This window comes from Fundulus heteroclitus, chromosome 6 (assembly GCF_011125445.2).
Source record: "Fundulus heteroclitus isolate FHET01 chromosome 6, MU-UCD_Fhet_4.1, whole genome shotgun sequence".
In the NCBI taxonomy this organism is placed as follows: domain Eukaryota; kingdom Metazoa; phylum Chordata; class Actinopteri; order Cyprinodontiformes; family Fundulidae; genus Fundulus; species Fundulus heteroclitus.
In genome coordinates, this window is record NC_046366.1 from 12,903,681 (window position 1) to 13,021,653 (window position 117,973).

Consider the following 117,973-nt stretch of genomic DNA (forward strand, 5'->3'; position numbering starts at 1 on the left):
AAAGGCTCTCCCTCTCTATTTTGAAGCTCATCTGAATAGGAGGGAACATGATAATGAGGAGAGCAAGATGAGTTAGAGACCGAGAGAGAGTCAGGAAGGAAGAGAAGGGGTAGCGTGGAGTGTGACGATAGGATGCCTGCTCATCTATTCATGAAGATAGAGGGTGCATTCCCCCCCCCCACTTTTTTTTCTTCCTCTTTTCTACAGACTAGAATTAAAGCAAAGGGCTCCTGGAGGCAGGGGGAACTGAATTAGTGTGACACCGCTCGGTGAATCTGTGATGCAGCGATGGAAGTGAGCTAGAAGGGAAGTGAACGCTGCACCATTTTGTTTGGTGTGCCATGCCTCATCTAGAGAAGGAGAGAAGGGAGGTACGGGGTGGGACCAAAGCAGAAAAAGAGAAATAGATCTCTCTTTTGTGCTTAAATGTGTGTCGACTCATATTACAGACATAAAAGCGGTTAAATCTGATAACGATACAATTGTGGGGCATTGTTTTTAACGAAAAACAAAGTCCCCCATCATTGAAATCCAGAAGTCTTTAGGTGTGCTCTAGATTTTAGAATTATGGTTTACATCTCCAGAAAACATAAATAGCTTAAGTGAATCTAATTTTTATTGAGGTCACGCAAATACGACTGTGAAATTGTATTCATGGTGACACCAGATTGATCACTAATGAAACACGAGGCATGGAGGCATCAAATCTTGCAGAAATAATGTAAATAATGCAAAACTTCATTATGTTCAAGAATGTATTTTAATGCTGCCTATTCTACTCGGTTCTGTTATTAATTTATGTGTCTTATTTTTAGGAGACAATTGTCAAAATTATTTAAAACTGGACAAAAGCAAAGCAGTACTTAAAAGACATCAGGTTCTATATACTGTCCTTACTCTTCATCTGAATTTTAAGTTCAAGTTGAAGTTATGACCTAGCTGTTGTCCCCTGAAGCCCACTGACCCCTGATTGGAGTGCGATGCGTTTTGGAGGGAACAGCATACACCCCCTCCCACCCCACCCCACCCCGTGTCACCTCCCAGACAGCTTGTTAATTTGCACAACTTTAATGCTGCATCGTCTCTGCTTTCTATGCGTGTGCATGTGCCTATGTATATGTGTGTATATATTAGCGACGGGACTTGACCCCAGCGAGCCGCGGCAGTGTTTCGCGTCTTGCTGGGCGTGGGAAAAAGACGAGACCCCTTTTCACAGCTGCCTGGCTGAGGCCTAGACTGCTTGGGGGCCCCCCGTGCCCCCCCCCCTCCCCTCCTCTGTCCATGCACCCCCTTTCTCTCTTGTCCAAAAAAACCCCCCCCTCACCTTCCTCCTCCTCTTTCTATTCCATTCAGACTCCAGCATGCTGTTTCAAAAGCAGGACCCCCTTCCCAGCCCTTCATAAATACATCTCATTATTCAAGCCCTGGTTTGCATAGCGATTCCAAAGAGATCTCCACTCGGCTCGTGAGGCCTGGAGCTCCCTCAGCCTTTTTGGACCGCACAAGTGTAAATTTCGATTTACTAATCTCCCCTGTGTTAATATTGGTTTTAAAAAGCCGAGTGGCCACTTTCTAAACTGTCTCACCAATGACGCAGCTGTACTTGAAATCTGCACCTAATTCGTGTTCTGGTTCCAACTCCAAATGTTTTTTTTTTTCTTCTTCAGAATTAGGCAGAAAATCTGCAAACCTTACTGTTGATGAAAGGATAGTTTAGCATGGCTGTTAGCAAGAGCTTTGTGAGTCTGTATTCCATCTGCCACATGCTTTTGTACAGTACCCCTCCTTTACACACACACACACACACACACACACTCCTCTCCCCCTACCCGCACGATTGCAACAAGCTGCATTGCATTAATGCAGAGATTTATCTCCTATCAGCCTGTATAATGCTGTGGTTATAATTTACATCCACTTTGGAAAACAGCAGGACAGGCTCCTCCTTGCATATGCTAATATAAAGCTTGGGAAAATCTCGGCGACTTAAAGAGCTCCACGGCAAATTTGAATAACTGGGTTTTTCTATTGACGCTCCAAGGTTGTGCAGCCATGAAGATGTGACCTTGGTGACAATACGTGGTTATCGTCTAACTCCTAATTGTCCGGCTAGTTATGGGAAAATTCTGACAGACCTGAGACATGTTGAGATATAGCAAAAAATAAATAAATAAATATGTTTTTATTTGTTCATGCACCGCTAAACCCCGAACAGCAAAGACGGTTAACATAATGTGTAATTTCAGATTCAAAATATTTTGCAGACGGTTCAAATTTGAATGCGCTTGTGCAAATTGTGCCCATGCTAATCACATGACTTTAGATAAGGGGAGGTGGCTTGTCAAGGCATTAGTCTAGAAAAGGACAGAGCCACCCAAACACTCTTTCCACATGAGCAGGTCCAAACCCTGGGCGAGCCTCTGCGCTCCTAACGGGATAAAGAACTGCAGCAAAGATTACACGGCCACCTCTCCTGCACCTACGGCACACTCTACCTGACAAATAGGATCACGGTGGTTAAAGGGATAAAACAGCTGAATGCAAGAGAAGGAAACAGAAAGCTGTGTGTGTGTGTCTGAGAGTGAAGGAGGTGAGGGGCGTGATGCATGAGGTGGAAAAAAAAATGCAAACGTTTCACAAGAAGAGAGCAACGATGGAATTCAACATGGAGGCTGCAGGATGTAGTCTGTTGCTTTCACACACTGTTTGCATTTTCTGGGGTGTTACCTGAAGGGTATCAATTTAACATTTATGACTTTTGCAAGAAATAGCACCAAATGTATTTCTAAATTTAATTGCCAATAACTTAAATTGCTCCTCTTTTGTGAGGGTTACGACAGCAGAAACGCACAGATCAAAAGTTTCTTGGCCAATACTGAGTCTAAATTGCTGATTTCAAAGGTTTTCTTAAAGGTTTATAAGATATAAAAGAGAAAATGTGTTACAGTTTAAAAATAAATAAACAGAGGTAATGGTTTTGAGTCTACCAGAATAACAAGATCATCCCCATTTGTGCATCAAATCATACATCACAAACATTTCTCTGGAAAAATAGTGGGGGTTTTGATGCGTGTAATGAATGGGAGAAATACTAATCTGATTTTTGTAGCATTTGAACCAATCACAGCAGATCAAGGAAAAATTGACCGACTCTGATCTCTGGCCAATTTATTGGTGCCTCTACAGCAGAAATGTTTCTTTTAGGTCATTCTGTTCCTCCTCCATGTTGCACCTTTACACAGGTTTGGTCAGTTTGTAATTGACTTTAAACAGAATTGATCCCTGCCAGGAAGATTTCTCATACCAGCTTGGACAACTTGTTATAGATCATGGTTAAATGGCACCCATGGCGAGAGTCACCCATGTTTTTTTTACGTTTTCATAAATGGAATAAATATTTCATTAATCCTCAAGTTTCTTAGTGTAGATATTTAGATATTGAACAGGCGATGGTCAAATGCATTCATGTTCCCTATGCAACACCCAAAAAGCACTTTAGCACCAGATTTGAAGCTGCAAATCAGATTCTAACTTTGGCATCATTTGCTACATACTGTGTTGGACCATTAAGGTTTTTTTTTTTGTTTTTGTTTTTTTTAACAGTGCTTACGTAATGCCCAGTACAGAGGGACACCCTACCATTTGACCGGACACATCATAATATGCATAGTAGAACCCAAAACATGTTCACAGATAGACCAAGCCATCCTGGGAAGTAAGCCATATTTTCTAGTTGACAACTAGCGATTAAAAGTACTTTTCTTTATATTTTACCCATTGTCAGCTCTTTGAAAAATCTTGTTCTGTCACTCCAATAAATAATAAGCAGTAGGAGGAGGTTGCTTCAATTTAATTTAGCTTGATCAGCAGTCACAATTTTTCATGTTTCATTGCTATCAACCGGTCCAAACAGCAATTAAAGCCAAAATAGATGGAAACAAGGTGCAATCTTTTTTTAAAGGATATAACATACAATTAATTCAATTGCCTGAGAAATGTGACTATTTAGCTGGATGCGTCATGAAAATACCTAACAACAAAGACAAATTAATGGCTATTGAAAAGTTTAAGTACATAGAAAATGGTTTGATTGTGAGCACAAAATGGGAAAAGGAAGTAAGAAAAAAAATAGGAATGGTCTAAATGAATATTTATAGTATGGATTTGCAAAAAGGCCAATTGACCTGGAGACTTTGGTTTACCTGATTCTTGCTCTGTTTATCTTTTTCATCCTCACCCAACTAAACCCCACACGGCTAACAATAAACCACCTGCAAAGCGCTGTAGCTAGCTAACAATGCCATAAACAAAATTATCTGCAAGCTTCCAACACTTGCTAGATGTGTCCTTTTGCAGCAAACTTACAAGCTCTCGCAAGTCTGCACTTCACATCATGAGTCTTGCCAGTTTGAATATTTACCTGCGGGCTGACAGTCGCTCCTCATCCTGTTTACTGGCAGTCTTTCTTCAACGCAGGCTAATGCAACGTTTTGGCCCAGCGCTGACAACATTTTCCTGCAAATGCAAAATGAAACAGGCATCGTTAAAGCGCTGTATTTAACGAGGAATATCAACTGGATCGTTTGCACAAAGGAATGAACAAATGTTGTGTTGACCTTGTCACAATGACAGTCTGTTGAGTGGGTTTTCTTTGTGTGCACTTCTCATCATTTTTACTAATTTTGTGAGCCTAAATAGGCAATGTACTATCACGTATAAAATAAATGTTGCTTGATGAATCTAAAAATGTAAGAAAAAAGAAAGTTATGATATCAGGAGAAGATGGTGGGATGAAGAATATTTTTATCCAGGCTGTTTGATAAAATGTGACAGTGTATGAATAAAAAGATTTGAAGAAAAAAAACCCCACCTCTTTGATCTTAAGTTTAATATAAAATAGAAGTTACATAATCTCAGAATAGCCTAACCTTTCACCGATGTATTTTTACTCTTTGCCTGACATCAAAACCATATATGCATACACAACAACAACCCCGATCTGAGCACGATTGTTCAACAGTGCACATCAAATATCGTCAGTCATGGTCTAAATGGAGCATGCTGGGACTTCAGGGGTATTCAGTTATGACTGAGGCTAGCCAATTCTGCCCTAAGAATAGATCAAACTCTGCAGCCAATGTCCTATTTAGCTGTTGTGGAGCAGGAGAATGCAAAAACTCATTCACTCATAGTGAAACAAATTTGAACATATCTACCGTGCGTAAGTCTGAGTGAAAGCTTGTTAAAAAACAGGTGAGCAAAGCCTTCATTTTCTTGCAGGGGCCGATGTATGCTGGGACAAACTGTAGCAAGGATATTATGGTTTAAGAGCTCCAAAATATGTATTTTAAATTTTTTTTTTGGAATAAATGGATGTTTGGTACACACATTTATGTCATTTCCGATCTTTTTAGATGCTTTAATTTATTGGTTTTTTTTAATGTTGGAAATCCAATTAAAAACTACATCACAATAATGATGCTGCAGCTCCACCTTTGACCTAATTCTCAACCCAAAGCATGTTGGATTTAACAAAAGAAAGATTTGAGCACAAGCTCCTGGACTTCTTGTTTGCATTTGGTGTGTTTCAGTACCTGAGACATATCGTCACATAGACCTGACATAGTTACTACAATATAAAGCATGTCTCTAGTTTTTTGTTGTTGCACAGATGAAGATATGTCTACATATAATATCACACCTACAAAAACACAAGGATTCTTTTAGAAAATGTATTTTTATGTGCACAAGGAAAAAATCTCCAGCAGTGGATCTTCATCTAACATTCATATTCATTTAAAACGGGATGCTTAAAAGAATTGATCAGGCACCAAAGCTCTCTCCGGTCCCGGGACCCTAATCTTCCTAAAGACAGCTCTGTTGCTCTTGATCTGGATTTATTTTTGGCAAAAAATAAAATAGAAACAATAACGGAAGTCCAGATCAACAGTAATGTTAGTTGAGCTCAATTCCCCCTATGTTCTGCTGAGCTTCATCCAGCATCTGCTGCATCATACCTTTAACTTTAAGTTAAAACCAGCCGCACCAGGTAAACCCATGCTTCTCAAACTGTGGTGCAATTACAGCTACTGGTGTTGGGGTTTCCTTTAGTGGCTAGTAAAAATAAATCATCTGTGATGTAGAGCTAATTGCCACCAAAAATCGAGATGATGACTTTTTCGACTATGTTGATTTTTGGGTCAGCAGAACCGTACCTCAAGAGAAGAGTAGCGAAGAACCTTTCAAGAACTTGCAGTGAGAACAACAATGGTTCTAGTTAAAGCTGAAGTTGGGACTTAACTGTGGGAATATTTGCTCACAAATGTGCTCAGATATGCTGCTATTAGCAATACAAACTCATACAATCGTCGTTTTTAAACACCGTGGCACCTGTCTGTAAAAGGAGGTTGCACAGTTCTATGTGTGGATGAAAGACTTTAGTGAGTGTTATTAGAAACGCAGATAAACAGCGTTTTACTAATTTTATATGTGAGGCAGCCATATTGGATTTTGGAAAGTATCTTGGCTGTACAAAAGCTATCAGTCTTGCGATTTGGACCTCTAGCCCCCTATTAGTTATGTTTTCCAACTTCATCCACATTACTCCAACGTAACCTTCATCCAATCATGCAGGGACAACGAATGCTGATCTTTTGTTGGTGTATTTAGTTTTTTAGGCCATAACACAGCAAACTGAAACATTCCAACATCCACTGTGTCATATTCTCAACATGTCTGTCAAGTACAGACGGTAGTTAGAAATCTGGTATTTGCTGAGGTAGTACCACCTAGCCAATGTGTCTGTAGGCCCCATGTTTGTTTTGCTCTGGCTGGGTGAGTACTCAGTGGGCTTGGATGCACAGAGATGAGTTCACTGAGCCCTAATTCATACCTGACAGTTCGCTCTACACGCCGCTCAATTGCAAAGTCTGAGTCATGTGAATTTTGTCAAATTTCCCTGCCCACTACAACCTTTTGTGGGGTTTCTGTGTACGTCTGCGTGCTGCCCAGATTTTTGTGACTGCGGTGAATTTGCATGCTGACGGCGACAGTGATGCGCCCATTCAAAGGGAGGCGCCATACACACAGTGTACACAGAAAAAAAGGGCAAGTCAAATCATGAGCAGCAGAAGAAAACTACCCCTGCTTGAGATACAGTTTCTAGATATTTACTATTTTTCCTGTTTGGACGATTTGGATTTCAGGAACAGCAAGGATACTAAAACTAAATGGAGAGAAATCCCTTTTTTTTTGTTTATTTATTTTCTTTTTCCTCTTCCGAGCAGCCAGTGTACAAACCTACTACTGTGAGGTTTTGGTGAAAATTATACATTTGCGAGTGCAAAACTGTGGTTTAACTGACCCAAAAATAGTAAAAATACAGGCACACAGTCCAAGTGGGGGACATATGCTAAGACTATAAATACAACTCATATCAGCAAAATAATAAGACAAGAGGTCTTAATGGATCAAGATATGTTGGCGTCACTTCCAAAAAGCCGAAAAATATTACTCTAAGGCGCAAATTCCTGGATGGGGTGCCATTGCAACTGTTTGTTAGACCTATAGGAGTCCCACATTTTACCCGGGGTTGTGTTGGGTCAATGCCTACTGTGGGCAATCCACATGCCGCAGACAGTCCAGTAAATGTTGGTGAATTGTTTGGGGACCACTGAGTGTTTCAAAGGATGAATACAGTGAAAGTGTTAGAGAGGTCTGTCGCTCCGCATGATGCATTCACGCTTGCTTCAATCAAATCTACACGCGCTCACAGAAACAACATGCAGCCACAATAACACACGTGACACGTCATAAAGAGCGCCTGTCATATTCTGCTGCTGCCAACACTGTCACGTGAGCCCCGGATGGACCAATCACATGGACCCAATAACTATTTCTGTCGCACCCTCAAGATATTACCGGTATAACACCCACATAGTTATGAGAACTAGACAAACAGCCCGCCCGGGTGGGTTTTAGGCTCGTTTCCAACATGCAGGTCCCCCGTTTGTCCTAAACTTGGACACGTTTGTTAAACATGAACAGGCCGAGGTATCAACGAGTCCAGTAGCCTCATTCACGCCCTCACATACGCACACGCACGCAAGCACGCACGCACGCAGGTGGCTCTCCTTTAAGCGCCTTCCGTAAAGAGGATGTACAGAATCATGGTGGTATATAGTTTCCCACCAGCTCCTTCCATCAGTCCTCCCTCCTGCTGCTCCTGCTCCTCCAGCGGCGGCGGCGCGCAGCATCCGTCCCTGCCGCTTCCTCCTCGCCGCTGCCCGCCCCGGCATCCTCCTCCTCCTCCTCCTCCTTCGTGCCGAGCCGAGATGGACCGTCAGCTCCGAAGTGCACGGCGTCAGTTAATACTTTCGGTTCTCTAGCTTTATGAAATTAAAACTCATACAGCTAGATAACCAAAGACACAACCTGACCCGCTGTCTCTTAAAGGGGCCGCCCCGCAGAGGGAATAGAGGCTATACAGAGCATGGATAGAGGGGGAGAGCCTTCCTGTGGTCCTTCTGCACCGAGAGCCCACTCTCTCTCTCTTTCGCTCTATCTCTCTCTCTCTCACACACACACATATTCTCTCACACGTATAGAAGGATAATCATAATCATGTATATTCACAGGCTACTGTTTTTGTGGAACAAAGTTACAGACGTCTAGGTTGAGATGAACACACGCACTTGCAGATCAACTCTGCAATCAAGAATATGCTTTAAAAGTCTTCTGACCACAAATCGGCTCCTCAGACCTGCAGGTCATGTTGCATCAAGAGGAGAAACCCTTCTAAGCATGGTGCAACTCATGTCAGCCCATTCAATGTTTTGCAGTCACAATCCCCCCCCCCCCCCCCCCTCACAACACCAAAAAAAAAAAAAAAAAAAAACAATCTTTACTGTTGTTTCAGGATCCAGTCTGACCTAAATTGTTAAATCATAAACGCCACAATCTTCCCATCTTCACAAGACACAGAAGCACAATCCATGCTCACACGCCGGTTACGCACGGCAGAAACACGAACCTACCCACCGCAAAGAAAAAAAAAGAAAGAAAAATCACCAGTTTCCACATCAGCTCCACTTGTCGGTATAAAGCTGCTACGTTACTCACTTGCTCATTCACAACTCCATTCAGTCATACCGCGGGATCCCATCTCGTCCTTTTCCAAATCTTATCTAAGTCACTTCTACGGCTGCGTGCGTAACATCCGACGAGCTCGCAGATCAATTATGCAACAAAAGTGTCCTCTACATATATCAGAGGGGACTTAGAAAGTAGCAGCGTCCTGCCCCTCTCACGCGCAGCCTGCTACTGACTGGGAGCGCACACGGTGAGCGGAGGGGACAAACTCCGCCTCGGATGGAGATGGAGATGGAGAGAGAGAGAGAGAGAGAGAGAGAGAGAGAGAGAGAGAGAGAGAGAGAGAGAGAGAGAGAGAGAGAGAGAGAGAGAGAGAGCGGGAAGGACAGATTATCAAAGCCAATTTGAAAATGAATGCAGGTGTCTGTCAATCAGGGAGCCGATTCTCCCAATTATCCTCATTATTGGGGCTCTAAACGCAGAGACGGCCGCGTGGATTATTACCAGCCGCAAATTAGCCCTGGTGCGGATGGAGATGAAGCAAATCTGACTCTGTAATTACATATCATGCCTTTTTGGAAAGTTGAATTATTAAATGAAGTTCAGAGAGAATACTGGGCCATAAACTTTACATCTGCATCAATACGGGCTAAACTGCAGCCGTTTTGAAATATAACAATGAACAGTGGTCTTTGGGATATTCTGAGTAAATTAGAACTGACAGGAAAAGCTTTCACAGTTGTCTGCATTAAACCATATATATATAAAAAAACCCAAAACATTATTGATAGTTAACAGAAGATAGAGAGGTAATGTATCATATGGTATTTTCCTCAGATAGGCTTAATATGTAATCACAGTCTAAACCTTTTAGAAATACCGGTGACATAAATTCAAATAGTTGGCCTAGTGTTGCCATTTGACCTGGTTTATGATGTTTGTTGTTACCTTGTTTTAATACCAGTTTATATGTAGGAAGCACATGCATTACCCAAAATGCAACGATCCTGTAACGCCAAACCGCGCGCACTTAATCTTAATCCATCATAATCTCACTGTTCCCTTTCTTGTCTGAGAAACAAAGGTTTTGTTACTATGTGAAATTATTTCTGCCCGAATTCTTGTAGCATTCAGTGCTTCGTGCAGCCTTCTCGTTTTATGATATATATAGGCTTTATGGAGTGACTACAGCATCTGAAGAGGAGAAGACGTCGAGCAACGATTGCAGTTATGGACTTTGAGTCTCTGCATAAAACGCTAAATAAAATGTGAGCATGTTCGAAGCACCAAAAGAGCAGGGATACATTTCGTGATATAGACGATATGTGTCTGATTACAGCTGCAATCCGGCTGTTATCCTGGAGGCTACAGCACATGTGCCAAACTTTACTGTACGCATGCAATCAGCTGTGGCATCTGCTGCTGTCACGCTGCAGACCATACCTGTACCACACATGCGCAGAACAGGTGGGAAAAAAAACCTAATCTTGCACTTATTTTTCTTGAAATAATTACATTTTTGTAACACGCACCATCACCATTGAACGTGCGCGGCCAAAGCGCGACATGCACTTGCATCATTGCAGGCATCTCCTTTAAAACTCCAGCATGGTGGGAAAAAAATCAGCTAATAAACCAATAGAAAAGACGATTTGTTTTCATCAAGCGCCAGTTTAAGCAATAGGCATTATTGCTGGACGTGCCGTCGTGCTGCAAAATTACGTATGTCTGTGAGTTAAAGTAACATAAGAAATATTTTTATGGGGGGAGTTATCAAGCAAGTCTCAGAAATTGTATCTTATTTTAGAATTACAGTAGGGCTTCATTTAATACAAAAATAAATGATGGAGTTCATAAAGTAACCTTAAAGTTTTAAAAAACATGTAACCCGCTTTAAAATATTTAAAAATAAGGTATGTAAGGGCAAGAGAAAGATAAAAGCAGAGAATGCGTGTGCGTGTGTGTGAGAGATGAATTTTCCCACAAATAGGTGACGGGGGGGCGGGGGGGGGGGGACCCCCCTCCTCCAACCCCCCTCCTTTAAGAAAGGGGAAAAAGAGCGAGAGAGAGAAAGAAAAGAAAGAAGTCAACATCAAGTTCAACAACGCACCGAGGAGAAATTAACATGACAATCCGGTCTGGGATCCTCCAGGTCCCCCCCTCATCTCCACTCTACAGAGTCTGGCGTCAGCCCCGCTACACTTTCCCAGGCTCACAACAATATCTCCCTGCTGAACTCTGCACTGCAGCGCTGCCTGGGGCCTCCTCACCCACCTCCTCCTCCTCCTCCTCCTCTTCCCTTGTCTAACACCACATCAGCACACGGTAGTGAAGGCCCCTTATTATACATTCCGGAGTGTGTTTAAAAGTAACTGGCAGGTGATAAGAAATAAAAATTACATGCACGGATCAAGGCACACTATAGCACATTTTGAAATATCCCCAACAACAATCTTAAAGTTCATTTGTGATTCTAAAAAAACAAAAAAAAAAAAAAACAAAAAAAAAAACTGCAAACACTTGAGAAGAAATGCCAAACTACCTCGGATTTTTTTCATTATTTCAAAATATGAAAGGCTGCTCATTAACTAAGACGTTTTTACTGTTTTCCCCTGAGTTCACGTCTCATTTCCCCTGTTAATTCATGTGACACAGATCTCTGTTCGTTTTAAAGAAGCAAAAGTGCAACTCAATTTCTCCTTATACCAATTTCTTTGACAGATATCTGACCACGAAAATTATTATTATCACAGAAAGGAGAATATAATATAATATATAATTTCTTACCGGATGGAGCGGGCCAGAGAGGAGCTGCGGCCGCAGACAGCAGAGAAACAGAGAGAGGAAGGGATGGGAAGGAGCCGGAGAGGGTGATGATGATGAAGATGATGATGAGTATGGGGGAAGGAGGAGGGAATACAGACGACTCATGGCCTATCAAATTTGAAATACAGGGCCTTGATTATTTTTAAGCACGCAAAGGGGTATCCAGAGCAGGCTAAAATACAGATTTTGTGGGTTCTATGTTGCAATAAAGCGATGGACGGAGGAGAATCTGAAATGATCAGGTGAACAAGGTGATATCAAACAAAGTCAGTCACCAAGGAAGCATGAAAAAAAAATAAAAATAAATAAACAATCTGCTTTATGAGTTGTTTAAAACACAGCTGCGTGTTACCAGAATTAATTTCTCACAATCCGTATTTATCTGGCAATTTAGCGACTCCAGCATTTCAAGCTTGCTCAGCTGAACGAGTTTACTTTTATTTAATGCGATGGAAAGAAAAAATGACACAATTAGCGTCAACACCGTCCAGCCTCTAATTTTGTATCATAGGCTTTATTCTCTGCTGCCAGCAATAAAATCAAAATGAACCAAAACGGTGAGTGGGAGGCTGCAAACTGCAAAAATGATGACCAAATTCACATTGTTAAGGGAAAGGGACGAAAATATCGTTTGATATAATACAGTTAAAAAAAAAGAAAGAATAAAGAAAGAAAAAGTACTGCATGATATTTTTGAAACAAGCCACGGAAAAGAAAAACGTGTAGGCTACAGAAAATAAGAACCCATTATTATCTGTTTTGGGCACTATAACAGAATGTGTCTGATACACCATCATGAGCAATTTCAGCCACTGAAGAGGTTTGTTCAAACAAGATTCAAATGAGAACTGCGAGTTTATTTCAAAAAGCGCGATGCCTTCACTAAAGAAGAGCGCCATACATTGGCTGAAGCGCCGCAAACTCCAGGAGGTGAAACAGCGCCACCCCTTGGTGGGGAGAAGGCTAGTTGGACGGAGATCTCTTGTCCAAAAGAGAAGAGTCCCCCAAAGACGAAAGCACCAAACTTCCCAGAGGCAGTCAGTAACCATGGCTGCGTCTGACAGATAATATATTTATGCACAAACTGTGTCCTCACTGGAATACAACATCTGAGTCTGGGAGAATGGGCTGAAAATAAATAAATAACAACTGCTGGGAAATAATGTCAGTCTACAAAGGCAGCGATTACTAATGGACAGCTTTATGGTTTTAATTCAATAAAAAAAGAATACTATATTTTAGCACCGTCTATTTTATTTAGCACCTGTTGAATCTAACATTAAATATAAAAATGACCGTAGTATTATCATCACCATAGTCATTATTAACATTAGCATTGTTTGTGCTGTTCTTGTATTTTTTTAAGTCTTTATTGCACCTACTGAAATTAATGTTTACACAATTTGTGTTATTCATAGTTTACTTGAATCTCTGTGTGGATGGCAGCTAATCACAGAGTCTGCGGTCTCCCCTGTTATTTTTAAATCATTCTGGCTTAAATGAAGTTTAGATTAATTCATTTCCATAATATTGGCCTGAAAGTCCAAATTCTTCTCTCTTTTCTAATATTCAACAACTTTTTAAATTATTTTATTTCACTTTATCTTCAGTTTCTCAGTTATCCTGCATGCCTTATTATATCCTTTCTTCATAAAACAACAATGCAAATTTGTTTTGAAAACTGAATTTTGAATACAATTAATTAATAAAGGTGTATTGGTGCCACGGTGCCTGCAAATAGTTTTTTGCTACTACTCATACTGCTAATATAATAATAACCCAGTGCAAACCAAGTGCAGAATTGCATCTTTATGGAATTGTAGACTTTTAGGCTGGACTGTGAGCAGTTATTTTACTTAACACTGCATTCAACAGATGTCTGAAAATAAAAGCTTAAAGTGCTCCTTTAAAGACTGAAAGAACACTTAAATACTTGATGTTTCTGATGACAGGTATTTGGCACTTTCAATGGTTGGTTTGCATGTTGAAATGTTTAAATTATGCACATATGACTGTGATTGGGAAACTACTTTTAAAGATGACTGCGATGTATTCTTTCATACAGAATAAAGCTGAGGACACACTTGTTTCATCTTGTGAGGTGTGGCTGCATAAATGAGCTTTAACATCAGGAAGCTTTAGTATCATCTAAAAATGCCTGCATGGTTATTTCCCACCTCACCACTGCTACAGAGACAATTTCCTTTCTAAGGCTGCCTCTCTGATGAACACGATGAACACCTTGCAGCCTGATTAGTCAGCCAGACTGCAGGGAAACAAAATAAGTATATTGCACTTTCACAACTCACCAACTCCCTTTTTCTTGTTTTTGTTTTACAAGAATATACTGTATATACCAATGTGGTGAGCACTGCTAATCAAAGTCAAATTCCTTGATTGTGCACAAAATCATGGCAAATAAAGATGATTCTGATTCTAAATGGGTTAGATTTTTGTTATTTGAACTGAATGCAGTAAAAATAAAAAATAAAAACTCTGAGAAAATGCAATAGTCTGTCACCTTTTTATGCTCTAATGTTCTACATCACATTACATTGGTGCTTTGATGCACGTTATCTTTGCACATTACACACAAAATATAAAAAAAAAAACAGGCCAAGATGCAGCCTCAGACAAATTTCACAAGTAGAGGAAAAATGTAGAGGTAAAGTAATAAAGAAAAAGACAATAGATACAGATCACAGAGCAGAAAAATGAAGTGTTCTGTTCTAATTAATTTTATTCGCGAGTTTTAATGACCTTTTTGCTTGGGCAGGTATCATTGACTAGTTTATTGGAGTAAAATAAACTGAGAAATTTAGACCCAAAACATGAAGTGTGATTTGAAAATAAGCCCACTCAAAATAAATATAAAGTAACTGTTAGACATACAATGCTTGATTTGTATGTCTATCAAATTGTGGGTAAATACTACCAGTGACAAATTTTAACAACCAAATTAATTTATCTGATCACCTACTTTTATCAGAACTAAACTTTTAAACAAGTTAAAAAAAGAAAAGAAAAGAGAAAAAGAAAACCCACAAGAAACAGGAATAATGCTAAAATAGTCTAGTCTAGCATGTTTTAATAGTCTAGTCTATCATGTTTTAAAAAAAATATAAAACCAGCACAATTCACAGGCTTAATCATGAGCCGCGCGTGTGTGTGGGCTTTGTAAAAGTTGTGAATAATAACGCTCTTACCGCAGCAGGCTCGCGCACACAGAGACCTGTTAATTCCTCCTCTGCCTGGTGTGAAAGGGGACCGCGAGCCCAAGTCCTCGTGCCTTAATTTGAGGCGGGCTGGGTTTTATGCTAATCGTGGCTGACACCGGCCCGCGCGCCCTGAATGGAGGAGGGCACCCTCGTGCAGACGTTCCCACGAGCCGCATTCCTCCGGTCAAGTTCAAGCTCAATGCGCGAGGCGTGCCGCGTGGCTAATTCCGAAAAGGCGCGCACTCCCCGCCGTGGGAGAGTTCGCCACCTTGTATTCAGAGGCAGACAGACACACACAGGGCCAGTGTGGGGCTGTCAGCGGCTCCCTGAGCTGACAAACAGAGAAAAGAGGCTTCTGGTGGGGTTCAGCTTTCACCTAAATAGTAAATAAATAAATAGATGAAATGTTTTTGAAAACTTTATTTTCTCCAAAGTGAACAAAAGTATTAAAAGTCACTAAAATAAGCCACAGTTTTACGAAATGCATTTCAGAACAAGACAGTGACGTCGGTGATGAAGCCATTGATTATATTTCCATCACTTTTAATGCAGGCCCACTGTTGACATTGAGTTATATATAGGCTACAACACACACACGTATATGTATTTTCCATGTTTTCAATATTTGTCTTTGACAGATTTTTTTTTTCAGATGCAGGGAAGCGAATGAAAATCACCGCTGTAGAAAAAAAGTGCTACAGCTGTTTATTTTTCTATGTGATTTCCCGAAGCAGATGTGCGCGCTAACTGGAGACCGTCACAGAGTCAGCTGATGGTACAACTAACCTTAGATAAAGTTTGACAAGCGAAAAAACATATAAAGGCAAACCAAACTAAATTAAACTATGACACTAAAATAAGCTGATCTATTTAAAATGTTCCTTAATTAATAGCCGTTTGGTTTATGTGGTTATTGTTGATCCCCCTTGCTATCAGACTCTTCAATAATCATAAATAAATAACATGTGGCTTTCAGGCCACTGCACCAGAGTTGTGTCATATACTGTCAACAATTGAGTTTGTGCAATACCCTTTCACTGAATGTAAATTTATCACATGTCCATTCTGGTTATTTCTTTACATATTATATCTAAAGATAATAATCTCGTTCCATTAATCATCTATTCATTTATAAGTCTTGTTTAAACTTATGTATTCCTGTACATCTCTGTAAATTTTGACATTTATTGGATTTCACATCTCTATTTATTATTCTATTTCCACAGGTATTTTATTGCTTTAGGTTTTTTAATATTTTTAATATTTTCCATGTTCCAATGGGTGCTTTTTGTTTTACTGTTGCCTCCAGAACAAATTAATTTCCCCATCGTGGGATTAATAAAGGACCATTCTATTCTATTTCATTGACTATCGGATAAAGAAGACAAAATGCTGGCTGTCTTCAATAAAATAATAGAATACCTTTATAAATAACTTTCATAGATACTCATCATCATCTAACTTTCAAGTTTTCATAGTAACTAAAACTTAGTCTTTATTTTATCAGTCTCTGATGGTCAGTTATATATATTTTTGTATCTGGATAGAAAGAAATATTTAGGACTTTGCAGACATAATGAGTGGTGAGTCTTTATGACAGCTGTACAACATATATTGGAAACGTGAAAGTGCACAAAGATTGTTAACTGGGCCTTCTACTTTAACTATTAATAGCCTTCTTATAGAAAAAAAAATTAAAATAAAGACACAGAGAGGAATCATTAGGGTAGTTGCAGCAGCCCTTTTTCATTTGAATCCAGAGAAGTCTGACAATGTCAGCCTGTAATGGACATTAAATTGTTACAGTGAAAAGAAGAATTAAAACAGCGGAAATAAAAAGAGAGTTGCATTGAGCATTTCATTCTCATTTTGCACGAGTCAATGTGAAAGCTAACTGCAGTTTGCTGGAACGACTTCCTGTAGCAGCAGCTGTTGCATAACGCAGAATAAACTTCCCATTAGATCCTCATAACCAGCATGTTACATGTGGGATGTGCAGAGCTGGTCGCTATATGTTAAACAGCTGTAGTCATTTTGATTGCTTTAATCAACGGCAAATTTTTTTATTTTTTACTTTCCGTTTTTAGTTTACCTGAGTCACTCATCCTGGCTCTGCGGACCCAACAGATGGTTGCAAAGAAAGCTGCCAGGTCCGTCGCTTGCATCAACATAAAGCCTTATCTCTTCTAATAACTTTAACAGTCTTGTCATGTGTCTGAGCTCCTCCACCACGTCTTCTCTCTGGATGAAAAGAGATCTGCCACCCCTCCCCTCCCAAGTAAACTGAATCCTCTCTTTGCTCCATCAAAGTAGGAACAGGCTAGTTAGTCTGTAAGGTACCATTCATACTCAAGCTATTTAAAGCACTTTACAGCTCAATACAGAAACAAAAGCAAAAACAATTGCACGACCTGTAAAGAAGAGAAATCAACAGGCCACTAGCAGTAAAATTTACATCACACCAAAAGAAAATAATGGGTAAATGTTAAGTTTAAAGCACTAAAATAGCTCAGACATAATTAAATGTACAAAGCGGTTTCTGTGATGCATATTTAAAAGGTGTTCTGTTCCTTACTTACACCTGCTATAATTCAAATATTTCAGCTTTACCTACAATCCCTAAATGGCTTAGCACCTAAATACATCACAGACTTGTTATCAGTGTATCAACCCTCCAGACCACTAAGGTCTTCTGGCTCCAGCCTACTCTGCATACCTAGAACCAGAACTAAACAAGGAGAAGCAGCATTTAGTTCCTATGCCCTGCTTATCTGGAACAAACTTCCAGAAAATTGTAAAGTTGTGGAAAGCCTGAGTTCCTTTAAATCAAGATTAAAAACACATTTGTTTAGGATTGCCTTCAACTGTTCTTGTTAACTGTATCACCACTTCTTTGTTCTAATTTCTATCTACATTTTATTCCTACTTGCTTTTATTCTGTTTTAATTTGCTATATTTTAATCATGTAAAGCACTTTGCATTGTCCCTGTACTGAATTGTGCTATATAAATAAATTTGCCTTGCCTTGCCTTGCCTTACAACCAAATGTCTTTTTTTCATAAAACCTTGGAATATTGCGTCCATTTCAATGATAAAAAAACAAAAACTACTCAGTTTCACTTTAAAGACATTTCCTGGATAATAAGGACGGAGAGTGGATGTGAAAGGTTTGGCGCTAATAGATGAGGAGCCAACTCCTGTCAGTGAGTCAAGGCCTTTGGCTTCCTGGTGTTGGCAACTATTCATGTCATCATTGCAAGATGTTGATACGGGACGCTGCTCTATCAAGGGCTAAAGAAACAAGAAAAAGTCATCAGCTGCAATCTGCATAAGCTTTCTATTGTTTAACTTTATGTCCAGTCCATGGAGAATGCACTGCACACTCAGCTATTACAATTTACACAGTAGGATTTTTTTTACTTTAGACTGTGCTGCCTGGTGTGTTTAATTAATTACTGCTAAAACCTGAACTATTTCCCTCTTTTTTTAACGTGCCTTAACAACATTTGCTCATATTTACTTCAAAATTCAAAAGATTGAACATTCATACGACCTAAATGAGACAGTTTCTACACTGATCACAAATTCTGTAAAATTCAGGTTATTTGAGACAAAGTAAAAAAAAACACAAACAGGAAAAAAAGTGTGGGGTGCAGAAAAAGGAGCTTGCCCATGGCACAAAAATAATAAAATTCTTGAAACCACTGAGCATTTTTGGTTTAATCACTATAAGTTAAAATTAATCAGGAAACTTCTTTTTAAAAAGCTAAATTAATCATTGTGATCATTTTGCTTCATTATTATATTTGGGTTTAACTGATTTATTTGCAATGTTTCCATATTTGAACAACCAGCATCTGGGGTTACATGTTTCTGCTAATGTGCTTTTGTGCAGCTGAACATTTTGGAATGCATCAAAGCTTTAATATTGAATACATTAGGTCATTTCAACTTTACACATAGAGTGCATTTAAAAATAAATATATATTAAAAGAAGTGTAGCTAATCTAAAACAATAAAAAGTAAAAATGAACTTTTAAATGTGTATCAGTTTTCAGCACTTCCGACATTTGGTTATGTATTAAATAAGTTGTGATTCCTCACCAAATCATTGATATTATTTTCTTTCTGAGTTTCTTTCAAAAATGTTCAACTCATTACAATTAACTTATTCCCACAATGTATAATTTACACACACATAAAGCTAATATTAGTATGTATCTAGTGCTGTTCAAACTCATTTCTACTCATTACAGTTCGAACATAGCTATTGGTTCAACAAGCTATATGTGTTTAAAATAAACGTTTAATCCATGTGTCTCTTTTCCACTTGGACCTGGTGTCGCCATGAATTATGAGCAGGATCCCAGTGTTGGATGATTTCAGGGCAATCCCACATGTACGGCATGTAAGTGTGTCTAGCCAGAGTATAATTGGTTGGCTGTGTCCCAGACAGCCCCTGTCCCACCTCCCCCCCGGTCCTGCATTGGAGGTCCCATACAACTGTCTGGCTCGCTGATCCCCCTTCAGGGAATACATCGCTCCCCAATGATTTAGATTCTTCACTTTTGTCCGTGATGTGAAGAGTTTTGCCTCAAGAAAATGCTAATTTGAAAAGCGAAACTTTGAATTCTGCTCGCTTCTTTTTTTGTTCTGGGATGTTCTCCCGTCTGCTGTCATTATAGTGTATCTAAATTATTATTCCCAGCTGCAGGTCAGCTCTGCAGATCACAAACCTATAACTCAGTCGCACAACCAGCATTTATATTGCGCCCGGTTTACAAGCGGTGGCCTTTCACCGGCCTGCGTTTAACAGACATCTAGAGTTGGGTTTGGACAACCTCATAAAGACGTTTTATGTCCATGTCTCTGAGGTCCTCCTGAAAGGAACCAATTGATCAGTGTGAAGGGAAACGTCTTATTACAGGGGGCTGGCCAGGTCAGGGGTGAAGTCAATCCTCTGACCCTTTCCTGGGCGGTGGAGTGTGCCGCTGACCACAGCAGCGTTGATGAACTCGCAAACAAGTGGACACTGCATCCTGTGACCTTTGCTGTCAGCCTGTCCGGCAGATGGATGCGTCTTTAACCTATTAAAGATCAATTGCCCCGTGAACGCAGGAAACATGGACTTTGATGCTCCGGTCACTCGGATATAAAAACGGATCCTAAAATGATATGAAAATCTGAGTCTCTGCAGTTTGTGTGAGTTATTGCTCACACAACTAAAACACAACTATTTCAGCTAAAAACCACTAATCAGGCCCGAAATCTGGGAGTAGTAATGGAACTCAGACCTGAACCTCCAAAAACATTTACAGACAGTTACAAGGTCGGCTTTCTATCACCTGAGGAACATTTCCAGGATTAAAGGACTAATGACTCAGAAGGATCTCGAAAAACTAATCCATGCGTTTATTTTTAGTAGAATTGATCACTGCAACGGTGTTTTCACAGGTCTGCCTAAAAAGTGGATCAGACAGCTGCAGCTGATCCAGAACGCTGCTGCCTGCATCCTCACTAAGACTAAGAAAGTAGAGCACATCACCCCAGTTCTAAAGTCCTTACACTGGCTCCCTGTATCTCAGAGAATAGACTTTAAAATACTTCTGTTAGTCTATAAATCCCTGAATGGCTTAGCACCTAAATACATCACAGACTTGTTATCAGCATATAAACCCTCCAGACCACTAAGGTCTTCTGGCTCCAGCCTACTCTGCATACCTAGAACCAGAACTAAACATAGAGAAGCAGCATTTAGTTCCTATGCTCCGCTTATCTGGAACAAACTTCCAGAAAATTGTAAAGGTGCGGAAAGCCTGAGTTCCTTTAAATCAAGATTAAAAACACATTTGTTTAAGATTGCCTTCAACTGTTCTAGTTAACTGAATCACCACTTTTTGTTCTTTTTTTTCTATCTACATTTTATTCCTACTTGCTTTTATTCTGTTTTATTTTGCTATGTTTTAATCATGTAGAGCACTTTGCATTGTCTTTGTACTGAATTGTGCTATACAAATAAATTTGCCTCGCCTTGCCTTACAACAACTGTGTGCTCTGTATCTAATGATCCAAGCCTGCACATGTGACCAGAAACCAGTTTTCCCCCTTAAAATATATTTTGACTCTTGTTTTACAATAGCTGCTGTCAATTTTGTTTAATATTTACAAACCAAACGTCCATTTTTCATTCACTTAATACATGAAAAAAACTGCTTTTTATTGCTACACTACCTTGCAGAAGGAGAGCCTTTAAGCTTTTCATGATTTGTCACATTATAAACATAACTGTAGCAGGAAGGTACAGCATAGCAGAAGATTAATGATGCAAATAACTAAACAGAAAAAAAGCATGGTTTGTTTTGTGTTCAATTCAATTACATTTTATTTATATAGCGCCAATTCATGATACATGTCATCTCAACGCACTTTACAAAGTTCAGTCCTCTTTTCTCTGTTTCCCCTAAATAAAAACCAGTATGTCTAGAAACCACTTAAAAGGAGTCAGCATGTGTATACTTTAGCCTCTGTGGAGCTCTTGCTGCTCTGTGAGGATCTAAGAGGTTTGTTTGAGAACGTTAGTCAACAAACGGCTCATGAAGACCCAGGAGAACAGTAGACAGGTTGGAGATAAAGCTATATAATAGTCCAAGATGTCAACGGCTTCAAGGAGGACTGTTCATTTCATCATCTGATAATGAAAGGAGTATGGCACAGCTGCACACATGCCCCCCCCCCCCACCCTAAAAAGACAGGTTTATGTTAGGTATCTCTGGAGGAGCTGCAGATTGGGAGAGCACTTTGAGAGGACAAACATTCATAATGCACTCCACTAGTCGGGCTTTTATGAAACGGTACCGAGAAATCCACAAGAACCTCTATTTAAAGTCTGCCACAGGCAGCGTAGGGACAAAGCAAGCATGTGGGAGAAGATGCTCCATTCAGATGAGACCAAAATGTAACCTTTTCGTTTATGTATGAGAGTCTGCATGGAGGGAAAACTAACAGCACATCATCTTGGTGGCTTTCTTGCCTGACAGCCCCATCTTTCAGCAGGGAAAGGGAAGCTGGAAGACAGTTTGAGCTAAATACAGCGCGATCCTGGAAGAAAACTTGTTTGATGCTCCAAAACACCTGGGACTGCTGGGTGGAGCTTCACCACTCAGCAGGACAAAACATGCATCAGAGCAACATTGGACTTCAATTCAGTTCAATTCAAAACTACTTTATTAACCCCAAAGGGTAATTTAAATGCTGCTGTTACTCATACGGGTTTCTTCACTGAGTTGTTTTAGATGTTGACAGGAAGGAAGGATCGCCTGTAGCGGTCTGTCTTACAGCGGATCTGAAGCCTCTGGCTGATGGAGTCTGATTAAGAGGATGCTCAGGGTTATCCATAATGTTCTGAAGAATTATTCTTTTTAAAATTATCTCCAGAGGTTTTAGAAGGTTCCCCAGGACAGATCCGACCTTCTTTATAAACTGAGCTTCTTTAAGTCAATTGATCTGGTGCTGCTACCCAAACAGATGATGGCAGAGGAGATCACACTCTCCACAACAGACTTGTGGAAGATTTGCAGCATCTTGCTGTAGATCCTAATGACTTATGCACAATGAGAAAAGTTTAAAGAAAGAGTTCGATAGTTAGAGCGACTGCTCTGTCCCTTCTTGTAGACAGCTTCACAGTTACGTCTCCAGTCCAGTTTGTTACCCAGATGAACACTGAGGTATCTATACTGCCCCACCTCCACTTCTTCTCCCAGGATGGTAATCGTGTTGGACCTATTCCTGTTTCTCCTAAAATCTACAATCATCTCCTTTGTTTTATCCACATTTAGAATAAGATAATCGTTTCCACACCATGCCACAAACAGGTCAACCAGCTCCCTGTACTCAGCTTCCTGTCCATCTCTGATGCATCCAAAGACTGCAGAGTCATCTGAGTATTTCTGCAGATAGGAGTCTGTCTTGTACTGGAAGTCTGAGATGTACAGAGTGAAAAAATAATGGTGAGAGTACAGTCCCCTGTGGTGCTCCAGTGTTGCTGACTACCTGGTTAGACACACAGTCCTTCAGTCTCAGAAACTGTGGTCTGTTTGTAGTCTCTGATAGTTGAGGCCTCCACCTGAGTCTTCTGCAGTTTCTGACAAAGCAAATTAGGCTGAATTTTGTTAAATGCACTGGAGAAATCAAAGAACATGACCCCCACAGTGCTGCCTGCTTTGTCCAGATGACAGTGGGTTTATTGAAGCAGGTGTAGGATGGCATCTTCAACTCCATGGTGATAAGCAAACTGCAGGGGGTCCTGATAGCTGCTTGTTTGCTTACTCAGGTGGGTCAACAGGAGTTTCTCCAGGACCTTCATGATGTGGGATGTCAGGGCATCTGGTCTATAGTCATTGAGGACTGATAGGAGAGTTTTCTTTGGTACCAGAACAATGCAAGAGGTTTTCCACAACACTGGAACCTTCTCACACAGAGCTTCTCTGCACAGGCCTTCAGGACTCTGTGGTAGATGCCATTTGGCCCAGCATCTACTCCGTGCTATGCTTTCATCTGAACCAGAATGGTTTCATGTGTTGAAATGGTCCAGATAAAGTCTAAACTTAAATCCAAATAATACTCTTTACCAAGCTGGTAGAGACGTACTCCAAACAACTGTACTTTTGGCGGCTGAGTATAAATGCACACCACATTTTTTCACACTTTTATTTGTAACAAAAAAGAAGAAGACTATGTATCCTTTTTCCTTCCATTTCAAAATTACGCTCTGCTTTATATCCATCGAATAAAATCCCAATACAACACTTCAAGACGTTTCAGACAGATAAATGTGAAGGGTGGTCTAAAGCACGATAGCTGTAAGTAAAGTTATTCATTTTCAAATGTGTATGTTTTAACAAGGTCTGGTAGTTTTAGTGCTTGGGAAGATGAGACGCAATCTGACGATCACCCAGCCGTGTCAGTCAGACGGCGTGTGGTCAAGATGTCAGACTCACGTCTCACTTTGCCTACGAGTTAAACTAAAATAAAGCGCCGCAGTTACCTCAAACCAGGTTTCATTTATGCAGAGTAGATTTAGATTTAGTATAAATTAGATAGAATTAAAAAAGTCACAAAAAATCATGCATTGACCATTAATTTTGAAGCCTCTCTGTGGCCTAATTCTAACCCTAACCAGTATATACTTAGCCCTGACCTAAACCTGAGTGACACCTTAGTGCTAACCCTAAAGGTTCTCACTTTACATCGAAGGCCTCATTTTACTTCTAAAATCAGCAAAAAATGTTCTTGCTCAGCTGCAAGAACCCCCCCCCCCCCCAACACACACACACACACACACACACACACCGGGGGGCGGTCATTTTTTACTCAGGCCTATGGGCCTCTGACAGGTCTGGGAGCGGGTCTGCCTTCCTGTAAGGCAGACTGGCAGCACTGACACCTCCATATAGCCACGTTAATTATGGGCATCTGTTTGGATGTTCCAGTCTGGGGGCCTTCCAGGGTCCCCGGCTGTTGCCATAGGGACAGTGGGGAAGTGTTGGCGGTGTGGGGAGCAGACAGAGACCCCGTTATTCTCCTGAGAGGAGGCCAGACATGACCCCCTCCCTACCAGTCACCCCTTTTGATTTGGGTGGGAAACAGCGAGCAGCCAGCCAGGGGAGAGACAGATTGTTTTAGGTTCATTTTGCGGACTGTGGGTTTTGGTTCTGGTGAGACTGGGGGGCAAAAAAAAAAAAAAAAAAATCACCAAAGAACAAAAGCTATTACAGTTTTATAGTACAATAAATCAGCAAGACGACGTAAAATTTAGGATATGCTTTTACAGTGAGATTCAGTAAGTGAGAATATTATTGAAAAGTTCATTTAGTTCACTAACTCAGTTTACTAAGTGAAACAGATTATACAGATTATTTACACAGACTGATGTCTTTAAACCATAATTTATTTCAATCATAACGATTTCCCACTTACAGCTATTTAAAACATAACATTTAAAATTAGAACATTACAACAGACCAAAAATAAAACAGTGTTAATAGAGAAATGTGGTCTAATAGAAACATTACAAATATAAGATAAGTGTAAGTACCTTTTGAGTATATATATATATATATATATATATATATATATATATATATATATATAATATATATATATATATATATATATATATATATATATATATATATATATATGTCTGGTTCACGACTGGTGTGTGTGTGTGTGTGTGTGTGTGTGTGTGTGTGTGTGTGTGTGTGTGTGTGTGTGTGTCCACAGCTGTACTTCATGACTCCACAAGTACCCTTTATTCCCACTTTACATATATTATCCAGTGTCAGTTCTCCAAAAGGCATTGTGGTGTTCAACTCCTCCCTATTTGATGATTTTCTTTGTTGTTGTCAGTATGAATAAAGGCAGACTGATTAATGGGAGGTGGGCTGCAGATCCAGCTTAGAGGTCAAAGTGTCTCACAGTCACAGAAAGCCACAAGGAAGGAGGATGACTCCTACTGGACATAATTGGAACTGCATCTATTATAATGGGTGCGGTGTGGGGGCTGTTCTGCTGTATCGCTTATTCTGGAGGATGCTGAAGCTTGTTTATTAGCAGCGGCTATAAACAAACAAACAAACAAATACATTTGAAACCCCATATGGTACTCAGTAGTTAGTCTGGCTCCCCGTTGCTTGTATGCACGCCTGACAATGCTGGAGCATGGTGCGCTTTGGATGATGAATGGTTTCCTGGGGTATTTACTCCCAGATCCTGACCAGGGCATCACTGAGCTCCTGGACAGTCTGATGTGTAAATTGGTGGCTTCAGATGGACCTAAAGTTGTACGCCCGGCGATGTTTTACAGGATCTAGGTCAGGGGAGCGTGGAGGCCACTCAAAGCTGTCAATTCCTTCATCCTCCAGGAAAGGCCGTCTTACTCTTACATGCCAATTCTGGTGTTCTTGGCAACAGCCAGTTGAGCTCCACAGCACCGGGTACCACAGGGCATACTAGAGGACATCAGGCCCTCAGAATGGCTTGAGGGCATTGGAGGTCACTTTGTAGCAGTCTGGCAGTATCCATCCATCCATTATCTATACACACTTGTCTGTGCAGGATCACGAGAGGCCTGATGCGTATCTTCTGCAGTCACTGGGAGAGAGGCAGGGTACACCCTGAACAGGTCGCCGGTCCATCACAGGGCAACCAACCATGCACACACTCACACCTAAGGGCAGAGAGAACAGTTAACTATCAGTCTTGTTTTTGTGGAGGAAGCCAGAGTACCCAGAGAGAACCCACACATGCACAGAGAGAAAAATGCAAACACCATGCAGAAAGACCCTACACAGGGAGTTTAACCCAGGATCTTCCTACTGCAAGGCAATAGTTCTACTGACTGTGCAGCCTTCATCCTTCTGCTCCTTGCAGAAAGGAGCAGATGCCGGTCCTGCTGATGGGTCAAGGCCCCCTGACTGCCATGTCCAGCTCTCCGTCAGTGACGTCTTGTCTCCTGGAATCTCCTCCATGCTCTTGAGACCTAGGAGACACAGAAAAGCTCCTGGTGATGGTACGGACTGATGTGCCATCCTGGAGTTGGACTGCCAGTGCAACTTCTACGGTCCAGGAATTGCCTCCTGCTACCAGCAGTGACACTGACCCTGGTCAAATGCAAAACTATTGAAAAGTTGTCAAAACAAAAAAAAAAAAAAACAAACAAAAAAAAAAAACTATGAGGGACAAAATGTCTGTGGCCTCCACTTGTAAAAGCATTCCTGTTTCTGGAGTTGTTTGATGGTTGCCTCTCTGGTGTTATTTTATGACTACCAAAACAGCCCACGCTGATTAACAACCCCCTACTACTGAACTAAATGTTTAGTTGCATTGAGATCCAGAATTTTAGTTGGCCATGTAAGCAATGTGACATCTTTACCTGAAGTTTTAGTGTAATTTCCTTATGTGTATGATAATACATAAAAGGACTTGATTTTTAACAGGCCAACTTTGGCTTGATGTAGAACATCATGTATGACCTGAGGAGGAGACCTTCAGCTCCTTTAACTGACCTGCAGTCCAGAACAGACATGTTTCATATTTTCAGGTGTTGGTAATAGTTTATGCTAGACTTTTATGAATGTTAATCCCATTGTTTCTTTTTCTATTCTTGTTCTTTATAGATGTCACCATTTCAAAAATGTTTTTTTCCTGGTCTTTGTTTTTTTTATCACGTGTTAGCATCTTTTTTATTGTTTTAGCTGGCAGCTATCGTGTTGGGTTCATGTTTCCTGACAATCAGAAATGTGCATCAGTTCTCAAAGGCCTGGAAGTACTCATTTTAACAGCAGAATAAGTTGTATTATCAAAATGAGGCAAGTACTTCTTTAGAAATGTAAATTAGAGGGTAAGTACATTTATCTCTACTTGATCTGAATGAAAGATGTTCCTTTAATTACAACATGGTTGTTTTTAAATTATTTTGAAATGTGTTTGATCAAAGCCAAATAGTAAATAGTAAAAATGTAGCTAACTATAATAAGGTTTTTGCAGTATATTTTGAAATAATTTTGTATTAAAAACAAAGTAAAACAACTGTCTGAGCATCGTCTAGCTGTATATTCCATATTGTTTGCCAGAGGTTGTAAAATAAAAGATTGAAACTGTAATGCAAAGGTTTTCTATATTACTGTAAACCAGGGGTCACCAACATGCTCCCAGGACCACATGTGGTGCCCTCAAACCTGTTCAAAAAATAGCAAAACCCTCCAGTGAGCTGCATTTAAAATGCTATTTTATTCAGGTGCTTTACCTTTTTAATCATACTTGTATTTACATAGATTTAAAAGCATTGAAAACATGTTTATATTACACGAAGTTAAGGTGAGTTATTTAGTTCAAATGTCAGTACTGGTAGCCCTTTGTGTGAAACAGTACCAATGAAGTAACTCTCAGTTTCAAAAAGGTTGGTGACCCCTGATGTAAACCATCAACCACCAACATATGCAAAAGAAAAGTCAGAAAAAGGTTGTAGGTTAGGGGAACACATCAAAGCACTTTTTTCTTAATTTTGGAAATCACAATGTATAAATAAAATATTTTTTTTATGTTTGTTTTATCCCTTCAGAGCTGAACTTTTTCTTGATTATCATATTTTTAGGCTTTCACAAGTTTTCTAGCTTTTTGGTTGCTTGGTAAGGTAAATGCATGCACATACACAAATAAGTAACCCTTAAAAGGGAATAACACAACAATTCCCACTTAAATAATTCAGAAGAAATTCTGCTGTATTTTTCAGGTGGGGGCTGAACTTTGCTTCTTCCTGCAGTTTAATGGTTTTTCAGAGACTGACTTAAAATTCTGTCACGCATCCCTATAAAAGCTACACCGCAGAACCGATGCTAGATAAGAAGTTAACACAGATCTATCATTTTTCTACTTAGTTATCTGTTACCTCAGGAAACAATTAACAAAATTATTGTTTAGTGCAAACATTTATAATAAAATGTTCTCTAATCTAATTGGAGAGTGTGGGAAAAAGAGAGATAATATACAAATATTAAAAAGTATTAAAAAAGGAACAAGTAAATATTTTGTTTATCTCAATTTTACTCCTGTTTTTGTACCAGCTTTGGCTTTTGTTCAGATTGCTTGTGATGCCCAATATGTCCACCAGGTGGCCCTAAAGCACCATCCGAGCGGTGAGTCGTGATGATCCTGCTCTCTCCCTCTCTCCTCATTCTGGAGTAACATTGTTTATTTTTTTTTTATTGATAAAGCAGATTATACCTGCGTTTCTTCTGTCAAGGTTCACTGGCAAGAATAATCTAATTTTCTATTTTACTTTCAGTCTCCGTGGTGTTTCAGAGAGAACAGCTTCTGAAAAATGATTCTCACAAGGCCCATTCTTCTCTGTCCTTCAGCATAATCAAACCAATGTGGCGATGTGAATTACAGGAGCTAAAGCTCTGAGTGTCCTTCAAGAATGTCCCTCCTAATGTTTGTAAGCAAACAAGTGACAGCAGGGGGCTGAAGAGCGGCAGATGTCGGCACATTCAGTAGGTGGCTCGGTGCTACTGCATGGGGGGGCACAAGGTCCAGTTCAGCTTCCTGAAGCTTGCAAGGTTTTAATGAGATCATCCCTTTCGCTGGTAGAGTCCGACGCATTAATCAGTATTATTGTTAGCCAGCTGGACAGGTGTGTAAGAGCACATCTATGCATTCAGATGTACGAGCAATAAGCTTAGCAATCAATAACATGTTAGGAATAAGAAAGAAAGAAGGTGTGCTTTCACCCGGTGCATATGGATAATTAATGTTGTAGGTGTTTTTTTTTTCTTCCTATAGAGCCTTTCTGCCACTGAAGAATTTCAAAGTATGTCTGTAAAATCCTCAAACAGCCCCCTCCACTGAGCCTCACCCCGCCAAACCCAGAACGACAGCACAAAAAAGACCCTGAGCGGAAAGATGTTGTGAGTGCGGTGAAGTCAGACTGGTGCTCAGAATCATAATGAAGCACGAGGACAACACAATGGAGCCCCTGAAGGAAAATAAATGTTCATTTTAAAAGAGATTGCACCTTCAACAGATTAGACTTACAGTGCGTAAAGCGATATCGGCCCCTCAAAAGTAGATGTTTCTGTGACCTTTACATATTTCAGATAATCCAACTAATCTTGACAGGGAATAAAGAAAACCTGAACTAATTCAAAAAGCAGTTTTCAAATAAAGTTTGTGGAAAAACACTACCCACATTATCCACACACTAACCTGATCACTACCTGACCAGCAGTGTTGAGAAATCACTCAAACAGGTACCTGCCTGACAACACGAAGCAGGCTCAAACATCTCAGACCGCAGCACGTCAACCCGCTACCTAAAGAAATAAAAAAACAGATATAAATAGAAGCCACTGGCCTCTAAAAGCCTTATAAGGACTACAGTGAGAGCCATTATTCCCAAATAGAGGAAACAAGGAACATTGGTGAACCGTCACAGCAGTGGCTGGCCCATACATTTATTTCAAAGACTCATCCAAGAGGTCACATTTTGGATTTAATCAAAGTTGACTAACAATAGAAAAGCTGGGCAGGGACAAGAACACATGCAGCAACATGAGTATTTACATCCCTCTCATTCATGCTAATAGTATGATTCTCAGCTTTGTTTTTTGTTGTTTTCTTTTTATCCTTTATTTACAGAGGTATTCTCATTAAGATCCAAGATCTAATTTTCAAGAGACTCCTGTTTGATAAAAAAAACAATAGAATTTTACAAGCACAGCAATAATACAAGTGTTACTGTTATCACCGTACTCCGTGTACGGTGAAACACCTTCAGTGGACCCAGCTCGTTTTACTCAGTCAGGCGACCCCCACTTACTTATTACCTTGAATGTCGGACAAATTAAACAGACAAGTATACTTTTAGTTATATTTTATCTACGTAAAGACAGAGAAACAGTTACAGTCACACCGGCAGAAAGCCCCGATTGCTCATCACACAAACATTATATAGGTATCTAGGTACACACCCACGCAAGGGCTGTACACATCCAAACTGTGACAATTCAACTCAATAGTTTTGAACATTGTTCTGCTCCGTAAAGTACCTTTATTGGTGCCAGATGTAAAGATGTGTAAAAAAAAATCTTAAGATGAATAGATTTTTCTAAAATTCAGAAACAAAATAGAAAACAGTGAAAATGTTTAGCCTTCTACTCTAGTGGCTTTAACATTTATACCCCTGCTGTTGATTCTTGTTTTGACACCAACTCCTATTGCTCTGTTAGTGCAGCTATGAGTTTTCTCTGGTAACGTTTCACTAGGTTGGCGCATACAGCACATCTGGAGGGAACTTTGACCATAGCTACTCCCGGGTCCTCGCTTATGCTTCTTTTTCTCTTCAGCTGAGCACGTGTTCTGTAGGATTCAGGTATGGAGACGTGTCTGGCGAAGCTACTCTGCGACTGGATGGTCACAGGTTTCGGATCTTTCTCATTTTAAAGTACCCAGCATGCTTTTTCGGTTAACTGGCAGAGTACATCAACATTTTTCTCTTGGTGTTACAAGGAGTTATAAATTCTAATAAAGATCTTGTCAAAGTCGCGGCAGAGTTTCCCAAACTCCATGGCTTGATGTTAGTGTTGGCAGGACAGAATATACTTTTTAGGAAACTTTTTGACCAATCTGTCTGCATGATTCAATTGAATTTGACTTGAGATGACACGTGTTGTGAATTGGCACCATATAAATATAATTTTATTCTGACATCACTCCTCTCAACTTCCTGACATAAAAAGAGATTCTTACTGGTTGTTATGGGGACTTGCTGACTTCAAGAGGGCACTTTTTGCTGCAGTCCCCTAGCAATGAGTTTTGGAAATGTAAAAGAAATCTAATTTACCATCCTCCTCCCTACATGTGGAGGAAGATGAATACGGGTCCTAGTCCAGCCTGGGGCCAAGTTGCTGGGAGAAATGTGGCCCTGTTTCATGTCATATTTATCCGCCAGGGGAAACTAAAAGTTATTGATTACCAATAAGAAATTACTGTAACTTATGATTCACATAAAAACAATTACTAAACATAAATTAGACCGGAATTTTCCCTCCATTTAATACATGTACTCATCTGGGTTTTAAATATTTCTACTGCAGTTTCATTATGTATGCCATTTTAATGGCGTTTCATAAAATAGTGATACAATTTGGTCAGCTTCTATTTTTTTTTTTTAAAAAAAAAAATAATTCATTATAAATAACATCGGACGTCAAAGTGTAAGGAAGCATTTTTGAAAAACATTTCAGTGTGAGATCATGCAGTAATAATAACCCTAATGATGGAGTGCATTTTGAGCATTTCTCACATATTTTATCAGGTGTGCCAAGGGACATGGCTGTCACCATAAACATGACATCTGAAACATTTGGCCTTTAGCTGCTCTGCTTTGCAGCCAGGGACGTCGGGACTCTTCTCTTCTGCTGGACCGCATCAAATTTCAATACAAAGCAGGATCAGATCAGAATGATCAGTTTCAGTGAAAGAGAGAAAACAAAATAAATTACTTAATCTCTTTTCATGACAGGATCTGGTGAATGCGCGCTGTCTGCAGATTGTTAAAATGGTTATGTTGAGGTCAGGTATGTGTATTTTTCTCAAGAACTGGAGGAAAACAAACAGGGCAACAAACATGGTCAGAAACAGGACTCCAAGTGAAAGCCAATGTTTGTATCTATTAGTTCGTGCGCACATCTCAGCTGTCCCCTGGTGATCATTACTCAGTCCTGTTTTCACAGCTTGTTGCTGCTTGCCAAGTGAAAGCGGACCAACATACCAAGACGTCACATTTATCAGATCACGTATACAGAGTCCGGCTGAGGTTCAGCTGAGAATGCTTCTTGGTGTTAGCTTTCATTTCAACAAATATGCACCTTCACCATGCACAGAGTCTCCCATGGAGTTCAGCGCTTTCAGAAAAATATGTTGGGTTCCTGCTGAGTTAATGTTCTGACAAGCCAAATGTGTTGTAATTAGGAGAAACCAACAGATGGGCATTTTCATTAGAGGCGGTGAACGTGGGCGTCTGCGAAAGGGAGAAAAAGTTACGGCCGTGTTAAAAAGAAACCGGAGCCAATCAAAGTGCTTGACTTTGACTAGATATTAGCGCAAGAAAACATCTAATCCTTTCGTTTTTATGAAAGTATGTACAGTTAAAGGAGGAATACTTGAGTTAAAGTAGAAAAAACATTTTGAATCATTTATTCAACCAAAATGTCAACAGACAGCTGACATACAGGGCCTTTTTTCATAAATAATCTAACAAATGTGGTGTCCACTCATGTTCTGTCTCCTTTACTCAATAAAATCCACTGCAGGCACTTGCTATGAGAATTCACCTAATCAGTATAGAGTTTGTTTAATTTAATCTAAAAGAAAATGGTACGGTTGTGTAAAAACCAGAAGACTGAGAACATTAGTGAACAAACAGCAACACAAAGACCAAGGAACACAGGAAATGGGTCAATAAGGCGATGGTGACGTTTAAATCAAGGTTAGGTTATAAAGCAATATCCCAAACTTTGAACATCTCATGGATCTCTGACAGTCAGCAGACAGCGTTCTGGCTTAAAGATTCACCTTTCAGCATGACAACAACCTTTAAGGGGACATATCATGCAAAATCCACTTAAATACATTTTGTTGTGTACTTGGAGTCTTTAGTAATGCAGAAAATTTGACTTCAGTATCTCCAGGTGCTGCATAAATATCTTTATATTCTTTTTTGGGTCAGTTTTTTAAACTGTTAATTTTTTTCTCTGTTTCCAACTACTGTTTTTTAAAAAAAAAAAAAAAAAAAAAAAAACCAATTACGTCACAGATGCAGAGCTGCTAAGGTCATGGACTTCCAGCTTACCAATTTCTCGAATCCGCCATTTTTATTTCTCTAAGAAATTTTGTAGTCTAAGCTGAAGGATGCTGAAGCTACAAGTAGTGGTCAAAATGTTCAGTTGTTCATAGCGCAATCCCCCAGCATACTCCAAAAATGGCTGCACTGGGTGAAGTGGAACTGGAGGGGGTGGGGTGTGAAATGAATCTCTTAGATTTAAAGAGACAGCGCCAAAACTAATTGTTCTCAGACGTACCTCAGAATAAGGATAAAAAGGCAAAATGTGGGGGTAAATTAACACGGAAACCAGACCAAAGCATTGCAGTTTCACTTTAAGCCGGGTGTACACTGTACGAGTTTTTCCCCTTTTCGGGCCGATTCTTCAGTCGTGCGAGCATTTTTTGAATCGGGCCGAAGTTCTGCTTGATCGTAGAGGGGGGGAGGAGGGGGGACTGGCTTCTCACGACTACCTCCAGATCAGGAATCGGACGATCGGTGAAAATCAAACATGTTTGAAATTCAGTCGGCTGTCGTGAGGTTTTCGTGAGCGCATCCTGCTGTTCAAGCAGAGCTACGAGGGGGCGCCCTCCCCTCCTCTCCGTCCCCGCTAGCGGAGGGAGGGAAACGGGCGTTCCTGAAGCAACCTCCGGCCGGTGTTGGGGAGGGCGAGCCGTCCGGTCCGCGCAACGCGCTGGCCGCCTGTTTCGGCACTCCTCCGCTTGCTGGGGGGGGAGGGAGGGGAGCGGGCCGGGCGACCTGCCGTGCCGCGCGGCCGCCGGTGCGTCTCATCCCTCCTCTCTCCCCTCCGTTCCCCCGACGCCCGGTGCCTCCTGCGGGCCTCGCCAGAGCTGGGCTCGACCCCCTGCTCTGGGTCCCTGTCACCTACCGTCGCTCGCCTGCCTCTGCCACCACAGCGAGCGGTCCCAGAGGGGACACGACGTACAGTGTGAGCAGTCCGGTCTCGTCCGAGCGTCGCGCCGCACAGATCGTGAGCGGTGAACTTTTTAAACCCCGCGGTTCCGTCGCACAGTTTGAGATGTATATAAGTACCACGACTGAAAAACTCGTACAGTGTACAGCTTTAGATAGACCATAATTCAATGATTTCAGTGTGAAAACAAAAAATCTGAAGAGCATGATATGTCCCCTTTAAAGATACCAGAGCCACAATGGCATAGTTAACATTACAACATATTCATATTTGGGAATGACCCAGTCAAAGTCCAGACCGAAAACTACAGCAAGACTTGAACATGTTCTAACTGGTTGTAGTGAGAGACAAAAATGCAGGATGAAAGCTGCAGAAAAGCAGGCTAAAAGATGAATTTCCTGAAAAAGATCTGGAGAGTAAACGCAGAAATAAGATTAGATGCAGTTTGAAGGAAAATAAATCCCATTCTTCAATGTTTTGTACATTTTCTTTACTCTTTCATTGACGTTTTTGGCACATATTGTCAGTTTTAGATCTTTGTATCTTGCAATATGACTTGCACACAAAATTTTAATCAATAATTCAAGAACTTTCTATTTCATTAAAGCAGAATGCACGGTAGATTAATATCCTGCTGAAGGGTCTGCCCCGGTTCGTTTTCAACCTTTAGACAGCTTGGCTCATATTGATATGATGCTGTATTCACTGCCCAATCAATGACTATAAACTGCTTAGTCCTTCAGTCAGTGAAACGGCCATAAGAATGACATTTTCAGTGAGTTTACCGCTGCTCTTTGCAGAAAAGACGTCATTGGTCTGCACCAAAAATCTTTGTATTTCTGAGCTTGTAAAACAGCTCTCTCAAACTTCTTTGAAGTACAATACTTAAGCAGGAAATAAACAGAACTCAAATGAGGTCAAACTGAATTCAAGGTCCATTTGAGCTGAAGTTTTCTGTCACATTCTGTAATATTTTAGAACCCTGTAGGGTTAGAGAAACTCAGAAATTGGACCTTTTGCAGACATGTCACAGTCAGACCAAGACTTGTGGAGGTCTTCATCTTGACAATAAATGAAGCTGGAATCATATTTTAACTTGCAGCCAAGGAACCAATAATAGTTAAACCCAATTTAAATGATCCTAATGACATAATTATCATGTCACTTCTACATGTTCCAGTGCTGATGCAGACAAAAAGAGAATAATTGGTTTGACACGCCTATATGCTGAGCCGGAACCATCAAACAAAAGGCCTAGTCTAATTCATCAAGACTGGTCCACTTGGTTAAAATGAATGGGATTTGTATGTTTCTTTAAAGTTCCAGCAAGATTATTGACATCTACCTCATTCAGAAAGACAGTTTTTTTTATTATTATTTACAGTTTGGTTTAGATGTCCAACTGAAGAAACTAATGGGTTCTTCCAAGACTACTGACAGGAGAGAGACCAGCCAGTCTAAGGGTGATTTTTTTCCAGTCAAACAACACATCTGCCTCAATATATTCACCATTTGCAGCTTCAGAGAAATAAGGGTGAGAACTGCACCCGAAGAAGACCAAATCTGGCTCCCAAAGAAAGGTGATGCTGCAATATTGCAGAGTCAAAAGTATGGTCCTTCTTACCAGGCTGTCTCACTTGGAGTACATTCCTCTTTAATCTCTTTTTTAACATTTAAGTTTCCAATTTGTCACAAAAACCTTAAGTTTATATTTTAGAGAGCACTTATAATAGGAACCCGCTTATGCCAGGCTGGTGCCTATTAATAGTGATTATTGTTGAAAGGTGGGGTATACCCTGAGTAGTCCATCACAGAACGACTAGGGACACACTGGATAGACAACCATGCATTGTGGGAGGAAGCCAGAGTACCTGGAGAAAACCCAAACATTTATGGGGAGAACGTGCAAAGTTAATGTAGAACGAACCCAGGACCTTCTTGCTGCAGGGCAACAGTACTGTACTACCCCACCTTGTAGCTTTGAGTTTTGGGGTTTCTTTATGTCTCTGTCTCTTCTTGTCATTTTAGGTCCTCCATTCATAGACTGGGTTCCCTGATCTGATTCCCTGTTAGATTCCTTCCCTGTGTTTCTCTCTATTCAGCTCCAGTTTATTTATTTCCTCCCCTCAGCTTGTCTCCCTTTACTAGTTGCAGCTGTTCCTCATCTCCACCTGTTTGATCTCACTTGTTTCTGCCTCACCTTTCTCCTCACTTCCTTCTGTATGTAAACTCCCTGGTTTTCTCAGCTCATTGCTGGTCTATTTTGTTGTTCTGCCTTAGGGTTTGTGTTCCTGTTCTCTGTTTGTCTCACTTGTACTGGTTGTAAGTTGTTTTGATTCCACTATTAAATTTCCACATTTGCTATTCTGTCTGCTTTTGGGTCCTTCCCAAAACCTACACATCCTCACACCAAGAGGCTGGTTTATAAAGTTACATATTTAAACAGCAAATCACACTCTAAACATTCATTATGAACTTCCTTCATAATTGCACTTTTTTTTTTTTTTGTTAAAAGGCATACTATGCAACATTTTTCAGTTAATTAATGTGTTCCATACCGTTTTGGATGATTAAATGAGTCATTTCAGGTCGAACAAAGGTTTTCTCGGCCGCCCTGGGGGTCTGTGGGGGAAATACCACACTTGCAATTGCAAGAGCTCACGGCCCGCACACACAGAAGTCTCGCTTTACGGCGAGAACTCCATGTGTTTTTGCCCTGCCATTCACTATATGCACGCGCGAAAGCAACAACAAAGTACCGCGTGTTAACGTTAAATAAACATGCAAGCATATCGAGTTTTATTATTATTATTATTTTTTTTTTTATTTTTTTTTTTTTATGTTGGCGAGACGCTACCGCGGCAGCCGCGGCAAGTCGGCCGCGGCTGCTGCCGCGGCTTGGCGAGGCGGTGGCGGTAGCGTCTCGCCAACATAAAAAAAAAAAATTATAATAATAATAATAAAACTGGCAAGGCGGCGGCGGCAGCGGCCGCGGCTTGGCGAGGCGGCCGTGGCCGCGGCATGGCGAGGCAGCCGCCTCGCCAAGATAGCGCTGCGGGAAACCCTGATGTTCATACTTTCAATGTGTCAGTCATTGTTTGTACTGCCGTTTTTTCCACTTTTCGTTGCGTTCGCCTGTCTGCTAAACTCAAAACAACCACGCCTGGCTTGATGGAGAAACCAGAACAGCTGAGTATCTTTACGACAGTGCACTTTTACTTTCGCCCTCTGGGGGGAGCCTCGCTGGAAAAATCAACCCCGGTTGCATAGTATACCTTTAAAGCTTTTTTAATGTTTCTTCCCTTGATTAATAATTAATTTATGTTAATGTGATTAGCTTCAATATGATTATTACTTTTGGAAGTGAGTGGATCCAATATAATCAAACAATTTCATACAATTTCTGCTTTTCACTAAAAAAACAAAACTATTAGAATTTGATTTCACTGATAGACATTAGAGTTATTAAAGATAAAAATAGTTCTTGATGATATGAATTCCTAATTCCTGCGGGATATTCTTGTAATTTGTCTATTTATTGAAACAGTTACTTTTTGGTGTTCACCATAAACAAATCTTAATCCTGAGAAATACACAAAACTCCCCATATTCTGATTTAAATGTGTGATAGACATCAGTCAATGGGTTGGTAAAGAATCCATTCTTGAGACTGACTGTTAAAGGATTAGGAGACCATGAGACAATGTTATTTATGTAGCTTAATACAGTAGCAATATTTAGATTCTGTAATCCGATTAACTTTCACTTCTCAGAGAAAATTAAATGGATTTTTTTTGTGTGAAGACTCACATGTTATGAGTGACAGTAAATGGTTATGGTCCATGTTTCTTCTGTTTCAACGCTAGACAGAAGAGAGGGGGTTTGGTAACAGACAGGTGTGATGAAAGCCTTCCTGAGAGCTGTTTACTCTCTCATGAAACACAGTCCTTGAACATGGTGAGAGATGTTCAGAGAAAGAGCGAGGAAAGTGGAGCATGTTTTCTGGCACAAAACAGAAGATCAGTGCAAAGGAACTAGGTTTAGGCTTCAGTAAGAGACAGGGCTGCTGGGCAATAAAACTAAAATACTGTCAGACATTGGGGTCTGTTGAAAGAGAGCAAGTCCAGTCTGTTCCATTATCTCATTATTTTATAATTTGATCAAGTTCAGCGTTAGGGTTATATTTACTAATTGAATGTAGATGAGGAGGTAAAAGTGTATCAGAGAATACCACAGTGAAGAGGTGTTAAAGGTGCTCTCTACTCATCGCGGTGCTGTATGTGATAAATAATCAGGCAAAACACTCCAATGCACAAGAGGAAATGCCCTGTCAGAGGTGAGATCCTCTGAGTCAGCCTTGGTTTAAAACCTTTCCTTTGTCTGGATGCTGATCCAGTTCTCTAAGGTCGGGGACTAAAATCAGCTCATGGAAAATTATTTACAGTTAATTGGATACAACCAGTCTGCAATCAACCACACTACTCAAAATTAATTTAAGTAATATTCAGACAACTCTGAAGAGTTGTTTTGTGTTCTGACTCCTGACCTGTCATTTGTTGATGTGTTGCCTTACACGTTAACAACATACCCAGGACCTTTGTAAGAAAAACAGAACCATAGGACCACAGAACCTCCACCCTGCCCAATATTAGGTGGAAATGAGGGGATTTCCCTCTCACGTGTTCTTTGTTTCAGCCCAGAACCACCAGGAATGCTTGCTGCAACATTTTTTATCAAACTTTCACCTGACTAAAGCACACAGTTACAGCTAAAGTAGCAGCAGCATAAAGCACAGCTGTAGTTCTTCTAAACGTTTTATTTGTTGTTCTGATTACAGATGTAGACCAGTTAAAGGAAGTCTGTATTTTCCTGTAGCCATGTCCCTATTTCAGAAGATTAACAGTAATCTGTTTTATTTAAAGGAGCCAAGTCATGTACTATGACCATAACACCCCCCCCCCCATAAAAAACATATATTCAATTAAAACAATATGCCAAACTTTCATCCTAATTGTGTGTGGTTAGACATTCTTGAGCCTGAAGAGAACTTTGCACCAGGAACAATCAGCAGACATAAACATTTTTGCGCCGTCTGCCGGCAGTACAGCAAGATGGCGACCGTTGACACAGCTACTGTAGGAGCCAGTAGACCGTCCTGCAATGCCTCGCAGTAAAGTTATAGCTCAGAGTAGTTGAAGACCAGCCCGAGCTGCAGGGTTAGGGTTACTTAACCTCTTTCTTTACGCATCTCCTGGATGTCCCTGAGTGTTGCTTACTCGCTCGGCTCCTCTTGTTTACTCACTGTATGTGTGCTAAATATTGTACCTCTGCTTACGTGGTCTTGTTATGGTAAATATACACAAAAACAGTTTGTTCAAACATATAATTTAACATATAAGGATAATTTAATTGGAAAACCTTTGTATGCAACCAGAGGGAGTTACTGGCGTAGAAATTTGTAAAGTCAGAGTACGTGACTGGGTAGTGTCTTACTTCTCTTGTCTTTCCTGTTTTGATGAGTGGTGAAGAGAAACAGATGCCTATTTTACATACCCTGAGGAAAAAGAAGTCATGATTTATTAATTAAAAGTTCACATGGATTCTGATAACCTGGAAAAAAAAATATAAGTGTAAAAACACTTTGATTACATCTATGTTTTAGGAATAGTTTGCGGTTGCAATGGAGGGTGATTTCTTCAACTCTAAATGATTTAAATGAATTTGTCTTTTTCCTATGACATTAAATCTTGTCAAATTAGAGGTTTTTAAAAAAAAAAAAAAAAACGTTTTCACAGTAAGATTGCAATATGTTTACTGTAAGTCTTTTTATATATCTTTTTCAGGGGTACCAGTAATGTGGAGGCCAGTGGAAAATCACCCAACATGCAACCATCATTGACTCTTTTTTTGATGCACCATTTCATATTTCAAAGATATCAGAAAACACAATTTTATTGATGTGTGGTGGTTTGTAGCTATGAAAAATAAAAATCTGCTTTAGAAGATAGATTTGGTTAAGAGCAGTAAAAAAACAAAAAAAACAATCAATAATATGCTTACAGCAAAGTCTTTCAGAGAAGAACGAGAGACGGGCAGGAAATTGGATTTAAAAGAAAGTCCTTGCAGAGGATAGTGACTCATAGTAGAGCAGAGCTGAAACGAGTTGGTTTGTTCTGAGACAAACACACTTTTTTTTGGGACAAATAAAGTTTCTGCAGAAGAATACATAGGACTGGTTATGTTAATAAGCCAATAGAGGAAATAGAAAAGAATAGAATCATCTTTTATGTGTCCCTCAAAGAAATATTGTGTATCATTACCAAGGTGACTGGACTAAATAACATGCCAGATACACAAAGTGAGAAAAACATCAAAGTAAGAAAATGTATTCTTATGAAAGCAAAGGGGATGATAAATAATAAAAGATAAAATGTAGCAGTTTTTGTCTTCTGTGCTGTAATGAAGGTTGGATGAAAGGAGGCAGAGGATGAGGAGCAGGATGAAGGCTGACATGGACCACAGATGCTGCACAGCAGATCTCATTAGAGACACACACACACACACACACACACACACACACACACACACACACACACGCACAGCTGTTCCTTCACACATGACCTGAATTTTAACCGCCATGGTAGATAAACGCCTAATTTAACATATTATCAAATGTATTTATATTTATCTATTTTTTTTACCAGAATGTGTGCACGTCTCTGTGTAGATAGGGGGCCCACAAAAGACTTGATAGTTTTAGCGCTGTTGTCTAATCTGGCTTTAAAGTCTACATGATAGATTTAAAAAATATTTCTTTGACAAACTGAAAATAAAACCAAATAAAATGCTTCGAAGATTTAAAAAAAAAAAAAAAGAAACTCAAAGAAATGCAAAACCTAAAATAGTATCAGTGTGTCTCAGAAGTCTGGGGCTACAGCGCGTGTTATCACTGTGAGACGAATCTATTTCTGATTTGCGACTTCGTAGCGCCTTTTGTTCTCTCCTCCTCCTTATCGCTGCTCTCTTGTTTTCTTCCAGTCTTCTTTGTGATGCTTTTTTTCCCTTTGATTTCTCTTTTTTCCTTCCTAGGTGGCCTAGCTCTTCATTTACAACGTCCTCTCATTATTTCAAACTAACCTACACTGTCCTAAAGCAAAACCGCAATGATACTTACTTTCAGTCGCATTTTTACTTAATCTTTATGGTATTTTTATGGAAATTAAATGTTTTTGGCGAGTGTTAGAAACCACAACTCACTCTTGCCCTGAGAGTATTTTACGTTGGTAATGTGCTAAACTCTTGGACAGAAATGAATTTCAGATGAGTTGTTCTCATAATGGTATTCATGGAAATATTTTATTTTATTTTATTCCTCTTCAGATCAAAACTTTTGATCTGAACGCCTTCTGTGATCTTCTCCCAGCTGTCCACCAACATATGTCAGCGCAAGTTAGGATGCCGAACCATCTCCAAGACAGCTGAACAAACTGTATCTGCTGATGCCGACGAGAAGGCTACATTTAATATTAATGTTTGGCATGTCTGATAAAATTAAAAAATACAAGTTTACTTTGATATGCATGAGGGAAAAACTGGAGTGATGTGAGATGCTGTACCTTGGGCGATTTGACAACGTCGCCTCATGAGCCACTGATACAGGGATTTTGTGACTGAAGCAATGGAGCAGCTAAAGGTTAAACTAAGACTAGACATGCCCCCCTGCCCCCATCCTGGAAAGGTATATCTTTTAAGTCAAGGACAAAGAGACAGAAGTGTACGTTCCATCTATCAGACAGAATAATGACCGGAGGTGGCAGCAGAAAAAAAACCTACACTACAGGTTAAATGACAGAATCGCATTTCAAAAGCAACACAGCTCACATGTCAATCCAAAGCTGTGATGTTTTCTATCTAGAGAGCCGGAGCACCAGCAGGCTGGGATGCATCATCATTCATTTGGCTGCAGCATGGAAAAGATTTAAGAGAGAGCATTTACCACATTTTGTCACATTTTGTCACATTGCAACCTTATTTTTTATTCAGTTAGGAGTTTATGTGGTAGAATAACACAAAGCAGTTCATAATTGTGAAACTTTAAGCAAAATGGCACATTATTTTCAAACTTTAACAAATCAAACATCTGAAAAATGCAGCGAGCAACTTTATCCTGATACACTTATGTAAATGAAATCCTGAGCAACCGGTCCTCAGATGTTGGAGACCATTAGTGATGAAACAGCATCACAGAGACCAAGGAACCCTGCAAACTACCCAAGACATGACCCAAGTGGACACTTTAGCCAAATTCAGCTTTATTTTAGAGAAGAAGCTAAGAGGAAATTCAGGAGGAGCTGCAGAGATCTACAAGTCAGGGGAGAGAATTGATCAACAGGACAACTATTGTTCAGTCATGTGGCAAAACTAAGTGCTTTTCTCCAGCAGGATAAAATTGGTCAGAGTTAATGATGAGATAGACTGAGCTCAGTAAAGCACAAAATCTGTTAGAGGCTTCATGTGTTTTAATGGTCAAAGTCCAGTCTTAGACAATCTGTGACATGACAGGAAAACTGAAGTTTACATTTGTTTTCTGTCCAATGTGCAGCGCTGGTAGAGACCCCCTCCCAAAGGTTTGCAACCAAAACTGCAATTTCCTCTGGTGTTTTTTCAATATATTCATTCTGAAAGGCTGAATACAAATGTGTGCCACATTCCCCAGATGTTTATTTATCTAAAAAAAGAAAAGAAATACTGAGACACCCGATGCATCTTTTTTCCTTCAACTTCACATCTAAACAGTCAAATGAAATACACTGAGGTTTGTGGTCACAGTGTGACAAGAACGTTGAAAAAGTTCAAGGATTATTTATACTATTGCAAGACACTTTAAACCATTCTGCAGATTTATAGTGTGCCAACAAAGTACCAAACTGATTGACAGGAAGTACCAAAATAAGCTCATTTGTTATCTCAGAGCTGGATACTTCCAACAGGAACACACAACCCTTAATCTCTAAGACCACCACAAGAAATTGAAGCAAAAGCAAACAGAATCCAGTGAATTTGTGGCCCGACTGTATATATATATAAAAAATGCATAAACATAGATTGTACCAGTGCCAACCATGTCTGTGTGACTTCCTTCATGGCTGTGCTGCTGCCACACAGATGGGGGCTGCGCTTGGCTCGGAAACGTTTCAAACGCAGCATGGTGGCTGACACTAAATCTGCCCCATCAGCAGACTTAATAGCAGACTATATAACACGCCGTTTCAGTGGACCTCTCTCCACCAGGAGATATCCTGTTTCCCCTCTCTTTATGTGGCTCTTTTGATCTCCCTGCCTTAACAGCGTGGCCCAGTAAACACGCCACACGCACCAGCACGTAAAACGCCGCAGAGAGCCTCATTACGCTCTCTTGATTCCTTTAGAGAGTAATCATTTTGTTCCCTGTAAGAACTTGGGAAGAGCCTCCCAGAAAAAAAAAAAAAAAAAAAAAGTTCTGGTGTCATCGTCCTGATCCGGCCTGCCGTGTGTGCGTCGTGTTTTTCTGTGGACTGACAGCAGCTCTGTATCTGATCGGTGGCTGACACTGAAGGCGCATGACGCCTTCCAAAAGTCACAGCCCACCTCCACGCTGAGTAAAACCACTTTGCACATGTTGTGTGTGTGTGCTTCTGTGTGCGCAACAGTGTTTTACTGTGTAATCCCACGGTTAAACTCATACCAGATCTAAATGTTAGCTTTCAGCCTCTGCAGAAAGGCGTGAGTGCTATCAGTGTAATTCAGGGGATTCTGTCCCAGCATCATCTCCTGGGCTGGAGCAGTGAGATCGCAAAGCAAACAGGAAGCAGCACAGTGCAAACATTTTTATCCTGCACTGTTTGTTCCCGCGTGCTGATGATGTTTGGCGGGTTCGCAGCTCCAGGGAGCGGTTCCCTAAAATCTCTGCTGCTAAACGCTCAGAGCGCAGTTTAGTGCTGCTGCTGATCTTTCTTCTTCTGCTTCGGTTTATTTCTGAGGCAATCTGAGATTCAGCGGGAGGTTTATGAGTCCTTTCCCACCCCCTCCTGTCTGCTTTTCCCCCTCGACACTTTCAGAGCACCGACAGGCCGCGTCGATGAACATCTAAGCGTTGCCTTGTAAAATATACTGTGACGTTTAAAAGTATCAAACCCTGTGAACTTTCTACACATTTCGACTCATTGGGATCAAAAACTTTAATGTATTTTTTTTATCATTCTTATGTGACAGACCAACACAAACTAGAGAACAAATGTGCAGTGGAAGGAAAGGCATATGTATTTTTTAAAGATTTCCTTCTATAAATAAGCTGCGTAAAAAGTCACATGCCCCTGGAGTATGTCTCTACCAGCTTCAGCTACAGGCTGAACTTGTGTCCCCTTTTCAAAATATCTCAAGCTTTGTCAGATTTGACAGAGAGGTTCTGTTAATATCAATTTTCTATTCTTGCCACAGATTCCCTTTTGGACGTAGGTCTGGACTTTGACTAGGCCACTCTAACACAATGAATGTGCTTCGTGCTAAGCCCCTTTTTTTTATAGCCATGGCTGTATCTTTAGGGTTGGTCTCCTGCTGGAATGTGAACCTCCACCATATTCTCATGTTTTTGGTGCCCCTGACAGGTGCCACAAGCCTACATGGCTTGTGGTTAGCTGTGAATAAAACCTATTAAGGTTTTCCTCCAACAATGGCTTTCTTGTCATTGTTGGCAACTAATATTGGTCTTTTAGACAGATTCTCCCACCTGAGATGGTCATCTCTGCAGCTCCTCCTGAGTTACCATCTGCCTCTTGGTTGCTTTTTTTAAAATCATTCTCACATTCACTGGCTGGCCTGTCAATTAAGGTACACGGTCAATGAGTTGTTGGGTTTGCGGTGGCGCTATAATCTTTGAATGATGTAGCAATGACCCCCTTAGATGCTTTGAATTTCTCCAAAACCCCCTCTCTGGACTGTCTGCTGTGTTCCTTGCTCTTCACGATGCTTTTTGTTCATTAACGTTCTCCAACAAACCTCTGAGGCCTTCACAGAACAGCTGTTCTTGCTAAATTACATTTAACAGACTCTGTTTACTCATTCCCTAACGTCCGAAGGCAATTAGCTACACCAACTTTTATTGGCTGCTGCCATCCTCGGCCAGGTCTCTCTTGAAAAAGAGATTTTTAATCTCAATGAGATCTACCTGGATAAATAAAGGTTGCATACATATATTTAAGGGTATCATAGTAGAGGGGGATTAACACACATCTATGCCCCACCTTCTGACTTATATTTGTTGCCGACATGCATAACCTTGTATCGTTGTCCTACTTTGTATAAACCGTGCACCAATAGATGTTATTCTGTCACATAAATTCCCATTAAAACAGTTTTAAGGTTTGTGGTTGTGACATTATAAGATAATTCCTTTCCAAGCCACAGTACTCATGTTCTGCATGTAGAAAATGCTTCAAAGTTATTTAAAGTGTCTTTTTTTTCCCCAGTGTTTATATCTCTTTCTTATTCAAAAATCCTCTGGTTACACTTGAGAGCGTTTTCTAGGAACTACTTTTGGCCTGGGACATATTCTTGTTTGGGGATTCATGCTACGACAATAAATACATTTATACAACCTGAAACAATATGAAAAGCATTTTTATATGAATTTTGCCATGAAAACAGGGTTTTATTTTTATTTTTTGGAGCATTTGTATTCTGTGCAGTTATGATGAAGCGAAGAACAATAGACACGAGGAGGTGTTTCCGTGGTTGAACGAATTTGCCCTGAGGTTGTTGAAGCTGGCTGCAGCACACCGGTGCATCATCTGCTGCTGTACGCGTTCTCTAACACGCCTGCTCTGAAGACAAAGACGCAACTAAACGGGCATTTATCCACAGCATTTTGATCTGGGGTCTTTGTCAGTATACAACGTTGCTTTAACAAATTAAGGCCACGCTCATATCATTTTACATCAGCGGACTCTGGACCGTAAGTCTACGCTGTTTGATAAGAGAAATCAATACTTGTTATATGAAACTCCTCCATGTTCTAGACGCCGCGAACAGAAGAAGGGTCCCCGGTTTCAGTTCCACAGGATCAATTTTCAGCTGAATTATAACCAGTGTCTCTCTTTGATCTTGTTTATCCTGCAGTCCGTGCCGAGCTCCAGTTGTGGAGTTACGAACACAATTGGAAAAACAAGACGTGTTACCCTCCATGTAAGTTGGTTTGCTTCGTCTGAAGTTTTTCCACTATGCAATTATTATTTTTCCAGTCTAAAGTTTAAGAGGATGTGACAACACAGGTCAAACCATATGTAAAACCAGCTTTCCATTAGTAATGGCTTCATTATGGAGGTTATAGTATGGTTCTTTTCATGCCGGTTTTTACATATATTCCCCGAACATCACCGGATCAGCATTTTATGTGGACTTTACATTGCAGACCAACACAAGTAGCACATAACTGTTAAGTGGAAGTAAAATTAAGTAAAGCCCCTCTCACTCTGATACTCTAAACTAAAATCCAGCACAACCAGTTACCTTGTAATTTCCCTCTGGGATTATTAAATTATTTCTGATTCTGGTTCTGAGATGCTTATTTAATAGGATCCAGGTGTTTGTAATTTAACCTCAGCATTAATCCAGATGTTCTGTGAAGACCTCTGAGGTTGGTCAGAGAACATTAGTGAACAAATGGCACAGCTAAGACCAAGGAACACAGCAGACAGGTCAGAGATAAAGCCGTGGAGAGGTTCAATGCAGGGTTAGGTCATAACAAGACCTCCCTAGTTTTGACTCTTACAAAGCACTGTTCAGTCTATCATGAGGTGATGCAGAAAGACAGCAAGAGATTAAAGCTAATCAGGCACTCTGGCGTTTAAAGTAGAAAGTCCATAGAAGATTAAAAGTGAAAATAATACAAAAAACTGTTTTATAATTAATAAATGAAAGTTGACACTAAAAAATAAAGTAGTACTGTAAATAAAGATAAAGCAATAATACCTTAAATTAATTACACCAGTGATTTTGATGCTGTAAATTACATTACAGCAGTGCTACTGGCACTAATACTAATGTTGGGGCTGTAAAAGACAGCACTGTAGCAATACTATCAACCATTTTACGCTAACCTACCGCTATCCAGCTAACAGTAACTGTAAAGTTTGCATTTCACCTTCCTGCAAGGCAATGTGCCTAAGAATACAGACAGAGCTGGAATGCACCAGGTTAGAATAGATACAAGTATTTTTATGCGCACAACGCCACAATATGTCAACCCTGAACCTTTTTTTTTATTATTTTGAACCCTCAAAATGAAACATTACTTTATATGCTTTTTCTTTTGCTTTCCAGAAAATTTTAAATGGCATCTTCTAAAAACATCAAGAGAACAGAGAAAATTTCGATTTAGACAGATTATTCAGCAGGATTATAGAGCCCCTCAATCAAAATCTTTTTAAAATGACCGTCAGCTTTTTGTTTACCGGATGAATCCCTCTGTTCTCTAAAGCACAAACATGTGACAAAAACTCAGAATGTCATTGTTTTTCTCACTGTGATTGCTGATGACGTTATTATGGAGCTGGTATGATTTCAAAATCAACTCCTGTCTCAGTCTCACAGGGGGAAAGATGCATAATTCAAAGCCATCTGAGAAACTGCAGACCTGATGAATAACAAAGAGGAGTGTCCTGCACTTCTTTCTCACTTTATCTCTGACAGAAATCAGTGTTGGAGCTCAACCCGTGGTCAGGCACCCCTTACCGTGTTAACCTTGAGATGAACGACAGCGCTGGTTTTGCATGAACACAGCTGCAGCTCTGAGATTTGGGCAGATTTGGAGAAGCATCTGTGACAGCTGGTTTCCCCTTAAATCTACTCAGCGTTATCCAAATGTTGCTCCCGCACGCATCCACTGGAAAGATGCAACATGATGTTTGGTTCGTGTAATTAACGAAGCGGGCTCGCACAAACATGTGATTAGCTGTGTCACTCAGTGGACGCGAATGGAAATCAGATGAAGGAGAGACGTCGGCGTCAGTGGGGGTTCAGATGATGGTCACTGTAATCTCTTGGGGTAAATTCCACTTTTTTTTTTTTTTTTGCACAGAGACCAGATCAGCGTTTAGGGTTTTATGTAGGAATCGGATTATGGTCTCATAAAGTCCACCCCCACTCTCCCTCTCCATCACCTCTTTGAAAGGGGGCGCTGCGTCTGTCTGCCCCCGCTTGCCTCTTTGTTCATCCCAATGCTGCCTCTCTCCCTGCCGGTGCTGAGGGGGACGGACGGAGCACCTCCACTCTCTCTCTCTCTCTCTCTCTCTCTCTCTCCCTCTCTGTGCGTCTACTCTGATCCAGCAGATATCAGCGTCTGCTGGGATGACCGGCGCATATCAGCCCAGGAAGGAGAAGATAAGGATGAGGAAAGAGTGAAAAGTGTGGAGGGACAAAAAAAAAAAAAAAAAAATCCTGGAGCGCTTGTGCACACACTCAGCACGGTTTTGTTCTGCAGCTGCAAAGTGCTGTTTAGAGCCAAATTCGTCGGCGTGTGCAGCTGCCTGGGGCTTTGGTTGGAGCACCTGCTCTGAGGCGCAACGCTTTCTCCTGACATTCCTCAGGATTGCACCAGCAAGACGCATCGTCGCTCTCCTGTACGGTAAGAGCAGAAGCAATAAATGGAGGTTATCTCCCGCATGCTTTGTGAAATCAGTTATTTGGTCAGTGTGTCATTGCTCCAGCCTTAAGTGACCGGAGGCGTCTGCACCGCTCATCATCTGCTTTCGGAGCATTGCAAGAGATTTGATGTCTTATGTATATATATATTTTTTTTAAAAACACTCGTATTGAGCAACTTAAGTTAAAACAAAAAAAGTACAATATGCAATGTATTAAAAATAAGTATCTTTTATGTGAGACATTCAACAAGGCAAAATCACGGCAAGAGCTTTCCACACGCCCACAAATCGCACCGTTTGGGATGTCTTTAATTATTCAAGGCTCAAAGCTTTTAATATTGGGCTATATTTATGACCTATGTAGCTCCATGCATTAATCATCAGCCCAGCAAGTAACCTTGTTGGCGCGTCCATTATTGGCATTCTCTTAGGAGAGCAATCGAAAATTGTGCTTCTTTGATGATGAGATAAAAAGGGGAGAAACTCAAAAGCGAGTGATGCTTTCTGCTGGTAGGCGATGCTGTGAAGGCGGATCTCAACGCCTGAACAGGTGTTTCTCCAGGGGCATCACCTGAAAGTTATTGTTTATTTTTTGTTAGGAGTGCCCAGATGGTTAAAGTTCTGGGTTTGGTTTTCCACATGGGCCGTATGTGCAGTTTCCCAGGGCGACATTTGAATGGGGACGTACAAGCACCAGATTAAGCATTAAAATGTATGTGTCAGTTGTGTTGTGAACAGGTTTTATATTGCTTTTAGACATGCACAGTGGGTTGGGGGTTGATGTCCCTTTGTGTGGATTTCCAGAATTTCAATTTCTCATTTTAATTGTTTGGGGTGGGTGTGTGGGTGGGTAGGGGTGGGGGTTGGGGGGAGGGGGGGGGGGGGACTGCCACTGGATGGCTATCAGAAAATAGCAAGGCAACCAATCGATTTTCATTATAAAGTTCAAATCTGATTGTGTAAACATTGACTTTAATAGATTATAAGAATCTGCTTTGAAGGAAAAGGCAAAGGATTTCTGCAAGTTTTAGACGTATTCTCTCCTCCAACACACCTGATTCAAATGGTTGGATTATCTCCTCGGTTGGTCCTCAGGTTCTGCAGGACTCTGCTTATGAAGTACATATTTAACCCAGGCTTGTTGGACCTGGGAAACATCTAAAACATAGACCAGAACCCTGTTTTTTGAGGATTGGAGTTGGCTGTGTCTGATATAAAGGAATAAGGAAGCAACGAGGAAGTTTGCAAGCTACTGTTTGTATACATGAGATGACATTTGTTGGCGTAGTTAGAAATAAAAATATATGCTCTATAAAGCTCAGAACTTTTAGGAAATGTTATACATCTTCAAGCCGAGCTGAAATTTTAGGTTTGGTAAAATAATTCTAAGTTCATTTTAGGATCAAGAATCCAGAGTAATCTGTTTTCAAGTGCTTTTACCCTTTTGATGCTTCAGATATCTTGATTTCTAAGTCATGCACCAGGATCTTTTTTTTTTTTGGGGGGGGGTTTACAAGTTGCTGCGGTCTAATCTGAAGTGTTGCTGCCTTACAATTGGAAAGTTGTTGGTTTGATTCCAAGTCCCTCTTTTATACATTAAACCCTGTGCCAAGCGCTTAACTTTGAGTCGCCTACCGATCTGATTTTGGTGAGTGGAGAGTTTTACTTTCTGAATTTGACGAGGTGAAGTTGGCTGTAGAATAAAATGCTTTGAACGGTTAGTAAGACGAGAGAAGTTCTGTATAAATTCATCTCATTTATCTTTTCTATGGATAAAAAAGATCCCAGTGTGAAAAGAGTCAAGTGGTGAGCTGTAAAAATATTTGAAATGCCTTTTATTTTCATGATCACTTGGTTCGCTGATTGTGACCAAGCTTCGCCTTCATGAGGATCATTGCCTGCTGCGACATATGCTGCTGTTCTGTGTTACCTTAGCAAGCTAAAAAAAGGAGATATGTAGAAAAATAATTAACTAAATAAAACAACAGAGGAATATAAAGCAAAAAGTAAAGGGTAAAAAACAACACATTAAATGCTAAAACAATAAAACAACATGAATAATTAAACAAAAACACACAGGAATAGAATGTCACATGTAACATACAAGAATATAACATGTTCTGAGAAACTTTGTTGTTCTTTTGATCAAACTGGAGAGAAATACTGTTTCGTCATAAAGTCCGGGATATGCTGTTGCTCTCAGCTGGAAACTCCACAAAGGTCTCTTGCTGTACTTGCCTTTGAGGAGGAGGAGGATGACTTTTTCCACAACCTTCAAGAAAATCATTTTCAGAGTACTTGTGATGTCCTTGCATAGTTATTATTGAAGCTTTTTCAAATGGTATACATTGTTATCACATACAGCCCTTTCTTAGCTTACCTACATTGTTAGGCTGTTGTCCAGTATGGGGAGATTAAAAAAATGGCACACTCTGAAGGACAAGAAATGTTGCAAAGCAGTTTCTATAAATAAATAAATAAATAAATAAATAAATAAATAAATAAATAAATCTTACTAATCATGGCTAACTCGTCTTTTTCTCTGTTGATTTAATAAAAATGATTCTTAATAAAATACTGTCTGAAAAAGCAGTGAGGAGAGGGGAAAAAATGAAATGCTGGCTATTAGGCACTCCTGAACCCCATTTTGTGGTACCACTGAGTTTCCCAAATTTGTTGTTTTATGAATCAAAGCCCTTTGGCGACGTGTTGCAGAAGAATTGGCAACATCAGATGACCTACTGAGCCCCCCTCAGCGCTGCCACTTGGGCTGCTCTGGAGGACCATAAAGCACGCCGTGTCTGCACAAAGTAACTTTTTATTGCTTCTGAATCATCATGAAAGGCGGGGATGACACAGAAAGTTTAGGATTTGATGGATAAAAAGATTGATTTTATTCGGCGCTGCGGAGAGGACATGCTCTTCATTAATGAGAGCCCCTCTGTAAACAAACCCTGGCATGTACAAATCACCGGTGAGAGGAAGAACACATCGGGTCACCTTGACAAATGAGCGGCATTGTCTGCGTGTATGAGAGACCTCCCGTTGGCCAATAAAGGCCAATTCTGTTTCCATTTACCACTTCGGTGTGGAGAAGTGTTTTTTTTTTTTTCTTCTTTTACCCCATGTTAGCACGCCCACCGTGGGTTTGTGTCAGTGACACAAAGCAAGACAAGGTTAACAAGGAAGCGGTACATTACAGGGAAGCTGGAGCTCAGAAATTATGTATGCATGTGAGGGGTGACACAGGGAGAGGGAATTAGAGCCTCTGGGATGACAGGATATCCAGGAATAAGGCAGAAAAGGGCCAGGTGAAAGTTAACTAAATGTATTTTCCTCCTCTTCGCACGCATATGTTTTTGAGAACGTGAGAGCGTTAGAGAGGTTGTTTGGGCTTCCATGAGACCTGGCGTGCCAGCAGCACTTTGCATGTGCGATAATTTAAGTTTGCAGATGAGTGCACAGGAGCAGAAGCATCAGAGAGCGCAGTTGAAAGGAAGAAAAGGCTCTGATTCTAAAATAGAGTACCCACTTATTTCAGCTGTGCGGCATGTTGCTGTGCACTTTGCATCCTTTTTACCCTCAGTTTACTGCACCATGTCTGTCTCTGCACAGCCTGGAGTCAGTATGCAGCAGTGGAACGTAGGGAAAGTTTGTCAAACCCTTTGAGATGGTGCAGAGTTGTTTAATTAATCATTTAGCGCGAGACACAGAAATGACTATTTTAGATCATTTTTCAAGCAAACTGAATAAATTGATTTGACTTTTACTTTTGTCCGTTGTGCTGCTTGGTTATGATTTGAATAGACATAAAGTGAACATGTTCCTTTTGTTTTCAGGAAAAACTAGAAATGTTCATAAGTCATGCTTTTTCCAACATTTTTTTCCACATCTCTAAGGACTGAAATGACTGATCTCAAAATCAGATGCATGCCATAATTTTTCTGACTAAAACACAGAATTGCTACAGATAATAAAGTAAGAACTTCATACCTGAACCTACTTTAGCACAAAGCGTCTTTATATATTTATTGTAACATTCAACTCAGCATGTAAAAAACTTTCCTCTGAATTGTTTTGAAAATTAGTAGGGAATAAATACAACTCTAGAAAATATTAATGTTTTAAATAAGAATAAAAACGAAGGGGGATTATAATTAAGAACTATTGGAAGGTTTGTGATGAAATTTGTTTTTTTTTCTTGCGCTCTAGCACAATTTCAAAGGCTTTCAATGGATTCGGATGATTATTATGAAACCTTGTATGTCCTTTGCAATTTAAAGCATTGTTATGGCTAATCACACGTTGTTGTTTTCTATTGAAATGGATGCTTTTAGGTAACTGGTACAATGGTAAAATAAATAGGAAATTTGAATTTTCAAATAATCATAAAAGTAAATGCTTTTATTGAGAGGAACAAGAAGTATTTTTGTAGTGACACTTGTAATAAAATACAGGGACAATGTTGAAATGGCATGACGAATGTCTGGCACCGATTGTTCTAAAATATTATAATCCCACAAACTGGAACCAACCCAGGTTATTAAATGAAACACTCCTGTGGCGACCACTGACCTCTGGGGGCCCTGGTACTTGGGGTGTTTCTTTTTCTCTTCTTCTTTTGTTTGTTTGTTGGCCTGCTGTATGTATTAAGGTGTAAGAGAGCCCCAGGAGCTCAGTGGATGTAAAAACACCTTTTAACAGGACAATATGTGCACATCTGTCAGAGCTGTGGTTTACTTACTGTAAAGTTAGAAGCCATTAACTCTGTTTAATGGCCTGGAAAAAATACCATGACAACTGGTCATCGTATAAACTAAGGAGACCCAGAGGGGACAACATATATCTGTTCAACACGGAAGTCTTTGTAGCATATGTCTGAGGCCCCATCCACATGAAGCCGGGTTTGGTTGTGTCCGACAAACTTATATATTCATTGCTGTGGCAGCATCACAGGTATTACGATGCCCATTAAGGCTCCTCCAGCTTCATGCAGTTTCATATTTTTGCTCAAACCTTTCTGTGCAGATACAGCATTCGGCTCCATGTGGAGCAGTTGTGGCCATTTAAGTGAAACCCGAGTCTTACTCCTTAGACTTTAGTAGTCATCTCTGACAAAATATAACACGGCAATAAAGTTTTCAGCATTTTTACCATTTTACGTACGAAGTGCAAGTGGTGCCACCAAAGAATGGTCAAACTGATTCTTACGCCTGATTCAACACACAGCTTATTGGTCTGGAGAGGCTCAGACTCTGAGCAGCAGAGCTTTTCTGTAACCATAGTAATCAAGATGGTGACTGCAATGGAGAGATGTTTTAATGATGCCCTTTGTTATGCCCTGAATGAGCTGGATATTTATTTAAAAACTCAACAACTGGCTGCTCTAAGAGCTAAAACAGAGCGTGTCGCTTAGAGTTTGCGTCACATCTGTAGCTCTCTGAATGGTCCTAACCTGTTCCTGCTGACCCTGTTAGTCCCGCCTTTGAAATCGGGCTTTACCGACGGCTTTCCAGACTGATATGCCGTGTTTACGGCGTGTAAGTCTGGCTGGCCAGCCTAGGTCAGAGGAGGGAAAGCCACAATCCTGACTTTGATAGCACATTAGGCTCCAGAGTCTTTTAAGCATCATGTTTTATATTCTAGTATGACTCAGAATAGAAAGAAACAGGATAGCAGATGTCTCAGTAAGTTTTATATCTAGTTATTTTTCTCTCTTCTTTTATTAATTTATGTATTCATTTATACATTTATTCACTGAAAACAGCATATAATTTGCAGGATTAGCAATGTCACCCGCCTGCCTAACCTTTTTTGATCCTTTTGAGAACATCCCTCCGCAGATCATAGTTTACTACATGAACTACTAACTAAAGAACAATTTGAGCTAATTTAACATTTCAATTAAGTCACAGCTGCTCAAAGTAAAATCTTATTTCAAATGCAGGTAATCTTTCTTTTTCCTGGTGTTTCCAAATTAAAAAATACTTTGTTAATTAATTAAAATAGAAAGTCTCACAATGTGGCTCATAAACGAGCTGGCTTACGTAAATCTACATTAAGAACCTTGCTGAGGTTGTGTTTTCTGGACAAGCCAAAAGTAATACTCAGTTAGAGCTTGATATTCTCTGTGGTAAGAAGGTGCTCACTCTACTATGCCACTTATGTGATTATGGCTTCAATCCCTGCCCTAATACAGTGGTAATAGCTAATAGAATGAGGCTATATAAATGCAAATGAGCAACAGCTCTCACTTATAGCGACCAAGTTCTGATCAAAATAAGCTTCACCTTTGAGCGTGGCACACGCTTAATGCATTATCAGCATACAACCTTTAAGAAGATTCATTTTTGTTTGTTTCATAAATGTATTGTCGTGCTGTGCAGCGGTTTTCACTATAGATCCAACTGAGACTCAGACTGCAAACCGAGGCAGGAATTATATGAACTGTTTGGTTCGTTTCTAGGGAAAAGAGGAATATGTTTTAAACTAGTAATGCCTTGCCAGTTACTGGAGCAAACACGATGCCTGTTTTCAGCACTGGACAGCTCCCAAATATCATATTCCTGTAATCCAGCTGCCAAACATAGTCAAACAGAGAAAGAAGTAATTAGTCGGTGCTGCTGGATGGGGACTTAATCTCAACTCTGCCTCTCTCCCACATAGAGCAATGAATCCCTCATTCAGACTGAGTGCCCTCACACCAAAACCCACAGGGGATTGGACGCACCGATCCACCAGTCAACTTCAGTCTTAAGATGGGGAGGGGCTAAGGCAGACCACCAGACCAATCATTAGAAGCATAGATGAGGCCACATCTAAACACACAAAGACCAAATTCTCCCCTTTGTTTTTGGCCTGCCTGGGGCTCTCCTTGAAGGTCTGGGGGAAGAAAAATGTTTGGCTTCACAGTTGGATAAGAAAAGAGTTCCTTTAGGCGAAACCAGGCTCTGCAACGGCAGGATTAGGAGAATCACTCACCTACTACACGCTCGGCACTCACTGCCTTTATGTTTTTTAATGTGATCCTATTTGAAGCAACTCCTTTCAGCAGTCTTTAGCTGCTGTTGTCAGGCGCTGATATATGGATGAGCAGATGCTCCAGGTTCTGGTCATAAACACTTGAAGGGCAGAGCTCTTGTTCCTCCTTTGCATTTGTCATTTGTATTCCAAGAGAGCTGGGCCGTCATTAAGGATGTGGATTTCTTGGACGGTGTCCCACCTTCTTATCCACATTGGTCTCCATCACTTTGTTGGATTTTATTGGTGCTCTATTTTCTGCCCTTCTTTTTTTTTTAGACAGCAATGTGAGCACTTTGGCCATCTCGTTTTAATAGAGATATTGTGTAGATGCCCAGATTTAATGTATTCAGTGATAGCCCTGCTTCTTGCACCTGATCCCTCATTGACATTGTTTCTGGGAGCTAACCTCAGGACGATAACCTTTGGCCTCCCCTGCTGAAGTGGCTACATTAAACACCTCACAAAGAGGCCCTTCACCACTGACCCTTAATTTAGCACAGAAACATTTAAATAAAAAAAAAGAAACTTCACACATCCATCCATTTCCATTAGTTTATTTTTGCACACACAGGTTTTTCCAGTTGCAGCAGTGAGCGAAAATAAATCTTGGTGAAGTGAAATCCAATTGATCCTATCTTTGAAGAGATGCGGTTGAGGCAGCTTTTCTTGTCATTTGGGAATACATCACCAATAACAAACACCAACACATTTTACTCCAGACAATGAGTAGAGCCAGGGACAGAAATGTCGTCTTGATCGAAGCCACTTTTTAAAACTGATTAATGACCAGTAGTGGTGCACAAAAAGCTGCTAGCCTTCTAGCTAGCAGCTTATTTGCCCGTACAGTACCTTGTTGGATTTCTCTAGGATAATGCATTCAGAGACAAAGCCCTATTCTCTATTTTCATTTTCAGTCAGATATTGCCACCATCCTAACCTACTTAAAAAGGTGGAGAAAAATTGATTTTCCATAATCAATGTAGACCAAGAAATCCACTGGATAACATTTTTAACCCCTCCAATGGCGCAGGCGGGCTAATTAGCAGTCCTTTTACCGGATTTGTTGGATCTAGAAGCTGTTGTTTTTTTTTTATTTCGATAAAGTAAATGAGGTTCCTGTGTTGAATATAATAGTTGAAGACAAATGCTTACTGGTTTTTCAAACAGTATATGATTTGTCCATCTACAAATCATATACATCTGATGTAACAATTTTTCTCCCTATCAGAAAAATGTCTTCAGTTAAAACCTGATTGATGTTGCTTGGATTTAATCCTGTTTTATGCATCAGAGATGGCTCTGTCGTTCTCGCTGATTTCCATTTCCTCTGGAAGTTATGTGACAATTTTCGGTTCTCACACATTTACAGGCACACATTTAAATAATGTGACACCCATGTTTAATGACCAAATGTATTTAGATTGATTTTTTTCTTCTCTTTTTTTTTATCTAACATACACAAAATCCTAAATAAAAGCCAGACTTGCACTCAAATGATGGTGGCAGGAAGAGGCTGAAAAGGAAGAGACAGAGGAAGAAGGTAACAGCGTCGGATCTCATCTGTTGCAGGTCTGCTGAGTGTTGCTCCTCAGCAGTTTAACAACTTTGCTGGATGTACCAAACAGATGGCTAATGTGAGGACCGTCAGTTTTGCTCAGGTGTTGTTGTACATATATTAAACACATATTTCTCTTGGGTACCTACTGAATGCTTTCCACCTGAAAAATTAACAAACACAAGTGGAGTTACTTTGGTAATTACATCCCAATGAGAAGAATCTCCCCCTAATTTTTTATAGGCAGATGGTAAATTGGTTGAAGAAAGATCAAGCTGTGCTCTGTTTGTGCATTCTTGTATTTTTACATCATCTAAAGTCTTGCATTGTGCATGTTACTGAAAACATGGTGGTTTAAGCTGTGGAGATGCTTTTGTTGAACAGGTATAGGGAATCTGGTCACAGTTGGAGGCAAAATGAATGGAGCTAAATGCAGGACAAAACCTATTAGAGGCTACAAACACTTGAGACTTGGGCGAAGGTTCACCTTTAAGCAGGACAATTACCCTAAACACACAGCCAGAGCTGTAATGAAATGGTTTAAGTAAAAGCATACTTACGTGTTAGAATGGCCTATTCAAAGTCCAAACTTAAGTCAAGCTGAGAACCTGTGGGGAGACTTGAAAATGGATATATGCAGATGCTCTCCTTCCAATCTGACTGAGCTTGAGCTATTGAGTGAGGAAAAACTGGCAAAACGTTAATTTTTTTTGGTGTAAAAAGAAGGTATTTATTCAGTTTTTTCTTTCATTTGACCTTTATTTTCGTGTGTAGGTTGACGGAGGACCAGGTCTCATTTAGAACGATGAACTGGCCAAGAGGCAGCAGCAAAGACAAATTGTAAAAGCATAATCATGTTAAAAGATTACTCCTAATTCATGATTCACGATCGATATTCACAGTACACACATGAAAAAAGAGTATCAAAAGCACTGACCTCAAACTAACACTGAGTGAATACATCTCTGAAGGTGGACAACGGTACTTAGCTTTAGCGTATTTTGTTGATCCTTCCAGTCGTTAAGGAAACAAACTAAAATGAGAAATGACCAAAGGAGGCAGAATTTTAGGTGGGATGAAGTGATCAAGATAAACCTTCAAAGACTTGCATGTATGATTTCAGCAAAAGGTGGTTCTACAAAGTGTTGATTTAATAGGGCCGAGTATAGACGCATGGCTCCCTTTTCAGATTTGTATTTTAAAAAATAAATAAGAAAAGTAATGGGTAATTTTCTTTCCACTTCACAGCTAACTGCTGCCATGATCTGCTGGTCTGTCACGTAAAATCCCAATGAAATAATTTAGAGTGGGTGGTTGTAGTCTGACGTCATGTGAACTTTTTGAATACTTTTTCATTGGGCTTTCGCTTCTAAGCTTCCCTGAAGGAATTTCAGTCTAAATGAAGGCTACGACTTCACTTAACATTGCAATTACATCTTTTACTTAGCGGGCAAGAGACTGTCCTCTTTATCTATTCTTGGACTTTTTAGCAGCGAAACATTTAAAAATAAAACTAAGTCTCCTCTTCCTCCCAGTTTTACTGCAGACACATTTCACCAGAGTTTACCCTGGCCTGTCCACAGCATCTGAAGCCAGTTGGAATGACCCTGGTTGCTGCATCCAGCGAAATGATTGGTTTCACTGTGATAGGACCGAGTGTGTAATCTGGAGCTGGACGGACTTGCATCTTGTCAGAGTCCTCCTCCACCTGAACCCGGCATGAGTCATTAGCTGCTTTCAGAGTGATTAGTCACCATGCTGGCTCACAAAAACACAAAAACACAAAGATTAACCCTGTGTTTGTGTTTATGCGGCGAGTACATGATTCAGCTGGGTTCGCCTTGCTTTTGGTTGCTCTTCTTTTATTTTATTTTTTATTTCAGCACAACAGACTGTCGATTTCATGGTCTCTCACTGGATTTGTCTCCATGTTCTTGGAACTTGCTGATGAAATGTGTTTCTGTTCGAGCCTTAAAAATAGCCATAAATTTCAGCCATAATGCACGGATTACCTGCTGCCTCATTCTCTTCAATGAAAGAGAAATTAATAGGACTTAGAGAGCTTTTTCTGAGGAGCTTTCATCACGGAAGTGTTATTATTTTTAAAATGTTGATAAGATGACCTTCCTTTCAGTCGTGTTCCTTCATCCTTCTCCCCACACTACTTTGTCTGTCACTTATCTGGAGCTGCTATTCTGCTGTTCACTCTGCTGCTCTCTGGAGGTAATAGTTTTGTAAGATATGATTAAAGAAGAAGGTGATGGGCAGGAATTGCCTTCTTCTGTCAGGTCCCTGTAGGGAAAAAAGACTCTTTCCTGTGACACGTGTCTGTTCCTGTTTTTTTTTTTTTTCAGGTTTTACTAAAGCTTTTCAAAAGTTTTTTTTTTTTGTTATTAATATTTGTCTTTGGTGTTACCACCATGCTCTGTACATGAAAAGAATAAAACCTCATTTAAAAAACACAATACTTGCTCTTTTTTTAAACTTCTTTTACAATTCCTTTTATGGGACAACGGAGCTCTAAGTCTCACTAGTTCATGTTCTGTCGAATGTGAAGCAAGGGGATAGAAAGATAAAAATTATTAAAAGAAAATTGAGGTATTTTCTTTTTAGACTGAAATCTTCTGAATTCTTTTTTTTAAAGTGACAGAGATTAATAGGAGGAGAACATTTTTCTAGAATTGGTCCCATATAGATTTTTTTTCCCTAAAAGGCAACTACAAAAATGGCTGCAATTATTCAGAGAGGGCAATTGTCCATGTCAACATAAAAGGGCTGTTTGTTGCTGCTACACTTCTATGTTTTCAGGTGTACTTACACAGGTCGACAAAGTAACTTCTAGCAGAATTACCTCCACTCTCTCTGAAGCAGGGATCTTTGGAAAAGCAATTTTCTCCATGAAAATGTGCCTTGGTTGAGGATTTCTCGCCCTATCTGTGTCACAGTAGTTATACTGTTTGAAATGCTTGCTGCGCACGCAAGGCTATACAAAAAGCAACATGCAGAGATGGATCTCAGTATAAAGTGAAAATGCTTATCAGGTATGATGGTGACTTTTTACAGTTGGGTCACAATTTTGGCAACACAATCTGTCACAGGTATAAAAAATAAACACAACCATAACCAAATAGGCTACTTTAGCAGACCAGTAACATTAGGGAGTGCAATTGTACTGCTAAACAGAACACCATGACTTCATTTAACCTTATTTTCATATATATATGGCTTTTTTTATGGTCTCATGGAAGGAAAATCTTGTTCAAATAGCAAAGTTGGCACAGATGCTCAGTTATTTAGGAATGGACAACCCCAAGATCCTAAATAGAAGCATCTTGATATCCTGTCATGATTCTCAATAAGGTTTCATCTGTCATCTAAGGAGCTAATCCAAAACTGAAAAAACCCAAAGAAAAGTGTCCAGATGCCTTCTAAATAAGCACTTAACAGTTCTTACCATAATGTTAGCTTTTCTGATTTGCAAAAATAATGGGAGTTTTTTTGTTTTTCCAAATAAAACACACTTTCTTGTCACAATATGTCTTTACACCAATAAAAAAATAATAATATGACAATTGTGATTCCTAATGTATAAGATGGGAACCATGACTCATATGTTGTTAAATGTGTTTGTTCTACTAAACTTTTCTGTGTTTAGTAAATTACTAAATCTAATTGCTTATACAAAAACCTTTAAACACTATAGTAATACTTAAACACCACAATACATCAAATCATTGGTAGCTAAATAAATCAGAATGTTTCCATGTTGAGCCTGTTCAAGCAATCAGCATGCAGAGGTGATTAGATTTTCATCAGTGCAGGCAGAGCATCTGCATAGTGTAACAATAACATATGTTGTTGCATTTGTGGTGGTAAATATAATGCTGTCTGTGATCTAGAGAAATTTGAGAATAGATGAGACAGAAAGTCATGACATCTATCATTCTGAATAGGGCTGCCAAATCATTTCTAAGGCATTCTAGCATGTGGTGAACTTTCCCACTAAAATTGCTCCATTAAAGTGCTGCTTTGCTGCCTCAGGACCTGAAAGACTTTCAGTAGCAAGGTGACCTTCAGCAGTTGGATTCACAGTGGAAATGAAGGCCGATGCCAAGCAATATGGAAATAAAAGTGTTTATTTGTCCACATTTGCCTGCTTAGCTTGATGGACAATTAATGTTACATCAGGCTTACCAAAAACATCAAATATCACTGCCTAAAGACAAATGGCAGCCTTAAATGGTATCAGCTGTTGAACCCAATTCCATCTTTTGACTATCTGTATACACCCCTGGGTCTTTCCACATGGAGTTTGCATGTTCTCCCTGTGCATGCGTGGGTTCTCTCCGGGTACTTCGGCTTCCTCCCACAGTCCAAAAACATGACTGTCAGGTTAATTGGCTTCTCCAAATTGTCCTTAGGTGTGAATGGTTGTTTGTCCTGTTTGTCTCTGTGTTGCCCTGCGACAGACTGGCGACCTGTCCAGGGTGTACCCCACCTCTCGCCCAGTGAACGCTGGAGATAGGCACCAGCAACCCCCGCGACCCCATGAGGGATAAAGCGGTTTGGAAAATGGATGGATGGATGGATGGACTATCTGTATACAACAGATATTTTGATAAATACAAATATTCCTTTTACCATTCACTATTAATAATAAAATATATTTAACCATACGCCATAGTAGCTTTGTCAAAACGAAACAATTCCCATGTACAGAAATTCTCCACAATTTCATGGCGCTCCCCTTTAAATAGTGTTCAAACCCTCAGAAAAACATTTACCCAAACTCCCCAGAGAGGACTCAAGATCGGCGAGTAATGCCATCTTAGCAAGCAAATTATTTACTATTAACACTTTTACCTTGAGACTTTGTTCACAAACATTTGCTAAAGTTCAACCATACAGTGAGGCTTATTTGCTTCTCCTTAAAAACAACCACCTCACATCTTAATTAGAAGCAGCTTTGCAGGGCCAGAAACAAATGGCAGGATGCTAATAAAATATACGCAATAAATATTCAACACATAATTAAAACTTATATACAAATGGTTATTGAGGTGCAAAACTAGGCTTAAAGTGCACTGCTAAATAAAGGGTAAAGTGCTTTTAATTACGTGCCAAGAGTGTTTTAAAGGGCTATAGCGGACACCAACATAAAAATGGCATTGTTGGCAAATACCTCTTTGTTAGACTTTGTTAGGAAATCACATTTTAATTATGCAGCCAGACAATGATCCAAAACACACCAGGCAGGTCCATCTTAACTGGCAGAACCAATTCATAGGTTTACATTATATTTTCACATTGGACCACGTTGGTTTAGATATGTTTCTCCAAGGAAATTAAATCTCCAAAAACAGATGTACTCTGTAACGAGGCAAATACTTCAGAAATTTACGCCACTTCATAAAATCTTTGGTATCCTGGTGATCGTGTTACCTGCTACAGTATTGGATGCTTCAGCGATTATTTATGTAAAACATGTTCTTTCTCCACTGAAACACATTGCAGATACAAAACTGTGATGGTGAATGACAACAAAGTTGAACAGGAATCTAAAAAATATCCAGAGCCGATGCCAAACAAGGGGAATGAGAAGCCTACCTAACACCAAAGCACCCTTTCCTTCCTCTTTACAAGAACTTTTGACTAAACCAATAATATCTGATTGCTTTAATTGCAACAGAAAAATGTTGAATTTTGTCATCAATGAATAAATTGACACCTTTGTAATATCCTCACACTGTAGGATTTAAATGCATTGAAAACACGTGAGCTGTCATTTTGTCTGGAAATTGAGCAAAAAAAGCACAGGGATGCTGAGTATTGAGTAGGATTGAATTTGATAATATTTAATATTTACATGTTTTCAATGTAAATATCTTTCTGATATTTCTATTGGAAGGAAATTCACACCAAGCACTGGGAACAACAGAAGTAATCCACATAAACAAAGACAATAAAGCAAATAATTCCATAAGTTAAGAATAGATATTGAACACATTAAGAAACAGATATGCAAAAAGGTTCTGAAAGCCAAGAAACCGGTGGACTTCTGTCACTATTTAGGAAGAATTCCTGGTGCTATCTACAGATTAATATCAACTGGTTCATTCTGAACTGATGGCCTTTAAAAAAGGTTTCTGCTTACACATTGAATGGCACATATTGATATGATTTATATCAGGACACCTGGCAAAAACTCGTGAAACTGCACAACTGTAAAAAAACACATTGATGGCAACTTCTAAACTTCTGAATTTTCCAGTGAGCTGAAATTGAGCCATAATCCATAATTGGAAATGGTTTAATCATAAATCAGACACGACCAGGTGCCCCTCATACGTTTCTGAAAAAGGGGTCAAAACAATAATTCAGAAAAGTTGTCAAAGAGCAGAGAAGCACTCCCAGATAGCATCAGAAAGACGCAGAGAAAGCAATTAGAGTTTTTCCAATATAAACAATAAGTAATGCACTGAACCACAGGAGCCCCGTGTTGATGGGCAATTACTTTACTTTGCTGTTTCAGCGGCTGCAATCAGAGATTGTGGTTGAAAAGTGATTAAGACGAGACAGGAACGTTATTGTAAAAAATCTAAACATCGCCTACGTCCAATCTGTGAGTTCACACAATTTAATTTAAGAAGGATAATATCAATAATAATAATAACAATGAAACATAGTTTGAGATGACTATCAATCAATAAGACTATATTAGGTCTAGGAGATTCAAGTAAATTAGACCCCTAGAAAAAAAGTTCAGTGGTAGTTTTTGATATGACCTTCTACCTCGACTGTCAAGGCCTGGGGCGTCACAAACACTCAAATGTAGTTAAGCCTAAAAATATCAAGATTTGGTTTTGAAGTAATCTTCAATTTTTACTAACATGTTACTTCTGACTGGATGTAATGTTAACATTTTGGAGCGGCGCAGCCAGAGCCCCAACTTGAATCTGATGGAGAACCTGCGGAGGCAGCTAAAGATTAGGGTAATGGCAAAGAGGCCTTCCAGTCTCAAATAATCCGAGGTCACAGCAGAAGCACTCAAAAAGATGATCAGAAATCGTCCGAAAACTTTGAGTGCTGTAATGTAGATAAAGAAAGTCCCGTTGATTGTTGAGCAGGGTGTCAATAGTTTTCAGCGTGGCATTTTTCACAAGACAAATATATAAAACAGATAAATTACTTTTTTTGACATCAATTTTGGACTTAGCTGTAAAAACAAAAAGTAAGAGATCTGTCAATTGTAGCCTGCTCTAGTTTTTTCTTCTCTTATTGTCATGTCCACTGTGTCAAATTGGCAACCCTGTTTAACACAGAATGTAAAATATGTGAGAAAATATGGCGACTAAAGAAGCTGAAGTTGCTTCCATACTAAATTAAAGGGCTGCGTCTGTGATTTTTAAGGAGTCTGAAATGCAAAAGACAGTATCTACCTCTAACTCCTAAATACCTAGACTGGTCACACCTGAGCCCAGTTCTCTAAAAGGATCCTTTATAAAGGATCGATAGAAAGTATTTGAAGGAAATACCCAGCTGATCAAACTGGACTAAACAACACTATTTACAATATATGCAGTATAAGTGAATTGCTCATTGCATTAGTGCGAGTCATACCAGTTCAAAAGATTTTGGCTACAACAGAAATCCAGCTGTCAGTGTGTGGAGTGCAGGTAGGGGACGTGAACATAAGGCTCTCAGACGTTGGTTTTAAGGCTTTTATCCTTAATATACCTGCTGTACAATGACCGGTGCACTTTGTGCCGTGTTCACTTGCTCTAATATGAACTTTATAGGATTTAATGGTGGTGGGGGAAAAAAAAAAAAAAATAAAAACGATTGCAAGGCTCCACCGATTTATCCAGATCCTTCAGGATCCAGATTCAAGTTGGGACTTAGTTGGTAAAATTAAAAGTTCCTGTTAACCTTAACCGTCCAGGGGTATGAATAAATCTGTGCTTGGCTGTAAATGCAGCTGTTATGTGAAAGAAAACGTTAGCGAACCAACTGGATCGTGAGGAGCACAGCAGGGACAGAGCCACATAGAGCTGATTGTCATCCCTCAGTGATGTTCAATCCACCATCTGAGAATGGAAAGAGCACTTTGAACTGCAAACAACCAAATCATGTCGCTCAAAGGGGAGCATGAATCAGAGAAACATGATGATGAGATTGATCAGGAGTTGAGTCGAAATGTTACCTTGCTGTAAATATGTTGCATCTTATTCATTAAAGTGGCATCACATCGGTGGTCTTGTCTTTATGAGAAGCTAACAGGACGTGTTCCAGACTCCTCCTGATTTCCCCTTAAGTTTTCCCACCGGCGGCAGCGTTACAGGAAATGTGGGTCGAGGGGCCCATCTTGCTTGCGTCACGATGACCACGGGGGCCACACGGTGGCCCGCTTTGACAAAGCGACAGCCACAATGTAGGCCTGCTGGTGCCAGCCCTGTCTGTTAGCTCTTTCTAACGTCTTTGTCGCTCTGCTCGTACAATGAGCCTGGAAGGCGTCCTGTTCAGACAACAGGATGAAAATGTGTCAGATGGACATTCACATTGAAGTCCACTGAAGCATTTTAGAAACTTTCGGCTCTTTTTCTCTCTGAGACACAACTATGCCTGAGAGGCTGAAAGGGAGACATTTAGAGGAAAGGCGCTCACGACATCTGATGTCTCGTCCTGAACAAAGGACGGTGCTGGTTTAGTATGCTGCTGCTGTGATTGCATGACCAGTGAACTGTACGTCGTAAATCCCCCCCCCCCCCCGGCAAAGCTCTGAATGGCTGCTGTCTGTGAGCATACAGTGTTGTACTTTGGTATGTTGTCCATAGAGATGTCTGCGAGCTAAACTTTTAGTTATCGAGGTTCAAGTTGCTTCTGGTAGGTCCTGCCAGTCCCCGGTCCTCAGATACAATTCTCTCATTTGGCAAGACCGGATAAACTCCTTGGTGTCGCGACCCTCTCCAGGCTTTAAGAAATCATTTGTCAGCCACCCAAACCGGACCGACCAATGGTTCGGGTCCTCTACATGCAAAGAGTCCAACGGTTCGCCCCCAATCTGTCACAGCCAATCAAAAGGTCCCCAGAAGCAGGATGCCCCGGGGTGTGCGGCACAGTGGTGCCTTGCTCACATTCAGAGGGCTGAAATGGGCGCCCACTATTAACACCTGCGCAACAAATCGCTGTTCAACAAAAGTGTAGTTTGGCACAGGAGCGCTTCCCTTTGACTCACACACTTCAGCTCTAAAGAGCTGAAGGTTTTACTAAACTTTCACATGGTCAGGAAAGAGAGCCACCATTATTCTTGCATTTTCTAAAAGGAGCGGAGCTGCTGTTGCATAATCGTCATTCAAAGCATGAGGGATGCTGCTGGCATGTGTTGCTGTTACCTTGGTGAATGCAAAGAGGCCCGTCTTGGATGAATTATTTAGTTTATGTAAGCGAAACTGAGACCGTCTAATCTAGACAAACTTTGGCTAAGACGATTGTAAGATTATTCTTCCAAACATCTGCGCTGTTAGGAAGGTGCAGATTACTCTGAAGGTAAATAAGGAATGCCCTTTAGTTTGTTTTACTTATCGACACCAGAGCTGTGTTTTCTTCAGGGCTCGTGCTCCAGTCTTCTTCTCCATTTCATCCGAGCCCCGTCTCAGGCATCTCTTCATTGAACTGTAAAGCTCCAGGCACCGCGCCAAATCCTCCGGCAAAGTCAGCAGCTGATTTTTGATGTGTGGCAGGATTTTCCTGCGTTATGCTGAAGAAATGCAGCAGATTCCCTGTAAGCCCTTGCTGTTGCTACTTACTAATTAAAAACGCAAACAAATCATTGTTTAATTAAAAACCATGACAGAATTATAGACCAGATACTGGTTCAGAAACTTTTATCAGATACTAAAATCTGTATTAGTAACTAATTTTATCATACTCTTAATGGGAGAGGACATCTCTGATGAATACCTCCTTTCATCTCTTTGAGTGGATAAGTTGCAAAATCACAAATTTTAACAATTTATAGCTTCTCAACACATTGCTGTTGTGTGCTGCCTAGAAACCCTGAAAACAAGTGCTAGTGTTGCCTGTTAGGGATGTGGCTGAAATTAGCAGCCATCGGTTTTTGGAAGCAATGCTACAGGCCAAAGGTTTGGAAACAAGATCACATTTGTACAAAGAAAATTCTTCCTTTCATCAGCCGGCATGAAACAGTATTTGCAGATTTCCTGCATTTGACTCTTTTCTTTAATCATTGTTCATTGTTTCTGATCTCCAGACTAATTTTATTATCAGACAAAGATAACCTAGATATTGCAAAAATCTGTTTGCAAATGATGGTTAAATTTAAGGGAAACTACTATCCAAACCAACCTGACCCTTGTTGTAGGTATAACTAGACCATTTTTTTTTATCAGCTTTTTGGTCAATTTTAGTAGCCATAACCAGACCTGGTTACTGACAGTCATGGTGAATCAGGAAATCACATTTAAAGAACCTGTCTGGCAACATGAAGTAGACTTTTTAAGGATTTTAAAAGGCAACACGTCATTAATCAATCTAAAGACATTTAAGAAGAACAGATGGGGTGAAAAATCATACCAGTCTGAAAAAAATTATGTTCATTTCTAAGACTCCAGGGAATCACAATCACAGGAAATAGTCTATCAGACTCACAGACAATTATCTGAACTGGATTTCTTTTAATGCTGGAATTAGAAAATTAGGATTTATACGTAAAGTTTGAGTTTCAGATTCACAGTCATCAGACTGATTAAGCACAAAATCTTCCATACACAACAGAAAGTCTGCTAGCGTGAATATTGTTTGGGTGGTGAATATGCTGGTATTCTCCACTCTAAATAAATAAACATATATAATACAGTGCAGCATCTCATTTATTTCCACATCGGCTTTGTGTTGTTTTGTCTTCAGTTAGTTCGTAAAATAATAAAAGATGGATGAATGTGCTATTCTGTTTTCTGTAGGTATTAACAATACTTTATGATTTGGGATGATAATTAAAAACGTATTTAAAATAAAGACACTAATAGTTTACCAGTTCTGTGGGACAAAGCTGAAGGTCAATACAGACTCAGCAAGAAGGGAGAAATTGTTTTCTCCCTTCCTGCTGCTGTATAATAGTTCAAATATTGCTGGGCAGGGCTAAGATCCCAAAGCCTCAGGGTCCTATCGACACCTCTGCACCTCACAATAAATAACAAAGGTAATCCCAGAATACGTATCAAGAACAAGAACTCCCAAAACCACAATGCCAGAACAGACTAATTTCATCTTGGTCCAGCAGCTCTTTGAGAAAAAAAAACTTTGTTCCTGTGGAGCATTTATTGGCCTTATAATAAAAACACGTTTTACATGTGTGCATATGTATCCTGCATATTTCCTTCCAACTTCCTACTGTAGTACGTATCTTTTTGTCTTTGGCTGCTGTACCTCTGATTGAGTTTTCCTATTCATCCGTCTTCTTCTGTCTCTCAGCAGGTCCAGGATGGTGTTAAGTCGGACTGCAGCTGGGCAGCACATCGTTTTTGCTCTCATGCTGCTGCTCTCTTCAGGCTCTGGTGAGTTCTCAGTCTTTCTCCTCCACATTTAGTTTCTTCATCACCGGGTCTCTGGATGTAAAAATGATGTCAGGACACGGCCAAGTTTATTTTAAGACAAACCTCAGAGGATGAAGGGAGGCTGGAAGGAATTGAAGAATCGGAGGAAATGGATCGGAATACAAAACAACCACTTCACCCTGCAAAATAAACACATTTTACGTTAATATGGAGGCTGAGAGAGATGACATGCAGAGGATGTTGGCAGAAAAGCTCGCAAGGATAGGGCTGGAACCCCTCCAGAGCCATTTAGCCAAACATCTGCTCCATCACAATTATGTTTGAAAATTCCTGATTATGAAAGAAAATACAGACAATCTCAGAGCTGCAGGTTGCAGCTGGATTATCACAGGTCTGTATTACCTCACGCAGCCCGCTGGCTGTCAGCAGCACAGATAAGTTTTTTGGCTTTAATTGCTTTCTTTGCAGTTAGCATGCATTGTGCTTATTCAACTTGGGATTGTTATTAAAACTGCACCTGCATCTCTGATTTGCTAAATTTAATCATTACCCCGACCGATAGTAGTTATTCTCTCTATTCAATCATGTTCTGCTTGTTTCTGCTGAAGTTTAAGGAGAAAACACTTGTTTTATACAATGAACCAAAGCAAGATTTCAAACCAGGGCTTATATTTTGCATGTTGAGCATGAAGTGACTATAGCCGAATGAATAGGAAAGGACAAAGAAGGGAAAAAAATCAATGCATTGTTTAATAAAAAACACTCGCTGCCCTTTTTCATGATGAACATGAGCTCATCTGAAGTTTGTTGGCAGAATTGTGTCTCAGACAGCTGGGACAGGGAAAAGACAAGGCAGGAAGAATACGTGATATGAAATAAACAGCTGGAGGAGCATGTGGCTGCTACACGGGTTAATTGAGAACAGGTCAACAACACAATTCGGTGTAAAATGACCTCCTGAAAACAGGGAGTGCCTCTAAGATGTAATGCTGTGCAGAGGTTCAGCCGTCTTTCATAACTTGGACTGGCAAGTTACAGAGCAGTTTTGCAATAGTGGCCATTTACAGTTTAAAATGCAGCCTAAAAAAAAAAAAAATTGAAATCCAAGAAAATCTTTGTGTGCAACCAAAGAGAACGTGAACAATGCTCGGAGGGCTTCCCAGGTTTGAGTCCTTGCCTGTGAATCTTTGCCGCATGTCTTCCTCCTCTCTCTCAATCCAATTTTCTGTCAGCTTAATTCTCAAATAAAGGCCACTAGAGCCAAAAAAATAAATAAAAATAAAAGAAAGATGCCAGGGCAGGGTCCGAACACTGGACCTTCTTGGTAAAAGGCAAAAATATTACAGTTTACCTTCTTGGTTGATGCATTTATAAATCAAAAATAGTTTAGGTTATAAGCTCTAATTAACTTAATGAATAATGATGAAAATATGCCTGCTGTAAGAAGGATAAGATTTCTACCCAACTGCTTGGTGCATCTTTAGTTATTGTCACATTGTGAACGTTCATCTGCTGTCCAACCTGTCTTGGTTCTGCATTATTTCTCTTCTACACCAGTCCTGCTTGTTACTTATGCCCTGGCTGTCTGTCTTTTTTGTTTTTGAAATTGTTATGATTACATGTGATTTAAGGGTAGGCAACGAAGTGTCTTCTGCTGACAGAGTGCCTCCCAGGGGGGTCAGCGCGTAAACCCTGCAATCTAAATGCAGATGAAAACATTTCTGTGGGATTCAGTTACTCTCGCTCTGATTTTCTGTTTTTAAACCCAAGTCATGTTAGCCTTTTTTTTCAACCAGCATTTCTTTTCATACTTAAAAGAGTTGCTCTAATTTGGCTGTTATGAAACTGTTAAGATTTAGAGATGTTTAAATTAATAAAATAAAATAAAATAACAAAACATGTTTTGTAAAAACTAATTTCTGGAGATTGTAACTCTTGGGCTGGATGGACACTTCCAGAAAACTTAAAACTGTACAAAAATACATTTAGCTCATTGGAAGTAAATTATACTTAAATATAGCAGGGAAGGTATTTACAAGCATGCATGTTTTTCTAACATATTTAGACATGTTTATATTTAATAGGAATTTGAACGATACTGAGACGTAAAATGAATGCAAGTAATAACATTTTATGAAAAGATATTTTGAAAATGTCAGTCAAATATTTTAAAAATAAAAAAAAAATGACAAAATTTACAACCAGGCTCATCAGGTGCACATTATTAGAACATTGTTACTCAGTGTTTCAAAGAAAGTTTGCCTTGTTAAGACATCACACATTTTGTTTTGTATTTTCCTAAATGTTGATTTCAGAGTGAACACAATGTGAGTTCTATGAATGAATGAAAAAACATTATAGCAGGTTGTGAGCCTTGCAACAGGATTAAAAAAAGTCTATAAATCATCCACTTAATGGTACAGAAAATAGTCTAAAATTAGAGGAGACTCAGTTCCATGGCTACATGCTCAGAACTGGAAATGTGACTACAAGATGCCAAAAGAAAGCACCTACCATCCTATAATGTCATCCCAGGATCTACCCCTGGCTCTTGCTCCTGTTGATTTGAAAGTGCTCACCTCTGCAATTAGAAAGAGACATCACAAGCTTCATTTTTTTAGAATTTATTAACCAGTTTAACAGGAGGAGACCTCCAGGGGAACCACGCTCAGCGTAAGTGACCATCTTCCATGACCGACACGGGGGTTTGAGAAGACAGAGCAGAGCCACAAAAAGAACACACATGCACTGATCCAGGAGTACTTTCAATATGGGAGAATATAGTATTAGTGATGGTTCCTTCAGTGGCTTTATCCACAAAATAAACATATCTAAGCAAATAAGCTCTGAGCCAGTTTTAAAATCTATAAGATAAAAAAGAGCTGAGTTTGTGTTGCTCTGAGAAGGAAAAAAACACATAAACACATAAATCCCTGACACTGCCTCCCATTCTACTTTTAGAAACTCTAGAAACCACCAGTAATCCTGCAGTCTGAGAGCGAAGTGCTCTGTTGGGAACATAAGCAGCAATCAGATCTCTGTATGATGGAGCTTGATTATTAAGGTCTTTATGTGTGAGGAGTTTAAATGTTATTCTTTATTCAACAGAGAGCAGACAAAGGGTACCTAAAATAGGAAAAAATATGTTTGTTGACTTGTTGACAGACTTTTATCTGAACTTAGAAGCAGAAAATGTTAAATCATCCAGGTTTTTATGTATTCAAGATAAGCCTATTCAACTGATGAGATTTGTTAGAATTTGTGGATAATTATCGCTGAATATTCTCAACATAACAGTGGAAATGTATCTCATGCTGTCTGATAATTTTACTTTTGGAACCATATACTGTATAGGTAAAGAAAATTGGCCCAAGCAATGAACCCTGCGGCACTCCACAGTTAACCTTGAAGTTTGAAGACGATTTCTCATTTACATGGACAAATTGAAATCCGTCTTAATAATTAAGATTTAAACCAGCGTAGTACTTTTCCCTTGTCCCTTGCACAGATTTACTGTTCAAGTGCTGTGATGAGTGCAGAAACCTGACTGAAATGCTTTAAATAGATCATTACCGTGTAAATGCTCACATACTTGATTAGTTAGGGTTAGGGTTTCATTAACTTAGAGAAAGCCAAAATGTTTTTGAAAAAATAACAAATGTAATATATAAAAGTTACTAATTGATTTGCATGTCATTGATAGAAAGTATTTGAACCCAAAGTAAAACTTTGCAAGCTAAACTTTGAACTTGGTGAAGGAAACCTTCACTGACAAGCAGAGTTTAAGACATTCACCATAACCAGATTTGCAGACAGCAGGAGGGACACCAGCCCATGTCAATGTAAAGAAAGTCTCCAAATCCATCAAGGTTTCTTGGCCCCTACATAGTAACTCATAGCTTCAGATTTTCTGCACGGTTCTGGTCTAAAGACTGCTTTGCTTTTTCTTTAGCCACTTCCTGGTTGACTTGGCAGATTTTTTCTGAGGGACCCGTCTTCAATAATATAGCTGCTAATAGGTCCACATCCATGTTCTTCACTACATGGATGGCCCCTCAGTGCAGTGAAGCTAACCTTTTTTGCTTATTAGAAATACCGCCTGGAAGCTTAATGTTTCCACATCCATGCTTGGCTGTGGGTATGGTGTTCTATTAGTATGCTTCGCATTTACTTGCATGTAAAATTGTTTGATTTGATCTCATTTAGGGGGGGAAATGATTCTGTGAACCAGTGTGTTTTACACACAAGTCCAGATCTGGAGTTTATGTGATTGAATTATTTTAATCTATGTGCCACATGGGCACGTAAGCAAAGGGAGACAGTATTCTGGTTTGTCTGTTTCAAATATTTATTTCACTCAGTGACATGGCAATCAGTTTTGAGCTGTAAGTTTTTTTATTATTATTAATTTTGGTTAATTTCTCTTCCTCTACCTAAAAATAAAACTACCAAAATAGTTAGTAGTTTGAGTAAACCCACAAAATCATCAGAGAGTCAAATATTTGTTTTGCCATCTAATATCTACTAGTATATCTACATTTCTTTCACATGAATATGCTCCATGAAAGTAACAATTATTTGTCTTAATTTTTTAGGTGCAACCTCTTCCGTTGTTAACATGCGCAGGATTACCCATCCTGCAGTTCACCAGTCGCTGGCAGGCAAAGCTGTCCTCCCCTGTGCCTTCACCCTCAGGACCAGCTCCTCTGTCCAGACTCCACACCTCCTGTGGACTCACACCAAGCCACCACCAGGAGGGCATGATGCTCCACTGGAGCAGATAGTACTTTCAGCTAAAGGTAAAGAAAAAATGTTTTTCTTAGAATATAATATTTATTCCAGCTTTTGGCGGGAAACATTTGCAGACTTGTAACTTTTGTTCTGGAGCTTTAAACTGCTTTTATTTGAGGTGGTTAATAGATGTTTTGTCTTAGAGGGAGTAGATTACATTCTTTTTTTTTTTTGTATAAATCCAGATTAGTTCATCCTGGAAGTTAAAAATATTGGCTAATATACGAGAGTCTAAAACCAAGAGGACTCCTACAATCCCTAAAACATTAAAACAGTTAATGCTAACGCTATTTTATGAACCTTTTAATAAAATCACTAAAGCAGTATTCAATAACCCTTCCTTCTATTCCACTTTTCATTACAATTATCCACTGCAGGTAAGATATTAATTGCTTATAGCCAGCCAACAGAACCACACTTCAAAAATCCTCAGATATCCATTAAAGAGCCAGATAATCTAAAATTTTATATTCTCACCAGATTATACGTTCAGATCAGTAGTTGCAGTTATCAATTACATCTGCAGTTCCACGCATTGTTTTCTTTAATGCTATCTTTTAGTGTGTTCAGTTGTTTTACAGGTTGAAAACCTTTGATGACAATTGTGAAAATCTTCCTCAGTATTCAGAAGATGGGAAACAGGAGGAGCAAATGAGATCTAGAGAGCTTTAGTTCTACCTTGAATTTAGATTCAAGGAAACTCGAACCTCAAGAGCTCACCCCAGCTTTCATCAGTCACAAGGAGAGGCACATCGTTAACAAACTGCTACTCGGTTAGGAGGCCAACACAAAGACCCATCACCACAAATAAAAAGTCAGTCCCCTACTCAATTTAGAAAACTGGCTCCATGCCTGGCAAAAGTATTTATATCCTGTCAACCTTTTTACATTTTATAGCAACCAATAAGGTCAATGTAATTTACTTCTGTTTTTAATGACAAGTTAAAGCAAAATAGTGCATAGTTGTGAATGGAAGTAAAATGATTGTTTTTCAAAAGTTGTTAAAAATGCACATTTGGTAAGAGCCTATTTGTTTTTGCCTTCTTTGAGTTGATGCTTAATAGAACCACTTTCCTTACAATGACATGAAGAGTGTCTGTGAATATTAATTTTTGCTCTACTGAAGATTTTTATTTGAATTTAGGCCTGGACATTATTTACTTACTAACGCATGGATATGCTTTAAGCTAAATCATTCCAGTGGAGCTCTGTATATTTAGGGTTGTTTCTGAGCAGGAAGGTGACCATCTATGCTAGTTTTAAGTGCTTTGCGGTCTCTAACAGCCTTTCAACCAGGATCCTATGTCTTCCTCTATCCGTCTTACTCCCATCTCCGGTCAGCTAACCTGACCCAGCCATAGAAAACTAATGTTATAGATGCTTCCACCATCGTGTGCTGTCACGGTGAGGATGTGCTCAGGGTTATTTGTAATGCAAGTCTTCTTCTACACACATCATTTGAAAAGAATAACTCATAGCCGGCCTATACACAGATTCTCCTACCTGAGCTGTAGATCTTTGCAGCTCCCCCAGAGTCATCATGGGTCTCTTGGCTGCCTGAAAAATGTTCTCCTTGCCTGGTTTGTAAGTTTAGATGGACTGCCTAATCTTGATTTGTAACCATGCCATACTCGTTTTTAATTAAAAACATATAGATTATTAGACACTTCTTCAACAATGCTAAAAGTGATGATGATAATAACACTGGAAATGCATGTATTCCTTTGAGTGTGCAAGTGCCATACTGAGCATGTGAATCGACTCATAAGTCATGATTTGTGTGAAACTGCAATGCACTTCCTATGTCTTTGAAACAAAGTGGGAGTTGGGTGTATGCTCCTGGGATGACTTTGGGAAAGCAAGTGGCTAATAGCAGATAAGAGAAGCAAATAGAATGAAAATATAACATTGATATATTTTGGCCGGTTCCAGACAGGGGCCAACAGGGGCCATCAGGGGCCAGTGGCCCTGGAGAACTGGTCATAACCCCTGTTATGGCCATCCATCCATCCATCCATCCATCTATCCATCCATCCATCCATCCATCCATCCATCCATCCATCCATCCATCCATCCATCCATCCATCCATCCATCCATCCATCCATCCATCCATCCATCCCTATCTCTAAGGGAGAGCCCAGACACACTACGGAGAAAACTCATTTCAGCCGCTTGTATCCGGGATCTCGTTCTTTCGGTCACGACCCAAATGTCATGACCATAGATGAGGGTAGGAACGTAGATCGACCGGTAAATCGAGACCATCGCCTTTTGACTCAGCTCTCTTCACCAAAACAGACTGGTACATCGCCTGCTTCACTGCAGACGTATCAATCTCCCGTTCCATCTTCCCCTCATTTGTTAACGAGATCCCGACATACTTAAACTCCTCCACTTTGTTTGATTTTTGTTTCATTCCTTTGGTTTGACCCCCACACAAAATAACTCTTTCCCCACCCTGGCCCCCTGGTGAATTTGGTCTGCCACTGGGGAGAGGATGGGAGGATATGGGAACCAGTGATGAAATATGATGGTTTAAACCTTGAATAAACTGTGGATAGTGAAATTTTGAGTACTGTCTGAAATATAATAATTTTGAATATGTTTGATTTTATATTGTTTCTGAAAAGCCAGAAGTATTGCTGTGAACAACAGTAAGAGAAGTTTGGGGTATTGTTTTATAACACAACCATGCTTCAAACTACTCCACAACTCCATCTCTGACCTGTCTGGTGTGCTCCCCTTTGTCTTCTTGATGCCGTTTGTCCTCTAATGAAACGTCTGAGGCCTTCACAGAACCGCTGGATTTGTACTGAGGTTAATTTACACATAGATGGACTCTATTTACTTGCCTGATGACTTCTTAATGCAATGGGCTGCACCATGTTTTATTTAGAGGTATCAGAGTAAAGGGGAGAAAGCAAATCCAGACTTTTAAAATGTTTTGTAAAAAATAAGTAAATGAAAACCCACCTATCATTATCGTTCTATGTCATATTTATCCACAACATTGTGTTGGTCTGTCCCAAATAATGTAGATAAAATACAATGAAATTTATTTTCTTAACATGACCTAACATAAAGATATGCACGGGGTATTAATTCTCATGAAAGACACAATAAACAATGCTGTCATTTTATGTCGGACATCTTTAAAATTTGAGTTCTGCTTCTAACCCTGCCAGAATGCCTGTACACATTTGTATTGAGGTAACCTCTCTCTTTCTCTCTCTGCGCACCAAAGGAGATGTAATCAAGGTGAATAAGGCTTTCAGTGGCCGTGTCACGCTGCCAGGATACTCTGCCAATCCCCTGAATGCTACCATGGAGATCTCCAGTCTCCGTACCAACGACTCAGGCACTTACCGCTGTCAGGTTGTGGTGGGCAGCGACTATGAGAGAGACACTGTGCCCCTGCTGGTCTCCGGTAAGAGTAGTAGCCACTTTGTGGGTTTAGGCTCCACAAAAGGAAGCTGGAGAGAAATGCACCAGACACAGCAGGCTACTCATGACAGGAGTTTCCCTAATTAATGCACTGCAAACTAAAAGTAAGCAAAATTCCCTTAAAATTTGTTTACTTTTTCTTGATTTGAGCAGCTAAATAAAACTATTTGCCAATGGAATGAGAATTTCTACCTATAAAATGAGATAATTAGATATCCTGCACTTAAAATAAGATGATGAAGATGAATTGTTCCTATTTTAAGTACAAAAATCTTATTCAATTGGCAAATAGTCTGGTTTAATGAAAAATACATTAATTTCAAGAGGATTTTACCTACTTTTAGTTCCTTTTTTGCAGTGTGTATCCCTAATGTGTTAATATAGAGCAGATAATATATGATTTTACATTAGTACAGGATTTTTTTTTGCCTGCTTTTGTAAACTCGTTTTGTTCTTCAATAATGAATCATTTAATTATTCACTATACGTCATCGTTTTGTGTATTTTCCACAAAACCTTCCACTCGCACAAAGATTATGTTTAATTGATCTGTTTGCCGGCCACGTTAATGTGCTCATAGAGGCATCCCACTTGTTTATTGATTTAAAACCTGGGCCGGTGAACCTGTCAAAAGAGCGAGACGGAGACAGTTTTCCACCTGTGTCTGTCTCCATGCGTAGGAGTCGTGTTTCACTACCAGGCTCCGAACACCCGCTATGCCCTCTCCTTCGCCGAGGCCCAGCGAGCCTGCCAGGAGAACTCGGCTCTGATGGCATCGCCGGCGCAGCTGTGGGCGGCGTACCGTGACGGTTTGGCCAGCTGCTCGGCTGGATGGTTGGATGATCAGACCGTCCGGTGAGGACACGCCCGGCTCCGGCTGAAAACCTTGCGGGCCGCTTCCTAGCAGTAATGTTTGTGAATAATAAACATACAAGGGCCTCCATTACTGATGCATCTGCAAATGATTTTATTAGCTAGATTATAATTGTTTTGTGAATTACAGCCAGGTTTGAGATTTCAATTAATGCCAAATATTGTGATTAATGGAGATTTGGGAGACTAGTTTTGATAATTCAATTAGCATGCATGGAAATTATAGCGCTAATACTGCTGCCATGTTTTGTTGTTCTGAATATAAGTCGGAGGAAAAAAAGGTTTTAAAGCTGTCGGCGTCAACAGCGGATAAGTTATGAAAGATGCTCAGGCTAGATGGGTTGGAACAACTAATGCCCTGTTTAAGCCGGGGATGAATGAATAAATATTCATGGCTCCAGGTCAGTTTGCCTGTATGCAATTAATAGCCCCATTTCATATCTTTGTGTTGCTGTTTCTTTCCCTTTGTGGAGTCCACCTCCAGTCCTCAAAGGCTGATATCCAGTATGATTTAAATATGTTCCTGCTGTAGCTGATTCACACAGTTAAACCGCCTCTCCAGTATGTCGCCTTTTTCTGCAGAGGCCGTAATGTAATGTGCCGTTCATTTGATTTGGGTGCATTGTAGCAGGAAAAGCATCTAAAACACTGGTGTCTTGCTATTCTGCTATGTGCAAAACTCAAAGGTACTAGCAGGCCACCAATATGTTATCCATTTTTTTAAATTAAAACACCAAAATTAAGTTCACAGTGATGTTTTATTATTATTATTATTCCACGTTGAATAGCAAATAAGCAATATCTTAGAGAAATACATTTTATAATTTTGGTAGAAAAGGGATCTTTGAATCATAGTAGGTATAAAAAAAAATTTTAAAAAGGAAAAGTGATCAAAACTTATGTTATTTATATAAATAGTTTATAATTTGGATGAACTTTGCATTGGAGAGAAAAGGGCCTTCTAACTAATTCTAACCTTGGGACATTGATACCTTTATTGAATGCAGGTCTCTCCCTTTAAACAGAAGACAAAGACCTTCAATGTTTGTAAAATCAGATGTACTATAGGCCTGAAAAGTTTTGAGTTCAGCTTGAAAATAGCATGTATTTGTAACTGCAGAAGTTATTTTGAGGTGATAACTGTGATGGCAGACTTAATGAGCAAATCAGTGGATATTTTCTCACTTTACTCCTGATAAGTATGCAAACCTTTTGCTGTACCGTGCAGCTTAGTTATCTCTATATGAGATGTGTTAGTCCGTTATTCTTCACCGCAGCGTGTTAGCATGTGAGTTTGTTTTCCACCACATAAAAACCTGTATATGTGCCATGAGAATGTGCTAAAAGTGTGAATTAGAAAAGAGTCTCGCACTCGAGTGACAAGTGCTCCCTGCTTTAAATTGGTTTGTTTGTAAATTGGGTTCGTAGGTGTTTTTTTTTTTTTTTTTTTTTCAGAACCAGATCTGCTCTTTCCCAGACTCCTTAAATACAACCTCTATTTTTGTCTGTTTCCTTTATCTACTGTCTTTATCTTTGTCCTTCGGTCCGATTATTTCCCTCAATCGCTGTTTTGACCTTTCGTCCACCTCGCAGTCACGTAGTTATTAGCCATTTCTTCACTCGTAATTGCGCTAGAATGTAAACAAATCCTGTGCCCTTTAAATGTGAATACAGACAAGAAATTATTATTACCTGACATTTAAATTTTTAATTTGAAAAAAAAAAAGCAAAAACATTTTTTTTTGTATGTAGGCTGAGAAAACCTTCGTGCTGTAAAATGTTCATGAGTCATTTAAGCTGTTATTTTTCTATTATTATCTCTAAATAACAAGGTTAACAACACCCATGACTCCTACATGTTCGTGTCCACAGATATTTGGTCCAGCTGCCGGAGCTGGGTTGCTATGGACACAAGGAGTACTCTGCTGGAGTGAGGAATTATGGGAAGAGAGACCCGAAAGAGATGTTTGATGTGTACTGTTTTGCTGAAGAACTCGACGGTACATAAACACACACACACACACACACACACACACACACACACACACACACACGCACACGCACACGCACACGCACACACACACGCACGCACACACACACACACACACACACACACACACACACACGGACACACAGACGGACACATGCAATACATCAAAACCTGTCACAGCCTTTGGCTTTTATACGGATGCTTGCATCATATTCTGTCGCAATATTAGAGTGTTATTGTGAGGATAAATCTTTTAATAAAACCTTCTTTTCTTTTTTCACCTTCAGTAGATTCACAAAAAGCAACACCAATCAGCTCTGACTTGCTCTCGCTTGTTTTTGGGTTTCTTTTAGACAAAGGCAATTGGAAAACAGAAAACATCAGTCTAAACGTATAAATCCTCATATAAAAAAAAATATATATATATATATACCATTACTCTACTGCTCAGATACACCAACCTTTAATTTTTTTTCATACCTTTTATTGACCAGTGGGTCACAAAACCACGTCAGACATGTTTTTGTTAACAGCAGCAGGTGAGGTTGCTTCAAATGATTATTTATTGCTTCCTCTAAACTAAACCATTCACTTTTTATTGACATTGGGGCAGCAAAGTATAAGGTTAAAGATCCATTTAGAGTCACAACATAAACTAGCTCACATTCATTCAACTCAATATTTGATGAAAGACTGTGACCTGTTGGTCAATGCTTAGAGATGACATCCCTCTCTAAAAACCACATCATCTGATCAGAAAACCAAGATAATCTGAAATTGTGACAAAATATTTCCCCAGAAGTTATGTTTTATGGTTATTTTTTAAAGGACAATTACTTTTCCATCAGGGTCAGGTTAATTAGGATAGTTATCTCTGTCTCATTTTGAAATTGGTTTGATGATCTGATATGTTGTGTGACAAAAAAAGCAAAAAACCGAAGACATCTTTCAGAGAGTGCTTGCTCTGCCGCTTGCAGACAGACAGCAGTCAGTGACTGTTTCAGGATCCTGGTGGATCTGTCACGCTGGGTTCTCTGATAATTAATTTTCTGAGCCTGAAGCTTTGCTTTAGGTGGTTTATTCCTCAAATTAATTGTCTTTCATTTTACTAGAACTCTTTAAATTGTGGAATACGTTTCTCTGTCTCTCTACATATTGAAGCGAACGGCTTTTAAATTCCTCGCAGGAAGGAAGAACCCGGAGAAACCTTTCCAGTCGGAACAAAAACTTTTCTGTCCCTTCCCACTGCTTTAGTCAGTCAGCCATGCAGAGTTTCTTCTGTTTTACTGTCACTAACCATTCAGTCGAGAGAACGGCTGGGACACGTTCTTCTGGGTCCAGACCTGGTCCTCCATTTAAGAAGCTCTGAAGTACCGTAATGTAACTCCTGATGTTAAGGCTCCGCGCCAGTCTTCAAGCACATCTTCACCATTTATTTGACTAAGCTTATATCAACTTCGGACAGTGTGAAACAGTTAGATACGCTCCTGTGTGAGTCTGCAGGCCCCGACATGCAGGCACAACTAGATGTGTGCTTTTATTTGTGATAGCCGTGGCTCAGATCTTCTGTTTTCTTTCCATAGTTGTTTGTAGACCAGGACAGACCTAAGGCTTCTTGGTTTATTGAAGACATTTACTCACAAAGTGAACACCAGCTAATATTTACAAGCTCAGTTCAAGTTTGCAGCTTAAAAACAGATTAATCTAAGCATTGTAAACATTTGGGACAGAGTGGTGCAAAAGCGGAAAACTATATCATTGCAAAAGAACATCAAAACAATGTGGTATTTCTGCCCTTTATTTCAAAATGATCGCCAGGATTTACTAAACTGAAATGTTCTCCTGTCGGGAATCAGCTGCTTGATGTCCTTTTTTTTTTTTTGACGTCTACCTTCCAGGCGAAGTGTTTCACACCTCGGTTCCAGGCAGACTCTCGCTGTCTTCAGCCTCAGACCGCTGCGTGTCCCTCGGGGGCCAGCTGGCCACAGTGGGGCAGCTTTATCTGGCGTGGCGGGCCGGTCTGGAAAGCTGCGCCCCGGGCTGGCTCTCTGATGGCAGCGTCCGCTACCCCGTTGCCTGGCCTCGGCCGCAATGTGGAGGGAGTCAGCCGGGGGTCCACACCATCACACCCAACACCACTGCTGACAACACCACTGCCTTATATGGTGCCTACTGCTACAGAGGTACTGTCTCATTGTATAAAGAAAACTGCCGGCTGGATTTACTGCAACTCTTGCATGATATTTGGAGAACTCACATTTACAATTTAACATGGATGTTTGCTTAAAACATTGCTTTTGTATCAGCTCTGTGCAAAATATGACCCCAAAAAAGGAGCGTCTCCCTTCTAAACGAAGACTTGTCTGCTCTTAACGCAATAAAAGTGACAATAAAAGCCATCGCCGATGCGCGTAACTATGGCAACATTCATTTCTGATCCTGGCTTTGTGTATCTAAGAAACCGCTGGATTGACAGGCACTACGGGAGAGACGCTACATACCAAGATGTCAAGACGATCCTGCCATTTTAAGCTAAATTCAAACACGCTGAGCTTTTAAGTGTTTAGAGGACGGCTGTAAGCAAATTGCTTTTTGACGTCTTTCCCAGGTAAAGCGAAGGATACGGGCTCCATCTCGGAGATTTACACCTCCCTGTGGAAGCCCTGGAGCTATCTCACAGGTGATGCTGACTCTGCAGAGGCAGAAAGCTCCAACGTGACAACACAGCACACCGCCACGCTGACAGGTTTTTACATTCATTTACAGCTTGGGTCGTGAACGAGCTGATTACTCAGCCCATTTAGACGCAGCAGAAATGGACCGCTACCTGGTAGTGAGTGATGTTTTAATTGTACATTTATGTAGATTCCTCCGAAAGCAGCAGAGTTTCTCCCTCCAACTGGACAGGCCTGGTTGATCTCGGAGAAGAGGAGTCCTCCAACAGCAGCAGTAAGTCCGAGTACTCATACTGGTGCTTGAATGGATGTTTAAAAACTGGATCTATTGGATTAGATTTATTACAGAGGTATATATTCCAATGTTCCAAAAAAATATTTCTGCTAATTATAAAGATTTTCCACTTACAGCAAATGCAAATAATGCATCAGACTAATTTAAAAATAAACATTTTAATATAGAAATGTGAACTTAATAAAAAAAAAAGCTTTATAAAGGTTGTTTTTAAGGTACTCTTAATATGATAAATTAGCCTCATATTGGAATCTTCATTCTAATTAACGGAATACAATTGCATAGAACCACTTTACAAAGGTTATCTAAGCACACTTTAGTAAACATATCCTACTGGTGTCCTGGGTACTGAGTGCATTATTGGACATTTTCAAATGTTTGATTTTGTTTTGCTGTCATAATATTTTTTTTTACTTGGTCTGAGGAAATATTCTAATATTTTGAGATAGGATAATTGTGTTTCTTAAGCTGTAAGCCATAATCAGTGATATTAAAACAATAAAAGGCTTGCGATATTTCAGTTGATTTGTAATTAATCCAGAATGTATGACATTTCATGTTTTTTTAATTGCAATACAGAAAATAAAGAACTTTATCACAATATTCTAATTTTCTGAGACAGTCCTGTATAATTAAATTAATCTATACCCAATCACATGAATGGATTCAATAACAATTCCAGTTTCATCCTAATTACGATGCAGTTAAATTCAGTTTATAAGGCCAGCTATCTATTTACAGAAGGACAACTGATTGCATCGAGTCCCTCATCCCGAGCAAGCATGTGGCGACAGTAGGAGGAAATGAAAGCGGTGTCCTCTGCTGCGAATCTCTCACTTTAAAATCAGATAAAATCCGTCTCTTTACGGCCTTTCACTCATTCATGTTGTCCTCAATTCTGTGTGGTGTGTGGTCACCAAAGCTTTCAATAAGGTGTCGTTTTTGGAGGATGGAGGGCTCAAATGTGAAAGGGAAACTAGGGGAAAAATCTAGGGCAAGGAGCAGAGGAGATGAGAGCGACAGTACAAAAAGATGGAATAACTAGAAATACGAAGTAAAAAGAGATTAATATGGAAAATACAGAAATAGGTCAAAATACAAGACTCAGACTAAAGTAATCAGAAGTCCATGGGGACTTGGTATTTCAATCTCAAATGTTTCCAGTCACCACATTTGTCAGCGCGTTAACTTGGGACTGAGCAGTATACTCATGCTTCATGTGCTTCAGGTGGATATTGTCCTGCACTAATTTTTGTTGCCAGATCCGTTTCTTCTTAATTGTGAGTAAATGTATGTGTAATTATTTGTAGCTGTGGATCCCTGGTCCTCAGAGTCCTCAGACTTATTCGTGACCCTTCAGCTGAGCCCAGGGCAGAGGCTGTTTGACTGGGGGGAGCTGATGGAGCCTGAGCCCGATTCAGGGGAGTTTCTGCAGCCCCTGGTCCACCCAACTCCAACGGAAAAAAAAGTTGGTTTCATGATTATTTTTAGAAAACTTCAAACATCTTGAACATATTTTGAGTTTACCGTCTGCTTATCTACTTCTTTAGGCAATCACAAAAATTGTGAAATCAATTTGGAAACCCTGGAACTACCTGATGGGAGCAGATGACGAGGAAGCAACCAAAGCCCCTCCTGGACACGATGGGGACGAGGAGACGACAACGAGACAGACGGACAAGGAGCCCAAAGCTTCCGGCCCAGTTTCTCCAGGTAAATACATTTGTCACATTTTAAATCCAGCAAGTTGTAGCCTGTTGACACATCAGTGTGTGCGTCTGCAAATGATATCAGTTCAAGTGTTTCAAATAAACACCGGGGTTACCTGCAGACGGGTCTCTGCTGTGTGCACGATGGAGCCGTTCACTGTTTATAGGCCCACAGGAGGCTCATCTCATTTCCTAAACTGGGCCCCCTCATGTCCTCTTTCCTCCACCTTTCTGCTTGTAATCTAAAAACGGAACTATAAAAGATATTTCAGGTCTTGAATGCACCTGGAGGAGCAAAAACCGAGGAGGTTAAAGAAGGAGGGGGGAGTCGGCACAGAGGTTTACTTTGCACTGACTTTATTTTTCAAGGTCCCAACATATTTTCCTACATTTGTAATTCAAATGAAAATGTAAATATGAATACTGATACATCTGATTGTTTCTGACATTATGATATTTACATTTAATCTAGGTGGCCTAAAATCACATCTTTAACATTTTTATCCCCAAATCCTCTTTCCTGGAACGGCTTCCCTGTTGAGATAGTCTAAAACATGAGCTAAAGTGGCTTTTTTTTCTCCTTTCTAATCATAGTCCTTACGACCCACTACCCAGCATGTCTTAGACGATTCTCTGCTTCAACAGACTTGATCGAGTCATTAAAAGGCTCCCTCTGAACTTGATGACATGCTGAGAGAGTAATTCAGTCGATTAAATCTTGTTTGTTAAAGTGAGGGAACATCTAAAACATCCAGGGCAGGTGGTCCCAAGCACCAAGATTGGGAAATGATTGGCTCAGTTCAATGCGTAGACAGGAATTACAACAGACTATTGTTGCACAGAGATACTGTGGCTTGTCAGCTGAGAAAGACCCCAATGACACCTTGTCTTGGAAAAAAGATTTATGCCCTTTGAACTTGCCATTCATCACGTTGACCAGATTCATTTTACTGACACTTCATATGATAGAACATCACAAAAATGTGCATAATTGGGCAGTGGGAGGAAAATGATAACCTGACTCCGCCAGATGGATTTGCTCCGCATATCCATCTGGAAACCTTCCGTTGAAGTAATTTTGGGAAGGGGCGAAAATACTGGTTAGCTGATTGGCCTATGTTGGTGATAGACGGGCCAAATAAACCAATCAGATCAACGAAGCATATGACGTACTAACAGCGACGACGTAAACACAACCACAAGCTCTTGCCGAAACCAGTCGGGAGAAGAGCAAAAACATCTTTTCCTCTGAGAAAAGCCTCCAGAGCAGTGTTTTGCTCTTCTTTCAGCAAAGAAATACTCTGTAATTCCGATAAAACTTGCTCGATAGCCACGCTAACGCTAGTTTCATCGGCTGAAGCCGCCATGTTCTTTAGACTGAACTGTCGCTCCTCGTTGCGTCACACCTCAACCCGCCTCAAAGCCAACGCTGATTGGACGTTCGTTTGGTGAACGGCTCCAAATTTTCTTAAACGGAAAGTAGCCAGACTGATCTGCGAGTGAAACCTTGAAAGCTCGCGAGATCAGGATGATCTCACGAGGCCAAGAAAATGATACATAGTTTCAAAATTAAATTAAATAATGATCTAAAATGTGTTGGATATTTTTATACTCACCCCGGCCCCTCAATCGATGCCAGCTTTCATTGCAGTTACAGCTGAAGGTCTTATGTGGTTTCTCTCTACCAGCTTTGCAAATCTAAAAAATTATCTTTGCAAATTAGCTCCAAACTCGCTCTGATTTGATGAAAAATATCTCTGAACATCGATTTTCCTGCCTTTTCACAGATCCTCAATTGTATTTAGGTCTGGACTTTGACTGGACCATTTTAACTCATAATCCTGCTTTGATGCAAACCATTCCAGTGACGTTTTGGCTGTATGCTGAGTGTTGTTGACTCTTCACCCCAGTCTGAAAAAAAGCATCCCCATACTATGATGTTTCCACCACCATCATCTCATTGTGGGCGTGTTCATGGTGATTTGCAGTGTTAGTTTTCCGTCCCAGATAGAGATTTGCATGATGGGTCCAACGTTTGGTTTTCTCATTTAACCAGAACACCTTTGCCCACGTTTTCCTTAAATGACTCATGGCAAACTGTAGCAGCCATTTGTTATGGTTTTATTTTTTACAATGACTTTCCTCTGGTCAGTTTCACAAAGGCCTGATTTGTGGGTCACATGACTGATCATTGCCATATTGGCTCCTCCAGAGCCACCATGGACTTCTTGGTTGCTTCTCTGAATAATGGAGGCCCATCTCCTATGATAGTATACCTGTAGAGTAAGTGATTTTTCCAAAAATGTAAGTAAGAAACAGTCAAGTCCTTTTTGAATAACTGTGCATGCGCAAGACCATCTTACCTTGCTTTTCTGCTCCTCAGGGGGATCACGTGAAAGAATTTCCCGAATCCACTTTGGTTTTATTTATTTCTTCTGAGTCCTTCCTCTTATTCTCATAAATTTGTACGTGGTTTGCTTATTGCGAGTCTCAGCCATTTTCAAAGTATACGGTGAGAGCATTGGAGCTAACACCGAAGCTATGCCGAAGACTATATAGTGTTTGGCAAAATTAAAATACAATTTAAATTATCTTTTAGGATTTAAATTATCTTTTTAAGGATACAACTCTCAGCAGATTGCAACCTTGTTCCCACTTTGCTGGGAACATCCCTGTGCAAGTCCCTCATGTTGAATTAGGAATACTCTGTCCCCAGACAGGGATATTCTGGGCTTGTCTTCAGCCTTATGGAAAGAAGAGGAAACAGCAGAATCTATTTTTTTCTCCACGTCTGTCTAATGTAGACGTGACGAGCACAGTGGCTTGTGTGCGTTTAAGAAAGCTGAGTCAACGATGAAGAAATATCTTAAATGGAGAGAGAAAGGAGATGACCACCATGATGCACCTCTGTCCTCCAGAGACAGACCAACCCAGAGTAGTACCCGACTGAGTCCACAGACAAGTCAGAGGCATTGTTTAAAATCCAGTTGTGTTCTTTATATTCAAAGGGACATCTTGTTGTCTCAGATTAGGATAGTTTTTTGTTTTTTTCCCAATTTCCCAATTGTAATTATATGTGAAAACTGTGAGTTTACCTTACCAGAGAGAGAGAGAGAGAGAGAGAGAGAGAGAGAGAGAGAGAGAGAGAGAGAGAGAGAGAGAGAGAGAGAGAGAGAGAGAGAGAGAGAGAGAGAGACCTTTTGAAAACCTGAACATTTGCTCTCCCTTTCATAATTCCCTTTAGGTAGATACATTTCATGTTTGTTTGTTTATTGTCTTTGCTAATAGGTTAATATGTGACTAGATTCAATATATTTATTGAATTCAGAATTGAAGTGTTAATATTGTGATTCTGAGAATAAATATACTGTCCTATTATGTCTCTTCTATTCCTTTCATGTGATTTAAGCTCCAAAAAAGAGAGAATTTACCCTTCTGGAAACCAAATAAATACACTTCCGACAAATACACTTCAAAACTGATGAATATCATTAAAAGACTGATATGATGCCAATGCATCTCATGCATCATGTGTAAGTTTTAGTAGTAAGAGATTTCGCCAACCTCTCTTTCAAGTCACTGCAGTTATTTTGTCCTGATTCGTTGCACAATCTAGTTTGAGTTTAGAGTCCATCTCTCCACAATCATTTTTCTCAGCATGCCACGAAGAGAGAGCTCCTCCAGCCTCAGAGCCTACAGGTCGATGCTATGGTGTTGGAGTGAGGCAGAGGGGTTTGCAGCTGAAATCGTTCTGAAATATCCAAAGGATATGTTTTAGATGGTACATGGACTGTGAGCCAGATAAGGTGTGAAGCAACGGCACAGCTTAGGTTGACTAGCTAAACTGCTTGCAGGCATCACTCCAGCAAATAAAGGAGAAAAGGATTTTTGTGTGAACAGCGGAGGAGGTGCATGAGTAAGAGAAGCACAAACTGCTGTAGGATTGAAATGTGTCGACAAACTCAAGTCATGCTGACCTTTCTTTGCTGCTCAGTCTGCCTTTTCTGTAGCAGCCCTAATGAGCCGTGATTGATTAGAGGCAGATGAGCTGTAACCTAGCATCAGTTGTGCTCCACATTAGAGCAATCTATTGTTAGAAATGTGCATAGCTGTTCTTTAACAGATAGAGAGAAGATTAATGTCTAATCTTGATCTGTACTATGAAGCGTAATAGGTAAAGCTGAAACCAAGCGTTTGTATTGACTGTCTAAAATGACATCTCACCTTTTTTCCTCACAGTCCGACATTAAATCAGACTAAAAGTTGCCCTGTTTAAGATTATTTTAGATATATTTAGGATTAAGAAAATGATTTCTATTTGCTAAAAGCCAAAGTAATGAGAGATAGATTTGAAAGAGACTTTCTTTAAATTCAGAGGTGCATATACCTTTCCTTATTGTTTGATAAAATTATGACTTGGATCAAACCTTTTGACTAAGACTAAATTTAACACGTTTTGCTGTCTTCATCACTTATCTACTGTATATTTTTATTGAACTGATCTCCATAGAATAATTTCCCAGCATACTCTGTTCTAAGGAGATGGGATGAGCTGCAGATGGTCAGCACCATCAAATACTTATTTGTGGACTTTTCTTCAGACCGCTGGCAGCTTTGTTAACATTCATGATGCCGAACATTGATGGTACAGGAAAGAGGTGATTGAAATGTCTGAACAGTCACACGTGTTTGTTTTCTCTTGGCAAATCAATGAGAAATTACAGGACATTTTACGGCATTTACTAATTAAATTACTTCTGGGTTAGGGTTGGATGTTATTTAGGGGTTTCTGAGTAAATGGGGATGAATACAAATGCAGTTATATTTTTTAATAATTGCAAATTATTTATAAAAACGTGCATTGTTTCCTATATCTTCCTAGTATCGCTCTGCTTGGTGTTGCTCTATCATATAAAATGCCAACACCTACACACAAGGTTTGGGGCTCTAACATTTTATTTTTCTAACAAAAGAAAATGTAGAACTGCTGAAGTGATATGAAGTGTCTCTCTGAATTATTTGGTTATATTTCGTATGTGTGTGTGTCCTGTACAGGTATATTTTCCTGGGGGAGTTCATGGTTCAGCAGTCCACCTGCCGAGTCTACGCCGTCCAAAGAAGATTCTCCCACACACCCGGCTTCAACTCCTACTTCCTCCGGTAACTCTCTGACAACAGAGCTATCCGTAAGCTCGGAGGTGCACACCCTCAGTCCCTCCAGCTCTTCAAGCGAAGCCACCTTCACCAGCAAAGAAACCTGGATCACTGTCCAAATGGAGACCACGACCACGCCGGCTGACAAGAAAGAGGAGACCTCCAGAGCCAGCGGCAGGGGGGGGAGAGGAAGGGGCAAGAAACACAGAGGGGAGGATAGGAGCAGAGGAGAAGACAAAAGGAAGGCAGAGGAGAGGGGGAAGGCAGAGGAAGAAGGGAGCGGTGAAATCACCGGTGCAGAGGCAAAAGGCGAGATTCACGTCTCACGCCGACCGGCTGAAGCGAATAAACCGAGAGAGAGATCCAGAGAAAGATCCAGAGAGAGGGGTCATAGAAAAGGACAGTCCACCACAACCACTACCACCACTGCCATCAGTCCTCTAGTGACCACAGAGATGACCACAGCTGGGACTGAGGACGACTCCGCTACATCCACAGGGCAGTTCACTTTATCAGCAGCGGAAAACTCACCTCCATCTACCCCACAAGAACTAAGCCAAACTCTGTCATCTTCTCCATCCCCACCACCCTCACCCTCACCTTCACCCTCCATGTCCTCTTCTCAGTCACCTGAATCCCTGTCAGAGTCTCAACCCTCACACCCGTCTCTGTCCCATGCCTCGACCTCCTCCTTCTCACCTCCAAATAGCTCCCCCTCCGCCTCACATTCCCAGATCTCAACCCTGTCTCCCTCACCACCACCAACTCCTTCTAATCCCACTACTCAGCCTCAAACCACAGGATTGGCTCCTTCACCTCAGGCAGATATCAAGGACAGCTACAATGACTCCCTAACATCCCTTCACTTGGTCCCAGAGGAGAAGGTGGCTGCAAACGGCTCTCTGGATTATCCGCTGTCTCTGTTGGGACCCCAGGATGATGAGGAGTCTGCTTGGTCTCATGCTGTAGGCTCAGGGACCCTCTTGCCGGGTGTAATAGATGAAAACAGCATCCAAGGAGGGGAAAACATCAGTTCCACAACTGTCAATCCGACAGGTAAGCATTGGTTTGATGATTTTAGACATTATACTTGGTTGCAGTCGATTAAACATGTCCGTTTTACTGGAGGAAGTCAAAGAAGGTCTACCTGCAGGGTTGCTGAAGTGGAAATTATCTCATGCGATGGAGGTCTCCAAAAACGTACTCAAAGGTCCGCAATCAGAGACGCTGAGTTTTCTACATGATTGTAGTTTTTCATATTTATGATGTGCAATTTAAAATCAAACCACAAACAATTAAACTAAAATTGAGCAATTTGGCTAATTCTAGTGTTAATTGGCTAATGTAAATCGGTTCTGAAGGTTTGGCTTTTTTCCTTTCTTTTGAGCAATGTTAACGTCAACACAGGAGCAAAAGGAAATAAAAGCATTACTTTCTGAATAAATATACACAGAAAGCTTGTTTGTAATCTGTAGACTTTTGGAGCCAAATTAGCTTTTTTTGCCATTTATTTATGACATTTTAAGGGCGTTTCTTTTTCTTATAGCTCTGCTTTTGGGCCTAAAAACCTCCTGGAATAAACATCTGTCCTTTCACATCTGAATCATCTATTCTGTGTCCCTTTGCCTCTTTACCATTTTGTATTTCTGCTAAACAGTTTGTTCCTGGTACAGCAACAAACTGTCTTCTTTAAGACATTTCACGCATCGCAAACATGACATTGCAACATCAGTGTGCATAGTGTTCATATTGTAAAGCATTATTTGGAATGCAGTAATTGTTGGTTAATATATTGCAAACACCATGGTCTTGTGGTTTGCATTTGTATAATTCAATTCTGCTATTTCCGATCAAGGTAAGGCAGTATATTTGTATAGCATATTTCCGTAAGAAGAAAATTCAAAGTGCTGTGCATGAACAGAACATAAGAAAAGATAACATACAGAGGGAAGTACGTTGCAGTAGAATAGCAACAGCAGGTCAAGATCTTTTGTACTACAAAATTAATCTAATGATATTTCAGCGAACTACAATAGTTTGAATTGAACATTAACATTTAAAGGAAACTCTAAACAAATAGGTTTTTAACCTTGATTTGGAGGAACTCAGAGTGTCAGCACTATACCAGTCTTCTGGGAGTTTGTTCCAGATAACTGGAGCATAAGAAACTAAATACTTCTGGGTATGCAGAGTAGATTTCCACACAACCCTGCAGACCTTAGTGGTCTGCAGGGTTGATACAAGTCTGTGATGAATTTAGGTGCTAAGTCATTTAGGGATTTATAGACTACCAGAAGTATTTTAAAGTCTATTCTCTGAGATACAGGGAGCCAGTGTAAGGACTTTAGAACCAGGGTGATGTGCTCTACTTTCTTAGTCTTAGTGAGGACATGGACAGCTAAATAGATAAATGCATGGATTAGTTTTTCCAGATCCTGCTGAGGCATTAGTCATTTAATCCTGATAATGTTCTTCAAGTGATAGAAAGCCGACCTTGTAATTGTCTTTAGATGCTTTTGAAGGTTCAGGTCTGAGTCCATCACTACACCGAGATTTCAGGCCTGATCAGTGGTTCCTAGCTAAAGCTACTGAAGCTGTGTGCTAACTTTTGATCTCTCCTTGATTGGTCCAAAAATCATTGCTTCAATTTTGCTTTTGTTGAACAGAAGAAGATTTTGGCACATCCATGCATTGACTTCTTCTAAGTATTTACTCTGCGCTTGAATGGGTTCATAGTCACCTGGTGATGTGGTGATTAGAATCAGAATCCATGATGTAGAGCTGTGTGTCGTCTGCATATTTATGCTACCTGATGATGTTGTTTTTTATGATCTGAGCTAGAGGGAGCATGTAGATATTGAACAGGAGGGGACCCAGGATGGAGCCTTGGTGAACCATGCATGTGATTTTTGTTACCTACTGACACAAAAAAGTCCCTGTCCTTTAAGTAGGATTTTAACCAGTCGAGAGCTGTACCAGAGAGGCAGACCCAGTTTTCCAGGCGCTCTAACAGAATGGAGTGATCAACAGTATCAAATGCTGCACTGAGGTCCAATAATACCAGCACTGCGGTTCTTCCACAGTCTGCATTTTTAAGGATGTCATTAAACACCTTGATAAGGGCGGTCTCTGTACTGTGGTGAGGACAACAAAGCTGTGGGTTGAACATCGAGACTGCAGGAGGAACTTAGCTGTTGAATCATTTCTTCTAAGCTTTTGTGGTTTATTTGTCTGACTTGGGACATTTTGTCAAGATAAATTCTGGTTGGAGACAGCTTTGGCTCTGAAGTTGATATGGATGTACAGACTGCCCCTTTAATGTTTTGGATTTTCTCAGTAGTAAAGTTAGTGAATTCATTGCAGTCCCTGGTGGGGTGGAGTTCAGAAATAACAGGCACAGGAGGATTTGTTAACCTGTTGACCATGGCAAATAAAACACAAGTATTATTTAGTAATTAGTAATGTTTTTAAAGATAAGTAATTTTACCTTTGCATTTTTCAGTTGTAAGTTATATCTGTAAAGTCTCTCTTTATAGATGTCATAGTGAACCTGGAGTCTAGTCTTTCTCCACCTACGTTCAGCTTTTCAAGACTCTCACACTTTTAACTGCTGGAGCATTTCTCCATAGAGATTCTTTCTTCCCAGAAACAACCTTCACTTTAATTGGAGCAGTGCAGTCAATGATGTCTGAGACTTCAGACTGAAAGTTATCTACTAGTTCATTTACTGAGTTACGGGAAAAAGTGGAAGTAGCAGAGTAAGCTTGATTAAAGCTTTCAGTGGCATTGTCCTTAAAGATGTGTTTTCTAATTAAGTCTGTATCACTAACTGAGTAATTGGAAAATATGCTTTTAAAGATAACAGAAAAGGGATCAGATAGGGCAGCGTCAGCTTGTCCTATCTGACCTCGGAAATATTTAGACCTTTAGTGATGATCAAGTCTAAAACATGTCCCTGTTTATGTGTTGGCTGCTTAACATGTTGAGTCAAACCAAAATTTTAAAGTGTCACACATTTCTTTTGCACCTATGTCTTCAGGGTTGTCAATGTATTGAAGTCATCCACAAATAAAAGGATATTAAAATCAACAAATGATTTTAATGATTTAAAATTGTACAGTTAAGCTTAAAAATATTCTTGCTCCTGGTAGATTTAGGGTTAAAATAATTTTTCATTCAACCACGATGTTTGTTTCTGATAAATGATAAGGCATCTCTCAATGGATAATTACACAATATAAAAGAAGTATCAATTTCAGGGTGAATACTGTTTTTATTTACATTTTATTTTCCAAGAAATCCCTCGCTGAAAATTATTCATACCCTTGTCAGCAATCAGGGAAGCGGTGATGGGGTGTTGGAGTTAGGATTGGAGCAATTAAACCCATCTTGTAGTTGCTGAGGAGCTTTTTTCCTGTTTCCACTGGTATTTTGATGATTTATCATTGGTGGTGCGCTCTAAGTCTTCAAGGTTGGAAGGCCTACTTGCCATTACCCTAATCTTCAGCTCTCCCCACAAATTCTTTATCAGATCCAGATCAGTACTCTGGTTGGGTCAATTCAAAACCTTACTATTACTTTAAATGAGAAGAAACACAAAACAAACAAACAAAACAAGAATTTAAAAGGTAATTCTGTCAGGGGTATCAATAATTTCCAGTAAATAAAATGCTATTTTAACTAAGACTCTGGCCACACAATATCAAAAAACGTGTTTGTTACATTTGGCTTCATGATTTTGTTCTGACTTAACAAACTTAAAAATACTGTGTTCCAACATCTTAAACAGGATCACACAAAACCTGTTTATGAATTGCCTTCATAATAAATGGAGAATATTTAATAGTTAAGAACTGATAACCTGTCAGCTTTTTAAAGGAGTGTCGTTTCACAGTGGGTTATTTCAACCTCCACCTTAAGGACTTACCAAGACATAACGATAGGGAATTATAATTGTTGGAAAATGGGAATCAAAAAAGGGAAAATGAAAATGCCCCTCCACTGTCTGATAATTATCTCAGATTTCCAACTTATTGTGGAGATTCCAGTGTCTTGCGTCTTAATGACATGAGTTGTATTGTTTGAAATTGTGCCTCCCTTTGTGTGTCTCTACTAATAAAAAGATATTTATATTGGTCCCGCTCATTTAAAAAAGGAGAATTTTCCTTCAGTTCTGTGTTTTCCAGTTCCTCTGACCTTGCCACCGGCTGATTTATTCAGCCTACTCCCACCCCATCTCTTCCGCACAAGCCTTTTATTTCCACTACAATCCGACACCGCACGCCTGCCACCGTACAAAATCTGATGATTAAGTCTGCGGCACGGCGACGTCTCAGTCAAGCGCTGAACTGGCCATCTGGTTTACTACATATTACTTGCTTGATAACGAGAGCAGACCCACAAAACATCCCATCACGGGGTGTTTTAAAACCCTCCCCTCAAGGGCATCGTGCCATCATACATTTCCGTGGTGATGTATTTTCGTTGCCTCTGAAAGCGGCTCATGGCTGCAGCAGGCGTTTTGAAAACCCCTGCTCAGGGGAGAGAGAGAGGCATCTGCAGATGGAGAACAGCTGTAAACTGTATCGACAAAGGAGCCGAGGGCAACCATCTGGGCTGCTGGGGTTCGGTATGAGCGCTGATTGATTGACTGAGAGACCCTGGGGCAATGGAGGCCCATAAACACACACACACACATATGCTCTGATGTGTTTGCTACACCAGCAGCAGAGGTGAATGGATGCTGAGGATTGGACTTAAATAATGACTCCCAGCTTCTTCTTCTCTGCCGTGAACCTTAGCACTCGTTCAGTCCCTTGTGATTCTGGAGTCGCACGCTGACGGTCAGCATGCGTTCAGCTCAATGGATCACAGAGCCCTTCATCCGTCCGTTCAATCAAAGAGAGCGAACAGAAAATAGAAACCTCGGGTTGGATTGCAGGTCATTCAGTAGCTCGTGAACGCTCACATTACTTTCCACTGATCGGTTTCTTTCCGTAACTTTATATTGTAGTTTTTTTTTTGGGTTTTTTTTGCTGCCACCTTTCTTTGTGTGCTTGCCTGCTAAAAAAAAAAAAAACCTTCACACTTATATATGGATCCCTGTACAAATCCAGCTTATATCCTTACTGTAGTATTCCAACACTGCCTCAGTAATGCAACATCTCACTGGCCCGTCTCCTATGACTTATTATCAGGGTTATGCCGCTTTTAGCTCATTGTTGACGTTGCCCGGGCTGCTGCGGGAGTGCAGGCCACTCTGTCAGCTCCTCCCTCCAGAGAATATTGATTTTTCTGCACCACTCGCTTTAATGAACGGCCAATCCTGCGAGGTTTACCCAACGCTCACATGAGATCTTTCATAAATCTTCCTCTGTCATAACAGCTGATTTGTTTGTCAGGATGGCCGATGACCTTGACGGATGGGTTGGCCTGGGCCGGCGTACGGAAAATGAAAAGCCCGGCTGTTTTTTAAGGGCCTGACTTCAGCAGAATTCAAAGAAGAAGCAGAGATGAGTAGCAGGAAGCATTTATTATAGATATGAAGCCGTTTGATACAGTGCCCCTAAGAAACTTAAATACTCTCATCATTGGCGGGAACCTTTTGTTCATTATCTTTGTGTTGACTGATTCATTTGAAATATTTTTTTCTCTCTGGTTGGACAAACTACTCAAATTAATTTTGACACAACAATTTGGTTTACAAGGTTGAATCGATTGTTGATTTTTTTTCTAATCCAGACAAGGTCAGAATTGTGTTGATTCTCTGGTTTCACTTTGAACAGACATTTTTTTTTATAGCCATCAACCTTTACCTGACACAAAGGCCAAGACACGCCGTCCTTGCCTTTTTGCTAGGACGTCCGATCTGATGGAAAATCGCATTATATGAAGTCGTAGCAATTAGATGTGGCTGAAGTGAACAGGGCAGGACAGACTCGTTTGCAGCTCTATGCAGCAATTTTAATGGGAAAGCCACGAGTCAGACAGGATGAGAGACATGTTAGCGAAATAAAACACATCCATTTTGAGGAAAATCTAAAATAAAATCTCTGAACGTAAAAGGTAAACGTTACTTAATATCAGGCCAGGTCCATCCCCATTTAGGTCACAAGTACATCAAACAGATAAGAAAGTGAAACCGTGATCTCCTTTGAGCTTTTTAGAGCGGCATCTGCAGCTTTACGTTTACTGGCCAGCTTGTTCATGCATGATGGTGAGATGAAAATAAATGAATTATTGAATCTGATAAGATACCTGGACATGGAAGTAGGTGAGAGTAACAGAAAAATCCAGCAAGCAGCAATGAAAGCAGGGATCTTAAATACTAAGAAGGGATTAGGGGCATAGAAAAAGAAACCAGGTGAGTCCAATCAGAGGAATGGGGAAGAGTCTAAGCAGGGAACTGTGGGAAGGCAACTATAAAATACACAATATAACCATAGATGTAACTAAACAGAACACACAAAGGGTTTTACTAACCAAGCGAAAAACATTAATTAACAAAAGAGTCAAAACCAAAATACACAGAGTAAAGAACTAATATGGGAAGACCTAAGGGAGCGAAGGCAATCCACCAAAATATTAAATGTAGCACATACAAACATCCCTCAGTACAGTACAAACAATATATATATATATATATATACATATATATATATATATATATATATATATATATATATATATATATATATATATATATATATATATATATATATATATATATATATATATATAAACACAAACCTACAGAATGTCGCCACACCACCATTATACACAACCCAAAATAATCCAAATAGACAACCAGCAGTGGATCAAAACACAGGTCACTGAAACCTGGACACAGTTTGGATTTTTCACCATGATAAAAACACTTCAGAAGTTATTGTGAAATGATTAAAACAAGCCCACCTGAAGACTCCCCCTACGTGAATATTTTTTAAATCAGCTTTGGACTAAATTTAAAATTAGGACCAGTCAACCAAATTAAATCAGCTCTGTCTTTTCTGATGAAGAGAAAGGGGATTGCTTGAAGTGCAGCCAGCAGCAGTGTGTGGACTTCAAAATATTGGTGAAAATGTATGTAAATATTTGAACTTGTATACTTAATTTTGACCTTTTTTAGAAAAAGATTTTGACCCGGCGTGAAAAAAAAGAAAAAATATTTTTGACCTTTAAATGAAAATTAATTGAAATTGTTGTATAATCATTCAAGCCAATAAAAAGAAGAGTTTAAATCCGTGTATATAAACTCCTGGCAGTGTCAAACCCCGACTTCCTTAGTATCATTTATGCTCTGGAAGGCAGTGGGAAGACCATGAACTTGAAATGTTTCAGGTGAGTTTCAGAAACGGTTCAGTTTTAGAGTTAACCACAGCCAAAGCATCTTTTTTGTTTGTGCACCACACACCGTCTAAACCCAAACTGACAAACCTGCACGCCACCCCCTCCTGTAAGCATCCTTCGGTGTCAGAGACAGAGCTGGAGGAACAAAGACTCCCACAGCTGAGCTTTTTCAACGGCCAGACTGAACCAGCCGCGGCTTTTCCAAAGACATTAAGTTGCAATAATGAGCAGATCAGCAGGGAAACACGTGGTGGTTGGCCCATTGATATGGAAATTAGTGTTTTTGGATGGATGGAGGGTGGGGGGGGGGGGGTGACCACACACACGCAGACGTTTAGGGGGTGAATGAAGCACTCGGCGGGAGGTCTGCTCATTTCTGTGGAGGCTGGCTAATCAGTGAAGTTCTCACGCTGCCCACCACGCCTGGCGGAGCTAGCCCAGCCTGGCTTTCCATGCTGTAACCATGACAACTGTGGCTGCCAGAGGATGCCGGGTCGACGCTCTCTGGGTGCTTTTTGAAAAGACATGGGGAGGGCATATGTGTTCTGGGTGCTAAATAAAGAGGGTGGGGGTTCTGATTCATTGACTGATTTTACTGGAAAATCCTCCAAATTATGTACGATCCACATGAAAATAACCATAGGCTTGGACACATCTGATCATTTATTCAAAGACTCACCAATTAACACCCCCTCCACCCCCCCATGTCCTTGTCTCGTTTAGCTGAGGTGGAGCCCTGCGTGACTAACCCGTGTCTGCATGGAGGAAAGTGCCTTCCTCGGGGGACGGGCTACAGCTGCTACTGCCCACAAGGATACGCTGGGGAGAACTGCGAGATCGGTGAGTGATCTGCACGCGTACACACACACACACACACACACACACACACACACCGCACAATTTGACACAATGTCAGCGCCGCGCATGATCCGTCAGGCATTACATAATGAAACAAGGCTCTGCAGCAGATGATTGGCAGGTCAAAGGCCATGCTGGGAGGCTGAGCGGAGGAGAGGCTTCAAGGTTTAGATGCTCAGACTGTCAGAGGAGGACGACCATTCGGATCCCGCAAAATCAGATTTTTTTTAGATTTGACTTGTTTTTGTTCATAAAAATGTAAAGCTAAAGTGCAAAAAAGGGCTCCTTCTTCGGCTTCTTTATGCATGACCTAAATGACAGCTTGGCCCAAATCTCTGCTCGCTCTGCATGCGTCTGTAACTTGCTGTTACACTCAAAAACATCAATGCCAGCGCTTGAATATTCAAGGCTGAATGTATCTCTTGTCCCGGGAGAAATCTCCAAAAGCTCCTGAAATTGTCATGATTTAAAAAAAAAAATCATAAATGAATCAATTTTAATTCAGTGGTAGAGACATTGGATTTGAATTTGCGTCCAATACACTGCGAATCAATTATTCCGCACCCAGAGGGTTCTTGCTGCTGTATTATTTGTTTAGGCCTGCAGCACATTGTCTCTGGAGAAGTATGCATATAGAGTTTTAAAGTTGCTAATTTTCAGTGCCGTGAGAAAGTTTTGAGCTATTCTTATTCTTTATTTTATTTTTTTGCTTCAAAGCGGGCAGACTTTCTTCTAATCTTTTAAGGCTGTTTTGATCAATTGTTCTTCAGGATCTCTGGAGGACTTTCAACGTTCTTCTTTGGAGTTCTGCAGCTTTTGTCTGCTCGGCTCGGCAAATGATCATCCTTAGAAAAATGTTTGTTATTGTTGTTTAAGTCACGAAACTCTTATCGATGAATCATTCAGGCATAGAGATTGAACATGAAAGGGACGAACCAGCGCTGTTTTCCACACATAACAGGCAGCGCCAACTTTTATTGAATCTTTGTGCAATTTATTTCAGGCAGCCGGTTACAAAGGCATAACCGATTCTTTTGTGGAGACGATGGAAACTGACACAGATAACAGAGTTTGAGAGAAATAAAAGTTTGACAATTTGCTATACTCAAGATGATCAAGTGAACAATCTCTCAAGTCGTATATATTTTTTCTCACTTTTTAAAGACATCGCTTTGTTACGCTGTGGGTAGGTCTTAGTCTTGACATCCTTCTCTTCCCCTTTGCCTGTCCACTTTACTCATTATCAAGCACACATTGCACACCGTGCTCCCACAGTTAGACAAAAGGACTAAACTAGAATGTGTGAAAAAGTGCCTAAAGCCAAAAAAAAAAAAAAAAATAGACTGTCTGGAGAGCTACTGATTAACACCAAGAAGATCTGGCTTTTTAGATTCTAAAAATAAAAAGAGAGGGTGGAGGGGTTTGACGTTGTTGATGCAAATTGGATGTGAACTTCAATCGGATCGAGCGTTTTTCTTTTTTTTAGGGGTGGGGTTCTTTTGTGAAGATAAGGAATAAAGCAGGTATTTGGATATGTCTTTAGATCGGTTCTGCCGTTTGATTATTCTGGATGATACTTCCCTCATGTCCATTCACTTTTAAACAAGCACTATGTGCAGCATTAAATGCATATGTACACCTTCAAAGAATGAAGTTTGAATTTATCGTGGATTTTGTTCCAATTTACACGGGGTCAGAATCACAAACTTAGGCTCAACACAAACAAACACACACCCAGACTAATAACTGGAAAGATGTCCCACAGCAAGTTGCAGAGAAACCACAGGCTTTTGTATTCATCAACAAGCTACAAGCTTAACTTTTACTGGACATTAGGCAGCGTTCTCTCCCTCCTCTAGTATGAACTATTTCTGTCTGAGGAAGCAGAACTGCCCAGACTACACTGATATTGATTGAACATGTGCTGAGAATTGGGTTGTACACACACACACACACATACACACACACACACACACACACACACACACACACACACACACACACACACACACACACACACACACACAATAAAAAACATTACATGTTTAACTTGTTTTTAACTACATTTCAAAGTTTTGTTTGACAAAATAGCTGCATCAATCAGAAAATCTGCACACTGAAATGCAAATTCTGTTTAATATTTAGGTGCCTAACGTTGCAAACTAGCATCATATCTAAATGTACACTAATTTAGCATTTGATTGTCAAAAGAAACACAATTTTCTTTGTCCAGTTGGGAATCAATGTAGGTATTCTCAACCAAATGACAACCAAAAAAGTGGTTGCTGTCGGATTAAGGGTATATAGCCACATTATATGCCTATAAAATAGACCATAAACATAAGGTTATACACACCAAGCGTCCATTTTAAAAGTGTATTGATATTCCTTTTGCCTAAAAATAACCCCAGCACTGGAAACGATGAGCAGATACAAACTGATGTGGCGTCATCTACCCGCAGTACCGCAGAACTATCAGACAGCATAATAATAAATAAAATAAAAACTAAATTGTTTTTAACAATAATGCCAAACCGAGCCTGACCATCAGAAATGCCTTGCAGTAAAGTGGCCGCTCGGCATGATCGAAAACCAACCGTTCTACAGCAACTCTAAAAGCCTCATATCAGATCACAGAGAAATTCATCTCCCGTTCATAAACGCAAACAGGGAAACAGCACCAAGGTAAGAACCAATCAATTAACTGATCTATTCATAATGTGTGACAAGAAACTGGGCAGGCAGGACTCAAATGACAACTCAGACAGGTTCCAAAATCCTGTGGTTTAATGACAGTCCAACGTTCAGTACACGGGGAATCAATCAATAGGGCAGATATATCCAAAAAACACTGGGCTGAGGCAGAGTCGAAGCACAAAAAAGATCCAAAAGTCACTAGAAGCTAGAAAGCTTGGGAAAAAGAGCTGGAACGCTTGTTGGAAGAACCAAAGATGAACTGGCATGGAAGGATGGGAACAGACTGATTAAATACACACAGGAGGAGCCGACTGAGAGCAGGTGTGTTCAATCAGGCTGGCTGAGAGAGAGGTGGGGCAGAACAAAGCTGCCACGTCACATAATGTTGCTTTTATTTAGGACTGTAGAGGCTACGAGGAGTATTGCTATTACTATTATCACAGTATTAATAAGGACTATTTACTCACGTCAATCAACTCTGCAGTCACATCTGATCCTCAACTGCTTTACCTTCCTGCTTCAGTGAACATCAACGTTCATACTGTATTCACAGCACTATTCCAGTCTTTTCCCTTTGGGAATCATACATTTTTACGCATTTTTTTCCACTGGATCTTGGACCATTATTGTAAATAAGCACAAAGGACTTTATTTACTTTATTTACTAACAAACTGAGAAACAAAGACAAAAACAAAGCTTAAAACGGCAAAAAAACAAATTAACATAGGTGGAGGTGAAAATATTTCACAAACACATTGCATGCTACCAGAATGAGTTACTAACGCTTACATTGCGCACCGTTAAAGTCAGACACAACTCTAAGACACCCCGGCAAAGACTAAACGCAGAAAGTCTATCTATAATTTTGGAGAGCAATTTTTGTGTTTTTTATTAGAACAGTGCATCTTACTCTGACTAGGCCTACAGTGGCCCGGGGGAATATTGAACCCTGTTGCTGCCAGCGCTCAGTGTATTTAATGATGAAATGTGGATGTCTCGGATGAGGCTAAAGGTCAGTCTAGTTTGATCTGTCGAACACATTTAGCTCCTCACAGCCGCTGACCTTTTTTCACCGCTCAGCGTTTTTGCTTCAAACTAAGAAACCATTACGACGTGAGAAAGTAAGCTTGATCCGGAAAAACGGCTCCTTTGTTTCACTCTTGTGTGAAATTTAAATACACTATTTCAATCCTGAAGATTGTCTGCTGTTTTAATTAGAAGACCTTTATTGACTTTTGGAAAAATCATATTTTTTTAATCTCTGCAGAGAAATGCTCCCTTTTCCCTGCCTTGTTTCCGTTAAGAGCGCGCGCGCTACGGTGGAGCAGCCCCCTTGATTTTCTAATGCTGCTGAAAACCACCTCAGCAGGGGAGAAATCTGCCAGAAAGAGGTGGTGGTGGTGGGGGGGGGGGGGGGCTGAACCCAGACCCTCTGGCTGGTGCAATCCCATCTGCTGAGTCATACAACAAAATCTATGACGGCATTGTAGTTGCATTAAAACACACAATGCACAGAGCCTGCTGTTTTATTCTCATGCAGTTATTTGTAAATAGAGACAATATGCAAAAGAACAGAATTGATATGCATTGCATTAAGAAAGCATTAGGCTCTGTAAACATAATACCACTTCAAAACCTCCCAAAGTGCCTCCCTTTACAGAAGAACGAGCATAAACAATGAAAGTGGGGGAGATTGGGCTGTTTATATTCTCCTCACATCCTGTTTGAATTATGATAATGTACTCACCAATGTGGACACATTTTGCTATTTAAAGCAGAACTAATCACCAGCTCATTTTGTGTCAGAACCTGAATTGCAGCACTGATTTTTCAGGTCTTTGTAAACCGCACATGAGCAGAATACACCATGTCTAATTTGACACGTAATGAAATCTGAATCTGGGCTGTTCCCGCTGCCTTTTTTTTTTTCATCCACGCAGACGTCGACGACTGCCAGTCCGAGCCCTGTGAAAATGGAGGAACTTGCGTCGACAAGATTGATTCATTCCTCTGCCTCTGCCTGCCAAGCTACGGAGGAGACACGTGTGAGAAAGGTAAGAGAGGGAGTGCTGCAGTCATGCACACAAAGAAAAAGCTGATGATCCCCGACTCTGCGAGGGCAATTTCTACGAGACGCTCGTTCAAAGGAAATGTTAGTAGAATGTGTAGCACTGGCAAGTTTATTGTTTGCTACCACACTGATGAGTTTAACAATTTCCAATCATCCGATTGTCGGCTTTGAAAGGATTCTAGCTGGGGGTTCACCTCATAAACCAACAAAATATAGTGCATCATTGTGAAGTAGAAGGAATTTAATACACACTACCAGTCAAAAGTTAGGGACACACCTTTACCAATGACTCTTCCTCTACATTCTAGATACATAATAAAGACATCCAAAAAATAAAGCAATCAAAAAAACGAAATAATGAAATAACTGAAAATCTCTTACATCTCCCTTTATTGTGATTACTGCTTTGGACTCTCCTGGCATTCTCTCGACGAACTTGAGGGGGTCGTCACCTGAAATAATTTTCTGTCTATTAAGGAGCAAACAAGGCTTTCGAGCCAGATACTGTGTCCAGTTATGAAAGTTTATTAATGTAATCAGGACCCTGGTGCAGAAAGGAAACCCTCTGCAGGAGAAAGCCCGGAGACCTTGGCGGGGAAGAGAGCTGGCTTGCTCACTGCAGAGGCGACAGGCAGGATGGCCGAGGCTTGGCCAAAGTCCGGGAAACATGCTCGGGTGATCAGAAACAGAGCAGATAAATCCAGGGGGCTTGGCAAGGCTTGTGGCCGAGGAACATTAGCCCAATATGTGATTGAGTAGTGATAAAAGGTGCCTGTGCTAAAGTCATGAGTTGATTAATGGAAAAAAAGGTTGGCAATGCGAATGTTTACATTTTTTTTCTTCTAATTGTTGTAGACAAAAGTAGCAAAGCATCATTTCACATGCAGTTTCTCACTAAAGCAACACTAAACGTCTTTGAAAAATGATGTACTATGAACAGCAGAGTTAAACTCTTTTAATCTAAAATAATTTGCAGAATTTCTGCTGACTGAGGATTTTTGGTTTTAATGAGCTCCTCCGTAATAAATCTTCCTCTGGAAAACTAAACTTGTGATGATCAAATTCATCAGTTTCCTCTGGAAAGTCTGACATGTATGATGTTTTAGGGGTTTTCATTAAATTAATAAATAAGTCCTATTCTATTAGTGATTTATAGGGTGAGTCCAGGCAAAAAAAAAAAAAAAGTCCAGGTACGCTGAGGGGTAAAAGTGCCAGTACTGTGTACAAAATCCACTTAAAGTACTGGATATACCATCACCAAAAACAAATAAAATACATTAAAGTTTGTGCTTGTAACATCACAAAACGTGAAAAGGTTCAAGGACTATGAATATCTTTGAAAAGTACTCCATCTAAAGGTTTTTATCATATATATATATAGATTTTCTATATAGAAAACAGGCTGAGCCTTTAATAACCAAAATCACATTTATTTTGCTAATATGGAAAAACTAAAAAATGCAATCCATGCTAAGTACTATGGGGCATGTTTCAGCAATAAATGTCCGTAATGACACAATGATAATAAGGTAAAGAGGGCCTTTACTTTCAGGCAGGACGAGGGTCTTGTTCACAAAAGAAAAATTTACACTCATAACAACTTGCTCCAACATACAGATGTAATGACTCCCCACCTCCCTGGTTCTGGTCACCTCCAGCTCCGGGTCAGAACCTCTCCTGTGTGTCTGCGGCAGCTTAATGAGAATTAATGAATATCTTAGCTATGCAGTTAGAAACGAATGCACAGGCCTCAGTGTTATTAATGAATACCAATAGTGCATAGAGAGGACCACGTGTGCTGTGAATGGGAAGTGAGCACATGTAATTATAGTTCAAGTATTTAACTTCTCCAATTGCCACAGTCTTATATTTTAGTCTTTATTTGCCAAATGAGACAGAACCCTTCTGCTTCCTCACATCCTCCACAGGCTTTTCATCTAATGATTATCTGGCCTTCTGCAGCTAACTGCAATTTGAGGAGGAGATTAGTTTTGCTTCTCATTTCTCTCTCTCTCTCTCTCTCTCTCTTTTCAGATATTGAAGGTTGCGAGCACGGCTGGAGAAAGTTTCATGGCCACTGCTACAGGTAAGGCTGCGCAAACGGGGTGTGTCACAGTGTGTCTTGCCAGAAAAATAAACAGACTTCTCATCCATCTGCATTCCCGTTATGTTCACCTATGACCATGATGTGCTCACAAACAACAATTTAAAGCTGAGCACAATGTATACTAAGTATATTCACCAAGGCTTTCGCTGTTTTTTTCCCCCCGCCACAGGTACTTCAGCCACAGACACACCTGGGAGGATGCAGAGAAGGACTGCAGAGAGCACAGTTCCCATCTCAGCAGTGTCCTCTCCGCCGCTGAGCAGGAGTTTATTAATGGTATGTGTGGCTGTCTGCAGGTCTGTTGATCTGGTTTTATTCTGCTCTGATCCATAACCCAACAAACCCGTAAGGCAAGAGAGAGAGAGAAAATCTAAAGAGTCGTGCTTCTCAATCAGAACCACAAAAAGCTTGAAAATTGAACCAGGACTGATGTGATCTTTTATGGCGTAACGCAGGAAAAAAACAAAAACACGAGCGGTTAAAAGAAGAAAATCCCAAATGAAATGGAAAAATACACAGACATCTTGTATATTAGTGTGTGAAGAAAGGCTTTTCCTTCTGCTGCCTGTTTGTTTTTAGGTCTGGGTCACGACAATGCCTGGACTGGTTTGAATGATCGCACAGTGGAGGAGGACTTTCAGTGGACAGACGGCAATGACCTGGTGAGTTATTGGACGCACTACATTGCTCAAACAGCAGCTTCTAAAATGTGTGGAGGGCACTAATTCCTTCGGCCGGAAATGTTAACGGCAAGGTGAAATTATAGAAGCTACTGTACAGATAGTATACTGTATCCGTCTATTGTTTTCCTCTTATCCAAAAACGGGTTGCGGAGGGTAACAGTTCAAAGATGGAAATCCCGCCATCCCCAGTGATCCTCAGTCAAACTCATGCTGGGAGGAAACCACAGGAGTCACCATGCCAGAGGAGCTATGGTCCCTCCTGCAGGGTAGGGAGTCCTCCAAGCTGGATTCCCAAACCACCTCAGCCAACTCTTTAATCACAGAGTCATCAGAGCTCTCCCTGAATGTCCCTGGAGCTCAAAGCTCATGATACCTTTAAGGTCGAGTCCAGTTAATCTACAGAGGAAGCTTATTTTGGCGCTGTGTTTCTGGGATGTTGCTCTTTCAGCTCTGATCCATAGCTTACGATGCACAGGTGAGGGTCAGAGCGTAGACGGGTCAGACAAAGGTTGGTATTTCAGCTCAGCCTATACTTGAAAAAGAAAGATGGCAGTACAACAGACAAGGCCCCGAACCATCTATCCATCTCCAACTCCATCCTACCAATAATGATGGACAGTAAACCACCAAACCTGAACTCCTCTGCCTGAGGCAAAGACTGATCGCTGTTAGCTTTGTAACCTGGTGGGGTCTGTTGTGGCAAACAGGCCACAGAAAATGAATCAGAATGAGATCGATTCAAGAACCTCAAACCTGAGAACATGGCAAACCGTGACAACCTCCTGGTGTCAGGCCTAGGAGGAGCACCTGGTGCTCAAGCCTTGGCTCCTGGTGCTCCAAAATCATCAACACTGACTCCTCTCCACGTGAGCCCGCCGCCTTGACGTCCAAGTTGGGTGTCCAGCTTCATAATCCAGCCCTTTAGGGACCTTGAAGGAATATCCACAGATTGATTATTGCAAATAGTGGTGGCCCAGCAAGCGCCTTCGGCCTTTGTAACGATGGTAGATCAGCATCAGCATTCAGTCTGTGAAATAAAATTACAACTTCAGCACACTTCTAATTAATGGGAACGGTTGACTGCAGAGAAAAGCCCACACAGCGTCTGATGAAGATTTTTACACCAGATCCTCACACGCTCGGGGATAAGCAGGCAAAAAGCATCACCGTACTCTCTAAAATAGCTAATTAGAGAGGTTCCTCATTAATAATTTCTTCTTAAATGTGTAGGCGTACATTATCCGGAAATAGACCCTCTTTCTTCCTTTTTTCCATTTCAATTTTATTTTTTCTTGGCCGCAGTTGTAAGGTAAACACCAGTTGAGTTTGAATCGGCGTTTCCTCCTTCTCAGCTTCCTGCGTGCGTCCTCCAGTACTTTTACATAAAACCAAACACTGCTAACATTTTGTTTAATTGGAGTGTATGATAGAATGTGAAGATGTGGATAGTTTTGTTTTATAACAAGACAGTTCAAGTCTTCATTTATCTGATTTAACTCGCGTTAAACATTTGTGCGGACGCTGTCTAACTGCATTGTTTCAGCTCCACCAGAGAAGCTGTGGTTGAGTTTGAAGGATCTGTTTTTCCAAAGCAAACAAGCAGCGAAGTCTCTTAATTTATCCATCACCAGAACTTCAATGTTTGATTGGAATTAATGAGTTAAAAAAAGAATGACAGTAACTGAGCGACTGGATTTTCACAGTCATGTTATGATTTATATAGGATAAAAATAAATACAGAACAACAAAAAATATGAACTACAATACTGGAAAAGTATCTGCCCCCTCTTGCCCCATTGGATCAAACAAAGTTCACTATCACACAAATATAACTGGAGTAAAAACAAAAATGCTGTTCCCATCTGATTTAGTGTCTTATGGTAAAAAAAATAATAAACCATCTGAAACAACCTGTCTCGCTCTGTTATGAAACTTTGGTAGAAAGGAAACCTCTGCAAGAGAAAGCTGGAGGTCTTGGCGGTGGAGAGATCTGAATTACTCACTGCAGAGGTGACAGGCAGGATGACGCAGGCTTGGTCAAGACAAAAACGGAGCAGACAAATCCAGGGGCAAAGTGAGGCTCGTTGTCATGTAACAAATCCAGGTCGTGTTTAGGAAATCAGAAATTTAGTAGATATCTGAGAAGGGCAAAGCAATGCATGGAAATAAAAACAAACAAAACGTGGATAAGGTCAGTGACATGAAACACTTGACATCTACTAAAAAAAAAACTTTCAATAATCCGGCCCTGTCTCACAGTCTGCAGGGGGAGGAAGGAGGGCAGGAAATAGGTGTGCGAAATAAGCTCGATTGCAGTAGTGAATAATCCTTGATGACAGTAATTGTTAATCCTGGTGAACCCGATATTCAGCCGGACACAGAGTTATGTTTTTTAAAAGGTTTATTGCGAGGGACTGAGTAATGGCAGGAGAGGCAGGCCAGCAGGACCAGACTAGAACAGATGCAGGTGAAAACAGACTAGAAGAGAGGATTTAATAGCAGATGGCGCAGGCAGACAGGGATGAGCAGGAGACCAGAAGATGCAGGTAGAGATAGACCAGCACAGGCGATGTGGACCTGGGTACCACCAGAACGGGCAGAGCGAGCAGCTGGGACTCACGGGGAAACAGGCAGAACTGCAGCATGCAGACACAGGCAGCTTTCTTTAGAGAAGCGAACAGAAGAGTCCAGCTGGCTGAGCACACAGGAACTGGTAGAGCTGAAACACATCGAGACGGGATGAGATGGACCGAGAACAGAGGTACTGGCAGGAAAGAGTTGGCTGAAGCAGGAATATGTAGACAGGTGCACAGGTGAGCCGAGCTGACTAATTAGTGGCAACAGGTGGAGCTGATCCAGAGCAGAGTGGTGGCTTTGAGGTGAAGGCAGATTAAAAAAAGTCCAAAACAAAACAAAGAAAAACCTAAATCATGACAATGACAGCAGGAAGAGGATGTGGCAGAATGCAGGCAGCCAACAGTCAGAATATTTAACAATTGTTTCCATACAGCTACCATAGAGGCTTCTCAATCAGGAAAGGCCTGTTGAAGACCAAACCACAGCATCTTTAACAGATCTGAGTTCAGACTTTGACTAGGCCGCTGAATAACTTTCTTTTTTTCTTGCCAGTGTGACCTAAAGCTCACAAATCAATGGCTAGTGAACAGATTTCATAGTTTATCAAGTGCAGCAAGTCAATTAGGTCCTAAAGAGGCAAAACAGCCACAGAACAGCATTTCACCAATTTCATGTTTGTTCTAGCTTCTTTTGTTCACCTCAAATACATCAACTATGCTCTCAGGTATACTGGCCACTCCTGGGAATGTTCACTACTCTTCCATGTTATTTGTGGAGAATTGTTCTTAATGGTTTAAACGGCTTTGTAACCCTTTCCAATAAATGATTTTGGTTCTAATCTGTTCATGAATTTCTTTAGATCAGGGCATGATGCATGTTGCTTTTTGAGATCTTTAGCCTACTTCGTGTTGTGATTCAGGTTCTGTTTTGGTGATTATTGATTACAAATATCAAAGCAAAAAAGAAATAAAAACTTGCTTAATCACTGTTAATTCGTGGCAATTCATTTCACACATAGTGCCAGCCTGATCATAGACAAAATAGATCTGTAGAGGGGGCAAACACTTTTCCACAGCAGCGTACACAGCCATTAAGTTGTATTCCTCTTTAAAATTATACCTCGTTTGAATTTGTGCGTTAAATCTCATATTTATTTGTCCAAATTTCATCATTATGAAGATAACATTATTAAAGCGAGGGTAATAATATGTTAGCTTCAGTAGGTAACTCTCTTGCCATCTTCAGTCAGTATAAACACAGATTAGTTGGTCCTGGAGGCCTAAGCTAACAACGATGGTTTCCCAAGCTTGTTAAATACCGTTCTCATAAATGACTTTTGGAGGATTTGATTTGGGTTAATACAGTAGAGGTCCACTTTCGACTTGCTCCTCTTCTGAAGAGCCGTCAGCTTTAACTTCTGGGACCAACTCATCGGTAATAGGTAACATAATACCTGCTCGTTGCTTTTAACAGAACCTACTTAAACAAGCCTGAAGTACCTCTTTAATTTTCCTATCATGCAGGACTTATATGAAAGAGAATAATGACTTTTGCTTTTTGTTGCTGCGCAGGTTTATGAGAACTGGAGGGAAAGCCAGCCGGATAACTTCTTTGCAGGAGGCGAGGACTGTGTGGTGACCATTGCCCATGAGGACGGCAAGTGGAACGATGTGCCCTGCAACTACAACCTGCCCTACATCTGCAAGAAAGGCACAGGTGATGCTGCTCGAAAGCTGCTCACATCGCCTGGGAAAACTTTTCTCGTCTTTCTGCATTTTCAGAAAACAAGTTTTTATAACTCCGCAGCAAACTAAACAATAAAGTTTCCTGCTTCCCATTTTCCCATGTAAAATGTATTATTCATGAGAAAAACACCACATGGGTGTTTGAGTGTGACCAGCTGGTCTCCTCCTAGTCATCAGTGCTCATCATCAGCTTGTGTTCTCAGGATACATGTTGTTCCAGCGTTTTTTTGTTGTTTTTTTTTTTGGTTTTGTTTCGTTTTTGTAGAAAGCATCATTAGTTTGGCCCAAACCTTCAGAGTTTCGCCTCACTGACCCTGTCTCCTCACCTAAAAGTCACCACAGCAAGGACTCCAGAAACATTGACGTCAAACACAAACCTAAGTGAAGACTGCGTTCAGACCGAACTCATATCGATTGTTGGGGGAAAAGCAATATCAGTCTCAATATTCCTCCTATTGCCGCTTTTGACCCCATTCATGCTCACCATGGCAGCACAACCGAAGCTGCCCAGTTATTGCCGATTATTGCCAGGTTCACAAATATCATCTAAAAAGTGTCAGGGCAGTTTTTGTCAGCTAGTCCTAATAATCACAATCACAGTTCTACTTTGGGGCCGCGCCATCCTCTCTGTGGAAGCAGATAGAGAGCAGGAAACAGACATAAGGCTTAAAGTGTGGTTAAGAGGTGTTAGAGGAGTGAGAAGAAGAAAAAAATGCACAGGGTGTTAGAGATCAAACAGTTTAATGGTGTTTTTCTGTGGTTTCATAGCTTTTGTTCTCCTCGTTATCAGTTGCATCAGCAAGGCTGCCATCTAGAGGCAGCACTATGCATCACATCCTCCTCTTTTGCACTGCATCATTAGAATGACTATTTCCTCATAACATGAACATTAATAAAAAAAATAAAAATCTGCAAACACAGATGATCTATGTAGCTATATCTGCATAAATGATGTGGTTTAAAATGTGTGTTGACAGTGCTGTGTGGGACCCCGCCAGCCGTGGAGAACGCCCATTTGATAGGTCGGCGGAGGTCACATTATGACATCCATTCAGTGGTGCGCTACCAATGCTCCGAGGGGTTCTACCAGCGCCACATCCCGACTTCTCGCTGCCGGGCCGACGGCAGCTGGGAGCGCCCCAGGATCATCTGCACAAAGTGTGAGTTCAAAGTCTAAATCTGCGTTCTATCAAGCGTCAGTGGCCTTAGAGGGGCTTGTGAACATCATGTTGTTGTTGAAACGAACCAAGTACTTTCCCAGAATGGCCAGGGTACTTTCCTGCCGTGTAACATCAACATTCTGTAACCTAACAGCTATTTTCTACATAGCTTTGCCAGAACATGCTACGTGGAGTAAAGGTCTCTCGAGATACTTACCAGGAACTTTAAATTAACTTGAAGGTTAGTTTCTGGGAGCTTAGAGGATACTTTGATGATATTACCAGTTGCTGTCGGGCATTTTGGTCAGAGCATCCATAGTACTTTCAAGAGCCTACCCAGTAGGCTCTTGAAAGCCTACCTACTGGGTTCATTAGGAACATTTGGGGGGATTACCAAATATTCCTTACCAGGTACTTTTTTATCAGGAACCTCACTGTTATTCTGTCTTACATGTTCCTTAAACATATATTCTGGAATCTACCAGCTTTTTTGCCCCAGAAACTTTGCTGCCTTGTGTTAAAGGGACTTTGTGGAGCTCACTGGTTACTTTTAAGAAACACCCCGGTTCATCAAATCATCATAAAGTAGTTTTCCTTACATTTACGTCATTGGCCATAAAAATGCCGATACACTAATAAGACGAGAGAATTTCATCCTGTGTGTTTTTGTTTGGGCAGATTGAGGCTTTAATATTATTTTCCCAGGAAAACTTCTGTTTCATGGCTTTTATTACTTAGACAAGGCACCTGTTATTCAGATACATATCATTTTGAGAAAATATACATATAAAAAAAACTATTGTGCTTTTGCCAGTTGATGTCATAGTTTTGTGGTTGTCAGTTTGATCTCACAAAAAGAAGTGAAAAAGCACCAGAAGCATGTAGAGTCAATTAGTAATACCATTTTTTATTTCTCCCCAGAGATTGTTTGTCACTTTGTTGAGTTTGTCTTGGTCTAAGGTTGTTTCTTGACCTGCATCACACCTAACGTTCATCGTGGCTTTTCCCTGTACATCATTGATTCTCAGACTTCCAGTTAGAGGGAAAAAAACAACAACAACCATATAGGTCAAGCTTATTTTAATAATTAAAAAAAATACACAATATAATTGTTTGGTCACATTTTTTCTTTACATCAATAAACGTTAAATAGGTTTTGTGTCATTCTGTCTTTGTTTCAACAACAATAACTATTCTAGGTTGCATTAGGATATTATTTATTTTCTTATTGCTTAATAAATCAATAACTGAGGACTTGTACACAATGTTTTGGATTTCTCCCAAAAATTAGCTTTTTTTTTAGTTATGTCTTCCAGCCAAAGCAAATCTTTTTGTAATTTTTTCCCCCCAAAGGGTTATGAGGAAGTCGGCCATGTCTTTTTCACCACTTAGACTACTGTCATTCATTTCTATATGGCGGGGATTTGTTGCCTCTGGAGTTATAAGTGGATCATTAGACCCTCCACAATGGCTCTTAATAAATCACCAACTAGGTCATTTTATCACTTCATTTTCATATGGTAAGTCTCTTACTCTGCTGCTTTCAACTCGAGTGGAGCTTTGACCACACCTTTTATTTTTTATGTCCCTTTTAATTTACTTTACATCGTGGTCTTGCTGCTGTATGAAAACCGACATGTTACTCCTGTTGGTAACCACCGCTGTGCAACACTCTGGTGAGACGTTTTCTCTAAGGTGCCACATAAATAAAGCTGACCTTGACTCTCTTTCTTCAGCTCGGCGTTCCCACCGATACAGACGCCACCATCACAACCAGCACCATGAACGTCGCAGGAACAGGAGACACGGAGGGGAAGGCCACAAAGCCCGGGACGATGCTCACAGCTACTACTGAACCAAATAATACAAACACCTGCACCTCCGAGGTGCTAACCGCGGCCCGTACAGACAGAGAGTAGTTCCCATATTCCTGCTTCTCCCCTCGCGCTCAGCTTAGCTTTTACTACTTTTGATAAATAAGGTTGTCTCTAACATCAAGCTAACCTCCACTGTCCTATTTCTGAGTTTGGGTTGTTTTTGATGCTTCTTTTAACCGGGCTGTGAACACCTCTCTAACTTATTCGCCTAAATAACATACAATAACCCTCTCCCTACCTGTCAGATCGACATCGGTGTGTAAATGTGCGTGAGTGTATGCATGTCAGCTGGAAACTTAGAGAAACGTCTCTTTTTTCATTGGATTTCCTTTTGTTCTACGTGGGAAACGAACTCGTCCTGCTGGTCTGCTCACACAGACGGCTGCGAGGCAAGCCGGCGCGCGTTCCTTTGTAACCCTGAGCTGTTTGTGTGTTTGCTGTTAGCTGTCGCTTTTATTGTTTTTTTCCATTAAGCTCTTTTTAATAGCTGCTCTGTTTTATTCTTACTGACCTGCTTTTTCTAATATTTGCTGTTTGTGTAATGTTACTATTTATTACGGATGATCTGCTAGTGCAAACTCTTTCTTTTGTACTTACTCTCCAGGACGTCGGTGTAACACCATTTTTTCTATACCAGTTGGTGACGAATCATTTGGTTTCCTCCAATCTCTGGTTTGTAAACATGTTCTGTGTTATTTAGCTGATCAATTGCTGGACTCTGTCTAAATCGACCCCTTCAGAATGATGTCCCATAGAGTCACAGTGGATTGTGTGGGTGGGAATGGGGAAAAAGCTTGAGATAAGCAGTTGATTGTACCAGATTTGCTAAACATCTTGAACCTTTGCACGGCTGTATTTACCTGATGGGTAGAATGTCACTATTTTTTTCTCTCTTTAGTCCCTTTGATATTTGATCAGTCATCTACTTTTTTGGTGTTCCTATGACTTTTTGTCTTGCTGTTGTATTTCATTCTTAATAAAGTGAGTAAAACGAAATTCAAAACTTCACGCTTCCTTTTTTTAAAATCCAGGCCAACAACAGATACGGCGAGCTGAAAGAGTTTAAATACCCTTTGAAGTGTTTTATATTTTCCTCACCTTGCAGCCATAAACGTCTGTACATTTTACTTGGATTTGGTGTGATAAAGCAACACAAAGCAGTCCATATCTAGTATGTGGAAGGAAAATGATCTATAGTTTTTTCAATCTTTTTTACAAATACAAATGCATGCAGCTGTCCTGTGAAACTCTCAGAAGCTTGTTGGAGAGCATTAATGAACGAGCAGCAATGTAAAGACTGAGCAACTCACCTGATCAGGTCAGGGATATTGTTGGAGAGAAGCAGAGTTGGTTATGAAACGAAATCCCAAGCTTTAAACATTCAGCGGAGCGCTGGTCAATCCATCATCTGAAAGTGGGAAGATTATAACACAGCCCCCAAGTCCAAGACAATGCCAAGACTCTGAAAATGTCTCCAGAGCCGCAGCACTACAAGGGAGAACCCACATGCAGGGGAAGAAAATGCTAATTTCATGCAGAAAAGCTCTGGTCCGGATTTGAACAACTGTCCTTACATTTCCACCAAGTGAAAGCCATCTCACATTTTAAAACAAAACATGGAGATTTCCTGGTATTTACTGGTTAAGATTAATTTAGTGCCATCTCAAATAATTAAACTTAGCAAAGGATTGGATGGAAAGAAAATTGATAAGGGGCTTATAATATAATCAGAGATTTTATAATGTATATATGATCACACTGTCTATAGAAATATGATTTAATTCAGTAAAAAGGCATAAAAGGCATATCTGTGCACAACAGCAGTTGTTTCAACCCAAAGGTCTCTTGAAGACTGGAAGGCTGTTAGTCCAAGCTAAACAAAAGAAAACCGCTCCCAAAGAAAGAATAAGAGACAGACAGAAGCCCAACACCAGACTCGATGAGCAGCAGGTGGACAGACAAGAAATCTGATACCAACAAGATGAAAAGATCCATAAGCAGCAATCCAAATCATACATCAGGTAGTTATTAAGTTATGTCACATAGACACAATAAAATGTTATCAGGCGAATGGATGTGGCTCATGATGGCACTGATTGTCATGATGACACTGATTGAAATTAAAGATAGTGTTTTTTGTAAAAAGGAGCAAAAAATAAATAGACTTTTATTTTAGATCAAACAGAAATGCAAGTGGTATGCAAAAGTTGCAGCACCACTAGAAAGAAATTCCTGAACAGATCAAAAGGGATCTGAGCTGCTGGCGAGATGAAGTGATGAAAACTACGGAAAGAGACAAAAGCTGCAGGTGAGGTCACGCCATGAGCAGACATCCTTTTCCCTCCAGCGGAGGAAAAAAAAAGAAGACATCCTCAGCTCATCTTCTGTCTCTGATTGCTGAAAACGCTCAGTCATCGCTCCTCCTTTCTCAGTGAGGATCCTCCTCCAGTGGTTCAGGCCCAAATATCCAGTCTGAGAAAGGATGCATTCTCCACTAATTTTAAAGTGATATGTCACTATTTTTACTGTTCACTTAAGTTGTCAAATACAGAATGAAATTATACTCAAGATGACCAGGTTGCAGAACTCAACATTTCACTCAGATAGCGGCCTGGACTTTGATTAGACCCATAGCAAAAACTTCTAATTGTTCCTTATTGTATAATTATTAACCATTATTATACAAATCTGCACTGAGATCATTCGTTGTTGCATGACTCAGTTTCAGCAAAATGTCTGCTGTTACATAGATAATTTCCCCTTTTGACCTCTAGAAGACATAGGGAGGTGTTTATGGCTGACTGAATGAATGCAAGATACCCAGGTCCATTTTCTGCTAAACAAGCCCAAATCATCATCCCACGATATCAATGCCCAAACATCTCTACTTTGGTTTCATCCATGGTTCAATCAGAGGAAACTTTGCAAACCTAAGATGGGCAATACACTGCAAAAACAGACTAAACTTAACTAAAAATAAGTAAAAAATTTCTTGAAATGAGTGTATTTGTACTTTATTTGAATAGGTTAATAAAATAATCTGCCAATGGAATACGATTTTTGCACTTAAAATAGAAGAACTCATCTCCATCAACTTATTTCAAGTGCATTACATCTAATTATCTTATTTTAGGGGTAAAATTACTTTTTCCATTTTTCCATCTTATTTACCTGCTTAAATCAAAGACAAGTACACTCATTTGAAGAAGATTTTAGTTATTTTTAGTTCTGTTTTTGCAGTGTACCTTCTTTTAAGAGAGAGGAAAAGTTCTACTGGCAAAGCTCCTAAACAAATCACACTGGGTGTATATTGTGGCTTATATGAGAACATTGTGCAACCCAGCTTGGTCTTCATCAGGGTTACTGCTGTGGCAAACACTGCTGTTCTGTCCCCTTAACGGCCCTCAATCAGTGAAATCACCAGACCTTAACGGGGAAATGACATCGCATTATCAACAAAAAAAAGGAAAAAAGAAAAAGAATAAATAAAGCCGGAAAAGTTGAGTTTATGATCAAGTGGGCGGTCCTGTTGCTCTAAGCTGGACGGTCCAGAATGTCTTGTGTTAAAGTACTTTTAAAAAGATCGTCTCCTCTGCCGGATGCCCCCACCCCCACCTCACGTTCTTTAACAACCATATCT

General features: G+C 40.2%; 1 protein-coding gene and 1 long non-coding RNA gene across 6 annotated transcripts in view; one reads left to right on the forward strand and one right to left on the reverse strand.

The window, feature by feature from the left end:
• LOC105934550 overlaps positions 1–15,224 on the reverse strand; it is a 20,024-nt gene extending 4,800 nt beyond the window's left edge. Inside the window, exons 1-2 of one of the 3 annotated variants that reach the window (XR_002428892.2) lie at positions 15,123–15,224; positions 4,421–4,515 (exon numbers count right to left, since the gene is read on the reverse strand). This is a non-coding gene — a long non-coding RNA (uncharacterized LOC105934550). Of the gene's footprint in view, positions 1–4,420; positions 4,516–9,120; positions 9,337–11,877; positions 11,973–15,122 lie in introns of those variants that run through there. The other 2 variants (XR_002428891.2, XR_001166717.3) reach the window with 2 other exon arrangements.
• Positions 15,225–48,729: 33,505 nt separating this feature from the next.
• Positions 48,730–115,336, forward strand: LOC105934599 (neurocan core protein). Of its 3 annotated transcripts, none has more exons than XM_036138070.1 (20): positions 48,736–49,106; positions 69,194–69,276; positions 73,872–74,075; positions 77,313–77,495; positions 78,193–78,367; positions 80,258–80,385; positions 82,274–82,558; positions 82,984–83,121; positions 83,241–83,324; positions 84,656–84,813; positions 84,896–85,058; positions 90,110–91,264; positions 99,281–99,397; positions 104,054–104,167; positions 106,219–106,270; positions 106,461–106,567; positions 106,871–106,953; positions 111,123–111,267; positions 112,274–112,456; positions 114,193–115,336. In XM_036138070.1, exons 2-20 carry the CDS (start codon positions 69,204–69,206, stop codon positions 114,309–114,311), a joined length of 3,666 nt encoding a protein of 1,221 aa, XP_035993963.1. In that variant the 5' UTR covers positions 48,736–49,106; positions 69,194–69,203; the 3' UTR covers positions 114,312–115,336. The 3 variants fall into 3 exon arrangements, with proteins under 3 accessions (XP_035993965.1, XP_035993963.1, XP_035993964.1); XM_036138071.1 differs by having other exon boundaries at positions 69,197–69,276; XM_036138072.1 differs by lacking the exon at positions 99,281–99,397 and having other exon boundaries at positions 48,730–49,106.
• Positions 115,337–117,973: the final 2,637 nt, after the last annotated feature.

Bases quoted from the DNA above. Each gene is read 5' to 3' on its own strand.
- LOC105934599 (XM_036138070.1), top strand. From the start codon at position 69,204: ATGGTGTTAAGTCGGACTGCAGCTGGGCAGCACATCGTTTTTGCTCTC. The intron at 85,059-90,109 runs GTAAATACATTT...TGTCCTGTACAG, and splicing joins TTCCGGCCCAGTTTCTCCAG to GTATATTTTCCTGGGGGAGT. The intron at 106,568-106,870 runs GTATGTGTGGCT...GTTTGTTTTTAG, and splicing joins TGAGCAGGAGTTTATTAATG to GTCTGGGTCACGACAATGCC.